The sequence below is a fragment of the Thermobia domestica genome, chromosome 12 (assembly GCF_964235325.1).
Source record: "Thermobia domestica chromosome 12, izTheDome1.hap1.1, whole genome shotgun sequence".
In the NCBI taxonomy this organism is placed as follows: domain Eukaryota; kingdom Metazoa; phylum Arthropoda; class Insecta; order Zygentoma; family Lepismatidae; genus Thermobia; species Thermobia domestica.
In genome coordinates, this window is record NC_137465.1 from 116554166 (window position 1) to 116698344 (window position 144179).

At 36.8% G+C, this 144179-nt stretch overlaps 2 protein-coding genes across 2 annotated transcripts in view; both read left to right on the plus strand.

Annotated features, from left to right (window-relative positions):
- Window positions 1–1704: 1704 nt before the first annotated feature.
- LOC145666085 (uncharacterized) lies at window positions 1705–88290 on the plus strand. Its single transcript, XM_081733179.1, has 4 exons — window positions 1705–2050; window positions 10367–10615; window positions 30697–30791; window positions 87997–88290. Exons 1-4 carry the CDS (start codon window positions 1738–1740, stop codon window positions 88288–88290), a joined length of 951 nt encoding a protein of 316 aa, XP_081589305.1. The 5' UTR covers window positions 1705–1737.
- A 20789-nt stretch (window positions 88291–109079) lies between these two features.
- Window positions 109080–144179, plus strand: part of LOC145666086 (uncharacterized) — a 44015-nt gene continuing 8915 nt past the window's right edge. Inside the window, exons 1-2 of the mRNA XM_081733180.1 lie at window positions 109080–109423; window positions 124910–125158. Of these exons, the coding sequence (XP_081589306.1) occupies window positions 109093–109423; window positions 124910–125158 (580 nt within the window). The 5' untranslated portion in view covers window positions 109080–109092. The remainder of the gene's footprint in view (window positions 109424–124909; window positions 125159–144179) is intronic.

Here is a 144179-nt window from a genome sequence, read left to right on the forward strand (position 1 = left end):
CCCTCTAGGTTTAGGGAGACGATAATTAAGACAAATGAATTATGATGTAACAATTGGTGAAATTAGGAAGTGGAAGAAACGGAAGTACCCCGAGAAGACCTACGGACACGAGGAGTCCACTACAAATTTACGTGACCTGGGGTCAAACCAGGGACCTCATGCACAAAAGGTAAGCGCTGTACCACTGAGCCATCGTGATCGCCAAATTAGCTTTGATGATTTCAGGGGGAAATTCTCTCCGGAACTAGGAAATTCCCCCGAAGCCACATCTCTTTATTGTCTTCAACGTCAATTCCTGTAATTTCGTAATACTACTTTCCACCCTTAGTGTATTGAAATTCCAGGCTCCGGGGAAAATCTGAAATCCTCTCTGGAAATTAATATTTTCAAAACTAAAATATAATGAATTTGATGATGATAAAAATGCTAACATAGCATCTGAGTTTGACATAATTTTTGTTTATTTAGAATCATGATTAAGTCCCTAATGTCTGACGGTGATCCACACTCAAGTATTTCCTTAAGGCCGCGGTGGCTCAGTAGTACAGCATTTACCTATGGTACATGGGGTCCTTGGTTCGGTCCCAACTGAACTGTGGTGCACAAACACCGTATTTTCGGGGTTCTGTTTCCTCCCACTTTTCCATTCCACCACTTTCTTCATTTCTCATTATCACCACCTCCTTTAGCCTACGCAACATAATCGCGGGACGTAAAACTTAAATATTTCATTTCATTTCAAGTATATCTTCCTTTTTATAGATTTCAACGAATTCAATTGGCTGTTGGCGCCCTACTGCGTACTTGTTACCGCTTTCGGTGGCTTTTATCACTAATTATGCACATACATTCTTTTATGCATTTCAACTACAAAGGTGCGACCCCACAATTCAAGTATTCATTTATTTCTAACTTGGAAACAGTGGTTGATGGAACCCGGGGACTCGGCCCTCAGTTTTTGAGTGACAAACATAATTTAAGGTATTATTAATATATTTTTGAAAGTTTATTGTTAACTCATGATATGCCTATCAGAGTCTGGGTTGTGGCTCCCCAGACCTCCGCCCCTCGTTTTACCTCCTAGACCTGCCACTGCTTGGAAACAATCATAATAGTGAAGATCTCAATACGAAAGAAATTTTATTAAATTTCAATGACATTAGTCAGTAAATGAGGTAAATACTCAATGCTTCAGGGTCATTCCAGCTCAGATCGACCAATTTCCGAAGGTTTCCCGGTGACTATAATGGATTTTCATGAAAATTAGTACATTTGAAAATGTGCCGCGGGCAACATTGCTCATTTCGGCAAATATTGGGCCTACGCGCTGTGGTGCATATCTTATTATAACTTTGGTTTTATTTACAGGAATGCTTTTAAATTTGGTATTTTATCTCTTGATACTACCCAGCTATACAAATTTTCATGAAAATCCATGATGGTCACTGGGAGGGGGTGGTTAAACTGAGGTGGAATGATTCTTCAGAACAACGCATTAGCTGAGTGATTATTGTTCTGAACGTTCTTGCTAGTTCCGTAAGTAGTTAGTATATAATGTGTAGATGGCGAAATGTGGTGCCCCTTGAGGCGCCTCGCGGCAATCGTACGAACTATGTGATACCCCCGAAGTTGACGGTGATATTAAGCTTTCGTAGCCAATAATATAGTGGGTCAAATATTTAATTATTGTTATTTTCATTCACAGGTCTGATAATCGTAAATCAACCACTGTCTAAAATGTGGATAAGGACGTTACATGTTTGTATTATTATTGGTACACTTTCTTGTGCTGGTGTTCAGTGTTCAACCGGCAAGACTGGAACATTGTATCATCTGCAAGGAAAAGGGAAACGTTCCTCCGCCTCTATTGTAAAGACTTCTTTTGTTTTTGACACGATGGCTTGCGCTACTTTGGCTTCTAGCATGAGTGCTGAAGCTTTCAACGTAATGGATTTTCAGTTCAATCGTAGTGTTAAATGTGAAGTGCTGGATAATTCGGAAGGGAGTCTTAATGATATGGAGGGGTATAATTACTATGCAAATTCTGTTCGTAAGTATTTAGTCACGTAAGTATATGTTCTTGTCTATGTCACAATTATCCCCTATTTCCTCTATAGCGCACGTAGCCTACATGTAATCGTGTATGAGGGGCAGTGAAATGAAAATAGGCTAAGCATCAAAAAGTCCTATTTAACATCTATTATTTAACATCTCTACAACTGTTAATACATTGATCCAACTTTAAAATGAGACGATCAATTCCGTCCATGAAAAAGTTTTGGGTTGCTGAAGGAACCCACATCTTGACCCCATCACACACGTTATCGTCCCATGCAAACCGATATTCACGAAATTCTTCCACAGTGATCCGTCGGTTTTCCCTAAAAAAAAAACTTCTATCAGAGTACTAACACGATAATGAGTAATGACACGATTTGGCGTATCCTGGGCAAGCGGCATCTTCCACCGACACATGTCCCTCTCAAAATCTCTTACGGAGTTATGCTATTCCAGCACACATGAAAATGGCATGCTGCGTTTATCGTATAGAGTAGGCATGTGATTAAATTTGCTGTATCCAACTCCAACATTGCTCGCTTCTGTTACTGATGTAGTACGAACACATGTACCGCATACATTACTTATATCACACTGAACAGACATATAGTGATGCCAAACCTTAAACATTATAAAATCCTATATTGAGAGACCAAAACTCGATTTTATTCCTGAATTTCCCACATTTATATCACTGCTACTGATTTAAATACGAAAAATGAAACTATTTTTCATATCTGAGTGATTATCCCTAAACTTCGGTCTTCCGTCTCTATAAAGTATTTTAGTTTGTGAATAAATGTTTTCCTTAATCGAAAACGAGTAGATATATTTTGTTATCTGAAGTGCAGTTTCTAAATCACGACCTGGGTCCATCACCTTCTACCAAGCGTAACAAATATAATAATAATAATAATAATAATAATAATAATAATAATAATAATAATAATAATAATAATAATAATAATAATAGTAGTAGTAGTAATAAACTTCGTTCTCCATATATTTCGTGAAAAACGTCTTGGAAGTAAATTGTATTTCGTTTGGTATTTTACTTTATTACTTTCACTCACTCGTTTATATATTTGATTGTCTTTTCTTAAATACCAAAAATAATTTCTGTTTCTGTGCAGTTTATTTTTGATAACCACAGTCATTCCACGAGCCACTTGTGCACTAGCGTACAGCTTCACAATAACAAAATAGATAGGCCTACATCGAGCCATAATTTGAAAAATAACACAGATTTCGTACTCTGCTTTCCACACCTAGAGAAATGTGTTTGCGTGGACGTTATATACATCTACATATATGAAAAATCCCATATATGATACTCTTTATCTCTCCGAAAAATTTACACACACACAATCCCACGGTGGAATGTTCTCCACAGGTTGACATGGGCGCCCGAAGAGGGAACGGGGATCCTGGCTCACGAAATTGTATTAAAGTTTTAAAGATTTTCTTAATACAAATAAAAAATACCAAACGTAATATAGCAACAAGGGAGATGCTCCCCCCTAGAAAATTTTCTTCAGGTGCCCATATTGCACATGACTGAGAGCTGGGACTGGCGTGCATATGCAAGCTTCCACTGTGCTTTCTAGGGTCCCCAATAGAGGTCAATACTCGTAGCAAACACCAGTGTTATAGCTTATACACCGTGGGATTTATGCGTCATAATAACCCGTTTTTAATTGGGCGCCCTCTAAAGGGTTTTTATGATTCCATACTTACTTCATTCTACATTTCGTCAGTCCTTTGATTGATTGTTTGGGAACTTAATGAACATATCGTCAATAGGCCTACATATGTCCCTGCTACATGGAGACAAAAGATGGAGAACATTACACAAATATAAAGGTAAGCAAGATAGTTCTGTCGCTTTTTGTGGACGTCTGTGTTCAATTGGCCCTCACACCGTGAGTTGAATGCGAATGGAGATAAGGCGAAGGTCAGTTATTGGTATGGGTATATCCAACATACTACCTGGTTGTGGCAGTTCAGTTACACGGTGAACGTGCGTAACGACAGAGTGAACATGGGACCTTCACACAGCGTCATAAGGGCGTGCATGCTGTACGAGTTCAAACTGGGGTCAAATACCGCTGCAGCGGGGCGGAACATATGCCAAGCCTTTGGTGTGGGTGTCGTAACTACGCGGACAGTGCACCGCTAGTTTAACAAGTTTAAGAACGATGACGAACCACGTGCCGGAATACCAACACATGTACAAAATGAAGTTCTTCAGGCAGCAATTGAAGCGAACAGTGCCAGACATGTATGGAACTGGGACTGCAATTCAGTGAAAGTGGAGAAACCATTCGGGAGCATCTCCATCAATTTGGGAATCACTACAAGTTGGGTCGATGAGTCCCACATGATTTGACTCCGGGCCAGAAGGCAACATGTGTCTCTTTGCTGTCTCGTCTGAGGAAGGAGCCATTTCTGGACAGGGTGTTGACATGCGATAAGAAGTGGGTCCTGTACGAAGATCCACGGCGTCAGTATCATTGGGTACCATCCCATGAACCGGTTCCAAAACAGTCGAAACCAGCACCAAAAAACGATCCTTATGTGTGTTTGGTGAACTGCTTGCGGCATCGTGTATCGCGAACTGCTACCTGCTGGTCAGAGCATCAATGCAACTGTGTACTGTCAGCAGTTGAGCCGTGTTCAAGAAAAACTCAAAAAGTCTGAAGCCAGCACTTCTGAATCGCAAAGGGGTCCTCCTTTTACAGGACAACGCTAAACCTCACGTGGCTAGGATGTTCCGGGACACCATTGTACGCCTTGGATGGGAAGCACTATTGCATTCGCCGTACTTCTCGGACTTTGCACCGTCCGATTATCACCTGTTCCATTCCTTGGACAATCACCTTCACGAACACCAGTTCAAATCCCTAGTAGAAGTGCAAAATGCACTTCATACTTTCTTCGCTTCACGGCCCACCAAGTTCTACAACGATGGAGACCGTGGCCTTCCAGAATGTTGGCAGAAGGTCGTCGATGCCGATGGGGACTATTTTTGATCTTCCAGGTACGTGTTAGGTGACATATCGATGTTCGAATGTGATGGTTGAAAAAGCGATAGCTTTCTTGGTAACATTTATAGGATTCCTCAGTCTAAAATGGAACAGTGTGGGGAAGATAAATAGGGACAGAAAGAGATGAAAGAGCAAAAGGTTTAGGATAGGGACATGGAACGTACGCACCATGTTACAGTAAGGGAAATTAAAAAAAAAACTTAAAGAAAAAATGAAGCAAAGTAGTTTTGGTAGGAGTTTTTAAAGTTAGATGGGAAGGTAATTGGGTGTTGAACAGCGAAGGATTCAGAAAGTTTTACTTAGGTAATGAAAAGGACAGTATTAATGATGTAGTAATAATTCTTGGAAGCGCTTTAAAGAGAAGTAGTGAAAGTAGAATTTGTTGATAATATAGTTATGATGTTAAGACTTAAAGAAGGAAAAAGGATAACAGACGGTAGGAGCATATTAAACTTTGCATACAGTAGTCTGCGGAAGAACTAATATGTTACCACGAACACAAAACGACTAAGAAACCATGGGTTACAGAACAGATGTTACAGAAAGTAAGAGAAAGGAGGATGTGGAAATTGATATAGAAGAGGGCAGAAAGATGTACAGGAAGTTAAACAACGAGTTGTGAAGGGAAACAAACAGAGCAAGGGAAGATTTTTAAAAAAAGAAAAAAAGCGAGAACATAGAAAGAGTTGGGAAATATGAAGAAATTAAACGAAGGTTAAGTACATGGAACTTCGGAAGAAAAAAAGGAGTATTGTGATTGCAGTAAAAATAAGAATGGGGAAGTAGTCAGCGAAAGAAGTGAAGTCTTAGGTAGACAGAAAAAATATGCTGAGGACTTATAAAATAGTAGGGATAGATCATATGACTTAGATGCTGAAGTAGAAAATGAAGTACGCGAGGATGATAAAGGGTTTAGTATTCTTCGAGATGAGTTTAAAAAAGCTATATCCGAGATAAGAATGGAAAGGTAATCGGGATAGATAATATACCAATCGAATTCATTAAGAATATGGGAGACAAGGGGAAGAAAGAATAGTTCGGACTGTGCAATGAAATATATTAAACAGGAGAGTGGCTGGAAGACTTCCTGAAGACGATCATGATACCGATGTCTAAGAAATGGAACCCAAAGAAATGTGAGGATTATAGAACCATTTTTATCCTATCACAGGCAGCAAAAATTTGTTTCGAATTCTGAATAGAAGGTTGTATGGAAGAACAAATGAAATTGAGGAGGAACAGTTCGGGTTCAGGAGAGCTAAGGGCACAAGAGGTGGAGTCGGATTATTAAGGGTGATCGGTGAAAGGTTTATAGAAAAAGAGAAAAAGGTGTATGTGGTATTTATTGATCTAGAAAAAGCTTTCGACCGCGTTAATTGGGAGTTCTTGTTGGAAAATCTAAAGAAGGTTGGGTTGGAGAGGAAAGATGGAAGACTCATAAGAAACTTAGAGTGTTAGAATGAGGAGGAAATGCCAGAGAAGAGTGCATCTGGAAGGGGAGTTCGATAGGGATGCAGTCTCCCGCCAACAATACAGGGTGGTCCAAAAGTAGGTATACAGTACCGTACTGCATTTTATATCATTTTATATACAGTACCGTACTGCATTTTATATCATTTTGTATTGTTATCCATCGGGTAGACTTAGTTTCTTTATTATTTGTTCTTAATGTGTTTTTACTTACATCTTAAGCTCGGAAGAGCCGAAGCAAATAAATCCATAAACTAAAATTTTATACTTGATCAATGCAGGGGTGTATACTTACTTTTGGCCCACCCTGTATTTAATAACTACCTAGAAGAGATAGTGAAAAAAGAGCCTACATAATCAACAGGGCATTTCAGTAGGAGGTAGAATGATTAGATGTATATGGTTTGAAGGTGATATGGTGCTTATTGTGGGATCTGAAAAGAAAATCCATAAAATGTTGGAGAACAGGAGGAAGGCCTGTGAAGAATATGGGATGAAACTAATACTAGAAAGACAAAAGTTATGGTGATTGGAAAGAAGCGGTCGGAGTCAAGTATAGAAATAGAAGGGGAGAAAATAGAACAGGTGAGTAGTTTTCGATACTTTGGTAGTATTATTAGTGAAGATGTGGAATGTGAACGTGAAATAAAAGCAAGCATAGGAATGGCGAAAGAAGCCTTTAGGAGAAAGAATATACTATTTTGTAGGACCTTGAATAAAAAGTTTAGAAAAAGGCTCATAAAATACTTGATGTGGTGTATTGTACTGTAGAAACATGGACATTACGCAAAATGATGAAAAACGACTGGAAAGCTTCGAAATGTGGGTGTGGAGAAGAATGGAGAGAACTAACTGGATCGAAATGGTGGATGAGAAGGTCTTAGAAATGGTAGAGGAGAAAAGAACAATTTTAGATATTAAGAAGAGGAAGAGAAACTTTTGGGGCATTGGCTAAGAATAAACTGTATCATGAGGGACGTGCTAGAGGGTATGGTGACAGGAAAGAGAGGGAGGATGCGAAGGAGACTACAATTAATGGATGATATCGAAACAGAAAAATAGTAGGTGAAGACGAAAAGGTTTGTGGAAGATCGTGGAGCATGGAAACTTCTCAGCTGCGGAAAATGACCTGCCAATAATGGCAGAAGATCTATGATGATGATGATGATGATGATGATGATATACAGGTTGCTTGTTTAATATATAGAATAAATAGCAAGGACCGCGAAGTGCATCATTGTAGGCGCTGGACCAACTTTCGTCCTCCGAACACTTCTGATGCGACGTGGGATGGAATCATAAAGGTCGTGAATGGTAATAAGTGGAATATTAGACCATTCCAAGTGCTTGTGCATCATACAGTTCCGTGAGAGAGGATAGAGGCGGAAAACTGCGCCAAATTCGTGTCTGCAAAACGGACACAGAAGTTGTAAATTCGGTAAATCAGGGAAGATGTTCAGCTTCAACTCGACGTTCTTTAAGCCCTGCCACAACAGTTCCAGCTGTATGAAGTGGGCACATTATCATCCTGGAATGTAGCGTCATTGCTCGGAAATAAAATCTGGACCATAGGATGCAAACGGGTTCACGGCGTCACAGAGCCACTGCCAACATGCTTGGGCGAAGACACTAGGAATCATACGCTTTTTTGAGCGACCGCCACATAAAAATACGGTCGATGGTTTGAAATAAGATAAATGATGACTCATCCAACCATATGACACGTTTCCACTCTTCAGCAGCCCATGTTGCATGTTCACAGCACCATTGGCGTCATAGTAAAACGTGATCGTCCTCTATCAGTAGTTACGCCTGTGCAATGTATGTCCACTAGAAATGGCCAGAACCGGTTCTTGGTGAAACTGGTTTTCGGCTCTGTTTCGCCGGAATCCGGAAGTTTGTGGCCATTCCTACGCTAAACCCGAGCTGCTTGCAGGCTGTGAACAGTGTGCTAGATGAAATGGTGGAAGCGACAGTCAGGCGCCCAAGCGGTGGCCGCTTGCCTCATTTGGCTAAACAAACTGGGTAACTGGTAAACGCATTGGCTAAACAGGCAAACTGGCAAACTCATTTGGGTAAACACCCACTGGTGGACCAAAAACTTTTTCTGGGATGCACAAGCGGGTCTGGGCGAGGAGGGTACAAGCGCGTGGTCCTCTTTGCATTATTTTGAAGGTGAACTTTGTGCCTCCTTTACGGGTCTTTAGGGTCCGTCTGAAACCGGTTCATAAGATCCAGTTCTGGAACCAGGTTTTCGGATCCAGATCGGGAACCGGTTCCTAAGATCCGGTTCTGGAACCGGGTTTCAGATCCATATCTGGAACTGGTTCCGAAACCTTTACTAAAAACCGGATCTCCAAGAACCGGTTCCGCCGGAACCAGAACTTTGTGGCCATCCCTAATGTCCACGTCACGTAACTCTCAGCGGACTATGATTGTCGATGCATATTGTGGGAGGTACTGCTCGAGCTACTCTATATCTTACACCGCAGCCACACGACGGTTCCAGTGATAATGTGCTTTAATGCTCGACAAGTTCTGTCACTGAGGCTTTTCCTGCAACCACTCTTCTTCTTCGGCGATATAGTTTTGCGATGAATTTTAGAGGACGTCATTATCTAGGATACTGTCCCTCGCGACACACCCAACAACCTTGCCACTTTTATCAAGCTTACTCGACATAACCGAGTACCAACAATTTGATCTTTTTGGAAATCAAAGAGGTTTTTATTTTACACTATCATCGTCTGCTCAGTTCATTGCACACTGCCATTCTACTCACGTAGTACGAAGTTTACTCTAACACACCATCAACAGCCTGACGCTGGGATCGCTGCCTGTCCGTTGCCAACTCAGACTGTCACATTTTTTTTAAATTTCCAAGTGTTTTCATTAATTTGTTAAGTATCTGTGAGTATCCTAATTCATTCATTGAATAACCGTCAACATTAATATTACACTTACTACTAAGTAGTTCAAGGTATACCACAATGCCGAGTGGTCGGGGTAATTGCATCAACCATGTTTTAGTGAAATATCTTGGTTTTCACTAAGTGAAAACTGTAGGATTACATTAAGAGAGAAGTAAGACCAATTCAACCTAAAAATAATTATTACTTTATTGTTAAATATTTACCTATAATAGGAAATTTAAAACTAAGAATATCCTGTATCTCGTATTTCAACAGTTGCATATCCAAATATATACGCATAGTATTCACAATATATTGATATTTTAAATTGCAAAAATCTCCCTTTTTTCACCATCTATGATTTTTAGCATTCTACTGTTAAATACAACTTTTGACGTAACCAACGAACTTAAAAAGTCTGTCTGTGTATGTGTCTCTTTTATTTGCGAATTTTTCAATGTTGAGCCTTCTATTCGGTAGAGCATCAAAAACTATGCCAAAGAAGTGATGGAATTTTTCACGTCACACTTACCATTCCCGAGATATTGGCCAAAAAATTCGGATTTCGGGAGGTTTAAGGAGTTATATCTCGGGAGCCGTAAGTCATAGAGAGATGATATTTTGCGAATGTTTCAATTTTGAGCCCTCCATTTTGAGCATGTGTCTTCGTACAAAACACGTGAAAAATATTTAGTACTCAAGGAAATTATAAATAGATGGATATATTATTACAAGAATTGTTTAATGAGTATAATAATAAAGTACATTGAACAATTAGTATAAATCCTGCAGAAGTTACTAAGAAAAATTAATTATTTTAAAGTTTGTTCTGACAATGCTTTTAGACCATTCTCAACTGGTTTTTGTATATTTTAACAGCAAGTGGCAACATTTGTGGCTCAGATTCTAGTTTCTATAAAACAGTCACTCAGGACAAAACCTTTGCGGCAGCGACATCAGTTTGTGAGGCCGATGGAGCATTTCTGGCTGATCTAGGAGACGAATGTGACAACGCAGCTCTGTCAAAGTTTTGGCAAAGTAATGTGGATTCTTCGTATACTACTCGATGGTTCTATGTCGGCTACCATAAAGAGAATGCCCAAGCACAGTTCAAGTCCGTAATCGATGGTAAGCTATGTTATTTGTTTACAAGTAGTGTGTGGGGTGAGCGTTGGTGTATCTTTGTGGCTATTAGAAGTGTGTGTGACATCAGTAGGGGAAGATAAACAACTATAGATACAGTTTGCTCAAACAGAGTAAAAACTGTCAATTAATTATTGGGAACAAAGACTTACTTACTTTTTAGCGCCATAAAAATGAGTTTTTTCTTTTTTTTAATCGAAAACTACGCATACGAATTTGCCCTCAGGCATTTTTTCCTATTCTATCAAAAACTACGCACGCAAATTTACCTTCAGGCATTTGTTTGTCTGTTTTATCGAAAATTATGTACGCGAACTTACACTCAGGCATTCGTTTTTCTATTTTTATCCAAAACTACACATGCGAATTTACCCTTAGACATTCGTTTTTCTATTTTGTCGAAAACTACGCACTCGAATTTCCCTCAGGCATTCGTTTTTCTATTTTATCGAAAACTACGCACTTGAATTTAGCCTCAGGCATGCCATCTTTTTCAGCTCGATGTGATCTATTGAATGTGTTACCTTTGAGCAGTTCTGTGGGGAATCCTTTACCAAAACGGCTATACCTGTATCATTACTACTCAGAATTCAATTAGGCTTATCAGAGTATTGCTCGTAATTATACGTTTCCAGAACAGCCTGTAATCTTACTAATTCTACCTCCAACAATACTGCTGCACCCTTCTCTCCAAATCTTCTACTCCAACTGTATAATAAATTTGTGATGTCCTTCTAACACTTGTTTTAGTGTTTTTTATACTTGTTGACAATGATTTCTATCTGTTCTTTTACCGTTTCAAAAATATTCTCAGATATTTTTTGCAGTAATTGGAACTATGCCTCACAACTCAGCTCTAGAGCGGAATCTCATCCCTATCAAAGATATTTTGTGCTTCATATCATCAAATGTTCTGTACCTATTGATTTTTCTCTCCTCCTTCCGCTTGTGTTCCAAATTAACGTCCTCTGACGTCGATTCTACCATAGTCTGGTAACCTTCTTTTTCTTGAGTATTTTTTTAACCTTCCGAGTATTCTAACATTGCCAACTGCAACTCACTAAAATCCAACATATCAATTTTCCAATGCATATTTGTTGGCATATCTTTGACTTGTTTATAAGAATGGCATTTCCAGACGTAGCAGTAATACCAAAGTATGGATTGTGGGAGGACTCTTTGTTCGCTAAATTAGAGGTATCCGTGTTTTCGTGAATTCAATACATTCCACATGTACTTGAAAACTGATTCCAGCCGGAACATGTAAAACATGTTTTGCCGTAAGCAGGACAGCATCCTTTTGAATATTTTTTTGCCACAACGCCTGCCTCAATACCCAGAGTAGGCACCAGTAACCGATTCACAGATATACGAAGACGAAGATGGTGATGAAGCTGATTTGATTGATGTCTGTTTTTCTTTTGGGCCCCTGGTATATGATCCCTTATAATGATGTTTGGATTCTATTATACTAATACTTTCATCTCCTTGGTAACATCTGGTAAGAAACATTGACACTTCATTATCTGACTGTTTTTCTGTCACTGCAATGTCAATTGGTTCTTGAGAAGTTAATTTACTTGAAGAACATAAATTGTCATCTAGATGTTTTATTAATGATACCAACTACTAACTGATAATGAAGAGTCCTATACTTGTACTACACAAACTGTTGCTGGTGCCTTCAAACCTAGAATGAATTGGGAAACTATCTGAGATTCAGTTGCTTTGTCAAATAAAAGTTGTAAGATTCAGAAATGATGTTTATGCTGACTCCATAGTGCTGCAACATTACCTTCTTCCCTGAGAAGCTTTAGACCGCCCGAAATAAATTTCTACAGACGTCCTTAAGCCTTACAAATATGTTCGAACCTTTCTAAGTGAAGTTCAGTTTGTCCTGAGGCAACAGAGAGGATGCGTTTGTGTTACCGTTCTTCACAGCCAAATACGCCTTAACGGAACCAATCTGAGACCACAACTTTATTGAACACCTACGGTTGGTTTTGGAGCTCATAATCCCAAGCAGGTATCCTCTTCCATACTCACTGACCAATGTGAGTGCTGCGATTTATAATGAATGGTACTATCTTCTGAAGACAACGAATGACTTACGTACTCTATTCCACGGTGAATCAGAGCTGTTCTGTAGACTAACCGTGGTCTCACGACGTATTAATCTGATAAATGCCATTCACTTTAGGCGATTCCATTTTATTGATAATAACCTTTATGTGACAATTTATATATAAAATATGCTCTGTTGGAAAGGAAAGGAACATTTCGATTTAAACAAAGTTCGAATCACAGATTGTGTGTATGTACACAGCATATTGATCGTAGTGTTTCTGTATACTAGTAGTGAAGATATGGTACCAGATCCTTTATGATTTTCGGACAGCACGAATATATTGTGCATATCAAAGTCTCTGTATCCAATGTGACTTACAGCAGGTCTGCGACAGGCCAAGTGGTTTTTGCAGAATTTCTGTTGGCGTGGGTTGGGTTGTGTCAGTGGTACATCAGCGGTATACCCAAAGGTGCCAGAAAGTTACTACACTAGACATGTATTATGCGATGCACTGGAAAGAGAAAGGATCGTTCTAGAGAATCTAACTGACAAAACGACGAGTACTCTAGCCCTTACATAAGCTCCGAATACTAAACAATCGATTGATGAAAGTACATCTACTTTCGTATTTCTCACCCACGATTACTTCTGGTATCTGCTCACCTTAGACGGAGTCGGAAGACACTGCAGTAGTAAGGCGTATTCAGGAATACGAAGTATTTCTGTCTCGGCACAGTGACAGCAGAATGCGTATCCGCAAACGTGCAGGTGACTGGGAACTCCAGTGTGTACTTGCATTCACCGTATCTTGGATTTTGGTATGGTGGCAACGAGCTAAAACACTACTCCCTGTAGTCATCATAGAGCGAAGTATGACTACCATATATTCGTGATATTATCAATTCTAGTCTCTGAACTTATCCAGACATATTTATGCTACAGCACTTTCCAGTAATATGACGCACGCCTCCATAACGCAGTGTTCTACTCTGTATAATGCTTTCTACTTTGGCATTATGTCCTAATTATTATCAATACAGATTATCAATCCTGATATAGATTATTATCAATGAAGTGGAATTGCCTGAAGTAAATGGCACTTACGTGATTAATACTTCATGGGACTACGGTTAGTCTACAAAACAGCTCTGATCCTCTGTGGAATGGAGTACGTAAGTCATTCATTGTTTTCAGAGGATTGTACCATTAGTTATACATTGGAGCAATCACGTTAGTCAATGAGTATGGAGGAGGATATCTGCTTGGGATTGTGAGTTCGAGAACCAACCACAGGTGTTCAATAATGCTGAGATCTCAGGTTGGTTCCGTTTAAGCGTATTTGGTGGTGAAGGTCAGTGAAACAAACACAAGTTTCAAGAAGCAATTAACATTACAGTGGCAGAAGAACAGTCAGACAATGAAGTGCCAGTGTTTCGTACCAGATGATACGAAGAAGACGGACCTATTAGAGCAATAAATTCCAAACATCATTATAAGTCACCATATACCAGTGGTCTAAAAGAAAAACATACATTAAGGCCTCTTTTACATTATCCGGCGAATTGCCGGATCCGATTTTGGCCCCTTTCATATTATCCGGCGTCTTGCCGTGGATGAAAAATATGCGAGCAGGGTTGCTGTGCAACTGAAGAAACAAAACTCAGTGACTCTTGTCGTGTTGTGGTGGTTGTAATGGACAGACGCAAAATGTGTTTTCTACTCGCCTTGTTAAGACACAGGCAAAAAAAAAAAAAAAAAGTCAGAGACACATACGGGCCTGTTTGTTACCGAATGAGAGAACATGCCACATACAGAAAAGATGTGCACTCTTTATTAGAGAAGCGGTATTTTGGAAGACATTTTTCTATACTGTTTCCACGATTGATAAACTTGGGCAAAATAGCGGCCCGGTTCTGGATATTTAAAATACCGTTCCGGTATTCAACTGTTGTGACTGAGAAAATCAGGCTAAAGTCCTCTCGGGATAGTCAACCGTTGAGGTCTATCCGAGAATCTCAAGCCAACATTCAGCCACTGACCCGAAGACTGGTCTGTAGGCATTATTATTGTTATTACTAGCTGTTATGTCCGTTCTTCGCACGGGTCAGATAAAATATCAATGTAAACAAATTGAACAATGAGAGAAGAATTAAGAAACATTTCTAAAATTAGATACATTTTGTGTGAATATATATCCAACAACGTACGTGTTTTCATTGGGAAGGCCGATGGGGGCTGAATTTGAACGTAAACATTATCGGGAGTATCAATATACATCTGAGCGACCTCGATAAATATGAATCCGACACAAATATTGGTCATTTTTTACTACTTTTATATGTCCCGGTAAACGCTCCCTGAGACACCTCCCTGGTTGGAATTGTGAAAAAATTGCCTCGTCTTCAGCCGATACCGCAAAAACTATGAATGTGACACTAACATCTGTCATTTTCTACTACTTTTACATAGAAAGTAAACGCCTCTGTGATCCTCTGGTTCCAATTTTGAAAAAACAACGCCTCTGGCTCCCAGTCGACGGAGGCTGTATTTAGAAGTCAACGCCTTGGGAGAATCACCATTCATCTCAAAGACAGCAAAAACTATTGATTTGACACTAATATTGGTCATTTTCGATTATTTTTACATGTCTCGAAATTCCCTCCCTCCCCCCTCTGGTGATCCCCGGCCCGCATACAAATGGTGGATGAAGTCATCGATAATGGTAGTGTTACAATTGATCTCAGCGACCGCGAAAACTATGGATTTGACACTAATATCGGTCATTTTCTACTACTTTTACATGTCCTGCTAAAAACCCCCTGAGACCTCCTGGTTCAAATTTTGAAAAAAAAAAAACGCATCGGTTTGATCTGGAGCCTGGACCAAGGTACCTGTAACCAAATTTTGGTAACTTTCGGTCCACTCGTATGGTCTCTAGGCCGCACAAAGACATACAGACACATAAACTCTTTATTTTATTTATATTAGATTATTATTATTATTATTATTATTATTATTATTATTATTATACTATTTCGGGTTTATTCTTTTGTTTTAAGCGTTCCGACTATTGACTCAAGTCTCTTTAAAGCACTGCTCTAGTCTCTGAATTCAGAGGACTATTCAAGAAATTACAGCCAGATAATTACAAAATATATAAAGTACGGTATATTTATCAAATATCACATTATGAATTCTCTCTTGCTTTGCGTAGCAAAATAGTACATAAATATATAGCAAAAGACTGTATTGCTGAAATATTTGATAGTGTATATTTCAATTTTGGGTCACCACAAATTTATAGAAGCTCATTTGTCCAGTGCTACACGGACATCTCCCAATCTTCTATTACATAGAAAAATAATAATTTATATTGATTTCGACACTTGGGTAGTATTGGTCGTTTTCAATTAATTTTACATGTCATCTTTCCCCATATGTTGTATATACAGGTTTGGTTAATTACTCCAGATGTACTGCGCTAGAACATAACCACATACACAAACACACTCCACATAACACACAAAACCACACGCTCCCATATTATAGCAGCCACTTTCTGCTCTTTCCTGGCAACACTTGTTTCCTCCCCAACACCCATCCGGTAGTTTGCCGCGTATATGTGAAGAGCGTCATTGCTTGTAATGTCCCGCTTGGCTATACACGGCGATTTGCCGCGCCGGATTCTAGCAGGGAGATCCGGCTGTTTTTGCTCGCCGGATGAATGTCCGGCGACCGCCGCACATATATGAAGAGCTTCATTGCTTGCAATGTCTTTCTACCTCGTCCGGCAATTCGCCGGAACCGGATCCGGCAAATCGCCGGATAATGTGAAAGGGACATAACCAAATCAGTTTCATCATCATGTTGGTCTTCGTATATCTGTGAATTGACAAAAGAGAAAAAAAATGGTCTTTGGAGCCTACTCTGGGTATTGATGCAAGCGTTATGGCAAGGAACATTCAAAAGGAAACTGTCCCGCTTATGGTAAAACCTATTTTACATGTTCCGGCTGGAATCATTTTTCAAGTACATGTGGAATGTATTGAATTTACGAAAACACGGATAAGTCTAATTTAGTGAACAGGGAGTTGTCCCACAATTCATACCTTGATGTTATTGCTACATGTCGAAATGTGATTACCTATGAACAGGTCAAAGATATACCAAAAAATATGCAATGGAAAATTGAGATGTTGGATTTTAGTGAGTCGCAATTGGCAATGTTGCAAGACTCGGAGGGTAAAAATACTCAAGAAAAAAAGGTTACCAGACAATGGTAGAATCTATGGCAGAAGAAGTTAATTTGAAACATAAGAGGAAGAAGGAGAGAAAAGTCATAGTCACAGAAAGTCTGGTAATACTGTCGAGATTCCGCTTTAGGGCTGAGTTGTGAAACAGAGTTCCAACTATTTTAAAACTTACATGTGAAAGTATTATGAAAACGCTAAGAGAAAAGACAGAAATCATTTGTCAACAAGTATGGAAAGTACTGAAACAAATGTTACAAGAAAATCACAAATTTGTTAATCAGTTGGAGTGGAAGATTTGGAGAGAAGGGTGCAGAACTTTCCTTACCGTACAAGAACAAAATTGAAACCGTAGTAGATTTCTACCACTTTTGTTTGCAAGAAATGTATAAAGCCGGAAAAGAAACCTATCATTTTGCCACTTCCAATTTGCAACGAGGGATAAAGATTGAGGTGAAACTTCTTCTTGGCACAATGAATACCGGTACATCTTATACTATTTCTCGCTATCTCTTAGTAGGTTTTCTCAATGATAATCAACATTGAAGCCAGAAGTCATAATAGATAATGTTACACAGCAAAAAATGAGGTGTTGAAACAACAGAAAATGACTACTACTTTAGCGTGTTACTTGTGTCAATTCAACACCAAGTTTTTTTTGCTAGCCGCGCATGACTAGCCCCGCCCAATGGGTCATGCCCTTTATTAGAGGATGGGGAATAAAGGAAATCTCTGGAGAGGAGAAAGATAGATGGGACAAGTTAGGTTTAATTTATTTATTATATCTGTTTTTATTTCAAAATCATAACAACATTTGGGGGAAAGCATCAACTTTCAGCTCTGGTATTGACTGGAAGAGCTGCAGGACATCATGGCCTTTAACCGTGATCATAATGTTAGGAGATGATGAAATGAGGATGAAGTGCAGAAGACGTCACAACACATGGTATTTGGTTAGTTCGACAAATGCTGATTATCTTCTGATCCAGAGCTACTCTGGATCGTGATGAAGACAGTGAGAGACTTGTTGAGATAGTAGGACTACTGTGTAGTAGATGGGAAAATGTAAGGTGAATCGAGATGAATGATGAAATCGGCAACGAGAGGAAGATCAATGCTATCAGGTGGCAGTGAGTAATGGTACAGTGAGAAAAGCAGAGAAAACGGTGTATGGCAAAGGAGTTCTGGTTTCGGGAAGGTGGCGTCGACGTGCATGGTGTCAAAAAGTAAGGGGTGGTGGTTCTGGGAGCGTTGAGAAATATAGCGTGGGCGGAGTGTTTCAAGGTGGTATAGAATATGTGGAAACGGAGTACGGTCATACAGATCTCGGGTAGGGCTGGGAAGACGGATACGAAAAGCAAGTCGGAGTGCGTGGCGTTCTAGAATTTGGACGTTTTTATAGAAAGAAGAGGGAGCATCGACCCAAGCTGTAAAGCCGTAGGTAAGGACTGGTCGGAGTAGAGATTTGTACGTATTAAGAAGAGTGACAGCAGAAAGACCCCAGGTAGTAGAGACCTGCACGGGCCGAATATTTCGGCCCGAGCCCAATGCAGCCCGAATGTACCTAGGCCCGGCTCAGCCCGGGCCCGAAAAGGTTTGTAGATTTTGGCCCGAGCCCGGTCCGCCCGATAAGTTTTTTAAAATTCTTGGCCCAATCCCGGCCCGGGCCAGATAAATTTTAAAAGTTTTTGTCCCGACCCCGGCCCGATAAATTTTTTAAAAATTTGGCTCGAGCCCCAATATTTCTCAAAATTTAGTATTAAACTTGACCTAACTCTCAGAAACATTTTCTAAACTGTGGTTCACAACCTGACGCTTGCCTCCCGAATAGTACCATTACCTCCTAGAACTTTGCCTGTCGTCGATAGAACAAAAACTCCAATTCCTGTAACAAAAATCTAACTTAATTGATTTTTAGCATAAAGTGAAGATGGTAATATTGTTTAGCGACAGGCAAAACTTTCCCACCCCTTCTTTTCATATTTTGGGTTCAGTGAAGGTCAAGGTCAGAGCTCAATTTACCGCGCAATGCCTGCAATCCTCTATAGTGAAAGTGGAGTCGTTAAGCAACACAAACTGTAAATAGCTATTGCATTCTTTGTAACATTTTTCACGGGCACACTTCTTCAACGTTTGTCTTTATTCGAATTATCGTTTAACGAAAGTCAATAATTATTAAAGAATTGCAATTAATGGGCCCCAGCCCGGCCAGGCCCAAAGAAATAACAGAGTCGGCCCGTGCAGATCTCTACCAGGTAGTGCCTGTAAGGCGACGAAGAAGGTTAAGGCGTGAGTAAGCCTTGGCACATATGTACTTGAGGTATGGGGTCCATTTAAGATGTTGGTCGAAAGTAATGCCTAAATAAGTGACTGGTTTGCTGACGGTGACAGGAGTATGGGATGTACGAAAATGGAGATTGGTAGGATTACGACGAACACGGGAGCGCTTTCCAGGCACTAAGAAGATAATCGCTTGCGTTTTAGCGGCATTGATGGTAAGACGCCACTTCTGACACCAAGAAAGAAAGGAATCTATGGCAGGTTGGAGAGAATAATTAATGCGTTGAATCGTATTTCCTGTGGATTAAAAGGCAGTGTCGTCGGCATTTTGAAAGAGGGTAACGTTGGGGGTAAGTATGGGGAAGTCTGCGACATATAGAAGGTAGAGCAGAGGAAATAGGGCTGATCCTTGGGGGACTCCGGAATGAAGGAAGATAGAATAGGAAAGGTAATTATTAATTGATATATAGCTAACTCTGCAGGAGAGAAACTGATAGATGAGGCGAATATAACAGTGGGGCAGGTGAAAGGAGAAAAGTTTATAAAGGAGGCCAAGATGTCAGACTTTATCAAAAGCTTTCTCGAGGTCAAATAAGATGAGGCAGGAAGGTTTGAATGTGTTAAACTAATTAGTGATGAAAGTAGTAAGGCGGAGGAGTTAATCGGAGATGCTAAGGGAAGGACGAAGACCTGCTTGATGGAGAGGTAGTAAGTTATATGCTGAAAGATGTGTGTGAAGGCGAATGACGAGGATACGTTCGAGAATCTTGCTAAACACAAGGGTGAGTTGGATAGGGCGGTATGAAGAGACAGATTGTGGGGGTTTGCCAGGTTTTAGAAACATTAAGGTAGTAGAAGTTTTCCAAGGTAGAGGATAGAAGCCAGTGCGAAGAATGAAAGTAAAAATGGTGGAGAGAAGGTAAAGCAATACATAGGGACCTTCCATGATGTGGCGGTAGGTGATTTTGTCTATGCCAGTGGCAGTGTTCTTCTTTCGGAAGATGGTATGCTGAATATCAGAAACAGTGATAGGAGCTGTATGTGGATTGTGGAGAGGTAATGGCTGATTGGGGTGAGGTTGAAGGTCGGGTGACGAAAGATCTAAAGTGTCAGTGGGATGTCGGCGAAATACTGGATCTGGTGCAGAAGAAGTGAATATATCCTGGAGATATGTGGCAAAAGCGTTGGCTTTAGCAGTATCGTCGGGAAGAGGAAGTGCATCATCTAGAAGTGGATAGGTAGTACGTGTGGTTTTGCCGGTAAGTTGATGGAAACGCTTCCGAACTTGGTGGGGTGGGAGTTGTCAGAGAGAGAATTGCAAGTTTTGATCCAATTTCGACGTTTGTAAGCTACTAGATAATTATGGACAGTACGTTGGTATTGACGATGAAGCCTAAGGAATTCAGGATTGCCAGTACGGGTGAAATAACGATAGAGCTGTCTAGAACGCCTGATTAAAGGAAGGTATTGAGGCGGAAGGGGTGGTCTGTGTAGATGAAAGTTAGACTGAGGTATGTATTTCGTAGATGCAAGATGAATGATGTCGGTGATAGTGTCAAGAGTTGTATAAAGTTCAGTTTCGGTAGTCGGGGTCGGAACAGTTTCAAGAGCTGTATCGATGTGGGAGCGGTAACTAACCCAATCGGCCTTGTCGAAACGATGAATGATGCGAGCAGGAAGGGATTGAGAATTGACAGGAGAGCGTTGCAGGAGCAGCGAAAGTTTAATGGGAACATGATCGCTTCCAAGCGGATCTAAGACCGAGATCGTGCAACGGTAACAGAGACTGGATGATGTTATCACCACGTCAGTTGTGGTATTACTGAAGAGTATGAATAAACCCAGTAGTGTGAGTGATAATATAGGTTCGAAAATCCTGCTGTTGTTGGGCTGAACGGCTATGAAAGTTGATATCGGCCATGATGAAAGAGCAGAAATTTACAGAGATGAAAAGAAAGGTGTTTCCAGAAGCGTTCTTGATGCGGATGCACTTAAGAATAGAGTGCCCGTCAAGTTTAAGTTCCTCTTCAATCTCGTCATCTGTGTAGTCAGGTGGAACTCCTCTAATGACAACACAGAGTCGAGGTGGTGGTGGTGGTTGTTTGGTGCGAGGGAGTCAGCTTAGAAAGATTTGCGTTTCTGCCAAAGACCTCATATGAATGGGTCTTAAGAAATGAAGAAGCCAGATTCGAATCAGGAGACTTAATGATGATACCCTTACGGGTCGAGACGATTTGGGTGATCTGTGAACTGTTAAAACTAAAATATCTTATGGCAGTGATCTATTGTCTGCCACTCAACTACCAAGACCAGTAATTCATATACCAAAGTCAACATTCCAATATTATTGTAATTACTTTTATTTTTATACTTTATCTTGAATTCTTTTTAACTTTTACCTCTTTTACACAATCATCCTATATCGAGGGTTTTCTTCTGACCTTACGTCAATAACTAATTAACTTTCCTTTTCACCAACTTCACATACATTACATAATAACGGACTCAATAACAAAAGCAACTATCAATTGTTTTTTTAAAAATAAATTCAACATTTCTTTTTCTTCTTCCTTGCAACATACATTTTTCTTGAAATACTTTTTACCTACTCCACTACAACACTTCCCCCTTCATTTTTTAAAAAAGAAATTAACTCTTACTCTTTTTCTCATTAACAATCTTTTTTATTTTGCCTCTTTTACGATGTCTGGTATCTCGTGCTCCATTGTCCAACCTAGAATTATCCGCAAAACATAACTGATGTCTCTCTTGAAGAAAAGCTTCGGATGATTCTTGAAGCATTCCCTTCTCCTTTTGTAATTTCTTTCTTTGAAAGTTGTCTTTTAGAATCGACCTTCCTTGTTGAGTTCGTAGCGAACTTCCAGTGTTATGTTTCCATATATTTCCACCTTTCTTGTCGTCCTTCCTCTGTAATCCATTACTAGATTCAAGTCTGGACAGAAGTTCCTTCGTTTCAACTATGTGACTGCTTCCTTTATCCATATCATGTGTTGTATCCTTTAGTGTTTCTTCATCTTTGTCAGATAATACGACCTTCACTTGGGAGTCCTTGGTTCTTTTTAGCTTTTGTCTACTCAATCATTTCTAGATAATTACGACTGGGCGTTATTACTGTATTCTTTTCTTGTTGCAACTGGTCGTCCTTGTAATAACACCTTTCAACTTCCTTTGACTGGTACTCTTCTGGAGATATTTCTTGTGATCTGAAGAATTGCAACCAATCACAACCTATTATGTTGCAATCTAAATATTCTTCACAAATCCGGAGATCATCTAGGTATTCCCTTCCATTAACCGGCACTGCCACCGTAGTTTTACAAGGCAACAAACGATCTTCAGTCTTCATGACCGTTCTGTTGATTGGTACAAAGGTACAATTATTGAGATATTTATCGTAAGTTGCGATTGATATCACTGAGTAACGGGCTTTCGTATCCGTTAAAAAAAGTAACTCCATTCCGTTGCACGTGACCATCCCTAATATGTCTTCAACTTCAGTTTCTTCGTTAAATGAAGCCTGATAATTCCTGGTATCAATTGTTTCTTCCTCACTTCTTTCATCTAATTCCACCTCCAACACACTACTCATGTGAAACTCATCAACAGGATTTAAAACATATCCCTGTTTCAGATCCAGTGAGGCTATTATCTAGAGCCTGTTCATATTTATTAGGTGAATTTTTAGTACTTGATACTGGACCCGTTGCATTGTCCAGTAAGGGCACTCTATCTACGAAGTGCGTATATGATCTTGTATTGTTACGTTGTAGTTTACAATACTGGGCATAGTGGTTGTACTTTTTTGCACAGATGACATTGAACACCCTTCGCCGGACATTGATCCACACCATGTGATCTGCCACATGCGCGACAACTTGGTGGCTTTTGTGGATATTTTTCTCTACAATTAAGGCAAGTTGCTCTAGTTTCTCTTGTTTGATAGGGTATATAATCAACATTACATTCTGGTTGATAAAATACCTTGATTTCTTTCTTCTGAAGTTCTACTTGATTTACAATGTCGATGGCCTTGTCCATAGAAAGTTCAGCTGTAGCTAGCAGTTTTTTACGAGCTATTTCACTTGCAATTCCACAGACAATCTGATCACGTATAGCATCCTTTTTAAAAGATCCAAAATTACACTTGTTTGCCTGCTTTTTTAATTGCAATATGTAATATTGCCAGGGTTGACCAACATCTTGCTTTAAGTTATGAAATTGGACGTACATCGAAATTGCGAAAAAAAAACAGGTCTTTGATTTCTTGATTTTTTAAATTTGGCACTTTTTTAGGAGCTTCTAATTATCTTCGTGTTTGATAAACGGTGTTGCCCATGACAGATATCAACAGACTGACTTTTTTCCGTTCTTGAATATCATGAGCAATGCAATATTGACTAAACCGTTCTAAATATGCATCCGCATCCATTTCTTCAGTATTTAAGGTATTGAAAAAAGGCAATTGTATCACTTGTGACATGTTTAATCCTCGTCGCTAATTTGTTAAAACTAAAATATCCTATGGCAGTGATATATTGTCTACCACTCAACTACCAAGACCAGTAATTCATATACCAAAATCAACATTCTAATATAATTGTAATTACTTTTATTTTTATACTTTATCTTGAATTCTTTTTAACTTTTACCTCTTTTACACAATCATCCTATATTGAGGGTTTTCTTCTAACCTTACGTCAATAACTAATTAACTTTCCTTTTCACCAACTTCACATAAATTACATAATAACGGACTCAATAACAAAAGCAACTATCAATTGTTTATTTTTTAAAATAATTTCAACATGTCTTTTTCTTCTTCCTTGCAACATACATTTTCTTGAAATACTTTTTACCTACTCCACTACATGAACGACAACGTACTTGGTGAGACGAAGGTAAAGCTGTTTGAGATCTTGATATTTTGGGTCGTAATTGGTAAGTAAAAATGAAGTAATTGCTGAAGACTGTAGATTATTGAGTGAATGTCAATTTTGCGAACTAGGTAGTGATGGAAAGTCTTTATCCATGTTGAAGTGAACAGAAGTAGTTGATGAAGATGATTCACGTAGTGTGTGATGACGTTTAGCTCGTGGTGAATGCGACTGGGGGTCCTCTTTAGAATGAGGCGATCGTGAGCGTTCAGGACTTGGTTTAGTACGATGTTCTTTTCTTTTATTCACCTTAGTGGGTACAACAGAAGACCGGGATCAACAGAGGTACGTCCTGTAAAAGACATAGCGAGTGATAGTGGAAATACAAAGATAATACAACGAATATAGGTATCAGGTAGTAAGTTGAAGACCACGCATTCGGATAGTGGTCTTGTTGAGGAAATGCCCCAGTCTAACCGTGTCGCAACGAGCTACCCTTGGCTGAGATAAGTCTGATAGCTGTTGCTCAGCGAATATCTGACGAACAACTCCCAGAAACCAGGACAGGAGTACAAAAAACAGCCGCGCTGACGTTTGGTACGTCACAGCTAATGTCATCGATATGACTATCGACCTGAAAGATGAAAACCAAGTACATCACCTTCAGAGCATATCAGAAATACCTCGTTACTGGCTGTGAGTATTGGCATTGTTTTTTATTGTTTGGTATCAACAAAATTTTGTGAAATATATTTCGCATTTATGGCAAGTAACCAATAACATTGTATGTTTTCTGTAATCGGTCATAATAATATTGTTGTAAACCTTGAAACATCTGACAACAGTTACACAGATAAGAGAGCTTCCATCTGTTTTCTTTATTTATTATTCTTGTGTTTTAGCACGTATGAACAGAAGATGACAGAACTATTGCCTATGTAACTGTTGTCAGACGATTCACAGGTTTACAACAATAATATTGTGACCGATTACAAAAAGCATAGAACATTATTTGTTATTTGGCATAAATGCCAAATATATTTCGGAAAGTTTGGCTCATATTAAACGATAAATACCAATACAAGTTCTCTCAGGTAGTAACGAGTTATTTCTGATATGCTCTGAAGGCGATGTGCTTGATGCTGAATTAACACACAAGTAACACGCTGAAGTGGTAGTCATTTTGTGTTGTGTCAACACCTCATTTTTTACAGTGTAGTAGAGATATAAAGATGGAAACAAAATCTATTCGTGAGACACTGAATCGATCGCAGAAGACTGCATCTTTTATCTATTACCATTATTGCTTTATGATTAGTGATGCACGCGAGACGCGAGAGTGAAAATTTTATGCGAGACGCGAGACGAGACTAAACCATGCGAGACGAGACGCTAGACGAGACTCGGTTAAGTCTCGCACCAGAAGTCTCGCGAGACTTCTCGCAGTCTCGCAATATTTATGAATTACATTTAATTGTATATTTGGTGATTTTACATTTATTGAGTTTTCTAAGTTGAGCGTTAATGCCTCCAGGAACAAAAAAGTGATTGGGGCAATAGACATTTTATGAGATTTATTATTATCCAAGGTTGATTTTCAGAATTAAAGCCTTCTTTAGTTTCTAAACATCATTAAAAAAGAAAGCTTTGTAAATTGGAAATTTATTACAGCATCGATTTAGGACTTTATTTTGCGACACAAACACATACACGCGGGCGCGCACGAACACATGAACTTCTGTTTTTGGTCTGAAAAGCGAATAAGACTCCCTATTGCTTCGAAATGTGATATTTCTGTTGTTTCTGTCTTTTTCCCATTACGACTAGGGGATGGTGCGGAAATCCCCTCTTATCAAAGTTTGTCCCCGGCCCGGCTCCCAGAAATAACATGATATTTTTACATGGAATAAGTATTTTCTTTCTATATATTTGTCAAAAACATCCCCCTCTAGTTCGGAAGTTTAATTCAAACACTGGTTTGGTAGGATGGCCCTATAGGTTTGGTGGGAGATGGTAGGAATGACCCTATATCTGTCAGTATTTTCTAGATCTGGCAACATTATATAAGTTGAAAGCGAAAGTTGAAAAAATGCGAATTCTGGCAACACTGCAGTTAGTTCAACTGTATGATCTGGAAATTGATCCAGAAAGCTTTTTTCGTATTAAGTATAGTTTGCTGGATATTTTGATTCTCGCAATTGTTAACATATTGCGTTATCCACAAGTCCGTTGACACAAGTAATGTTATTCCTTGGTGGTTGGTGTAAAGGGAGATAGGCGACAATAGATGGCAGCACTGTTCTCCTACACAAGTAACGTATTTTTATATTTTATCTGCTGCTTCCACAAATTTAATGCTGAAAAGAAAGTTCAAACCTATTCTAAGGGAACTATCCGTGTCAATTTTGGATATTGTGACGTTAAAGCATTCCTCAAAATAGAAGCAGGCAAAGACAAGGTTGAAATCCGGTTAAATAGAAACGAAGAAATTTACATATAGATATAGTAAAAGGATCCGGGTTTGGTTCAATGAGTTCAGAAAAACATACGGAAAGGTTATATTATTTATATCCTAATTACATTGGCGACTTTTTTGGGGGGCAAAAATGTGCCCGCATTGCATACTGGAAAATATTGCTGGAGACCTCTAAGCTGGAAAACAATGTTGGATCCAGTAAAAATTTATGCTGGTTTTGCTGTAAATTATGCTAGTAATTTGACGAAAATTAATGGTCCAGCAATCAAATTCCAGCACAACTTTTCTTTTAATTTGGAGCGGAGGGGACACAAGTTCGGATACCATGTTGAACTTTATTTTCCGTCACCTTAGGATGTTATGAACATTCATCCCATGGAAAGCAATGGCAAACCACCATGGATTCACCTTCAAAAGGGACTTTTAGGTCAAATACCTGCCTTCGGACAGAACATCACATCATCATTCATTAACAGCCATAGAATAACACATTGCAAAATTTTGACCCAGAATATATGCGAGACTGCGAGGCCATGCGAGGAAGTCTCGCGCGAGACGCGAGATGAGACTCAAAATTTTATGCGAGACGCGAGACGAGACTTCACATTTGCGAGACGAAACGAGACCAGATTTTAGGCTGCGAGACGAGACGAGACTTTTCCATTTATCGTCTCGTCTCGTCTCGCGTGCATCCCTATTTATGATGATTAAGGTTAAACCGGAAAGGTCTATTTCTATAACATCCAGTTTTAATAGAAGGTTAACGAAGAAGATGGAACCTATTATTTGTACACTGTGTCGATTCCAGAGGACCGCATTTCCCTGTTTCTGATCATTGTTGCTCTATGGAAATCAATACTGAAACCGAAGGTTATAGTCGATTTCTATCACTTCTGGTTTTAGTAGAGAGTTAAAGGTGAAGACGGAATCTATATTTAGGACGATGAATCGATTACAGAAAATCGTTTGTCGGTATCTCGAATCATTTCTACACTATGACGATCAGTGCCAAAACCGGAAATTCTATTCGACCTCTTGCAGCTTGAAAAGATGAATAAAGGAGCAGATGGAGCTTATTCTTGGAACGTAGAATCGATTTCAGAATACAACTTCTCGCTGTTTTTACCGGTTTTATTCTGATATTTATCGACAGACAGACGTACATAGCCATTCCATAAGTCTTTCCATACGTATGGATTGCACAGTTTTGAAGTCTAAAAATCACGAAAATTCAATCATATTTTCGATAATTTACTTAAATCTCTTACATATTTAACTATGTTGTTGGTTGTTAGGAGGGGTCAAAGTAGATCTAAAAAGGTAAGGGAACGCGTGATTTCATGCCTCACCCCGTGCCTATTTTTGCCTATTGTATTTTTTTTTAGAAAGTGGAGACAAGCCATAAATATTTTTTGGAAATGGGGTAACATCGTCTATCCACGTTTCCCCTACCCCTGATTGTTGGCACTTCTCAACAGCAAAATTGTAACTTTGAGAACTGTATAAAAACTGTATCATATAGAATCCGGATTACACTCTACTGGAAATGGCCCTTTCTTCCGTATAAAAGGCGATCTAATTACGGGATCTGGTAATGGAAGGAGTACTGTTTTGTTCTAGTTAGTAACATTGATATGTATCAAAGCCCTTTTCTTCATACCAGGTAAATAATTAAATGTATTAATCTCAGCAACTAAAATTAGCGAACCGATTTGTCATGAAGCGAAAAGAAGATAACTTAACATCAGACTTTCTAGATGTTGGCAATAATGTCTTGGAAGGAAGGGGGAGAAATTAATTCATTTTACCCTCATTTTACACTAGGGATGCGCATGAGTCGAGTCGAGACAGAATTTTCCTGAGAAAATTCGAGTCGAGACACAGCTCTTACAATAGAAAAATATACGTTTTTCGAGTCGAGACATCACTTTTACAGCACATTTTCGAGACGAGACAGCCTCAACTCTTGTCTCATGCGCATCCCTATTTTACACCAGAAAAGCGTATTGATATTTCAAGTTTTCATTTGAAGCAAGTGTAAAATGGTATGTAAAGTAATGTTCAAAGAAACTTGAGCATAGAGCCTAATTACGTAATAGACTTTAAAGAAATTAAGAATATAAAATGTATTGATTGAACTATACCATATTTGAGTATGAGTTAACTCTTTCAAATACTGGAGGAAAATCTTAGGCCGGTTAGGCTAAAGAAGACGGTGATGATGAGAAATAAATGAAATTGTGGAATGAAGAAAGTGGGAGGAAACGGGAAAACCTCGAGGAAACCCGCGCACACGATGTTTGTTTACCAGAAAGTTCACTTGGCGTGAGCTGAGATCGAACCAGGAACCCCATGCACCAGAGGTGAACGCTCTGGGGGAAGGAAGTCTTGTATACCTATGCATGAGACAAACTTCAAATAATTTTTTTATGAATTTTTTGCTGTTCTAAGAAAATAATTTATGTAGTAATTGTTCAGTATATTGATGATAGAATCCATTCAACATCTACTGAGCAATAGAAAACTATTTTCTGCTAGGGAAATGTACAAGGTAATCAAAAAAGTTCAATTCATTTTTGACGTCCGATTAATCGTGTGCTCATACAGAAGACACGAAATGGTACACGTGTCTACCAAGCGATCGGGAGTTAGTCTGACTATCGACCTTCAGCAATACAGCCATGCTACACATCTACAGCAGTCATAGCTCGTCCAGTGTCGAAGAACAATGGATGTATTGAAGCAGCTTGTTTGTATGTATTCGTTGTATGACTTTAAAGTGGGTCTGTCAGCTGCCACATCAAGTCACCACATATGGCAGACATTTAGGGAGAATACCGTGACTGCAGGCTTTGGTTTCAGAAACGCCGTTCGGGAGGTGTGAGCCTTTCGGATGAATCTTGCAGTGGATCACAACATATGCTGTATGACAAGGTCCTGAATCAGCCATCGAGGAGGTCAGTGGTCTAACGTGTGAACTTGCAGAATAGTTCCATGTTTCCGCTGAAACAGACAGTACCTGCATAGGATAGGGAAGTTATACAAGTTAAGTAAGTAGGTATTCCACACATTGTCGGCAGCCAATAAGGAACGACCAGTGACAGCCTTTGCTCACTCGGCAACTGAACCCACCCATCTTTGATCGCTTGCTCACTGGTGACGAAAAGCGGGTCCTTTATGACACTCCCAAACGTACTACACATTCGTTATCGCCACATGACCCTGTTCCTCACACCTCAAGACCACCTCTCCACCTCGCGGGAGACCCGGGTTCGATTCCCGGCGGGAGCTCATGTGGTTCGGATTCCACGTTAATCAGTAGGTCCACGTCTCATATAGCCTCGCTGCTGAACGGGACGCTAAACTAAAATCAACTCAACTCAACACCTCTCCACCTACAAAAGTTTATGTTCTCTGTATGGTGGAATTGTCGGCAAGTAGTGCATTACGAGGTTCTTCCACCTGGTCAGACCATCTCTGCTGATCTGTACTCTCAGCAGTTGCAAAGGGTGCACCGCGCATTGTGCTAGAAGGAGCCCGCATTGGTGAATGGCTGTTGCTGGACAACAATACCAAGCCATGTGGCAAAGAGGATCCAGGAGACCCTTGAGTAACTTGGCTGTGAGACACTGTGCCATTCACCATATTTGCTGGACCATGCGCCAACAGATTACCATCTGTTTCATTCTCTCGACTACTACCTTCGTGGGAGATCTTTCACAAATGAGGGACACCTGCGGAACGCACTCCCGGACTTCTTTGCATACACGACCGCCGAGTTTTTTCATCAGGGTATTTTGCAGCTGCAGGAAAGTTGGCAAAATACGTATATTGGATGCTGACAGAGATTACTTCGAAACCTAAAGGTACCCTACGTACCGTCCACTGTATTGCTGTTTGTTTATTACTTTTTTCTTTACCTTGTAGTTGTCATTATGTTAATCTTTCAGTTACAGATGGGTAACTTCAAAACCAGATTATGGTAGTTATGTGTGCTTCAAAGGTTTAAAATATGGGCCTTGTATAAATCAAAGTTGAAAAATCCGTCATGTAACTATTATCCACGATTGCGATTCAATTTCTACTCTTTGTTTCAGGGTCGCTGTATCGTGGAAAGTGGCAATCTGGGCAACCTGATAATCCACAAGAACTGTGTATGACAATGAATCCTCTGACTGGGGAAGCGGCTGATGTAGGCTGCCAAATACAGTATCCATTTATTTGTAAATATGTCTAATAACACTTATTTCCAGAATAAATAATGATGAACGTACCGTATTTGTTATTATTTACATATTTTTTTTAGATTATTTTAATCTTGAGAGGGTGTGATGACGTATCCTGTGTCCTGACAGATGATAGTGAGAGGGCGATAATAAGTTGGAGAACACAGAATGAAACATGCGAGTAAATGCTGATACTCGTATTAGCTGTGTTAAAACTCGATTAACCCATGTTAGAATTTTGAACAATATATTTTTAAATACTTTTTTATTTGAATAATGGATAATTGACACATAATTATTATAATAATGGATAAGTGCTTCATAATTAATAAAATAATGAATAATTGTTCTAGTAATTATTGCAATAAAGAACATTTGCTGTTATAATTAGTCGATTAAACGAGCAATTGTTAAAGCAATAATTTGAATAAGAAATACCGGTATTGGTATAATTCGAGGAAAATTATTCAAATTATTATGATTGTACTATTCGATAAAAAGGTTTCCTCCTTACTACAATTTCTTAGCCTTCTCTCCATCTGTCGGAAAACCTGTGTTCGATTTTCTGTGGAACGTCATGTAGTTCAGATCCCATAATATGTTGTACATTCATGTCTTATGCAGGTATCTAGAAAACAGATGTACAGATGATTAGCTGAGGGACACTTGTGTGTCCATTAATCAGCTATATGAGTTAGTTCATTTGAATTTATGCAGTGGACATCATGGATGGACCCAGGAGCATTGGGTCATGTCTTGTTAAAAGATAAATATTCGGTTTGGCTTACTAGTGATTTTCAACGTGTATTAATTTTGAGATAGTTTGGAACACGGTTCCTTCCAGCTAACATTACTGAGTTAGACCAGCACAGGTGGTGGAAAAATCATGATGTGGGGTGAATCATTCCGAGGGCTCGCATGTCCATGCATGTCTTCCCAAATGGTACCATCAGAGGCGTACTGCGTCGGGATGACATCCTGGACCAGTATGTTTGTTTCAGAGTGCAGTGGGCCCTGATTTCTCCTAATGGATCCCCATCGAGCTAGCATAGGGATTAGTACCTTGAGACTCAGGACATTAGGCGATTCGATTAGTCCAATTGATCACCTGACTCGAAGCCATTAGAATATTCGTGGCCCATACTAACGAGATGAATTACATGCCATTATATGGTTCCAAGATCCATTCCTGAGCTTAGGGAGACACTCATCCAAGAATGGGAAGCCATAACCCAGCCATTTGTTAGGATCACACAGTGACGTTTGATTTATTCTTAGTACGTCCGTTATTTCGCATGATAACTCTTGAGTGGATGTGAATGTTTTAATTCTGTTTGCTGCAATAGATAGGCAGAGCAATTACCTCGGTCGAGTTCGTTAATGGACTCAATGCGTTAACGTATTAACGGATAACTGTTACTTTAACGATGGCAACCTACAGCCCATATCCAATATATGTAAGCGATTTTTAACATTCTATTTCTTGTACTGTACAAGGGCTGGATAAGAAGGAATTGCAACTTGGTACATTCTTTCAAGGAAAACACGCTCCAACTTTATCACCTTCTGCCCACACGTGTGGAAGACCTCGTACATTGTCAGCGCATCAAAGAGGCCACCATATGGCACACATGGACTTCTCTTGTGTCGCAGCGCTTCTCGCAAAGTCGTTCCTTCATTTTAACGAGGAGGTCTACACGAAATCCCCGAAAACATTGTTGTGCACTGAAGTTGTTCATCTTTCCAAAACGTATTCTTATGCCGCTTCTTTTCTCCTCTACTTTATGGCACTCCTACTTTAGACAGAATAACACATACTCATTATCAGTCGCCACACTTCATCATCTCACAGTCTCTTATCAGCTGCGAAACTTTTGTAGTGTTGAGATACACCCCTTTGAAATGAGAAGTGTTATTACTACGGTACCTTTTATACAGAGCCGGATTTAGATTTGATGAGGCTCTAAGATATTTAAGGTAATGGTATCCACTTTATCTACATCTGTCCTTTGTCAATGACAAATTATTTGCACTGCATTCTGCAGCTGCATGCTACGTCTTGTCATGCAACTAGTCCATGGAGAACGTAGGCATCTTATATGGAGAAATGAACAAACTAGTGATGTTTTAGGGAGCAGGCAAGCAGGAGGGGCCACATCATTTACATCGCAAAGAGCTTACATAACGCCAAACACTGCTACTCTTTGTACATTTTATTTTGTATTTGTGTTTTAACGTGTATTTTGGAAATGTACATTCAGCTCTTTTCTTTATAAAATTTTGGGCCTCCAAGAGAGTGGGGCCCTAAGCTATAGCTAGTTTATCTTATACACAAATACGGCACTGCTTTTATACAACCTATGTAACAGATAGCTAGACCAATTAACTCGACTGAGTTCGTTCATGGATTCAATTCGTTAACGGATAACGGTATTCACGGATAACGGTGACTTTAACAGTGGGTATCTATAGCCTATGTTCCATACATATAAGCGAATTTCTGAATTGTGATTTTTGCAGTAGATAGCCAGGACAATTATTTTGGCCGAATTTGTTAGCGGAGTCAATCCGTTAACGTATTAACGAATAACGGCAACTTTAACGGTAGCTGTCAATAGCCCAAATCTCAAACATATAAACATTTTTTTCCATTATGTTTCTTGCAATAAATAGCTAGATCAATTACGAGTTCCTTAATGGAGTCAATCCGTTAACATAATAACGGTTAACGGCAACTTTAGCGGTGGCTATCTGTATCTCATATCTAATATGTGAGCGATTTCTAAAATTCTATTTGTTGTAACAGATAGCTAGAGCAATTAACTCGACCGAGTTTGTTAATGGAGTCAATCTAATAACTTATTAACGGATAACGGTGACTACTTATAGGCCACATCCCATACATGCAAGCGATTTTTTGAATTCTGTTTTTTCACAATAGATAGATTATCCCGGCCGAGATTGTTAGTGGATTCAATATGTTAACATATCGAATAACGGCGACAGTAGCGGTGGTTATCGATATCCTGTACATAGATTTCGCATGATCCTCTCTACTGCCTTTATCACAGTTTGTTGGTACCTTATTTTCAGCATGTAATAACATTATGCTGCATATCTTGGAGTGCAGGGAAATCAAACAGATTACTGATGTCCCTGTACGTAACCGTTTTTTTTTTTTTTTTTCGCATAGCACTAAATTAATACATTTCCTGGTTCTGCGTTTTCCTTCCTGTTGCTCATTATAGAAATAATAAACACTTCTGACCAGAGTACATACACTTGTTTATTAAAAACTAAATTCAGAATTTAGTTTTTAATAAACAAGTGTATGCACTCTGGTCAGAAGTGTTTATTATTTCTTTAGTGAGTTCCAGAGTCGAGATGGATAGAGTTGCTCATTATGTACCGTACCTTTACTTACACATGTTTTTCGGTCTATTATCATTAGGAATTCCAAACCACACCAATATGTGACTGGTTCTCCGTTTTCTGCAAGTAACACATACATTTTGTAAACCATTATTCTTAGCTGCACATGGATGTAATTTGGTTTAATGATCATATGTGTCTTATAATAAAACATGTTTCATAGCGCGAAGTAACCTTACGGACTCCTTGTATAAACTTCGAAGATAAAAAAAGAAAAGATGTTTATAAACTCCAAATAACTTATTAACGAATTATTCGGTTCCTGGATAATATGTAATATTAGAAATTACGAAATGTGCGTGAAACCCTTTGTGACAAGCTGTTCTTCTGTGACAGGTTAAGAGTTCCTTGGATGATTTAGCAATTACATTCCTTGGAACAATTGAGGGAAGAAGACACCTCTCTACACTAAATAAAGTAAAATCCAATAGAATTTCGCAAGCTGATTTTCTTCAATACAAGTTTGCCTTACCGTTGCTTTAATCAAGTGTTTAGGATAGAGATAGACATCTTCAGACGGACGGACATCAAAATAACTAATAGATATATCTTAACAAATATCAACTTACCTGATTATAGTGAGGTGTTGGGGCACCTTTAGTATCTATGAAATACATACAGCTTGTAGCGTAACTGAGGAATTAAACTCCAGAGGAATGGTTGAGTATACTTCATGCAATGTAGTACTTAGAAGCGTTAGCAGCGATATTGATGAGGACATTTGTTTCGTAATCACTGTTCTGAAAGTGATCATACATCTATACATATAAAAGAGAACGTACAAATCCTTTGTTAGCTCATCACGCTAATACGGCTGAACCAATTTCTTTCATTTTTGGGGGGTTATTAAGATTTGGACCCTAGATGGTTTTTATCATATCACTTTAATTTTCAATTACCAGTGTCTTGAGATAATTGACCATTCAAGTGTCCATAACGTAGAAATCCTTTGTTAGCTCATCATAGCTAAATCTAATCGTATTTATATGCAACCCACATGACCGTGTCACTCGGCGGGTTAACATAAATGACAGGCGATATAATGTTAACATTTACTGCAATCTTCTATGGTTTTTATCATATCACTTGAAAGCGAAAAAGTAAAAATTATCTAAGTAACAAAGTTTATTGCGTTCCGGGGTGACCCCAGCGAAGCGGGGTGAACGCTGCTAGTATCAAATAATGCTGAAATCGGGAGTTCGTGTATATTTTAGTTTTAATTGTTGGGTGATCTCAAATTATTTCTTGAAGAACCATCCGTGTCCTACACTCAAAAAAATAATTGCTTGACCTAACAATTCCCTTTCTCGTCTACCTGTCTTCATCCTTTTAATACAGTGTGTGTAACAGAGGCGGATCCGGGGGGCAGAAGAGGAAACTTTCTTATTTTAGATATAAATAAAACCCATCCCAGAGTTTGGAGCTCTTAAAAGTAGCTCTAAATAGCAGTATTACAACCCACCGCCCCCTCAGAAGTCCGTCCTGGATCCGCCCCTAATGTGTAATAATAATTAAATCTATACAATAACTCCGAGTTTGATTTAGATGTAATTTAGATTTGAATATATATTTTTGGTAGCGTACTTTAAACAAAATATTTTTTTGAAATGTTCATTTCAAATATGGCAACTTTGTGACGCCTATTTAAGAATTTATCAAATCAACACTACATGGATCAAAATGGAGTTCGCTCAAGCTCTCAACTACTCAGAAATTCGATTATTAAAAAAAATCTTTTCTAATAGAAGGAAAATAGCCATGCCATTCCAAATTTTGTTGAATTGAAAGGATCATTTGTTATGTAGCAAGTGAAGTATTCACATTCATATTAACATAAAATGTTTTAGTTAACGAAGAATTGTGAGAATGTACAACGATTACTACGCTTGCGTACGGTCATGTAATTTGAAATATTTAAAAATTATTCTGGTTGATTGACTATCTTGTCGTTTCGTTTCAATGCTACTTAATAAAATATTAACTTTTGTAACCAGGTCACCCTGCTACCTTCGTGTCAACATTTCAAATATATCCTTGAAGACACAAAACACGTGCTTCTAGTTTAATCTATAATTTATAGATTAATCTGATCGTTTGTCGCTTGAGACAGAAACGTGATTTCAGCAATTAGAATTCTTGTCATTTTTCTAGCTGTCAAGTTGTCATAGATTCTATTGATTTCACTAATATCAGAACATACGAGTATAGACATAAGTTCGAAATACAAATAACTCTGTGTAATGAACTTTAAATGTAAACCTGAGCTGAGCGAGCTTACTAGAAATGCACCACACTATGGGGAATGGAATTGGCGTATATTAAATCCGGATCGACAAATGATTGGCCGCCATTACAAGGCATTGTCAATTCTTAATATTTCGGCATACAGAAATAAGTTTCTTGAAAGCACTATACTTATATGTGCTGTTGCCAATGAGAAGCGTGTTTTATTCAGGCAAATACTGAAACATTTTTACAAAGTATTCATCTTACTAAAACAGATAACGCGTCGACCTATACATACCGGTATTTGTAATGTTATACGTACGTTCATGTTATCAACCTATCAATCAGCGTTGGTCGCTGCATAAACGATGTTGTCTTTTAGCGCAAACTGAAATGATCACAAACCGCGCAGAAACCATCAAACTTACTAGCCTACCAGTGTTTCTTTCAGAAAGAATGTTCCAGAGCATGCGCACCGACTACGTGGGTGCTCCAGGGCTCCGGCACACACAAATAACCTTGTGGATGCGTAGCACCCACAAGATTTTTACTTTGGACCCGGATTTGAACCCATTTTTCTTACGTTTAAGTCAGCCATGTTACCGACTGAGCTAAGGCAGCCCCAACTTATATTTATCGTACCGGTATGTTTTACTTTATCACAGCACAGCCTTTATGACAGTGTTCATAAAAGATTTTAACTAAAATAAATCAATCTCTTATCAAGACTTCCCTGAAAACATATAGGCTAACACGTCTCACCATTGATACGCACCTACATAAATTTTGGGAAGTCGGCGCCGTTTTTCCAGAGGAGCACACTTAGTATTTCAGGGGGCACACTCCTGCCACTATTCTATTTATTATTAGGACCTATATTATAGACTTATTATTTTGATCTTTTCTGGGGAAGCACTCTCTGAGCTCCGGGATGCAGTGCCCCCAAAAATATGTCTGGAAGAAACACTGCCTACTATCGTACCTGTCAATTCACTAGTCAGTTTAAAAATGCGAAGATGGCAGTTCTGTTATTTTGATCTGACATTGAAAATAAATCAATTACTAGAAACTAAAGACAGTCATCAAACCATTTACTCATGAATTTATACTTATTTATTGGGAAGCTGTATCCTCAGCTTTGGACACCGTGATTGCTGATCACTAAGAAGAAATGTGTCTTGATGGATAGATGAGAGTAGGTAACAAGGCGTCATTTAGGGGGGAGGGCAGGAGTGGCCAATTGCCCTCCAAGAGTTTGAGGAACACATATACTTTAATCAATTGTATACTAATGTACTAGTACTAAACATGAAAGTCTTATGTCGGTGCTGCTCTTACTCTCCCCCCCCCCCAAGCGAAGTCTGAAATGACGCCCTTGCTAGGTAATATACTGATGGCTGCAATTTACAATATTTATTAATTTGCGAATGTCCGTAGTGAAACAATATATAGAATAAGTAACGAAGATCATCATCATCATCACAGGTATTCTGCCTTTATTGGCAGGTCACTTGCCGCAGCTGAGAAACTTCCATGCTCCACGGTCCTCCGCTAACCTTTTCGTCTTCGCGTACGATCTTTCTGTTTTAATATAATCCATTAATTGTAGTCTCCTTCGCCCCCTCCCTCTCTTTCCCGCCACCATACCCTCAAGGACGTCCCTCATGATACAATCTCTTCTTAGGCAATGTCCCAACCAGTTTCTCTTCCTCTTCCTAATAATATCTAAAAGTGTTCTTTTCTCACCCACCATTTCTAACACTCTCATTCGTTTTCCGCTCTAACCAACTAATTCTTTCCATTCTTCTCCATACCCACATTTCGAAGGCTTCCAGTCGCTTTTCGTCACCTTTACGTAATGTCCACGTTTCCGCCCCATACAGTACAACAATAACGAAGAAGCACTCCATTAATTATTATTTATATAAAATCCTAGACTAGTAATTCAGCCCTGAAAGAGTAATGAGGTATCGATGTACACGTAATTGAGAGACTAATTACTGAATAATTATTACACATAATTATTATTCATTCGAAAGCGAAAAAAAAAGAATTTTTCGCCCAAGTCATAGAGAGATCAAATCACATACAATATTGTTTACGTAGTTATAACACAATATATATACTTGTGGTTTATACACTCCGCATCAAAAAGATTGCGACAGATAACGCCGTGCAGCTATGCTACCCAATATATACCTTCTTATCCCATAATCATGTCTGTTAAAAAGACCCGCCCTCTCTCCTCCTTTCCTCTTTCCCATATTAAAATAAGCAAACAACATAAGCGCAATTCTAATTTCAAAATATACATGTATTAGTATAAACTAAATGAAAGAATAAAACCGAGACCAAATGAGATTAACAAGCTGATGTGGAAAGAAATTTAAACACGCAACCAATGAAAAATTGAAACCAACAGATGTTTCTTAGATAGGTGTAGAAGTGAGACAGAGAGAGAAAAAGGGCGAGAAGAAGAAAATAAAAAGTAACACAGATAAAAAATAGGAAATTTAAACGTGGTAAGATAAGAATGTAACATTATAAAGTTCCATTTCCAGAAATCTAACAGTAACGTAGAAGTAACATTTGTTTTTTAAATAATTTTTCAGGACTATTCGAATATATAGAGGATGCTTGAAAAATTTACTAAGTCACTTTGAAAATGAATAGCAAACTTGATGGTCAACTTAAATACTCGATTTCCAGTGGAACTGTAGAGCTCCGAGACTCATCTAGGATCATGTCGAAAGTCTTAACGCTGTTTCCGCATGGTTCGGTTGCAAATTCGGTAGTATTCATTGGACGTGCTGATCCGAAATCTATTCTAATAAATCTATCCAGTAGGTAGCGTAGGTCATAGATATCTTCCATTCCAGACTACTAATGCAAACTGAACACAAAATGAAGAAAGAAAAACAAAGAAAAAAATGATTGAGTGTTATTTTACTGTTAAATTTCTATCAGAAACAGCCTATATTAAAAGTTCAAACTGTATCATAATGAAAACTTACAAATGTTCAAAAGGAAAATTGGATGTTTATTATAGATGTAAAAGACCTTGCATCTTTCACATTTCAAACATGAATAAATACATTGAATTACAGGATTGAAACGAATTTCGTGTCAAACTAATATAAATAAAATCTTGTTTTGAAATAACCAAAAGGGACCATTTTCTATTTATCTATGAAGATTTGCTTGTTCCGAACATCCACTGTCAATTTTACCTATTGCGGATATAACGTAATTCGCACAGATAGCATGAACACGCTAGAGCTGAAACGGGTCATCGCATCAGTCAGGTGATGTGGGTTAGCTTATGGACCAACACTAGGTAGAGGATTCGAACCCGTAGTGACACGGTGATTCGATTGAGACTCGGTAACCTACAGGAAATAAATAAGTTCTACTTATTTCCTTGACATAAAGTGTGTGTTTGTGTGTGTACTTGTGTGTGTGTGTAAGAGAGAGAAAGAGAGGGAAAGAAAGATGCAAGACATGATAAGGAAACGTCAAGAAAGATGGAGAGAGAGAGAGAGACGAGAGAGACGAATATAAATATGAAAACTACTTATCATTACCTGGATGATGATGAACGCACACACTGTTTACTCGGATTCTCGTCACAGATGACTTGTAAGTTCTACAAGCGCAGATGAATCTCTCTTTGCTACCATTATTTTTGCGAAAAAATGATACTACCTTATGGGGTATCGAACCGATATTTACCATCTGGAAGTCTAGCACGATACCAATACTCCATCGATTAACCAAAATTTGTTTAACAAATGGTGTAGTGCCTCTTTATAAAAATAATAACACAAAAAGAAGTGGATTTTCAGATCAATGAAGTTTTTCGAATTGTCATGGTAATTCCCATATGTATGATTTGCCCTTTCCCAACCAACATTCGTAAATCGTCTCTATCACGATACAGGTGTTTGCTTCCACATTGTTAAGGATTGCTCGTCTAATATGAGAAATCGATTCTTCACGATATCTTTGTAAAAATACAATTTTGGCTTAAACGGGATTTGAACCTATGTTGGGTGTCTGTACTACTCGTAAGTCCAGTACGTTACTCCCACACTATCATGCCACCTCAAACTATAAGTCAGCCCTGATATTAGGAATGAACCAAATTCTTACTGTAAGGTTATTTACACCAAAGTGCTCGCCGAAATTAATTTATTCGACGACTTGGGGAGAAATTAGTGTCCACTAATAAACGAAATAATATACAATCCAGGAAAAATTACAGAAATAATAACGTATGCTGTAATTTTGCCATGGAAATTCAAAAGTACGCTTATAATAATAATAATAAATGTTCACCTTCATTGTATAGTTATCACTTCAACGAATAATAATGTCTATATGCTCCTATACTAGCGACGCCACGCACACGGCATCAATCTCTCGAACGATTCTTTGAAGATTAGTGTCATTTTCTGTTCCGTTTTCAGAAAAGCCACGCACGTGGTGTTTATCCATCGTAAAGTGCATATGGAATGAGGAGTGATCGATTTTGCCTATACATAAAAAACGGGGGCAGTATTCGAATAAACTTGTGTGCAGCGTTACACAAAATATTTACTTACGTTTTGGTGCGCATGTACATGGCTTTTTGTTTGTTGGGGATTATAGAACACAGTGGTTCTTAACGTACTTTAGTCAGAACTTTAACATACTTTACTTTACTTGATTAACTAGTTGTTATTGTGTTTTTATCAAAGTATAGAACAGCTCTTCCAAGGGAGAGAAAAGTTTTAAAATTTCCATGTTGCCCATATGGTTGAGGTGAACAACAACAAGAAGAATACGTCAGTTTTACTCGTTTTTCCACGACAGGGACATGAACACACAAACATCAAGGGCAGTTAAAATTCCAAAGGCTCTCCCACTCGAAAAGCCCTCGGCTATGGTGATTACGCTTAGTAGGATTCAATTTATTCAAATTCTGTACCCCTTATAGCAAAGTTCTTATAGAAAATTTATGCGGTTTTTTCTTTCCTTGTTTCAGAGAATTTGAAAATGTGAAGATAATTTTGATGCTAGGAGATCACTTGTAAGAATCCGAGTAAGCAATGTGTGTATTCTTTACCATAATGAGAACATAGTATGCATTTTTCATTCGTCTTTCTCTTTCCTTCTTTCATGACGTTCTTGATTATGTCTTTATTTCTGTTTCTTTCTCTCTCCTTCATCTTTATCTCTTACTGATAGCTTCTCTCTTTTACACGCACTTTCTCCTTTTGCACCTGCGCATGTTCCAGAGCTAAAACCCGGTTAATTTCTGAACTTATTAACGAAATCTAACCTAAACATAAGAGTTCCGGTCCACATGTTCAACTTCTCTGGAATAAGGAAAGAAAAAATCCGCATAAACTTGCTGTAATGGGAGCAATACGGAGGGACTTCTTTTACACGCACTTTCTCCTTTTGCACCTGTGCATGTTCCAGAGCTAAAACCCGGTTAATTTCTGAACTTATTAATGAAATCTAACCTAAACATAAGAGTTCCGGTCCACATGTTCAACTTCTCTGGAATAAGGAAAGAAAAAATCCGCATAAACTTGCTGTAATGGGAGCAATACGGAGGGATCAGTACTAAGCGTAATAGGGGCAGTACTAAGCGTAATCATCATGTTCAAGTGGTTTCATGTTTGTAGTTGTGGTATTTTTGATGTCTATGAGTAGGGCGCAAAATTTCCGGTCGCCAGGTCGCCATTGGCGACTAAAATTTAGAGCTGGCGACCAGTGTTCAGTAGGAATGGTTTCTGCCTAAACTCATAGGGCTGCGCAGTTTCTGTTTCGCACGAAAATAATTGTCACTGAGTGAGAGAAAACACGGAATATGAAGTCTTCATAACTTACATGGAAAGTACTTTTTAAGTACTTACAACCAGATTTATACAGTGAAAAATGGACCTCGTCTTAGCAGATTAAGGAGAATATAAACTTTTGTCTTCTTCATTGACGTTGAATCAGACACTGCAAACTTCATTACGAGATTCCCAAATTTACTTCCAATTGTCAGATTTTGTGCAGTTTACCTGTGAGTATTGTTTTATACGAGAGAAGCTTCAGCAGTCTTAACAGAGTTAAGACTGCCTACAGGAGTTCACTGAAGGCTGACACACTGGATGATTTGCTGACAATTTCCGTCAATGACCTTCAATTAAGGACTTTCATCTGAAAACTGCAATCGACAATTAGTACTTCAGTGCAGAGAGAGAGAGAGCGTTATACAAACGTGAAGTCTTAAGGTAATATATTTTTTAACATGTAATTAATTGCCCAAATCAAAATTGATTATCCTGAAACTAATTGTCTGGTTTTGAAATGTTATGGTCTGATGTAATCTCTTTCTTTGTCAAACCTAAGGCCGTGTGTGTGTTGGGGTTGGGGGGTTGGGGTACTCTCATAATTTGTACGTGAGAAATACTGGCGACCATCATTTTTGGATTGGCGAGTGCGTCTGACTTTGAAATTTTACGCCCTGTCTATGAGCATGGGTTTGAACCCCAAAACTTCCGCTTTTTGGTTTTTACTTTTTGTAGCTACGTTGGAATGTTAAATTTTTGTTCTTTACTGATTTGCAAGTGGAATTTACATTCAAAATAAGAGCAATTATTGGGCATTCATTTGGATACTTTATTAAAGTAAAGAAAAGAATAAAAACAATACACAAATACAAAACTATTACCGTACCATAACTATTGCCATTATCAATAACAATTACTACGGAAGGCTAAAACGGACAGCTGAGATCCTAACGACAAGACTTACAATTTTGGTTAAAGTATGTTAGGAACCAGTGTGTTCTATTATCCTCAAGCCATGTTCATGCACACCAAGATATAAGTAAATATTTTGTTCCATATCTTTATTTGTGCACCCTTTTATTTTCTTCTTTTCTCCCCTTTTCTCTCTCCCTGTCTCACTTCTGAACCTCTGTTTAACAGACATTCATTGGTTTCAATTTTTCATTACCTGTTTGTTTTAAGTTTCTCAATATATAAACTTACGAACCTTGTTTCGTCTCGGTTTTATTTTTTCATTTAATCGATACAAATACATGTATATTTTGAAATTAGAATTGTGCTCATGTTGTTTGCTGATTTTAGTGTGGGAGAGGGAGAGAGAGGATCTCTTTAGCAGGCAAGATTATGGGATAAGAAGGTGTATAATGGGTGGCCTGGCTGCACGGCGTTAGCTGTCATAATTAATTTGATGCGAAGTGTACAATCCATCTAACTCAACAGGGAATTCTAGATTTACCGGTAATAAATAACTGAATCTAATTCCAATGATAAAACTGCTTATAGAAACAATAAGTACAATGTGCCTAACCTAACTAATCCAATTAGATTTCGTAGCAATATGAATCGAATACACGCCGGGAACTTTTATAAAGGAGACAACTAAGAAATGAATTTTCCTCGAAATTCCGTGGAAAAGTGCGCAGTCCAATGCAATTTAACTGATGTGACAGGAAGTAATGCTTTAAGCTAACGTTTGCTGGTCGGAGATAGATTAAAATCACTTCAGCAACTGAAATTTCATGTCGTGTACTTACAAATGTAGAAACTACTGACGGTATTTTAAACTCTTATGTTGATTAGCAAGTAACTTAATTGGCCTACAAAAGCAAATGATTGCCAATTGCCTAAAGGTTAGGTCCCCAAGAACTATTATCCAATTCAATATATATAATGTTGATTCTTCTTGTTAATTGAGCTGTAAATTTGAATAAGGGCGTGACTAGCAATTCTTCAATTTTTCAGGAGAGCAGATAAACAAACGCCCTTATCCAATTAATCAAAGTATTCACACAATATTTTCCCTACGGAGCAGAGATATTACCTTAACACCACCAGTGTTGCCAATTTTGGAGAAAAGTCGCTAAATCTAGGGGATTCGACCTCCACGATAGCGACAAAAAATATTTTTTCTGATTGGCGACTTTTTGGGTGATTTTTAAATGACGATTTAGCTACTTACTTACAAATTTAGACTTTTTGCTGCAAACATCCTGTTAATCTGTAGAGAAGCATCATTAGTTCAAAACAGTTTTTGTTTTTTCTTTCATTCTATTTGTTTTAATCAGCGCAAGTGATGAAGAGTTTGGGAATACAGCGTACCCACCCACTTCCCTGCAATCTTGCATTGTTATCTGTAACCCTTGTCCTCTAATGGAGAACAATTACAAACTTCTTGATGTCCTATAGTTCGCAGAGCTTCCGTTGAGAGATACAAGTAATACAGCATTATCGATAGCAATGAGATTAACTATACATGCGTGAATAAAAGCGAAGTGGGTATTTGTTATATTTGTCCTTTGAGATCTTTTAATCATTCTGCACTTTTTCTTTAAAAAAATGCACATCGTAAGAACTGCAGTGTTAATTATTTCGGAACTATGTTGACTCCAAAATATGAACAAAAGTACCCGAAACAATATGAAATGATCCCTGAATTCAAGGATAGTTTGTGTCATGTTGAAAAAGATGTGAGTAAACATATGCTTATAGACAACGGATTTCACAAATAACTTTATTTAGCGACTTTTCACCTAAAATTAGAGTCATTTCACCTCCCGTTTAGCGACCTTTTGTGTGAACATTTTGGCAACACTGAACACCACCTAGATACATGCAGACATGCTCAAACTTGCACAAAATATGTATATCTCATTTTACCGGAAATAGGTCGATACGCCCTTATCCAAATTATCCCTTCAATTTAGTACAATGATTTCCCCATCGTATAATTTTAATGTGATATTACTTATTGTAGGACTCACTCAGGGAAGTAATGCTCCCAGAAGTAGGAACCAAATACATGGTTCTGATTGGTTGGCGTTATCCGTTTCTTGGCACGTAGCGTACATATAGTAGAAATAAAACACTTGCGGCTGTTGGCTCTCGTGGCCAAGCGTGCTAGAACAACATGCTAGTAATGAAAACCGTTTATGGTGTGGATTCAAACCCGACCCAAGGAAAGTTTTTTTTTTTTTAATTTTCATAAACCCTTTTAAATTAAAATAAGATAAAAATAATACTCAAAAAAGGGTTTACTTATTTTTGTGCAGATAAGTAGTATATAGTACTGGTAGTAGTAGTAGTAGTAGTAGAAGTAGTATTAGTAGGAATGGGTTATAGGTCCCGCAGGGCTCGTTTTGTTCCACCTTGACACCCCATGATATAAATTTTGTGACGAACTTAAAACAGCTGGCTAGTGTAGCACGCGAAAAATGTAACTCCCAGGAGTATTACTCTCCCGAGCGGGTCGTATTATTGTTTGTTTCTTTTCCTTTATTTATTGTTCTGATTTATTTTGTTTCGTGATATACGAACTGCATTTTCCAATAGTGGCTGCGCCCGAACGGAAGAACACTGTTGTTATATTTCATCTCATATTGACTCTAACAACAAAGTAACCACGTATGACTCTGTTACCGTGGAAGAGAGGTAAAGCGCTAATTTGGGACTTTACATGTTCAGATACGTTCGCTTCTTCCAGGTTAGTGCAGTGCATGGTCAGTGACTGGTCAGTGCAGTGCATGGTCAGTGATTTTATATGTCATTACTTCTGACTTTAAGTTTAGTACTGACCTTAAGTTTGCTACTTCTTAATTCCCATAGTTCTCGAATTACCTAATGATAAAGAAAAAATGAAACGAATTCTTTTAGCTTTACGACCCATGATTATACCTTGGAGACTAAGGGAGATGATTTGTGATAATGAACAAAATGGTGGAGTGAAGAAAGCGGGGAAAACGGGAGGACACGAGAGAACACACGTAATGATGCTTGTTCACCACAAGGTCCACTTGGTGCGAGCTGGGATCAAACCAGGAATCCAACGCACTAAAGGGAAGCGCTCTAGCACTGAGTCACGGCGTTCCTTCATGATCAACAGCAGAAAATGTTATTAGTCCAATTAGGAGTAGAACAAGGGACAGCGCACATTGAAGTTGCATGTGCTAATTATTCGGCTAAGCAAGTTAATAAAATTTAAATAATAAACCTTGAACCACCTGTATCATTTTTAATGTTCTCACTCACACCCGCAGAAGGTAAAGTATGATTATGCTTATGCTGACAAGAAAGAGCTCCTTTCCACCAAAGGAAGAAGAATTCGGTACATAGCCATTTCGTTGAAATATTAAAAATGAAATGAAATCTTTAAGTTTAGGTCCCACGGTTATGCCGGCTAGGCTAAAGAAGACGGTAATGATGAGAAATGAATGAAATGATGCAATGAAGAAAGTGAGAGGAAACGGGAGTGCCCCGAGGAAACCCACACACACGGTCGTTGAAATCTCATGAAGGCTTAAAAGAGCTTCTGGGAAGTAATGCATTTAACATAATTGTACAGTACAATACTTGTGGTAAATTATAAGAAAAATCGTATTATTGTGGATCGCAAATGAAATATACTGTTAAGCCTGCCATATGTCCCGTAAAAAAACGAGACAGTCCCGATTTTGGACTCGAGTGTCCCGCGTCTCCGTAACTTTAGTTGGAACAGGCAAATGTCCCATATTTTAATCCCGTCTAAATTCTGCTCTTAATAGTAGCTTATCGAAAAGTGAAAGAACAAACATTTTGACGTTTGTCGAAAACTCTATTAGTAGTGAATTAAATATACGCTGTGACATGTAACAGCTTCGAGCAAATTAACACACCACCCTCCAGGGGTGCCCACAAGGGGGGAGCTATGACGCAAAGTGCGTCATTGAAATATTTGGGGGGGTTAAAAATCTGTATAAATATGTTTGAGGGAGTGTAAAAATTAATCGAAAAGAAGATTTTTTTCATGGAAAAACACCTACGGGTAGACAATTGGGGGGGGGGGGTGCGTCATGGACATAAGGGGGGTGGGCACCACTGCCACCATCTCTGATTTCATAGCGAGCAGTTCAGAGTTGCAGTTGTCCGTCGGCAGTCAAGGGGATCTGGAATTTTCGATATAAAGTGCGCCAGCAGAGCTATTGCTGATTTAACCTACATTGAAGTGTTGCAATTTTGTATTAACAAGAATTCCTAAACCTAGGGTTGCCATATGTCCATATTTTGTACGGACTGTTTTATTTTTGGATTCGTGTCCGTGTCCGTATCGTACAAAGCATGAAGTAGGAAAATTCCCGTATTTGACAGTTTTTGATGCTGACCGAAAATTTCCGAGTCCAGAATTGCTAAAATTTGGGGTGAAAAGAATTGTGTTTTCAGCATAGGGCCTATAACTTATATTTTATTTACTATTAATAAAGTAGCTTATGTTTGTTATATTTGTGTCAAGGAAAAAGACATCGGCGCAAATCTGTCTTCAACAGTGGGGGGGACGGGTAAGACTGTTCCCATATTATATATATATATATATATATATATATATATATATATATATATATATATATATATATATATATAAGCAATGGCGATGTTCAAAATATTTATGAAGTTGAAAAACAATGCTGTGAAGGAACAGGGGAGCAGAATTGTCTTCAGTGACGTATTTAGGATTTAGGAAGCTACCCCCGAAATAAATTTGGTAGTTTTTCGCATTCCACGAACAATAATAATCCTTCTTACCATTTTTAAGAATGTCATTAATTTTCCATTTTCTTATGCTTTTTGTTCAAAAATAATACTGTATTTGTCAAATTTCATTCCATGTAAGAATTGCGTCCTTCTGCTCTTTCTTTCGTCCTTTCTACTTTCTGTTTCTTTTTCTTGACGTTACTTTATTTCATTTCGCCTATCATACTTTATCGACCGTTGTCAGTTGTGATTCAAGTCGGCCGTTATCAGTAACACCAAAACTAAGAGGAGTTGATAAATGAAACTGGTGTTCCACACCAACTTGCGCGGATATCAACATGAAAGAACTTTAGTTACTATAACAAAGGAAAAATTATATCGTTTAGTTATTTTTAAAAGATGGAAATGTTTGAATTAAAGAAAATCAAAACGGGAGAATAATTGGCCCGGGAAATTAGGAAGGCCAACAGGATGTTTTCTTTTTCTTGTATGAATAGAATAAAGGATTAGATTCACTCCTAAATTTCTGTATCATATCATATAGGATTTATCGGACTGCAATTCTTGCCATTATAACTTCAATTTATGCATAAATTAAAATATATTTAATTCTCAGACTCAGGTGGTCAATTGCCCACTTCCTTCCTTGTGTTGGGCATAGCCCCTCGAAACAAAATCCTAAATACGCCATTGGTTGTCTTCAACATTGGGAGGTGGACAGATTTGAGCCTTATTCTAGAGAAGGGAGATAAAAGTCATATTACGGTAGATGAATCTGATCAACTGTTGTAGAGTATATTATATATTAGGCGATGTAGATGAAGTAGTAGTACATATCAGTATTACAAATCACTGCCGTGAACATATTCTGAAATCTGAATACATGCATACTTATAATTGTTACGTTTCTAATTCGGCATCCACAAAGATCCACCTTAAAATTGTTTTATAATAGTATAATAATATAAATGATGACTTCCCCAAAACTATGAAGAAAGAATATCAATTATGTATGACGCAACAATACTCTTTGAGCAAAATGATGGTAATCTCAATAACATTACAGGAATCGTTACAAAAATCTGACGCATGTCATATACTCTTTAGTTAACACATGTAACCTTAAGATTATGGAGAAAAAAAATCCAGCAATTGAATTCTTTTCTTTGCTTACGAAGTATCCTTTTATTTAAAAAAAAAAAAAAAAAAAAAATGACACACGCGGAAATACGTAGGAACAAACTATGGTTCGAACTAGCAGAGAAGATAAAACAGGCAAAATTACGTTGGGTACAAAATCCGAATAACTACATAAAATTTCGCAGATATCAGGCGGGAAACTTCCAAAACTTTTAGAACAAAAAACGCGATTTTTTGAAAGCTAAAATTTAGGAACTTGAAGATAATAGTAAAAATAAAAACAATCGGAACATGTATAAAGGGATCAACGAATTTCTCGTGTTTATGTTAAAGAAAGCTGATGGAACAGTTCTCACTGATACAGATAGCATTCTAAATAGATTGGAAAGATTCCTTTGACGATTTGCTTAACACGCAGCCAAAAACTAATGTGCGTGGAGAAAGGGAGATAAACAACTCAGAACCGTATATTCCAGAACCCAACCGAATAGAAGTAGAAATCGCTATAAAGAAATTAAAGAAACACAAATCCCCGGGTGTAAACGAAATTCCGGCTGAGTTAATTTTAGCTGGAGGCAAAAAATTGTGGAACAAGATACACAAACTCATTCTCCTTATCTACAACAAGGAATTGCCACAAGAGTGGAAAGAATCAATCATTGTTCCAATCCACAAGAAAGGCGACGAAACTGACTGTAATAATTATCGAGGCATCTCTCTTCTGTCAACATCCTATAAAATCCTTTCAAACATTCTATTTGCAAGATTGACCCCATACGCAGATGAAATTATTGGAGATTATCAGTGTGGATTTAGACGAAATCGATCAACTATCGATCAAATATTTACCATTCGCCAAATACTCGAAAGCACGGTACATCAACTATTTATTGATTTTAGAAAGTCTTACGGCTCGGTTAGGACAGAAACATTGTAGAACGTTCTTACAGAATTTGGAATACCGAAAAAGCTAATTAGATCAATTAAGGTATGTTTAAATGGATCCCAAAGTAAAGTCCTGGTAGGATTTTTTTTTTTTTTTTTTTTTTTTTTTACACGAGCTTTCACTTCGAGAATGGCCTGAAACAAGGAGATGCTTTGTCACCATTATTATTCAACTTTGTCCTGGAATACGCTATAAGGAAAATCAAAGATAGCAACCAGGGCCTAGAGCTGAACGGTGTCCACCAGGTTATGCGTAGGCTGATGATGTAAATTTAATAGTGGATGATAGGAGAACAATAGAAAGAAATGTGGAGGTCTTATTAAACGCTTGCAGGGCAAGGGTTTAGAAGTAAATGCAGAGAAAACTAAATATATATGGAAGTGCATCGGAACCGTAATACGGAAAAATTATGAATGCGTTAAAATTTTAAATAATACTTTTGATAAAGAGGATACTTTCAAATATCTAGGATTAATATTAACAGACGAAAATCATATTCACGAAGAAATTAAATGTCGACTAAAAACAGGGAATTCGTGTTATTATTCAGTTCAAAATCTCTTGTCGTCGCGAATTCTGTCGAGGAATTTGAAGCTTAAAATATATAAAACGATAAACATATCTGTTGTTCTGTATGGTTGCGAAACATGGTCGGCTACTCTGAGGGAAGAACATAGACTGAAAGTATTTGAGAACAAGATGCTCAGACGAATATTCGGACCCAAGAGGAACGGGAATGGAAAATGGCGGAAATTTCATAACGAGGAACTAGCTAAATTATACGGCTTACCAAACATTGTTAGGGTTATCAAGTCTAGGAGGCTTAGGTGGGCAGGACATATAGTCATGATGGAAGAAAGTAGAAACGCTTTCAAAGTGTTAGCGGTAAGACCAATCGGAAAACGACCATTAGGAAGACCTAGGCGCAGATGGGAAAACAATATTAAAATGGATCTCGCAGAGATTGGAATACAAAGTAGAAACTGGTAGAAGTCAGTGGAGTGCTTTTATGAACGCGGCATTGAATTTCCAGGTTCCATAGGCCATAGAGTTAGTTAGCTTACGAAGCATGAGTAGATGCCTAGGCTGATACTACAGATAGATTAAATGCGCATTTACTGAAAAGATGGGTTCTACTGACATTGGGTAGTCTATATACTCTTCGTGTGCTAGGGCCTAGGGGAGAGGAGGAGATAAGATTCCATATCAGGTTACGTCACGCACAGTCGCACCCCTTCATTTTCATTAAAAATTTAAATGCCAAGAGAAACAAATTTCATCTCACTTTCGTTTGTGCCAGTCGGATACAAATCATCACACTTATCTGCAAAAAGCACTTTTCAAATCGGATTATTGGGAGAGCCTCCAGTTCCAATATTGGGGGGGGGGGACGTCTCTCCATTTCCCTCGAATTTGTGTCCGTACCTAGAGCTGTGACAACTTTCCAGCATGAGGAGAGGGGCATATCCTCCTCTGGCATTTATTGCAATTTGTTCCCAAGTAGCGGAAGTGGAATTAATACATATAGATGAGACTACTAAACGCATTACAGCACAAAGTTCAGTTTGAAATACTACAGAATACGATTCTTTTTAAAAATCCAAGAGAAATAAATTTCCTCTCACATTCCTTTCTGGCAGTTGGACACAAATCATAACACATATTCCAAAAAGCACTTTTTAAGTCAGATTATTGAGGGGGACAGTCCCCCCCAGGTCCAACATTGGGGGGACATGTCCCCCTCGTCCCCCCGGGATTTGCGCAAGTGGAAAAAGATATAAAACATGTTATTTTCCAATAGTGTTTAAGTATTACAGTAAACAATTGTGTGATAACGTAAGAGGGTGAATTTTAGGTAAGAAATTTGAAAATATTTATGTGTTTGGGCACCGTATCTTTGATGGGTCGTCATTTTAAGGCTTGTCCGTATTTTGGATCAAAAATTATGGCAACCCTACCTAAACCGAAGTGTACGTTTTCTTCCAATTTTAAGAAGGAGTACCCTCTTCTGAAAGCAACAAAGTTGAACTATCAAGTTGACTGGCTGAATTTACTGTGCTACTTTTTCCATTGCACACGGTGAAGTTAACAGATATTATAAATAATAGGCTAGGGGCGCAGAATTGTGCTTTGGTTTAGGGCTCAGAAAAGTGTAAATGCGGCCCTGGCAATCACACACGACGCAAGAACAAAAATCAGTTGCAGGAAACGATGAGAGAAGAGAAGCTGCAGCTGAGGGGGGATTTTCACTTATCATACTATTGTTCATAACCAGAGCTACAGTTCATTGGATTATGTTGGAAAGTTAAGACGCGAGGGGGGAAGACGAAGGTATCCCGTATTCTCATGAAAAAAATATGGCAGGCTTATTTACTGTACATTAGGAAAATCAATTTTTGATATCATTATCCTAAAAGGGGGAGGCTTAAGCGCATCAAATCCTTCTTACGGCACTGGTCTACAGAGCATTTTTTAAAAATAGTATTGCTGAAGAAAATATACCAAATTTACCAACAGTTCTTACACTTCTGTCTCTCACACAAGCAGCTGTTTCTGTTCTTTTATTCAATGCAATATGAGTATTTTTTCTTTCCTTTCTACAAAGTTTTAACACTTTATATGTAGTTCTTCTGATATCAAAATATATTACTTTGTTTGGTGATTTTTTCTTTTCCATTTACCACTTCAAATCTCAACAATCATTTTAACAAGATTAGCTATAACACAACGAACTAAGAAATGGATTGTGTATTGATTTTTAGTGCTAATGTCCTGGTCAGACTGAAAAGTAATGCAGAAAAACTCTCCTGCCCTCCCGCCGGCTCTTTCAACCAATATCATCATATAAACAGTACACACAAGAGTGAGTCCACAAGGCGCGCGTAATAATCAATTCGTCAAATAGGTAATAACGAAATATGACAATTTCACAGTGCGTGAATTATTATGATATGCTCTTTATTCTCGATTGTGTACTATTTAATGTATTTGCAAAACTAATAGGAAAGCTATCACGTCAAGTAGAAGAGAGCGACCGAGAGAGAGAGAGGAAAAATGAAACCTTCACAACTAATAAATTCTTCGTTAAATAATAAAACAAACGTTTAGTCATAATTTTTATCTCAAAAGAAGTGAAGTTTATTTTATTTATATTATTGTTCTGTCACATTTATCGTACTGTACATAGCGTGGGAAGCCACAAGAGTGAAGACTCTCTTGTATAAAGCCCCATGCTTGGGAGCCAAATGTAGAGATGTGGGGAGCCCCTGGCTTGGTCGCCAAATGTAGATGCCTCTAAAGCACTGGTGTGCTACAATTTGTAAACTATGCTGAGGCCCCAGAGAGAGAAGAAGGAGGCGTACCAGTGATGGTGAGGTGGCTCTCTCTCCCTTCATTCGACAGCAGTCTTACTTCACACCAGGGAAGACTGTCTGTCATCGTGGGTCCCATGAACTATGAACTTTTCTTATGTGCGGTAGAGACTGAAGAAAGAAAAAAATATTGAGACTCTTTAATTTGAACACAATTCAATTAGATAGAAAATTCAAAATGTTCCTATGTAGATCTATGCTATATTTATTTCTCTAAAGAAAGTTCCGATTTTGAGATCTACACAGGTCTCATAGTTCATGTGGCCTACCTTGATCATTTGTTCACGGAATGACTCATCACCTACAAAGTTAGTAGTGGCTCATGTAACATGAGATTGAGTCTAGTTACACCAACATAATACACATTACAAAGGAATACTATTAGCAGTAGAGTTCCCTGAAACTGCCGAACGACGTCCGCCTGAAAAATAGAGATAACAAAACATTTGTTATGTTTTTGGTACTCACCACTCGGAATGTGACCATTGATGCTACCAGTAAGGAATCCAGAACAAATCTGACGTGATGGTTAATTTTGATTACGTTTAATATATCTTCTCGAGAAAACAAACTTTATACACTCTTCACAGAAACACTGTACACATTGAAAAATAATAATGTTAACTCTTACGCAGTAGCTACTGTATTGGTATTTAACAGTTCAAGTTCACGCGTGTTATACCGAAGTGGTCTTCATAGAAATTGACCCAACTGATCCAGGGTCTTCATTGTTGTACGGTGTCTCCTATCCGAATGCATTCTTCCGTTCATGCATGACGTCCCTCTTCCCAATCGGGACGGTTTCTGGACGCTAGGTCTCGAAGATCACGCCGTTTCGGTAGTTCTCCTTATTAACATTTCTCTCTTAATATGCAGAGAGTAACTGGAGTAGTTTCACAGTAAAGGTGACATTGGCGCGTCACACGTTACTGGCTACCTAGGTACGTGGTTCAAAAGTCCCACTATTCAAATATATATATATATATATATATATATATATATATATATATATATAATAAAACTGTTCGTGGCGTATTTACTTGAGATGCACAGGTTAAAAAAATCTTTGGATGAAATATTGTATAGCATCTCTTCACTGCTTACGAAAATGTTCTAGGGAGTGAAGGAAACTTGCAGGAAGTGCGTTCATTGTAAATGTATGCCCCAATATTTGTCCACTAACACACGTTAGACATCCTCACCGACAGAGTACATTTTCCACTCGATAGTTGAATGTGGTGCGTAATAACACCCCTAACTACCTTACGGTGATGTAGAAACCAAAGTTGATTTAAAAAAAACTTACACTCCCGATGGGGTCATATGTAGGTGATATTTCCCCTCTCTTTCTAACTAAGTATGTCGAACCATAGTATAGAATAGTTTTATATGCACTAGCAAATGGATTAACACTGCGAGTTCCAACTTAATAAGCGAAGTCTTTGACGCGAAGAAGCGAAGTGTCTTATGCCATGAAGTGAGACGAAGTATCGATGCTTGACGCGAAGCATCCGATGACAAGAATCGAAGTGTCTCACTCTCAGAAGCGAAGTGTCTTACTCTCAGAAGCGAAGTGTCGATGCTTGACGCGAAGCATCCGATGACAAGAATCGAAGTGTCTCACTCTCAGAAGCGAAGTGTCTTACTCTCAGAAGCGAAGTGTCGATGCTTGACGCGAAGCATCCGATGACAAGAATCGAAGTGTCTCACTCTCAGAAGCGAAGTGTCTTACTCTCAGAAGCGAAGTGTCTCACTCTCAGAAGCGAAGTATCGATGCTTGACGCGAAGCATCCGATGACAAGAATCGAAGTGTCCTGTGACCTCTCTGTCAGCCGTAGATATTAGGCTCGCAGGAACTACAAAAAGATAGACTCACTTTTTGTCTATTGTCTCTCTTATGGGTCAACGGTTCCCTGACATCCGGTAAATTCAGTTTTCCTAAGTAAGTCACCACTTTATACACTGATCTTATTTTTATATTTACACTTTTAATGAGTTTTAATGAGTTCTTCTTATACTTTGAACTTTTACAAACAAAACGATATGTAACACTACACATGCCATGCACAGGAAGACGTCAAAATCATTAAGAAAACAAAACATATTAAAAAAATCACATTCCCCCATTCCATCAAGCACTCACGTGACAGGTGGTGCCACCTGTAAACAAACAATGTCTGGCGAGAGGTGTAAACACGATACAAACTTTAACTTAATTACACTCACCCCTGCTTATTTAACATATATTCAGACAAATTAAATATTACATTACTAACAATTCACAATTTACTTGATAAATGGAATATAATATACAACTGTCATTACCTTGTGTGGGGATAATTGACATTTTTGTCTTCCATATGCATCGGCGGCTGCTGTTGTCATCCATTTTTGCAGACGGAAGCTGCTCAACGGGTTCAAGAAACTGCCTGGAAATAGTACTTTTCAAGCGTACTATAAGAGTACGTTATACTTTCGGATGTGGAACATACCGTAATAAATAAACATAATTTCTATTCGGTTGCATCCAAGAACCTTTTAATTTTAAATACATTCAAATTATCTTAAAGCCAACTCCCATTTTTAAAATCATATTACTCCGCGAGTAGCTAGCGATAGGTTTACCCTTAGCGGTGGCGAGGGACGCGGGTAAGATGCTAGAATACGTCATCAGCTTTGTTTTTGACACAGTATTGTTCCCAAAAACCAGCACCAATGTGCGACTTGGATACAAAAGAACTGTTCACGTCTGAACGGCGCTAGGTTTGAGAGTAGCAAACCCATCTCTCATCCACTAGACATGGACATACAATACTAGTTCTCTGCTCAACTATATTAAAATAGTCCAATCTCTGGTCTCGAAAACTGTAGTTAGCTGGAAACAGTTGTACTCTCTCAGCTGCAGTACTTGAGTGTTTCGCTGGAGGCTACGAGTTCGCTGAACTGTTCGTTGAAAATTTTGAAACGTCTCCAGAAAAAAAAAAAACGTAGTGCTTGAATACTCTTTCATCCATTTCCCATGAAATACATATATTCAATACAGATAATATGAGTAATGTTGGCTTTTTTCCTTTGATTAGCATGACATAAATATTCAAATTACATGATATAATGTAAAAGTGATTAATGATTTACATAAAATTTCCATTTTGATATGCAAAAATTCTGATACATCATTTGCATATCAAAATTTAAATGACGTACGCACTAGGTCTTTACAGTACCTGATTCATAACATGAAGTGACCTGAAAACTAAGGTGAGAAGTAAAGTCCCCATGCCGTAAACGTCCCCAACACCTAGTGGTCCACTTGCGGGTAAATGTCGATCGTCGATATAGTGACGCGTCGAAGGATTGCCGCTAGTGTCCCACTGGCGGCAGGGTATCGTCGAGTCGAAACAGATATCTCGAGTCGGGGTGTTGAAGTTGCCACCGCGTAGCAGCGAGGACTTCGTTTTGGTCCGCGCTCCTTCGATTGGTCGCGGAGAATCGCGAAAAGACCAACACGAACTATCACCAGTCATGTGCATGCAGCTATTATTAGATATAATTTTTTCCTGACGAATTGTTCCTAAAGTGAGCTCCGGGGGTTAAGAAACCTCTGCCTCAACATCATGAAGTGAAAAATCTTCAGATAAGTGCGATAATTGTATGAATTTAGATGGCAGCTGTCATCGATTAGAAAGTGAGTATGGGAGAACTATGAAATAAAATAAATAGACACGCGACATTTTGTTATCAAATTACATGGTGAACGCATTTTATCTTAATCCCAAAAAGTTATCGTGAATATACACGGTTAAAGGAGCACTCTAATTGACCAAATTAAAAAGATCTCACCGATTTATCCCTTTACAAGCGACGTTTTCTTCATCGCCTCCGTGGCGAAGTCGAAAGAACACCCAGCTAGTAATCATAAAGTTGGTGGTTCGAGCCCTCTCCAAGGTACTTTTTTGATACTTTTTAAAGTGATTTTTAGACTCGCCTTAATGTAAATAAATCACACATATAGGCAATTTAACATATTTTGGGGGAGTAATTTTGTGGTTCATTGGGGTTTTGTCTCGTCTCTGACGCTGGTGGTATAATTTTCAAAACAGAAGAGAGGCTACCCGGATCGTCGCTGCGGGGCCGCCAATTTTTGGCGAGATGTCGCTAGTAACCAATTGGTGGTCCACCGACGCTTACGGCATGGGGGTGGTCTTGGCCTGCATTTAGAAACTAATCTGGTATTCAGTATTTCATTCAGAGGGTGACTGGGGTATTACCCCAAAGAGGTTCGAATTTACTCCCTAGGTAATTTTAAAAGGATATAAATAAAAATGCGTAATACAGTTCAGTCTTTCCGGAATGTACTAATACTCATTCCCCCCAAAAAGAATTTTCTAAAAGAAGCTTTACTATTATTTTCATTTCATATGTAAGAAAACAAAGACAAATTTGGTACTGATATGACTGTTCCACTAACAATCAAACAGGAGACTGCAGAACAAAACACATTAGCACTTCTTACTCCAATTAGAGATGACAGCGTTCTTCTACTTCGCTACGGTCATTAGATGGAAACAAGACTACTACAAAAACCACTTTCGAGCATCGTACGTCCGATGGTGATTCTTGTAATACTCATTTCTAAACAAATTGAATAAAAAACAAAACGATTTTCGACAGAAAACCGAAACATCTTTTAAAATCGAAACCAGTTTGATAAAAAAAAAACGAAAACTATTTGATAAAAACCGAACCGATTTGATAAAACCCGAAAACCAATTTTCGAAGATTTGTAAAACCCTGAAATGGTTTCTCCAAAAACCAAAAATCCGGTTTCTATTCCAACCACTAATGCATATTATAGATCTCCAATATCTGCCTGTTAACAAAACTCGTATAATTCTATAAACTTTGGCTCCAGCATAGTTGCTTAGCTCCCTAATTCGAAGATCAGTGCACGCGTTTGAAATTAAGTACTTGGTAATCGATAGAATTGCCATTGATTCTTGAATAGTGATAAGAGATTTTGATTAGTACTTTGTTTAAGCTAATATTACCGATGCAATCATTCCTACGTTTTTAATGCGTAAATTAATTAGGATTTAAAACGTTAATTACATCCTCAATTGGTCATTACGAATTTTTAATGGGAGTTTTCATACATTTTTCAAGTAAAGAATGAAACAATCTTCTCACTTTGCATTTTATTTTCTAAGTCTCCAAATTGAATAAATAAACATAAACGATAGGGAATAACTGTGAATACCTGCTCTTATATTTTCTTTAGTGATATAGGTACCTGATAAAGGGGTTAAATTCTTAATTGAATTTCATACATTTAATCAGCAGAATATACCATGCTTTGATTTACAACTACAATCCCTAACTGATAACACACTATGGTGTGGAAGATGAATACACAATCTTGTTTTCATTAACATTTCTTAACAATTCTTCAGTAAACGTTTATTCTTTTCTAATAAATTACAGACAAATAGATGGGTTGACATTTTTGTCTCAGATAACCAATCTTTATCTTTCCCTATTAAATGCTGCTATCTCAATTGTCTTTCAATAAATGTGGTCGGTGAGTTGACAGTCTCATCTTCGGTGACACTTTTTTACTGTTATTTATTAACCTTCACCTCAATCGTTTCTCATTGATTTATGATAAAGGCAATAGGTTGATATTCTCTTGAGTGATTTTCTAGTTCTTTCGTAAATTCTCAATGGTTTTTAAATAGGTTATGATGAAGTCAGTAAGTTGACACTCTCAGTCGTCAGTAACTATTCTTTATTATCCTTTCATAAATTCTCAATCGCTCTTTAGTAAGTTATGACGACGTCTGTAGGTTGACATGCTCAGTCGTCAGTAAGTATTCTTTATTATTCTTCCATGAATTCTCAATCGTTCCTTAATAAATTATGACAATGTCAGTCGGTTCCATTAATTCTCAATCGTTGCTTAATAAATTATGACAATGTCAGTCGTTTGCATAAATTCTCAATCGTTGCTTAATAAATTATGACAATGTCAGTCGTTTGCATAAATTCTCAATCGTTGCTTAATAAATTATGACAATGTCAGTCGGTTCCATAAATTCTCAATCGTTGCTTAATAAATTATGACAATGTCAGTCGGTTCCATAAATTCTCAATCGTTGCTTAATAAATTATGACAATGTCAGTCGGTTCCATAAATTCTCAATCGTTGCTTAATAAATTATGACAATGTCAGTCGGTTCCATAAATTCTCAATCGTTGCTTAATAAATTATGACAATGTCAGTCGTTTCCATAAATTCTCAATCGTTGCTTAATAAATTATGACAATGTCAGTCGTTTCCATAAATTCTCAATCGTTGCTTAATAAATTATGACAATGTCAGTCGTTTCCATAAATTCTCAATCGTTGCTTAATAAATTATGACAATGTCAGTCGTTTCCATAAATTCTCAATCGTTGCTTAATAAATTATGACAATGTCAGTCGTTTCCATAAATTCTCAATCGTTGCTTAATAAATTATGACAATGTCAGTCGTTTCCATAAATTCTCAATCGTTGCTTAATAAATTATGACAGAGTCTGTAGGTTCCATAAATTTTTCTACATTCTGTAATGTTATTCAACTTAAACTTTTTACATTCAATGGTATATATTGAATTACTGTACATAAAGGCTTTTAGCTGCTTCTTGTTGATAGTATCACTGAAACCTCTCTACTACGGTTTCTTGTATGATCTTTATTTAATGAATTTTTGATTTTAGCGTAATTTCTGTTCCTGGATGGATATAGAGTTCTGTAAGAAAATAAATTGACAATGATGTAGTAACGTGTGTAGTTAGTTGTACGTGTTGAATACTCTCTTATAACATAGTTACATTATCAGTGCCGGATTTACGTATAAGCTAAACAAACTATAGCTTATTGCCCCACTCTCTTGCGTTGCCCAAAAGACAAAGAAAAACGTGTTGTAATGTTATTTCCAAATAATAAAAAAAAGCTAATAAGATAAAATGCACATACAACAACTATGTTCTGTATAGTTATGTACCAGGCTGTTATTAAGCAAGTAATGGGATCCTGTTTCCCAGCCTGCTTGTTATGGGACCTTTGTTACCAAGCCTCGCTTATAATGGGGAACTCTTTTCCCAGCCCTGCTTATAATGAGTCCCCTGTTTCCCAGCCCGGCATGTAATGAGACCCTGTTTCATAACCTCGCTTGTAATGTAACAATTTTATCCTTTTCTAGGAAACCATATAAACGAATTAGGAAATAGAGAATAGGGTGTCACATTTTATCTTTCTAAAATAATATGTTATGAATTTATCTAAATGCTGGATAGTAAGAGAATTAATTGTTGGTGGTTTAAAAAGTACAGCATACTTCAGTTTGTCTGTAGATTCCAATTCTGACCCATCCCAAGTTGATCAACTTACTGTTATTGAGTTGAGTTTTAACGTCCCGTTCAGCAGCGAGGCTATATGAGACGTGGACCTACTGATTAACGTGGAATCCGAACCACATGAGCTCCCACCGGGAATCGAACCCGTCTCTCCCACGCTAGAAACGCGTACGCTAACCGCTTAGCCACGAAGGAGCTCAACTTGCTGTTATTATAAGACCTGTCTCACCAGATGATGGACTTGCTATTGAACGTTTTCTAACCTTCCTAGAGATGGGAAGCCAGTCAGGAGAAACTATAGCTAAGATGACTTATAATTATCTTACAAATGAATACAAAAATTGATTTTAGTAAGTGTGGAGGTCAGTCGCATGATAATGCTGTCGATATGTCAGGCAAATACAAATATGTGCAAGAAATAATATTGAAGATTAAGTACGCTATGTATAGCCCATGTGCAGGCCATTCCTTAAGTCTTGTTGGTAGAGCAGCTGTTAACTGTTACTAAGATGCAGTAAACTTGTTTTGGAATTATTCAAGAAATATATGATTTCATCATCTACACATAGATGGGCAGTGCTGTTGTCATTCTTTGAAGATGATTCAAACGTTCCAAAGTCTTTGCAAAGACTAGCTGGGAAACTCATTCAAGGTCCACAAGTGCAGTACAATACTTGACAATTATGATGAAATAATTTATGCATTACATCAGCTTTATATTGATACCACAAAGAAGAACGAAGCAAGAAATCAAACCAGAAACCTTTTGAATAAAATGAAGGAGCCCGAATGTATGGTAATGTTATATGTTTGTAGTTGTTTGCTGCATGAATTTTACAAAGTAAGTCAATCACTGCAAGACTCCAAAGCTAGCATCGATGTATGTAGTAAAGTGTATGTTTTACTGTAAGAAAGCAGACTACAAGAATAGCAGAAGATCTAGAAGGAGGCATATAGGTGAAGATGAAGATGATACTTTAGAGGACTTTGAATCAAGCGAGAAGTTAAGAATCGAAGCATTTGTACCTGTGATAGATGCGTTAGAATCTTATCTCACACAAAGACATTAGGATACGATGATCCTGCAAAAAAGTTTTCATTCCTAACAAAAACTAGATTCTGCAGAAACCATTCGTGAAGAAGTCAGTGCTTTAAGCCGAACATATCCTGAAGATGTGGATATGAACCTTGTGGAAGAACTCAATGTGTTAGACATAGTTAAAGCTCTGAATATGAAAATCGACATCAGGATCTGTATCAAGTAATATTTAATGACCATGTCCAATCAGCATTTCCTAATGTAAAAGCAATTCTGAGAGTGTTCCTTTCTATGATGATTTGAAATTGCTATGGAGAAAGATCTTTCTCTCTGCTATAGAGGGTAAAGATTGAATTTAGAATAACAACGTCTCAGAATAAATTATGTATTTTCAGTCTCATGTGCATAGGAAGCGATAAACTACACACTTTATCATTTGATTATATCACCAATGACCAGGGATGTAATGGGGCGTATACGGGAGTATACGGTGTATGCTCACATCAAATTGTTATAGTGCAGCGTATGCTCACCTTAAATTTACGAAAGCATGAGCGTATATTGGGGTGCTTATACGCCAAGTAGTCTTGCGTATACGCTATAATTTTGAAAACAATCGAGCGTATACTTATCAAAAATTCTAGCATTACACTACTGCCAATGACTTCTTTGGCAAATGCAGGAAAAGAAGTACTTTAAAGATAGTGTTTGTTCATCGTTTCTAAACACAATGTGTATGAAGCGCATAGTATCAAAATCTGCCACATCCATTTCGCTTAGTTTCGAAGCAATCTCGCAAAACATGCAGTGAATCTCCATATACACGCATACAAACTCCCATATTTGAACTATTTTTTTTTTTTTTTTTAGTATGAAATATTAAGCTTTTAAACAAAATTCTGTTTCCATGGAATTTCTTTAGATCAAACATATAACAAGCGATATAGGCCTATAACTCAATTTCGGTAAAAAAAAAAAAAAAAAAAAAAGATTTGGCGGCTTTTGATACTAGACACCTCATATAACGAATCATGATAAAATTATACAGTTGAATGAGTATTGGGCAGATGTATTAATATAATTAGTTTCATTAAATATTTTTGTTACTGATATTTTATATGAACATGACATATTACTAAAAATACCGTCTTTTACAACAACTAAGTCAGTGTAAGAGGGTACAAAGATCCGCTGTTCCAATGAACACTGTAGACTACCATAGTGATATTGAGTGAAATTGACATATAAATGCATTCTATTAATTACAATTGCGTTGTGTGCAGGTTATAACATAATCCCATAATAATAATGCTATATATACTTATTAGTAGTTTGCGCAATATATTGACACTTCCTATTCTTTCATGTTATAGCAACCTTCCAGAGACTAGATTACGAGTCTGTGTGTTGTGTTTCTAAAGAACTTTGCAATATGTTGTAAATGTTGTAGGATTATAAAATGTTGTAAATTGATCAATTTGTAAGTTAATAAAATACATATTTTATGTGTAAACTTATTTAGGTATCTATTAGGCCCATAAATTACCATATGGGATGTATTCAAACTCAAAAACGAAAGTATTTTGTCGCTGAAAACGAAAATTAGACATTTAAAGGGCCCCATTACCTTCAAAAGCTTAGGGCCCCATCAAACCTAAATCCAGTACTGTACATTATTTATTTAATACTAGAACTTCCGGGAACTAAATTATACAAGAATTTCCAAAGGGGCCATGTTGACCCCTGTGTTAATAGATACTGCAATTGATGTCTAATATGAATTATTGTACATAACCTAAGTAACATGTAGGCCTATTATATAAATAATATATATTTATATCCCAATTTATTATATAAGCAAAGAAACTGATACACATTTCAAAGACATACCTAAATTATTATTATCTATCTACATTCATCTGCATATACCATATAAGTCTAAAGTTCGATGCATATATGAATAATAAAATGCAATATTCAGGAATATCCAGTTTGTTTTCTGAAATTATGATTTCAATGTCAAAATAATAACATTGACTCGCACTCCTGATGTTTCACACAAAAACCAGAAGCTACAACACAACGTATTATGGTGATAGGATTCCCTGTTTATTCAGATAGATACAGCATACGATATATTTTCGAACCAATTACATGTACGATTCATGTAAGAATTTGTACCGAAAAGATCAATCGAAAGTTACCTTTCACTTACCCGTCTGAAACTTTTATTGTCTGGTACAAGTTTGTATGGTAAAATTTCATATAAAAATCTATACGATCCATTTGCTATCAGCAGCGTGAAATATTATTTGTGCCACGTAGTCTACGGAGTCTATTCCAATTTTCACTTTATTGAAATATGAAACTTTTACAAATTTCTTCTTTTTGCCTTCATACTCTGTATGTTAGCGTGAAGGAAACTCAATATCAGTACATTCTTTTAATTTGGTCTGGTGTAAGTGTGATGTCGTTCACGGTCTTTACTACATTTTTGGTTCATATATCTTTATTGTGGGGAGTGTATTGAAGCTGGCATGTTCGTTGTGTTATTTCGGGCATTACGAAACATACTTATTTCGTTATTATTTAGTTCTGTAGCAAGATGCCACATGTTGTTCGGAATGTAAGGAAAGTTTCTATTTATAAAATTACGTGCTCAGCAATAGGAGTTATTTGCGTGCTTCTGCTTACCTTTCATTACATATGGAAAACTATTCAAAAATGTTTATTCTTCAAATTCAACAACCATATAAAATTTTAGAAGGGGCTAAAATGACCCCTCTCGTAGCTCTGGGTAAATCTCGTTTTCTAAACAAAACAAAGGAAATCTGAAAACTAATATTTATGGCATGAACACTATGATTAGAAAGATAAAAAAAAAAAAAATAGTGCCACCTGATGAGTGCATTATAATTTAAGCTAAAATGAAAGAATGATCAATATTGCTGAGGGGTCAAAATGATCCCTCTGATAGTTCTTGTATTAATACGTATCTCTATCTGTATTTCACAATAAACTGTTTATTTACTATGCTGACATTTTAGGAAAGAATCTTCAAGATAAATGGAACTTACGAATGGAAACTAAAAATTTAGTAATTTAGATCATTTTCAGGTGCTCAATGATAATTTAAAATTCATTTTTAAAGTTATACGTATTTTATGTCTAACCTTACTTTCTTTGGATCACCGTAGCTTCTTTCTATGGATCTCTGGAAATGTTTCAAACTTTACCAAACTGAATAGAAACAATTTGAAATTAGAAATGTTGCGACGTCCACGTATAGAAGCATGGAGTGGAACTTTGATGATAGTTGGCGCAGAAAGAAGCAGAGAAGATCTGCAAGAGGCTTAATTGGGGCGAAATTAAACTACAGCTAATTTTAGAGTTTTTCTGTAATATACTATCTTCAAAATATACAAAAGTAATCGAAAAGTGGAAACGCAGTGGGCTAGACAATATTATTTTGCATGAGATATCGTTACTATGACTCACCAATCTGCTTTCACTTTGCAACTATTTATAGATTCGGCATTTATTTGCGGCTTTATAGAAGTCTGTTGTCCCAATGAACAGCGTGGATTACTATGATGATATTATATAAATACATTCTATTGACTACAATGTGTTGTGTGTAGGTTATAACATAATGTTATATTAATAATGTTACGCATATACAGGGAAAGTCAAAATGATGGACCCAATTTCAGAAATTTATTGTGTGAAATCTAACAAACATATGTTAATTATTATGAAGCATGTACTAAGAAAGGTAAACTGTCAGAGTTTACTTGAAACATATTCACAAATGCTCTATGGCAGCACCTCTCGTAACACGTCACGCATTAAGCCGATAGTTTATCTCCTGCCAAACCTCTGCCAGCATGCTGCGGTCAGTATTAGCAATGGCTGCTCTGTGGTTTGGAGGGGCATGAATGTTAGGGGGCCAAGTCATTAAAAAATGAAACACACAGAAAGGTCTCTACCTTCAATTCAACGCCATTTTTCTCAACTGCTCGCTGCTGACTCCTAGCGGTAGAAACTGCAACAATTGGGTGGAAACTAAACTTTGCAGGTTCGCTTTTCAAGCGTTTGTCTCACAATAACATGTGTTTATTAGATTTCACAGAATAACTTTCTGAAATCGGATCCATCATTTTAACTTGCCTGTATAATTATTAACAGTTTGCATAATATATTGACATCTCTCATTATTTCATGTTATAACAAGCTTCCAGATACTGTATCATGAGTTTGTAATTTGTTTCTAAAGAATTTTGCAATGTGTTGTAAATGTTGTACGTTGATCAGTTGTTAGTTAATAAAATACATGCTTGATGTGTAAACGTATTTACATATCCATTAGGTCCATAAATTACCATAAAGCATACATTTCAACACCAAAAATGGATATTTTGTCGCTGAAAATGAAAGCTATATATATAAAGGGCCTCAGTACTTTCAATAGCTTCGGGCCCCATCAAACCTAAATCCGGCACTGATCGCTGCTATGGCTATTTTATTCTCTTCGGATGAACTCGTATTGCGAAATAGAAAAAAAAAAATAATATTTACGATTACGACAGTTGATTACCCTTTACGTAACACATTCTTCAAGTGTTTTATGTCTGTTTAATACAGCGACCAAGAGAGGCTCTGCTGGTAAAACCTGCCTAGTTTTGATGATTGTCTGAGATCCCCTACATCACCTCAGGATAAAAGAAATCGCATGGAAGTTTGAGTTAAGCAACACTGTCAAGTTGTAACCTGGATTGAGGCCTCAGTTCAGGTCCATGTGAGATGGGCTTAAGTAACGCTAATTTGTAGTAGTACACAGTCGCGCTAATAGATAGCCTATATATCCGCCAATAAATGCCGCTAGGATACAGACAATTTGCAGGTTTAGAGCAATTGCAACTATTTAGTTACAAATCAAGAATTATATCAATTTAAGTATTTCATAACAGATGATGATGATACTGAACATAAACTTGCTTTGCTGTTTCTTATTAGGACAAGTAAACAATTAGGCTATAGCTTTTAATTAAGCACAATTTTAGCTTACAGCGTACATAGGGACGAATGTATAGGTGCAAAAACTTGTAAAATGAATACTCTACTCTTAATAGGATTTTATTAACCCGAAACAGTGTTCGTAGGTTTCCTTAAGAAACTTTCCCTCGACTGACGAAACAAAACCTAAATAATAATAATTTTGATTACATTCTTGAAAATACTAAATACTTTGACAAAATTTATAATTACCTGAAAATCTTTAGTCCACAGCATCCGTTGAGTAATTAACTAATTTGAATGGTGTAACTAAGCATTGGAATACATAAATTCAGTATTTGTTGTCATTGTTACAGCGATTTTTGGCATTTATTTTTGTGAAAAATATTAAATATAAAATAAACTGTTTTTCACGAATATTCTCATAACAATAGTGAAAACTTGGTTTGCAATTTACCATCAATAAGATAATCACTTATATTTAAGATGAATACGAGATGGGATGAGAAAGACATCAATGGACATCATAAAAAACATTTGTTTAAATATTATTTATGTAATATGTGTGAGAGTTGTGACTATATTTGCTAACTTTTTACTAAGGGTAGGACTATAGCACATTCACAATTATTACAGTACACACATCCAATACTACGGAGGTTCATCGTTAGCATAAATGTATTTAAATAAAAACATGGTACATAGCTTTTATGGGATTCATTGGGGACGTATCAATCAGGCATACACTGTAAATAATTTCGCTTTAAATTTACTGAGCGATTACCGTCAACTCTCGCTGCCATCCGATTACCCTAAATTTTACGGACCACTGTTTTTTCATAAAAACGGCAGACCGTATATTTAGAAGCAAAATAATATTGACCGTGTTTAGAAACAAATTTGGTACCGTATATTTTACGGTAATTTACCGTAATATTTAGAGGTCGGTTCTTTTTAAAAAGCACAAGTGTGTTATTACCGTACCAGATTTACGGTAATTATCACACCAATTCCCTATCTGGAGGTCCTTGTCGGTCCAGCATTCCTTCCCTCTTGCTAGATCCAGTAAGAATTCTTGCTGGGCAATATATATTGACCCAATTTTAATCGAATTGCTGGAAACTATCAGTACACACACTGGCTAGCACTAATTTTTCCTGGATGGATGCAACTAGAGTGCACGCTGGTCCACTGCAGTTAAAGGCTACTTAACTAAAGGAAACACAAAAGTGAACGAAAGAAGCGTTGCACCTACGACGTGCATAATATCCATAAGAATAAAAGTTGAAATTAATTCTTAGTTTGTAATATCGAACCCTTGTTCTGATATCATCTTGAACATACATTGCTTTTTCTTTTCAAAATTACCAATTTTGTCATGTATTGAACAAAACACCAGAAGAGGATTCGATATTACATACAAAAAAAAAAAAAAAAAAAAAAACTTTTTGAATTTTATAGCTGAGTTTTCGCACGCTTTGAAGATGTAGTTGGAACAAACATCCATGTCCTTTTAAGATATTTATAAATCGATATTCTGTTGTAGTGCTAAGACTAGCTTTATTGCATGTATTTTCGCTATGAGTACCAGTACACTAATAGACCTGAAATATTCTAATCAGCGATTCATTCGATTAGTAGCATTATTACGGTTTCAGATAACCAAGCAGGCACCCGACAACATAGCTTAGAATGACCAGAAGTACGACTAAACAAGTGTAAAACCATATGACTTCTCACAACACTGCCTACAGTATCCGCTATCCCAAATTAATAAATATGTGTTTGCATAATTATGTAACAGTGGCATCAATGCTAAAAAAAAAGAGTAAAAAATAAAAAAGTCACCAAACTTCCAGAGCATATTTATTAAACGCTCAAATGTATTAACAAGACAGCAGAACAGATTATAGGTATTCAGAACAAAATTAAAGATAAAAACGTTTACAGAAATATTTTTCAAATCTAACAATTCAAATCTACGTTTTCATTAGCTAGGGGAGCGACCCCCTCCCCCTCCTTCGGCCACACATGGGTGACAGTATACTTTTATTTCTGTAACATGAAAAATTCCAGTTGATGCAACACAATTTATGTAATGCTGTACTAAGTAGGTAAACTACGAAGTACTTTTCCTAAAAGTGTGTTTTTTTTAAAGTATTTCAACATTGTGGTTCTAATTCTAACTTCACCACCACTCGTAGTTGGCTACATTATCATAAGACTTTAGTTTATACATCCAGCAGCTTCTTGGTTTCGAATCGTTGCACTTTGGAGCGATCTCCTTGCCACGATAGCCAACTAAAGGTTTGTTTGTCACCGAACAAAGTTCAAATATTAACATGGTGCTTTCCAAAACATTACCTTGCTTAATGTTGAATTTCCAGGTTATCTTCAACAGAATATATCACACCAGAAAACCACACACTACACAAACAAACAAACAAACAAACAAAAGAAAGAAACAAAACAAAACAAAGCACAACACATCCAAATCTACGCGCCATCAATCCTCGCTTCGAACATGTGCTTTTTCTCTTCAATGCGCATGCCCGACACAAGTATATGACAGGAAAACGGTCTCCTACCATTATTTTAGAAAAACGGTAAACCGTATATTTTTCATGGTAGGAGGCACTTATTTTCACGGTTATTGGTTACAGTGTAGTTCAATTATAAATTATGTTGTTGTGGCAGATAGTGTATATTGGGATTTTTTTTTTTTTATATAGACATGTCGTACCAATACGTACAGAAAGAGATGAGCGATTTAAAAGGTGATTTATGATGATTTAAAAGAGATGAGCGAATTACCCACTTTACCCCATGGGAACGAAGTCATTACCTTGTAACAATATTAAATAACAGATTCCACTATTGCTACGCGTATAGCTATCAGGGGCGTTATTTAGGAGGGACAGGGGGAAATTGTCCCCTTCAGTTTTAGTTGTGTAGACATTTTAATCGATAGTATAATAGTATACTAGTCAGAAAAGTGAAACTGTATGTACGTATATCGGAGAGTCTTGTCCCTAACCTAAACCTGAAATAACCTAATGTCTGCTAGATACACTGTCAGTGGAGGATTCAGAAGGTAAAAACTGGGAGGGCAGTCAGAACCCACACTATGATAGGTTTACAATTTTTCATGGGTCCTGCAGAAGTTTCCAACTTAACCTTTTCCTGACGAATATTATGATTAGGTTGGACGTTGACATTGTGGACCTCAAATATTGTGTTACATATTAGGCTGCATAAAAGAAAAAACTGCAACTGAAGCTATATCTAACATTTCAAAAACTTTCCAATAAAGAGTAAAATGCAACACTTACTATAAGCTTTCAAAAACACAAATAATGCTCCAATTTTATTTTCGTCGCTCAGAAAACTGGAGGGGGTTTAAGCCCTCCGGCTATGGGATGAATCCGTCACTGTACACTGTGAACTCTGAAAATATATTTCTAGGCGTAAAATAGGTCTAAATAGTTCATTTTGTAAAGATTACAATTGTAATTAAAAAAAAAAATGTGCTTATGCAGAAAATAGTCTATTTTCACTGACATTATTTCATAAATGACAGAGTGCATGCATCTAATAGATTGAAGTGCAAATATTACACTCTCTTGTCTAAGTAGATAAATTGCTCTTCTATTCTTCTTTCTTGAAGTTCGTATTTATAGTAGGGACTTCTTGCAATGATAGGTATAAAGCATCGGGAAATCGACTCTCAACGCTTTCCATAAATAAATTTGTCTTTATGAGGAACACCAATATAATAGTCATCATGCCAACCACTTGGTATGTTTACCTTCGGTATGTTTTAACATGTTAGTCCGTCAGGTATGAACTATTTCAGGTTTCCTGTGAGAGAAGATTTTCAATTGACGGGGAACGAAAATACTGATAATCTACGTTAGCACGATCGGAGATAAGCTCCGGGGAAAATTTCTCTCCCGGGCCACTCCCCTTACATCACCCTCATTTCGCGTTATCGTTTTAACCAAGCATTACTTTTTTTTTTTGAACTGCTTCTAAGACAACCTATTAACGACAACCTCCACTATATTTAATTATGTCAAAACCCTTCCTGAATAATTCTATGATAGCCGCTTTGTTCTACTCTCTAACAACTGGTAGATATTGCTTAGCATATACGACTCCAAAGTTAACCGAGTGTTTGATAGTAGTACGTGTCCACTTACCCACTCACAAAGTTTTTTGCTCTCTACTCTGTTAACCATAATCCAGATATAATTCGACTAAACACATCAATTAAGTACTGGTATTAAATCAACCAACCATTTGTTCAAGATTTTTCAGATAAAATTTTCGTTTGTTCGCCATTTATATACCATTTATGGGAAAAACAAAATGGGCGGTGCCAACTTCGCATAACATTTCCCAGTTTTGGATATCCCCCCAGTTTGGTTCGAAAATAAACCATGCAGATCGTTTTTTCATCGTTTGTTCCCTAATGTCCACTTAAAATTTTCGTTTGTTCACGATTTAGTACAATTTATAAGAAAAATAATATGGACGGTGCTAACTTCACACACGTGAAATAACTTCGAAAATCAAAAATAAATCATGCTGATCACATTCCCATGATTGTTCACGGACAATTATCGTTTGTTTCGGTTTGTAAACAATTTCTACCAAAAACAAAATTGGCAATGCAACTTCACGTAGCAGAACTCATTTTTCGCAAATTGATGATCGTTTGTTCATCGTTAGCTCAAGATTGTTCAATTAAAATTTACATTTGTTCACGATTTATAAGCAATTTATGCCAAACACAAAATAGGCGGTGCCAATTTCACGTACCTGAGAAACTTTGGAAATCGAAAATCCAGAATGCAAACCATTTGTTCACGATTTTTCAGGTAAAATTTTCGTTTGTTCACGATTCATATACAAATTATGGGAAAATGGGTGGTGCCAACTTCACGTAGCAGAACCCATTTTCGAAAATAAAAAATAAACCATGGAGATCGTTTGTTCATTTTTTGTTCATTACAGTCCGCTTAAAACTTTTGTTTGTTTAAGATTTGTATACAGGGTGTTTTAAAACAACACCGACAACGTTTAGGAGGTGATTCCTGACATCAAATAAGACGAAAAGTATAGATCAACCTGGGTACATAAATGCTTCCTTTCGGAGTTATAGGCTGCCGAAAAATTGAAAAAATGAACTTTAAAGATCCATAGCTCCAAAACTATGGGACATATCATAGTCGGGTCAAGACTTCACTTAGAAACTAATATGTGCGCTATCCAAAAAAAAAAAAAAAAAATGTTTGAGAATCCTATAGTACCCACACAACAATTTTTATAGAGCCAGTTTGGCTACATGTATATAATTTGAAGTACTCACCAACTACCTCTGTAAAAATCGTCGCGAAAGTACTGCAGGATTCTGAAACATGGATATTTGGATAGGGTACATATTAGTTCCTAAGTGAAGTCTTGACCCGACTACAGTAGGTCCTATAGTTTTAGAGCTATGGATATTTAAAGTTTATTTTTTCATGTCGGCAGCCTATAACTCCGAAAGGAAGCATTTGTGCACCCAGGTTGGCCTATACTTTTCGTCTTATCTGTATCAGGAATCTCCTCCCAAACGTTGTCGGTGTTGTTTTGAAACACCCTGTATATTTATAAAAAATGGGGGCGCTGCTAACTTCATGTGCCTGAAAAAACTTCGGAAATAAAAAAAAAAAACAGATGCAGATCGTTTGTTCATTGTTTGTTCACTATTATTCTGTTAAAATTTTCGTTTGTACAATTACTTTTCCATTATTGACTACTGATGCTGTACATTGTTGAAACGATCTTTTCCCTTTCCTCTCAATAATTTCTACTTTGAAAGTGGAACCGATACTTTTCCCCTCCAAATAATAATAATAATAATAATAATAATAATAATAATAATAATAATAATAATAATAATAATAATAATAATAATAATAATAATAATAATAATAATAATAATAATAATAATAACAACAACAACGATTGCAGGTCCGGAACCTAAAGATATTCTGATAAAAAAAAAAAAAAACTTCTGAGAAAAACGGTTCTACCCCGGAACTGATAATGATTTTCTAAGAAAATCGGTACTGGTTTTGGAACTGAAACAAATCTTGAAGTGTGTGCGCAAATACAGAGAAAAAATGAAATAGATTTCGTAATAAAGCCGTTGTATGTGATTCCATGTAGTTACCACTTCATAGTTATTCAACATCAATTGCAGCTTATAACGATCTTCAGCTAATGATGTATGCAAATGATGACGTCAAGATATATTTCGGTTCTCTGATCGAAACACATCAAATTGTGGTTTACGATTCTGTGAACAGTACCGATTTGTCGATATAAATTTCGGGTTCCTTGTCGCAGCGAGCCGGATTAAATCATTTATTTAAGTTTCGTTATGATTAACAACCCTAATACGTAATATCTACTAGAAATTCTGTAAATGCACTTTTATAGTCCAAGTTACAAATAACATCTGATAGATGAACGATTTCCTGTCGTTTATTTTGCTTTCTTTATTTGTTAAAACAAGAATTTTAGGAATGATAAAAAAAAGTGCCTCAAAAGATTGCGATCTTGGCCAATAATTAGTTTTGGTTCAGGGCCAAAACATTTTTTGAACAGACCCTAAATCGAGTTTTCGTATTTTCTACGGAATATCATACTGAGTTAAATGATAGTTTGAGTTTGCCTACACTATATGTAGTTCTCCAGGTATAAGGCCTACAACAAAATTTGTGATTGAAATAGTCTATATTGGATCTTTTGATCCAAATACTTTAACCTCGTAAGATAATCTGATGCGTTCCTTTACGTTCTACTTAGTCTAAAATATCATAAAATATATATTATCGTATACATACTATCTAAGCCCAATATAGCCTCTTTGTTTACGTATTTCAAACAGAGACATCTGTGATTTTTATAAATTATTCATAATATTTTCTATTCAAAACTTCGCATATTTAGGTGTAGTTCTGAGTCGATCAAGCTTTAGAAAAAGATGGAATAAAAATGTCTTGCATCAATCAACCTCTAAGTAGCGTGTATTCTGTCAGTTTCAACTGCAACCTGTCACTTCAAAATGTTATGTTTAGAAATAACTTCACGACATTACTTGTTTGTAATTTAAATGTTTTGGTTATACGAGAGAAAAAAATAGCACCAACTGGTGAGTAACTTTTCTTTCCTGATTTAGACTACCTTTTAAATAGTACATATTTTGCAAATATTTTACGAATACTATATCAGTATTTGTATTAAATTAATTTCAGCTTTTTGTACACTTGTTAACTCAGAGAGAGTCATGCATACGTTGTACACTTCGCATCAAAAAATTGCGACAGCTAACGCCGTGCAGCTAGGCCACCCAATATACGCTTTCTTATCCCATAATCGTGTCTGGTAAAGAGACCCCCTCTCTCTCCTCTTTTCTTCTCTCTCATACTAAAATTAGCTAATAACATGAACGCAATCCTAATTTCAAACTATACATGTATTAGTATCGTTAAAATGAAATAACAAAACCGAGACGAAACAAGATTCATAAGTTGATTTAGGAAGAAACTGAAACACACATAATGAAAAATCGAAACCAATGGTTGTATATTACACAGAGGCTCAGAAATGAGGCAAAGAGAGAGAGAAGGCGAGAGAAGAAGAAAAAGAAAACGGGGAAAAGATAAAAATGTGGAATTTTAAACTTAGTAAAAAAAGAACCTAACATTATAGTTCCGTTAACAGAAATCCAACAGTAATAGAGAAATAACGTTTGTTTTTATTTATTTTTTAAGGACTATTCAAATATATAGAGGATGCTTGAAACATTCATTAAGTCTCTTTCATAAAGGATATGATAATCAATTTCCAGTAGAACTGTAGATCTCAGAGACACATCTAAGATAATGTCAAAAGTTTAACACACATGCTTTGTTTACGTGTGGTTCGGTTGTAAATTCGGTTGTGTTCATTGGGACGTACTGATGCAAACTACATTCGAATAAACCCAGTAGGTAGCATAGGTCATATCTTGCATTCCAGAGTACTAATGCAAAGTGAACAAAAAAGAAAAAAACGAAAAGAAAAAGGAAGAAAGAAAGATAAAATTGAATGAGTGCTATTTTACTGCTAAATTGTTATCAGAAATATCCTATACTAAAAGTACAAACCGTATCATAATGAAAAGTTACAAATGTTCAAATGGAAAATTGGATGTTTCTTATAGATGTAGCAGACTTTGCATATTTCAAATTTTAACGTGAATAAATCACATTGAATTATAGGATGGAAACAAATTTGTGTCGAACTAGTATAAATAAAATTTTGTCTCCAAATAACCAAAGAGGTTGCCATTTTCTAGTCTTTTCCGAAGATTTATCTGTTCCGAACATCTAGTATCACTTTCATCTCTTGCGAATATAACGTTGTAATTTGCACAGATAGAATGAACACGCTAGAGCTCAAAAGGATCATAGTGTCAGTCGGATGATGTTGGTTAGCTTATGATCACCACTGGGTCGAGGATTGAAACCCCTAGTGACCCGGTAATTTGACTGATACTCGGTGACCCAGATGATAAAAAAGATATTTTGATTATTCCGTTGCATTTAAACAGTATTTCTTTCAGAGATGACCAGGACTGGAGATGTTATGCCCAGAGCACGAAAACCCCGACGCTGAAGTTGCTAGTTAATTACATTCTCCAGACCAGGTCTATCGGTCTCTTGCTCCGTTTTAACTTCAGAACACACACACGCAAATGAAGTGCGTGTGTACGTGAGAGAGAGGGGAGAGAAGTGAAAGATGCAACGACAGGATAGAGTAACGTCAAGAAAGAAAGAAAGAAAGAAAGAGAGAGGGACGAATATAAATATGAAATATACTTATCATTACAGTGTATGATGAACGCACACACTGTTTATTCGAATTCTCGCCAGTGATGCTTTGTAAGTTCTCCAACAGAAGATAAATCTCTGCAGCCACTATTTTATGCGAAAAAGTTATTCTACCTGACGGGGAATCGAACCCAGATTTTCCGCTTGGAAGTTTGGTACTTTACCGACTGCTTTACACAAACTTTGTTCAACATCCATATTACATCGGGCAGCATCCATATTATGACGAAATTTGTGATTTTTTGAAACAGAAGAAGGAAAGAGGATCACGATCAGGCAGTTGTTGAATTAAGGTCGAGAACTGTGTTTAGAGCATCATATAATTGCGAAGGGAGAGAAAGCTCTTAAAATTTGGGAAATCAAGATTTTTAAAAAAATCTTCAGTTTCCGAGACGGGTTTCGAACCACTAACCTCTTAGTTATGAAACCATGAATTCAGCCCGCAAAACTCTACGCAGTCATGCAGATAGTTTCCCTTACCTACCTTGAGAAAGCAATAGAGCGAATATTCCAAAAGTTGACTCTGTGGTTGCGCCATTGTCATTGAACGCAGATATCTTGTAGCTTAGTTACAGGGTGCATAATGAACTTCCCCTTGTTCAGGAACGCTTCTTAAGGCAGCAGAAGTTTGTTACCGAATACTATATCAGTATTTGTATTAAATTAATTTCAGCTTCAATTGAGTCATTTTTGATAGAACCGTCTGATAAAATAGTGCCAAATACTCAGACATAAATAACTTTTTGCGAAGTTTTAGAAACAAATCGTCTTAAATGTGTTAGACTCTTCAATAGGTTTTTAAAAAGCAATGAAAGAAAGCAAATGCGCATAACAGTGTAATTTGGATGTGAACATATAATTTTATAAAATAGAGTGTTAACGTCATTATGTGTTAGATGAATGCTTAGGATAAGGGATCCCTAAGTGGGTGGTCCTAGGTTTAAATCCCGACCTTCTTATTGTGTTTTTTATCCTTTAGCTACACTCATAGTGTGCATTCCAGAAGTTAAATTAAATTAAATTAATTAAAGTAGTTGAATTAAAGTAGTTGTAGCTAGTTTAACCCTTTATTGGGCAGTGATTTTCTCAAGCAACATCGCATTCTATTGCGTTATCAACACGAATTATAACTTCAGTGATCATTTAATTGGCATTATTGCTTTCATACGATATTCATATACATGATTTGCGGGACATTTATTTAGATACTTCTAATGTTCATCAACTGGGGACTGTCAAATTTAGTATTGTAGAAACTTTATCTCCTACGTTCCGCGAAAGTTCTTTTTTTATTTGTGGTTTCTTGCTCTGTAGGAAAATATTTCACCGAAACTGTTAGTAATTACTAAGAATATTCTTATGATATTTTCCCATAATAGGGCAATGCTGCTCAGTAGCTACACATAAGACCTATTTTATGGCAATGTTGCTTTGAAGTAAACACTCTGGTTTTGTAACCAAAGCACAAGAATACTTCAAAAATTACGAAATTATGATCAGGAAGACATGGTTCAATCATAAAAACAAACTAAATATTTTAATAGTAATGCTATCAATGTTTGCCAATTAAAGGGTTAAGCCTAATTTTTTTCAAATATGAGATTTGTTATACATGCTTTTCTTTAACTTGCGATGTTTCAATTTCATGTTAAATTTTACAACCTTAATTTAACTGATATCTCTACGACATAACATGATGAAGTTTTCCACAATGACGACAGGCGGGCGGTAATAAATATATTCCATATAGGGAATCAAGCACCAAATTACAAGGTCTCAGACATCACATTACGATCGTCTCCATGCATAAGATAATATTTAATTTTCGAAAACTTCTTATCAACTCTCAATCTTTATATCAAACACCATTTTAGTACATAATTCGTTGAAAAAACTAACATTGACTATTAACACTTGATTGCCAAGGACATCTACAACTAGGCCTACCTTCCATCATTTTAGCAATACCCAAAAATGGAAAACCTGAGAAATGTCGTGTGCCAAAATTTTCCTTATGTCATCTGAATGTAGATGCTAGGTACTAGAATGTAGCTTTTGATATGTGCGAAATATTTATCTTGTATTAGAAGTATTATTACTTGACAAGGAAAGCAATAGATGCATACAAGAAGGTATAAGAGTAGATACTTTTGACACCTGTTAATTCTTCAAGGGGTATCCGTTCGCATTTCTTTGGCATATGAATTTACCCAAATTGATCACAGTAGCACTTAAAGTATTAAATAAAATATTTTTGCCATGTAAATAAAACCTTTAAAAATTGTATGTCACTTGGATTTATGTTAAAAGAAATGGCAAATGATAAACACGGTAAAGTAGTAACTATACCTGAAAATTTCACAATTATCAGACGAATGACAAAAAATTGACGCTCTAAATATTTGCATACACATATGCAACTATAGCTTATTTCCATACAGATATATTTTTTAAGAGAGGATACATCTTATTTCTAATTTTTATATGTTTTAGTATTATGCCATATGCTCAGCTACACATATTTGCAAATATACCTCTTATCCTATTTTATTATATACACATGTTCTGTATTTATAGTGGCTTTAGTTATATATTGCGTAAAAACTTCCAGAGCATTATGTGAAGCAACCTGCAGTAAAATGAAATCTTATATAAGAATACATGAATCTAGAAAAGAAGACGCAGAAGTATTAGTGAACATATTAAAATATCATCAGTTGATGAAAAAAACTAACTTAGCTGCAAACACATTTTTCTCCCTGCAAAGAGCTAGAACGTAAACTTCTAGAGATGGATTTGTTGTCAACTCTCTTCTGATATGCCCACCTGTGAGGACATAGATATGACGGAAGTTTCTTCACTAAGAATATGTCTGGACCTAAACGTCGAGTAACTAATGATCGGATTGTGCTACTGTTGTAAGTCATCTGGCTGTCATTACATATCCTTTGTGCTCACCTAGACTCTCCCAGAAAGCAGACACATTGTAAAATATCAGGACAATGCAATGCCTTTTTCACAAGTTTGAAAAATATTTAGCACAATTTTTGCGGAAAGCATTGATTTCTATTGACTAGAAAAATAGACCTAGAAGTTTGATGTAAACTTCTACTCTTCTCTGCTTGAAAGAGGAGAGGGTAGGTGTGCTAACAGCCATTACTATTATCAAATATTTGCAGATATCTGTACTTAATACTCTTGGAATCTACCCGAATAAATACTATTTTGTTTTGTAATGCGGCTCACTCCGAGAGTCTTTTTATACTTTTTATATTCGAAATTAACAACCTAAAAATTTCAGATAGTGCATTCTAGAGTTAAGAGTGTCTGATAAAACAGAGAAGGTACTGTTCATAGTTCGTAGGTAAATTTAGCAAAAATAGAAAAGGGATTTTTTTTCTATAAAACGTGAAAATCCAGGAAAATTCTCGCGCTGACTGATTAACCAACATAAGTAGTTAAATTTTTCATTATTTTTCAGAAATTAACCAATACAATAGCAATAGTGTGTGTGTGTGTGTGTGTGTGTTCAGTGACATAACTTGCATTCATTCTTGGCTGAGTGTAAATTTTTTTGTTTAAAAAGAAGTGAAGGAAAAAGAAAAAATAGAAGCAAAAAGCAAATTAACAAACAGAAGTGGTTGGTACTTAATTTAACCCTTTCGACCCGGGTCATTTTTGGCGTTTTCCTACATTTTCAGTTAGTGGCTTATTGCTCAAAAACTATTTACCCGATTGATATGGTTAAGGAATTGATTTTTAGAAGATGGATGTGGTTACTTTTTGATGTAAGTTACATTGCAGTGTCGCTAACGGGCGGAAAATTATTGAGGGAAATGTAGGGATGAAAATTTACATAAAACTTCCTAACCGAATTTCTAGATTTTTTGTAGCTGGCACCACGTTTGCCACATGGATCCAAGTAATCTAAAAATATTTTTGCTGTGTTGACCTGTACAGCGAAAACTTGAAGTCGCTGGCTGCCATACAAAGAGAGAAAGAAAAATTCTCTGTCATCATACACATGAAATTTTGACACTTTTTACGCCTCAGAAGCAAAAATTAACAACTATGCCAGGGCTACATCTTCCCTAATTATCCTATTGAAACTTTTTATGGCGCGTTCTGTAGGCCAAAGAGGAGGCTTTCAGATAGTGGTACGTTTGTTTCAATGTGGCCAGCAAGAGGGAAATAATAGAGAGGTAAAAGGGAAATTTTTCGAATTTTTTACCTAAACTCGGAAATTATTAATTTTTGGCTAGAAACATTGCCACTAGACAGACGCAAACTATTTGAAAATAAACCTTGGTACTCCACTATATCCTACAAGTATCATGGCAATATCTAAGAAAGTAATCATGAAATTAACATGGTGATATCAAAGAAACTAATCATGAATTTTTAAAATTTTTTTAAAATCTCATTCTACCTCAGAAATTCACAATTTTCTTACCATTTACTGAACATGGTTTATTATGAACCTCAACTGTACTTCCTCTAATTATCCTACTAAAACTTTTTATGGTACATTGTGTAAGATAAGGACGAAACTTTCAGACGGCGGTACGTTTGTTCGAGTATAGCCAACAAGATGGAAATAATAGAGGCGAAAAGAGATTGCTTCCAAAATTTTTCCTAAAATCGGGAATTATTTCTTTTGGCTGGCAATACTTCTACCAGACAGTCGCAAACTATCTTAAAATAAACATTGATACACGCTAATATATCATAGAAGTATCATAGCGATATTTAAGAAACAAGCTTCTAATTACAAAAAATAGATTAGAGAAAAAAGAAAAGTAGGAAAAAACTAGAAAAATCAAGGGTTAGAATCTAAATAAGGAATTTTCCTGCGCTCCCTAATTACCCCATTATAACGACCTATATCCAATATTCGGCTGGCGTAAGATGACTTGTTCTCAAACATATAGGTACGGATTTATAAACAAAAATTTCGAAAATTTTGAAGCCTTTTGCCCAAATTTAGGGAAATTTTAATTTCCCTAGTTGGCAATACTGTTCGTGGGTCGGTACAATTGATGTTAAGAATTAGGTATCTATCCGAGTTAACTATCTGACAAGTCGTAATAAGATGTCTCTACAACGAAGGAAGCTACAGGAAAAGAAAGGAAATTCGAAATTCGAAAATTTGCAAAGTTTTGACTTTGGGCTGAAATTTGAGAAGGAAATTCGAAACCTAGAAGAAATTGAAACTAGTATGGTAAACTATGGTCCAACCATATTTGGCCAAAAACAAATTATTGCAATATCTTAATTAATGTCCACACAAGTGACACAACCGTGTGTGCCAGCAGGGTCTGAAAGGGTTAATACAACTAAATTAATCTTATCACATAACTTATTCTATCATAGGAATTGGACACGAAACAAATTAGAGAAAATTTGATAAGAAAAGAGAAAGTCTTGTCAGTCGAGGGATATTTTCGCAAGAAACCTATGAACACTGAGACAAGCTATGGGGTTTATGCTTGCGATATATATATATATATATATATATATATATATATATATATATATATATATAATGTCCGGATTTGTATGTAATTACATATTTTTTCCTTCCTATGTAGATTCGTCAAATCCTTAAATGTTTGTGCTTCACATCTGTAGGGTGCTTCAACTCAAGTTTCATATAACATATTTTTACATATTTTGACCAATATTACATATTTCTATGGTTTCTACATATTTTCTATTTGCGCTTACTGAAATTTTAATTTAAAATACAAAAAAAGAAACTCTCCAACTGTGCAAGGCTTGCATCTAGATTCAATTTTGTCATGTCTATTTTTTCGTTTCTTTACCGAAAGAGAAATATCTCTCTCTTTGTTTTATTTCGCAGAATTTTCGCCGATAACAAAAGAAATATAAGAAGAAACAAGTAAAAATCCTCCCTCTGGGGTATATTAGCAGCGTCCTTTATTCTCAACTCTGGAGGAAGGCAGATCACCTGCCTGACAGGTGACTGGCAAGGAAATTCCTAAAATGAAGTCTATTTGATTGTAATCGGAGGTCGGATGGTGAAAAAGATGAAAGCAAATCCTGCAATTCAAGTTAAAACTGTATGCCAGTGTGCTTCCAGGAATTTACTGCAAGAGTTCGTTCCAAGAAGCTGGTGACAATGGCAATATCATAGCAGGTAACCTAAGCTTTCAAAGAACTTCGCTTGTTCAACTGAATGACAGGAGGACAGTACTCTATTATTGCAGTTGCAAAACGCACGTGTTCTGTATTCACCGTTGAAGTTAGAAATGCCTCAGGTTGCCTCAACTTTATTCGCGAAATTGCGGTCGTGGGTAACTATCGATGATGCGTTTACTACGGACGGCAAAGTGGTGTTGTGCCAAGTGTGTGATAAAAAAAAAAATTGGATGTTCAATGAAATCTCAGTTAGAACAACATGTACGAAGTGCACTCCATGCAAAAAATAAAAATTTGCGAACTGCTAAGAAACAAGTACTCTTGACACAAATGCATTAAGATACTTCAGTGAGTTTTTTAAGACTTGTGCCAAGCAATGATAGCAGCAAACATTCCTTGGAACAAAGTTCAAGTGCCAAAATACCGTGATTTTCTGGAGAAGTACTGCGGGCGTTGAATTCCTGACGAATCCACTCTTCGAAAGTGTTATCTCGAAGTTTGTTGTAGGGAAGCTATAGATACTATTAGGACAGAAATAGGTAGTTCATATATTTGGATTTCTGTGGACGAAACAACAGACGTTTTGGGACGTTATGTAGCAAATTTAGTGATTGCAAAGTTATGTGAAGATGCTCCATCTAAATCCTATCTTATTGCGAGTAAATTGCTGGAACGCACGAATCATTCCATGATTGCTCGCTTTGTAAACGATGGTCTTAAAGTATTGTGGCCGGGAGGAGTTCAAGAAGAAAAAGTCCTTGTTCTCTATACAGACAGTGAAGCGTACATGTTAAAAGCGGCTAGAGCACTTACAGTTTTTTTTTACCGCCACTTCATTCATTTCACCTGTATGGCTCATGCTCTTCAGCGTGTTGCTGAAGAGGTGAGAGACAACTTTTTCAAAGTAAATCAACTAGTTTCTCCCACGAAAAAAAAAGAATGTTTGTTAAGGCACCACAACGTGTTCAAGTTTACAGAGTTCAACTGCCAGACGTGCCACTTTCTCCGGAGCCTGTGCTAACGCGATGGGGCACTTGGATACAGGTAGTACATTTCTACAATGAACATTTTCAAAAAAATAAGCCTGTTGTTCATTCATTTCCATCGGAGTTTGCTGTCAGTTGGCATTGCTCAGAAACTGTTTAATGGCTCAAAAGTAGCATGTGATGTCGCATACATAGACAGCAATTTTGGCTGGCTACCTACAAGCATTAAAAAGCTAGGGATTGTTGGGCGGCCTCTTCCGGAATCTATGGAAATCATAGAGGATGCAAAGAGACTGCTGCAAGGTATGTGTGGACATGTAGGAGAAAAAGTTCGCAAGAAACTAAATGCAGTGCTGGAAAGAAACCCGGGTTACGACAGCCTATTGGCAGTGTGTGAGATTCTCAGTGGTGAAACAAGAACCCCCCTGAAGATATTTCCCCCAACTACACCCCCTGTTGAAATATGCTCCTGTTACCTCATGTGATGTGGGGAGATCATTCTCTGCATACAAGATATATTTTATCCGATCGCCGACAAAATTTTACTTCTGATCATTTGGAAATGTACCTTGTAACCCATTGTGTAGCAACACACAGTTGAACTGCAGGCACTGGAAATATTCTTCAATCTTAGTTCAGCTGGTATTGTTTAAAATATATAGGACTGCATTTCCCTGCATGAAATAAATATCTATAAACAATACATTTCGTCTTAAGTTGCTTTTAGTATTTAAATTTGTATATTGCGTACAATTCATTTCAAGAATGGGCCGTGGTGACGGATGCGCATTAGTGCAAAAGGTTCTAGATTTAAAACGGGACCACACCACACCACATGAGATTTCTGACGTACAAATGCTGTATGCATTGCTTTCCTCGGGGATTTCCTGTTTCTCTCTAACCGATTCACATCTTCCTTCATTCGCGTCTGATTTTTATTATCCTGCAATCAGTCACGTCACTGACGTATGGCTGTCTCAGCTGTTCAAGTATTCCACTTCATTGGGGGAATTGCATTAAGCTGGATAAAGAGTAGTAGATTTTCTTTTTATTTTCATAATTCGTTTAAATATTGCATACTCTTACGCGTTACATATATTACGTTTTCATAAATATGTAACATATGTAATATTACATATTCTTATATAATATTACATATTTCATACATTTTTAAGCGATTTTTGTTACATATTTATGTACATATTTAGGGGGTTGATATTACATAAAAATCCGGACTCTATATATATCGAGTGTTCTAAAAATGGCGCGCACGGACCATAGTGCACTCTTCTAGAAATCAAAGCGAAAATGTTATATCAGCGTTTCCCAACCGGTGTGCCGCGGCACACTGGTGTGCCGCGAATGGGTCGCTGGTGTGCCGCGAGGAAATCGAAACAAATTATTAATTCTATAGGAACCAAATTGCAAGACATAGGGGAAAATGTATATTTGTATTTCACATTACTGTGAACCCCTACTATAAATCTATAATTTTAAGTTTCATACTGTGTTACTTTTCTGTGCATTTTTAATGTTGAAAAACGTATTTATCATTGTCATGACCATTAATGCTTCTTTATTTTTGCAGACTATTTCGTAACTTGAAATTTTAACATATCATTCAATAAATTCAACAAACATGCATACAAATTACCTGCAAAAAAAAGGTACAGGAGATTTGTTTATTTGTTCATTATTTAGTGATCTTCCTTTTTAGTGAAACGTTAGATACAGTTTTCGAAAGAGAAAGTGAATTTTTAAAAACCCGAGTCCTGTATTTCATTCCAATTGTTTTCTATTTTAAAATTAGAATGAAAAATAAGCATAATGATTTACCACGGGAGAAAACAAGTGATCGAGCTTTCTTCCCTCTAAGAAGGAGATCAGTAATCACAGAAAAATACCACGGTATTTTATATTTACAAATAATATATATATATATATATATATATATATATATATATATATATATATATATATATATATAATATGGGTGTGCCGCGAGAATTCAAGTTACACCTGTAGTGTGCCGCAAGTTGAAAAAGGTTGGGAAACGCTGTGTTATATGATTGTATGCCTTCCGGGGCCTCCTTCAGCCGCTACCGAGAATAAAAATTTCACAATGTGGCAACGTCGCAGATTAACTTGGAGCCAGTAGCATTATTCTACGAATACAACAAAGCAGTTGAATCGGTTGCTACACTAATAAATGATGCTATTGTCAATCAATATTTACTGTAGCTGCCATCTGGAAAGAATCGATATAACTATTTGATAGGTTGGTAGACCTAATCTATGTTTTTTTTTTTATTTTTATTTGGACGTTGTCACATAGTGCAATTTGTGTCTCCAGACGATGACTCGAAAGGTATATATATATATCTATATATATCTATATCTATCTATCTATCTATCTATCTATCTATCTATCTATCTATCTATCTATCTATCTATCTATATATATATATATATATATATATATATATATATATATATATATATATATATATATATATTGTGACTTGTAGAAAATGGGTGTAGAATAGGGCGGGGCAAAAAATTAATTGATGCAAATTTAATGAAGATCGCTGCTCTTGCATGTGCTAAGCACACTTTCAGTATGATTTCTAAAAAAAAAATCACACTTCTACTGGTCGCAACTGGAATTTGATTTAGTAATTTTATTATTTTGTAATTTTTCAACTTCTCGCTAGATGGCACCACAAATGTCAGTGTATATTTGTAAAACAAAAGGTTTTGCGTGTAGTTGCAGAATTTCCTTACCACATATTTTAATTATAGGTTATACATATTTTCATTTTTCTCTTATTTTGCTTAAAATAAATGTTTGTTCGATGCAATTAACGCAGTTTTATCCTAAAACTTGTAACAAGTTTTCTTTATATTCAAGTGTGCAGGCGGGACATAGAGCCCGGTTCTTGCTCTATTATCTCATTTATGTATATTTCTATCATTTCCTTATTTATGTTCAGTCCAATAATATGCTATGTTCTTTATGTTACGTTCTTTACGTTATGTTCATATATTAATGTAGAACTCCTCCTACCATTTACATATGATTATGATCGCAAAGGTCATAATGTCCTAGTTCTGGAACCAAAATAAATAAAATTAATAAATTCCTCTTAGCCCAGCCATGCCTTCTTCCTCTACCACAATTCCTCCACTTCTCTCACCTCAGAGAGGGTGTAGCCCTCTAAAAGGACGCTGCCTATGGCTAACACTAAAAAAAAAAAAAAAAAAGCCCGGTTCTCCATCGAAACTCGTCGTTACTCTCACTTAGAGTTCACGATACTCCCATCATTTTAACCAGAACAGTCACCTACCTAGGTATTATTTATGATACTCACCTAACCTGGAAAGCTCACCTAGAGCACATCGCTGCCAAATCCTACCAACGCCTAAATCTCCTGAAGCGCCTCACTGGTACGACCTGGGGACTCCAACCGACCGTAGTCCTTAATACATACAAAGCATTCATGCGTCCAGAGTGTGAAAAGGAGCTCACTCAGCTACGGCTTCCCCGCCTGGATTTCTGCACCAGCTTCCTTTTACGAAAAGCTGCGAATTCTCGAACGGCATGCTTTCCGCATAGCCCACCGTATTCAGCTACCCAGCCCCACCAGAAACCTATATGAACTCATCAAATTCCCCAGCATCACATATCATCTTGAGTCTCTCCGACAGAAATTCATCTCCGCTCGTTACAGCTCTCAGCATCCATTACTCATGGCCAGTATGCATTTTCATGAACTTCATCCTGTCCGTCCTCGGTACGTTTACTCTCCGCGTTGTCTCCTTTTCACACTTTACTGCTACACTCTGCCTCCCGATCATCCAGATCGAGTCCTGTTACAAGACTATCAACTTCATGCCCATCTACCTCACATTTTCCCTTCATTTACTGCACAGTGATACCTCTTGTGCCTAACAGGGCTCCCATCGTCCTCATCAGCCTAGAGATGCCCCTAGGCAGAAGATAACACTCATTCGTCTTCCTAACATAACCCTGTGTTGTCCCGTGTATCGCACTTTATCCCATTCTTCGCCCTCATTATTATCTGATTAATACTTTATATGTTAATTATTTTGTATGTGTTCATATCAAATAATAATCATTTACTGTATCCCATTATGTTGCGCTTACCTTAATAGTTAATGTTATTGTATGTATTTTTTCATAGTCATTGTTATTATATCTTTCTGTGTGACACCAATTAATCTACTTTGCATGTTCTGTCTAATAAACGTAGAATACCTTTCCCAACGTTATGATTATGGTCGCAAAGATCATAATGTCCTGGTTTCAGATAAATAAGAATAATAAAGGATCCCTAAAGAAAATCACTTAGCCCAACCATTGTTCCTATGTACCTAAACTATCCTCTCACATCATATACCTAAAAGAGGGTGTAGCCCTCTAAAAGGATGCTAGCCTTAAAAAAAGCCCGGTTCCTCCGTTTTCACCTAGCATCCTTTTCCTTTGCCCACTAGAATTCCTTTTCACAACAATCTGAATTGTTTCGTGTGTTAACAAGTGGAAAGTCCTTTCCCAGCACTTTCAGTTGGTTGCGGGTTTGAATTTTGTTTGAGAGATTGCGTATTAATGATTCTTTTCATTTTTTGTTTGTTTTCTGGTTCTGCTTGTTTTTTTCTTTTCTTTTCTTTTTGATTTTTCTTTTCGCCGTCATTTCGTTGGGTTTGTTGTTGGTGGTTTTTCAGTATTCCTTGGGTAGGGTATGTAAAATTTTAACTGTGTTTTGAAGTTTTGGTGGTCCTGAGAGGATTTTTTTTTTTTGCAAGTACTTCAAAAACTCATGAGGTCTTCCATCGATTCCCTTCTTGGTTTTCTTTATGGGTTGTTTTTGTTTCCGTCTTTGTGTGGTTTGTTTCTTTTCGGGTGTGGTTCGATTTTGTTGTTGTTGTGGTTGGAATATTTCTTTTTTGGAAAGTCCAGAGTTACTTGTTTCTCTCTGGACTGCCTCTTTTTGTATGATGTGGAGCGAATTTATTGGAGAGACAAGGAAGCAGAATCTCGTTCGTTTGACTTGCGCAGGCTAATTTGTGTTGGTTTTGATGGGCGCATAGATGAAACCAGACTGTTTGGACCAGATGGAGGACAACTAACAAAGAAGGAGAATCACTACGTTATTATTGCATATCCTAGTGAGCAATACGTGGATCATATTGCTCCACAAAGTAGCAAAGCAGAAGATATTTCAAATGAAATACTCTGTTATACGTGACACGGATTCGACAGCTACTTTGCGTGCTGTGGTATGTGATGGAACAAATACAAACACCAGCGAACATTCTGGAATTATACGTCGACTGGAAACAGCTTTAAATCGACCTTTACAGTGGCCTATTTGTATATTGCATCTGAATGAGCTTCCACTAAGAGAAATTTTTTAATAATATTGATGGCAAAACAACTGGTCCAAACGGATTTTCGGAGCATATCGGAAAGATGCTAAGTTTTGATCCACGGGATGTTCCAATAGTTGATTTTCAGCCCGTCACTGGAAATGTCAAGGAATTTTGTGTGAATATCACAAAAGATTTTAGCGCTGATCAAAAGTATTTGCTGAAGGCTTGCATCGCAGTACAAAAGGGAAAGGACAACGCTGATGCTGCTGTTATAAAATTTTTACAAACTGCTTCTCCAGGTGCTCTTAATCACGCCAGGTGGTTGACGCTCTCCAATCGAACCCTTCGTTTGTTCATGAGCACAAGAAATCCATCCAAAAACCTATTGCAGCTTGTAACCTACATCGTTAGAGTGTATGCTCCAAGTTGGTTCGAGATAAAAACCCATTCCAACTGCACTGATGGATCACGTAACTTCTATTTTATTTTGGAGAAAGTTAGAAATTTACCCGATAGTGAGATGAAGGAAGTTGCAATAAGATCTCTAAAGTTAAATTGTTATTTTGCCCACAGTGAAAATATTCTTCTTGCAGCTCTTGCAGATCCAGATTTTGAAGTAAGAAAAGACGCAGTAAACAAGATTGTTGTTGCAAGAACGACCAATCAAGCTGGAGTGAGAAAATTTTGTAAATCAAATATTATGATTCATCTCGAAGCAGAAAACTACTACAAGATGATTGATTGGGATGCTTCCGTTACAACACCACCTCCACTTGTAAACTCAATGTCATATGAAGAATTGCTGGCAAAGATTGAAATAGGACCACTAGAATTTACAGGAATTCAATGTCATTCACAAGCAGTTGAACGAGTCGTAAAAGAAATTTCCAGGGTTTCCACAAAAGTTTTTGGTCATAAAGCCAGACATGGAATGATTGCTTCATCCGAGGAATCAAGAAGGAAATTTGAAAATATGGATACTAAGCATGCGTTTCTGAAAGCAGATAATTAAGTAATACTTCTTTTAAAAAATTAATGCATGTTTTAGAACAATAAAGCTACCTACTGAACAGAAAAAATCTACTTTTTATCATATGCCAATAATAGCTTCATTGTTAACTCAAAGTTGGGACCCTTAAATCAAAAGATAAAAATCTGAAATTTTACATACGAAATTATCTTTACCTGTATCAACTTTTAGAACTAGAGACAAAAGCTTCTGTTTACATTTCTTGAAGTTCGCCCCGCCCTAGTGTAGAATAATGTGATTTGTGGTCCATGGGCGCCATTTTTAGAAAACCCGATACACATACATACATACATACATACATACATATATATATATATACAGTATATATATATATATATACTACGTACAGAGTATATACGTGTCTATATATACTCTGTAATCTTATGTTTATTCAAGTTATTTATATAAGTTAATAATAACCTGTTTGTTGCTATTTGAGTGTTATTGAGCGTTATTTGAGTGTTGTTTGAGTATTATTTCAACCTTTTGGGTCATTCTTTATGCTTACGTTAGAATGCAACATAATGTAAACCATAGATGAAGTGCTATACTTCTGTGATTACAAAGGGTTATTGTTTTCTTTAGTCAAGTATTTCTGGTCTATCTAATGCTTTTGTGCATGTTGAATATCCACCGATAGTCAAAGGATCAAAGTATACTGTTTCGTATGCTAATCTCCTCGGAAACAATTCGTATCAGAAATAATCATGCACTTTCTATGAAGTGCACTTCCTTGCTTTCGCAGAGGTCATTGTCCACAGATCACACTTGCTACAGTGCTGGAAATTGGTATAAAGGCAGAGGGACATTTCAAAATAGGAGGGGGCAAGAATGTCGAGGATGGATGTAAGTAATATATTTACAAAGTAATGTTGTATACTGTACAAAATCAAAGGCATATCGTTTGCTAATACGTTACTGGCACACGTAATTTAAACAAAAAGAGAAATGAGACGATTCTTGGGTGGAAACTGGTATAAAGGCACCCATGGTTACTTGTCGATTGGCGCTCTCTACACGTTCAGCAGTACCCCTGATACGTCTTTGAGAATCAGCTGATACAGTGCGATAAGAGAAGCGCGGGTGTGAACGTCTGTGAGCTGTTGTGTGAGCCATGCCTCGTGGAAAATTCTTGTCGAGTGAGGAACAAGCGTGTGTCTGTGCGTACAAGGACATGGGCCTGTCAAATCTGCTAATTGCAAAACGGTTAAATCGTTCAAGTTGTGTAGTTAATAATTACGTTCGGTTGGGTTCACAATATGGAAAGAACGGGAAGTATGGTAGAACGAGAAAACTCGCGAAGTCCACGAAACTATTAATTGTGCGCAAGGCAAGGGCCGGAAATATGTCATCATCCCAAATTGTTGCTGCTTGCAAGTTAACCTGTCACATCCAGAAGAGTGCGTCAAATTTTGAATCAAGATCCACATCTTACATTCAAGAAACGGAAGTGTAAACCACCCTTAAGTGCGACGCACAAGCAGGCGAGACTCCAGTTTGCGCAAACACATATGTCGTGGACATCCGAATGGAATCACGTTGTGTTTAGTGATGAGCAGAAGTTCAATTTAGATGGTCCGGATGGTTTTCAATACTATTGGCATGACCTTAAGGAAAAAGAGCAAGTGCAAATGAGCAGAAATTTTGGTGGAGGAAGTGTTATGATTTGGGCAGCATTTTGTGTTAAAGGTACAACCAACATTACATGGCTCAACACCAAGATGAATTCATCGACGTACACAGAGATGTTAGAATTGCTGCGGATATATGAGGAGTTGGATGATCAAAACTTGATTTTCCAGCAGGACAACGCTGCTATCCACAGGGCAGCAGCAAATCTACAGTGGTTTCAAGACAAAGGCATTAAGGTCATGGAGTTGCCAGCGAGAAGCCCTGACCTTAACCCGATAGAAAACCTATGAGGCATCCTTGCGCGCAATGTTTATCGCAATGGACGGCAATTTGGGACCATTGCTGAGTTGAAAAACGCGATACGAAAAGAGTGGTGAGCGATTCCACGGTAACAACTAACATATCTCATAAAAACAATGCCGAAGCGCATATTCCAACTCATTCAGAAGAAGGGAGGGACAATCAAGTACTGAACACTCATTTTCCATTCTGCACTTTAAATTATACTTTCATTTTTGTCAAAGACACTGGGTGCCTTTATACTAATTTCCACCCGAAAATCGTCTAATTTATCATTTTGTGTATACTACACGCGCCAGTGACATATTAGCAAACGATATGCCTTTGATTTTGTACAGTATACAATGTTACTTTGTAAATAGATCACCCTTATCCATCCTCGGCATTCTTGCCTTCTTCTATTTTCAAATGTCTCTCTGCCTTTATACCAATTTCCAGCACTGTATTGGGATGGAAGTTTCTGGTTAATTGGAATGTCGCTCCTCTAAAGAGAGTCCGCTACTTTACGAGACCGAACGCTCAAACAAAAGAAATTTGACAGAAAATCTCAAGGTTGTTGATTTTTACCTCGATTGTAAGAAGGACCAGCACTACAAAGTAAAGTGGAAAAAGTATATATTCTTGATATACCAAGTCCATAGAGAACTATCTTTCAATTCTTGTCTTCAACTATACGGGTAGTCCCTGTATGTTCTGTGATACCCAGAGGGACCAGAACTAAGGCTTTCGAATTTTTATATATACTGCCACTGGTCCAGTACCAGTGAAACTTGTAATGTTATTAAGTAAACCGGTGTGAACAGATAGTTAATTGTAAGATTTGAAGCTTTCCTGGCGGCGTATATGATAAAGTTCTTCTCGGGCAATCAGCTAGGTGAAAACTGGTGGATAGGCCAACATTTCGAGAGCTGTCATCGTTCTCATCATCAGGGCAATTATGTAGAGATCAGCGGATATAAGTAATATATATATAAGTAATATATCTAAAACAAACAAAATCGGGATGGGAATTAACATTTTACATTCGTGACGGGACAAGGCTAACTCAAATTATCGTCTCGCTTTGGAGATGAGAATCGAGACGAGGCGAAAAGTATCGTAAACATTTCTCGTCTTATCTCGGTTTTCTAAATGGTGTATGCCACTTTTTAAGTAACAATTGCTCTGTAGACTGAATCTTATACGTTATTTTGTTAGTTTGTATTTGAGAGCTTACTGAATTATGGTCTGTATATATATTTTTGTAGCAAAGCTTTTCTAATTACATCTGCATATTCTACAAGTTAGCTTATTATATGCCTTACTGTTCAATGATATTCAGTTTCCTCAAAACATACAATAGGATATTTTCTACATGAAACTTTAGTGGAAATTTTTCGTTTCAATGTGGGTAGTTGCAGAGGTGTGTCTTGAAGGTACGGAAAACCTTCCCTGAAATCACTACGTTTAAGTAAGTTTTGCCAAATTTTAGGGCAATTTTAAAACTTTTAATACCATTATTATTATTATTATTATTATTATTATTATTATTATTATTATTATTATTATTACTGAATATTTGAGATCTCAATATTACGTCCTATTTCAATGCAAATAAGCATACTGAAGTTGAGAATAATGAAAAGGAATTTTTTGGACCCTCTATAAGGATGAATTGCCTTATAAGACATACTTTGGAAGGGAAAGAGGATGAAAAGAAGGTGTCAGCTACTTGACGATATGAAAATCGAACCTTCGGATGCTTTAACAGAAACTAAGTAGGATTTGTCTTCATCACGATACATAGTAACGCCCTTTCTTTGGGTAAAAGACACTGGATTATATATGCTTTATATTGATATTTTAACAAAATATACATACAGATATAAAAAAGAATAATTCCTATTAACCAGTTTTGGTTGAATGAATATATGGAATGTGTTGAAAATGGGGAATGAAAATATTATTATTATTTGTAGTAAGAGTGGAAGAACTTAGAAACAATTCCACAATGACGTTTCAGACAAATTTATGACTCATACTAGGCCTTAAGAATGATCCTTTTGTATACATGAATTAATTGCGGAAGACGCTAAGTTTTCAGACAGTAGGAATTGAGATTGTAGACTGTGGCGTCATGTTGTTAGCTTTTCCCCTGTGAATGAAGTCGTGTCAACTCTAACTTGTAAGAACGAGAGAAATTTACTATCTTTCATGTTATTATACATCAGAAATATGAACATTGTAAATTATATCTTTTTCTGAATTTCCTCGGACGGAATCGAAGCGCGGACACCTAACTCACGAAACGAATGCTCAAGCCTCTACCCTAAGACTGCTCTCCTAAGTAAGAGTCAGGAAGCACTCGGGTATGTAGCAAATTGCAAACGTTTATGATTCCAATATTTTATTAACGATGAAACACTGATTTCGTTCATGATAAAATATTATAGTCCAGAGAATTCAAGTTAAAATTTATAAAGAAGACCGAAAGTATCTCCGTAGCTTATGTCTATTATATTCGGTTATTCTCGTTTTACAATTATTTCCAGTAATCTAGAACGACAGGGACACGAACATAGATACATCAAGAACATTTAATATTTCAGAGGCTTTCCAGCCGGGAATCGAAACTGAGACCCCGCCTACTAAGCTATCTGATGGGTGGGGTACCTGGTCCGTTTCCAAGGCTAGTAAGCTTGAGACGGACAACACCGTGCTCGTGGTTTTCTCGGGACACTCTCACTTTCTCATTCCACCAATTCGTCCATCATAATTCACTTGCTTTAATCATAGTGTTCCTCAACCTAACAGGCATAATCGTGGGACATTAAATGCAAAGACTACATTTTCAAGCTGTTAACCCAAGCTAATCCGAATTGAAAAACAGGTGTATTTTCTATTGCTCAATTACGTGTTTTCACTAATATATATATATATATATATATATATATATATATATATATATATATATATAGAAAGAGAGAGAGAGAAAAAACATGGGGAATCATAATGTCATTCAAAACTGAAACAGCAGACTCATAATCATCTTAACCTAAAACAAAACCATTACATATGGTTTGGAACTTTTCCAAAATATATACGGATGTTCTGAAAAGTGGCAATATAGTGTCTGTTTGCAAACAAAACTGAACCAAATTAAGGTTTGTTTTCTGAAATAAACTTACACATTCTTTTTCAAGTTTAAACCGAACCTAATCCAGTTAACCCAGAGATGGTGTGGGTGAGTAAAAAATTGACCCACGACCCACTGACCCAGCACCTACAGTGACCTATGACCCACCTCCCATCGTAACCCACCATGACCCATCACGCACCGTGATCCATCGTGACCCACCACCCACTATGAATTACTCCGACCCACAATCCACCAATAACCACTGCCTACGAAAACACATCATCATCAACTCTGACACATGACCCACGGCCTTATTTCTACCGACTAAAAAGTTTACACTTATAATAGAACCAGGTTGTTAAATTCTAACTAATTGGAGTTTGAATTTCTACTTCCAATTTCTCAAGCACGCTCTCTTACAATAACGATGGATCTGACCTTTATGATATAAAATGGTACAGTATTTGACATGGGTAAAATTACGATGAATTTCAATTAAATTATCATGGTCTAATTATTTCCTTATTGAATTATCGATACTTTTCAATGGAAAAACGGATGAAATGTTTAAAGTCCCAAATCAAGGTATGTAGACGCACAGAGGCTTACATTAAAATTTTATGTCTATTTTTCTTACAACTTTATGGGTTGATTGCTCTATGCTCTAAACGCTCCATATAATAAAAAAAAGCTTCAGCAATTATTATAGTAGAAAGCGCATGGTAAGCAGGGGCGGATCCCGGACGGTGATCCCCCAGAAGAGGAAACTTTCTTATTTTATATATAAATAAAACCCAGAGTTCGGAGCTCTTAAAAGTAGTTCTAAGTAGCAGTATTACAACCCACCACCCCAGAGAAGTGCTTCCTGGATCCGCCTTTGATGGTTAGCATATATGGATATATGATGCTAAGCTATGTGTTCTTTGTTTCTCAATTAATATAGATCGTTTTCGATTATTTTTACAAACTAACCCACTATCAATTTACCATATATAGAAAGTGCCGCCCCTCCCCATAAAGGAGAAGTTTAAAAAGTGCTAGGAGACGTTCTGTTCATTTTCAATAAACAGTTAATATACTGAATTTCAGCTCCGTATCCACTATATTTGCACCTTTATTACGTAAATTGAAACAAAATCCTAATATTCAATGGCATGATAATGGAAATGTGAATATTAATAATAAATTAATTCCAGGTGCAAATATAGTGGATTTGGTATCCGATTTTGGTAGATGTCGTAGGAAAAATATTTCAGTTGCCGGTTGGAAATCTTTTGCTACATTATTAGCAAAAGCCAATATCCCTTAGAGTACATCGGTAATCCTCAACGAATAGAATATATTAGAAAACTCACAGAGGACGATGATGATGATGAGAACGAAGAGGATGGTCCTCACTACTATTGATGCTAATGATATTATGCTTTATTCATTTATGAGAGTATGATGATGGTGGTATTGTTATTTTTTTAAACTCTGCCATTGCCGGTCCCAAGCCCTGGATGAGAAAGGAGGAAGGTTGGGGGTTGCTACCCCCGTAAAAGAAAATAATCTCTGTTATGTTCAAATAGAGGTGGAAAAAACTATTACACCCCTGCTTATGTTATGGTAAAATAAGGGGTGAAAAATAAGTCATACTCTTTTATTAGATATGCTATGTTCAAATAGGGGAGGAAAAAGAAATACACCCCTGCTATGTTTCGTAGTCTTATGTAATTTCTGCTATGTTAAAATAGGGGTTGGAAAATTAGCCATACTCTGGTATTAGCTCTGCTATGTTACATAGTCTTATGCTAAGGGGTTGAAAACGAATACACCTCTGCTATGTTACGTAGTCTCTGTTGTGTGTTCATAGTCTCAGTGTAATTTCTGCTATGTTCAAATAGGGGTTGGAAAATATGCTCATAAAAGGGAACAAGTACACCCCTAAAAAGTGCTCATAAAAGAGAACGAGTCTTATGTATTATCTGCTCTGCTGTGTGTTTATAGTCTCAGTGTAATTTCTGCTATGTTCAAATAGGCGTTGGAAAATATGCTCATAAAAGAGAATGAATACACCCCTAAAGTGGAGGTCGTAAAAGACCGTGGGTGGACGGTTCAAGGTGCTCGATTTCCCAGGGGCTCCTGAGTTGTTCTATTATGGCCCAGGTCTGTTCCAGGTCTGTTCCAGATCGATCCATTTTCTACTACTTGCCTCAAGTTCTTTTTTTCACTTAGATACTCATCTCAGGTAAGTAAAAAGAAACAAATGAAAAAGGGAAATGGAGGACCTTGAAAGCAGGCACGTAGCCAGGATTTCGTAATAGCGGGGGTCCGTGACGAAATACTATGGTTACAACACTAGGAACTCGATCATTCTAAACTATTTTACTGGCATCATATATTGTTTCGTTTAGCCAGGATTACGTTATAGGGGGAGGGGGGCGTGACATTAAATACTGTGGGTATGCACCAGGGGCTCAATCAATCTGAACTATTTTACTGGTAACATACCCATATTAGTTTGTTTGGACAATAAAATGAGAATATGTTAGTAAGTATTGTAATAACAAACTTTAAAGAAATCTCGAGTAAAAGAATATTTTGAAAAGTATTGAAAACGACAACCTTCCGAAGTCATTCGAACTCGATTCTTCTTGTCTTCTTTCTCTTATCTTCGTTTAATGCCGTCAAGGATAAGAACGAGATAACTTTCGGTCGTAAAAACATCCTATAAAATGGATTAGTGTTGCCGCGAAATTGAAAATTTATTTAACAAGTGTAACTGGAATATATTTTGCCATGCTCATATTATTGCTGATTGTGTGCATTTCTTAAGTTCTACCCAAGAGTCATCTGATCAAACCGGTATGTAGATCATCATTTGTAGTCTATAGGATAAGCTGGAGCTTGTTGGAATTCGGAATGCTCCGTTACAATAATATCCATTTTTAACTTGACTCCCTCCCTTGTTTCTTTTACACAAAACTCCTCATAGGAAAGAGTAACAAAACGCTTGCTATAGCTTTATATTTAAACGCTGATTCTTCCTTTCTCGTTCCTTTTTGTTTCATCCTTCCTTATTTTTTTCATTTCCGGTTTCGAAGGGGGGTCCTGACCTCCCGGACCCACCCCTTGGCTACGTCTTGCTTAAAAATAAAACGTAGACAAAATTCACCAGTGTTCAGAAGCATACTTTTAAATAACGCTCTATCCTACTCATAGGAGCTAAATACGCGGTTCTGGTTAGTTGGAGTTATCAGTTTCCCGCCACGTAGCATATATAAATACAGTAGAAATCAATTGTCTGTTACTAGCGGTCTTCGTGGCCGAGCGTATTAGCTCAATGCACTCGTAATTATTATTGCTTTTGCCGCGGGTTCAAACACGGGTAGTGGAAAGTTTTTTATTTTTATAAAAAATTAATACTCAAAAAAGTAATTTACTTACGTACGTTACGTGTGCAGTTTTGTTACACTGTATAAATAGTAGTAGTAGTAGTAGTAGTAGTAGTAGTAAGAGTAGTGGTAGTAGCAGTAGTAGTAAGAGTAGTAGTAGTAGCAGTAGTAGGAACTGGTTAAAGACCCTGCAGGGCTCGTTTTGTTCCACCTTGACTGCCATGATATAAATTTAACCTCAACTGCTTCTTCAATTCCAAAAGAGTGACAGTATATTTTAACTATAATATACAATACCTAGACCAAAAGGTTTGGACCGGGCCCGCAACTTGCCACAGAGGTGTGCAGGGGCCATGAAAATGTTAGAGGAAAAAGTGATTGTGTTTTCTGTGTTGAGGCCTAGAGAGGCCACGAAAAGTTTAGGATGGCCAGGCCCCTAACCCCCTTCTGGTTGCGGGCCTGGTTTGGACAATCGCAAAGTGCAACCTATCAGAAACGTGTTTTTTAGTTTCTATGGCTAGAGTCGAGTGTAAAAAGAAATATGCTGTTCAGAAGATGCTTTCTACAATGCAGTGAGCAGAGTAGGTCGGTAGGTGATGGATCGCAGTGGATCATGGTGAGTGGTGGGTCGCAGTGGATCATGGTGGGTGGTAGGTCACAATGAGTCACTGTGGATAGTGGGTTGCAATGGATCACATGCTGTTGACCCACGACCCACTGACATTCAGAAAACTCGACCCACTTAACCCACTGACCCACCGACTCACTGACCCACTCCGATTGGCACTTTTCAGAATATCCGTATATATTTTGAAAAACTTCCAAAGAATATGTAATGGTTTTGTTTCAGGTTAAGATATTACGAATCTGCTGTTTCGCTTTTGAATGAAATTACCATTCCCCATGTTCTCTCTCTCTCTCTCTCTCTCTCTCTCTCTCTCTCTATATATATATATATATATATATATATATATATATATATATATATATATATATATATATGTTGAAACACGTTAATGTGCAATAGAAAATACACCTGTTTTTCGATTCGGATTAGCTTGGGTTAACAGCTTGAAAATGTAGTCTTTACATTTAATGTCCCACGATTATGCCTGTTAGGTTGAGGAACACTATGATTAAAGCAAGTGAATTATGATGGACGAATTGGTGGAATGAGAAAGTGGGAGTGTCCCGAGAAAACCACGAGCATGATGCTGTCAGTCTCAAGCTTCCTAGCCTTGGGAATGAACCAGGTATCCCACCACTCAGATAGTTTAGTAGGCGGGGTTTCAGTTTCGATTCCCGGTTGGAGAGCCTTTGAAATATTAAATGTTCTTGATGTATCTGTATTCGTGTCCCTGTCGTTCTAGATTACTGAAAATAATTGTAAAACTGGAAAACTTAGCTTCTTTCGCAAACAATTCACGAATACAAAAGGATCATTCTTAAGGCCTAGTATGAGTCATAAATTTGTCTGAAACGTCATTGTGGAATTGTTTCTAAGTTCTTCCACTCTTACTACAAATAATAATAATATTTTCATTCGCCATTTTCAACACGTTACATATCTTCGTTCAACGAAAATTGGTAAATAGGAACTATTCTTTTTAGTATTTGTATGTATATTTTGTTAAAATATTAATATAACGCATATATAATTCAATGTCTTTTACCCAAAGAAAGGACGTTACTATGTATCATGATGAAGACAAATCCTACTTAGTTTCTGTTAAGGCATCCGAAGGTTCGATTTTCATATTGTCAAGTAGCTGACACCTTCTTTTCATCCTCTTTTCCTTCCAAAGTAAGTCTTATAGAGCAATTCATCCTTATAGAGGGTCCAAAAAATTTCTTTTCATTTTTCTTAACTTCAGTATTCATATTTGCATTGGAATAGGACGTAATATTGAGATCCCAAATATTCAGTAATAATAATAATAATAATAATAATAATAATAATAATAATAATATAGTAATATAATAATAATAATAATAATAATAATAATAATAATAATAATAATAATAATAATAATAATAATAATAATAATAATAATATAGGGACAAATTCCGTATGGGGACAGATTGTATTAAAATCTGTAAAATCGCCCCTAGCGCTGAGCAAAAGTTACAAAATAGCCGGGATTGGACAGAAATGTCAGGACCATCAGGACATACCCTCTTCATATGTCCCTACAGCTAGCTAAATGTTAAACCGAATGTTTTCTGGCAAATTTCAGGTAGAAAGTAGGGCTACTGAAGTCACAAGAGCCATAAGAAAATTTGTTATTAAGTAATGGTTATGCCGGCTAAGCTACAGAAGACGTCGTGATGAGAATGAAAGAAATACTGGATTAAAGAAAGTTTGAGGAAGCGGAACCCGCAGAAAACCTACACACGGGGTGTTTGTTCAGCATAATGCCCACTAGGCGGGAGCTGGGTGGAACTGGGTGAACCATCAAATTAACAACACTTCAATAATAATAATAATAATAATAATAATAATAATAATAATAATAATAATAATAATAATAATAATAATAATAATAATAATAATAATAATAATGGTATTAAAAGTTTTAAAATTGCCCTAAAATTTGGCAAAACTTACTTAAACGTAGTGATTTCAGGGAAGGTTTTCCGTACCTTCAAGACACACCTCTGCAACTACTCAAATTTAAACGAAAACTTTCCACTTAAGTTTCATGTAGAAAGTATCCTACTGTACGTTTTAAGGAAAATAACTGTAATAAAAATAACTGAATATCATTGAACAGTAAGGCTTATAATAAACTAACTTGTAGAATATGCAGATATAATTATAAAAGCTTTGCTACAAAAACATATACACAGACCATAATTCAGCGAGCTCTCAAATACAAAGTAACAAAATAACGTGTGAGATTCAGTCTACAGAGCAATTGTTACCTAAAGAGTGGCATATACCATTTAGAGAACCGAGACAAGACGAGAAATGTTTACGATACTTTTCGCCTCGTCTCGATTCTCATCTCCAAAGCGAGACAATAATTTGAGTTAGCCTTGCCCCGTCTCGAATGTAAAATGTTAATTCTCATACCGATTTTGTTTGTTTGGTTTTAGAATCGAGATGAAGAATTCCTCTTCTCATCGGCAACATTAAACTAAACCGAAATATCTTTTTTTGCCAAATGTCATGTTTCTGCTTATAATGGTATGACCTGAGCGATAATAAGTTTGTAATTTCTAATCTTCTACGAGATTATAATAATAATTATTACTATTATTATTCCTGAAGATTTGATAGTTCAAGTATTGAAACATCCAAGTATTCAAATATCTAAATATAATAAAACGTGTGTCATCGCCGATCAATCGCCATCAAAATTTCTAAAGTAAAAACAAAAATGCCCGACGTGGATTCGGTCCAAGAACCTCCAGATTACTGGCCAAGCGCCTTGTCCACTGAACTACGATCACTACGCTATAAATGATTCGTCTTTAGTCTGGTTATCTTAGGTTTCTTAGCATCCGCTTGCAAAGTTGTATGTTATTTTTCTTCGTTTCAAAAAGTCTTTCGTATTTCTTTAATGATTATATAAGTAATAATCTTCGGCAAAGTTTATATTAATAATATGAGTTGTTCTTAAACCTTTGATTCACAAGTTTGTTTCTATTCCACACGAAACTAGAGATATAACAGATTTAATTCTCATACTCTGTATTTGTTTCAAAGTAGTCGCCATTACCTGGTCAAAGACTTACGTCCGCCACGATACAACGAAAACTAAGACCATGTAGGTGTGAATACTGATATTATTGATTCATTGTCTAGTGGTTCTCCTATTGACTTCTTTCAGTTATTTGTGACAAATAATGTGATTGATATGCTTGTTGAGGAGACCAATAGGTACGCACAGCAAGTGCTTTTGGACTCTCCCACTGTACCTGCACATTCTAGACTAAAAGGTTGGATTGACACTAACAAAGCAGAAATGAGAAATTTTTTGGGTGTATGCATGTGGATGAGTATTTTGCAAATTAGCTTGATATTGGAGCACATCATTCCCCTGTGAAACAAACATACCAAAAGTAATAACACGCAATCGTTTTGAAAGTCTTCTTTGGATGTTTCACTGTGCTAATAATGAAGACCGACAGCCTAATAACTTGTAAGTAGATTCATACAGTGCTATGTACCAATGGAAAACATGTGTCTACAGGGTGTTAATGAACTATACCGACAAACTATAAGAGGCGATTCCTCACATCAAAATAAGAGAAAAAGTTTATATGGACCTATTGAGAAAAGTGCATAGTTTCAGAGCTAGGACTGTCCAAAACCGCGAAAAAGCCAAATTTCAATAGTCCCTGTTTCGAATTCCAAAAACTGTGTACGTTGGTCCTTATCAGCGTAAAGGAAGTCACACATATGCAATCCAAAATTCCATATTTCATTAATTTTCAGTGGGTGTACACAGTATTCCATACAGGGTGAAATTTCCGGACATACCATCAACCGAATTTTGAGATATGCTTTGGCTTTATGATTGGTCCAAAGTAGGCAAACGATGAACCTTGAGAGCAGTGAACACAGAATCCTTTGCCGCGATGTCGGAAGTGTTAAGGATCGTCAGCAGCACGGTTTCTCGTACTCGGGGAAACGCATGCTGCGATGTTTTCTTTCACACTTTAAGTAAAGTTAACGTCAAACATATCATGACGAAATACATTGCACCACACATTATTCCGAACACACACACACACACACACACAAAAAGCAGGTAGCTGCCGGTTCCTAACACTTCCGATCCCCCTCCGAGTCTTTGGATGTCCATTGTTGTCAAGACTTACCTTCTGCCTACTTTGGACCGTCCTTGAAATCAGGGTATATCTGAAAACTCTGTTGAGAGCATATCTGACAAATACATCCTGTAGGGAATACTTTGTATACCTATTGAGAATTGACGAAATATGCACTTTTGAATTGTGTATGCGTATCTTCCTTTACGCTGATAAGGACCATCATTCACAGTTTTTGGAATTCGAAATAGGGCCTGTTGAAATTTGGGTTTTTCGCGGTTTTGGACAGTCCTAGCTCTGAAACTATGCACTTTTCGCAATAGGTCCATATAAACTTTTTCTCTTATTTTGATGTGAGGAATCACTTCTTACAGTTTGTCTGTATAGTTCATTAACACCCTGTAGATGAATCAATGGTGCCTTTGCTGGTCGCTTAAGTTTCAAGCAGTATATAGGCAACAAACGGCATAAGTATGGAGTGAAAATTTTCAAAGTATGTGCTAAAGATTGCTACACTGTGTTATATAAAACATATGCCGAGAAAGAATGTACGCTAAGTGTGTCTATTCCTGCTAAGGTTTTTTTGGAGCAATGTGAGCCATACTTCAATTTTGGCAGAACCCTTTACGCAGACAACTGGCTCACAAGTTGTTAGATCAAGAAACACATCTTGTTGGTACTCTACGATCAAATAGAAAAATGCTGCCGAAACTAGTGACAACTTCGAAACTTCGCAAAGGTGAAGTTACTGGGTTGACAAGCTCAACAAAGGTGACAGTGCTTAACAGGAGAGATAAGAGGGATGTGCTAATGATTACCACTAAAGAGGCATAGAAATGCAAGAAGTACAACGGAAAAGAGGGTAATGTTATGAAGCCCACTGCTGTTGTTGACTACAATCAAGCTAAAGCAAAACTTGATATTGCAGATCAAATGATTTCCTTTTCGGGTGCACTCCGGCGCAGCATTAAATATTACAGGAAGGTTGCGTTTGATCTGCTACTCGGTATATGTGTGATTTTTCAATAGTGCCTGAAGAAGGATATGTTAGATATCCGAAACTGTCACATTATTATTTTATTATTTTATAATAAAACGTTGCTTTGCTCAGTATATGTATTTTAGTGTAAAAAATAAGAAATAACTTGACCTAACAGGGTCATTCGGTATGAATAAATATTGTAAGACAACCTAAATTAAGAAAGCATAGATTTAATTCGGTATAAATACATATGGTAAAATCTAACGAGTGAGCAAAGGATGACTACTTATAAATGTTGAAAGACCTAAGTTTTAATATGCAACAAAACTGTGTAAGAAAAATGTTGCCAGCTACCAGATTAGATGGGAAATATGTTGCATAATTCTGGCTACTTTTATTATAGTGTTGGGTCATTCCAAGTCAAATCACCTAATTTTAAAACATGACCGTGCTTCAATGTCTCAGATTCTCTTCAAATTTTTTCATACATAAATAATAATGAAATTATGCTAAATTAATTTTTCCGATTTTTTTGGATGAGAAATGGGCCGGGGAGAAATTCTTGAAAAATGTGAATTTTGAGTCAATTTCACTTTCTGGCACGAAGTTATTGAGTTTATCAATGTATCAAATGAAAGCTTAAGTTTTGCTCTTTCAGTAGATTATAAGAATCTTTGCAAAATGTTACACTGGCAAACATTAATGGACATACAAATCAATTTTTTTTACAAACTGTGCCATTGTTCAAAAGTTACAACTATCAAACTTCTGATTTTTTTTAATACATTCATCTTAACACAGTATGGTTAAGAAAGAAAGGGTGTTTTTTTATATTTTTGTAATTATTATTTTTCTTATATCTTACATGTATGGAATTATGCAGTTTTTAGTTTTGTTAGAAACTGTATCATTGCTCGTAAGATACAACTATGACACTTTTGAAGTTTCTTTTTATAGAATCATTTTATCACATACATGATATGGTTAAAAAAATAAAAAGGGTGCTTTGGGTATTTTTGTAATTTTTTAAACATATAGAAATATACAGTTTTAAGTTTTGTTACAAATTGTGTCATTGCTCATAAGTTACAACTATGACACTTTTGAAGCTTCTTTTTATAGAATCATTTTATCACATACATGATATGGTTAAAAAATAAAACGGGTGCATTTGATATTTTTGCAATTATTATCATGATTATTATTTGGTTTTAAATGTACAGAAATATACAGTTTTACTGTTATTAACAGACTATGCCTTTCCTCTATAGTAGTGTTGGGCAATTCCGGAATTTTTACTTTCCGGATTCCGGAAAGTAAAATCGGAAAAATTTTCAGAATTCGAAAAAAATTCGATTTCGGAAAAATCTGGAATTCGGAAAAATCTGGAATTCGGAAAAATTCCGGAAAGTGAAATTTCCGATTCCGGAAAATTTTGGCCATTCGTACTCTGAAGTGACAGTTGTCACACTTTAATTTTTTTAAAAAAAAAATAATCATCTTGGTAAATACTAGGTATGATTAAAAATAGAACTAGTGTAATGTGTAGTTTTGGTATTACCATAATATTATATTTTTGTACTTTAACTATGACTTTCAACTTTTTTCCCACTTGTACCATCGCTTACAATCAAACTTTTGTAACTTTTATGGTATTATTTTCCATTTACTAGGTATGATTAAATAACAAAAATGGATACCTTCCTTTGTAATAATTTTGCGGTTTTGTGAATAGAAAATATAGGCCTAGCAATGTTAGATGTTGAGTGATTATTACAAATCCTATTATAGACTAATGTACATATATGAAAACAATAAACATACATACTGATAATACTTCTTAAAATTACATAGATTTGCATACAAAATGTTGTGTCCTATTTTTAATATATTTCACAGCTCTTTCTTTTCATTGATAATATGATGTCTTCTTTTAATTTTGCTTTCAGTTGCGTAAGTTCGGGCTGATTCGCTTGTAAGAGATGGAACAGGAACTTCCCAAATGAAATTTTCAAAAGGTACCCAACTAGCCAGTAGAATATAGAGGGCCCAGAGCGATTCATTAATTGCACTCTGACGTGCAAAAATAATAATTGCAAAAATACCAAAAGCACCTTTTTTTATATTTTAACCATATCATGTATGTGATAAAATGATTCTATAAAAAAGGTTTCAAGAGTTTCACAGTTGTAATTTATGAGTAATGACACAATTTGTAACAAAACTTAAAAACTGTATATTTCCGTACATGTAAAATACCAATAATAATAATAATAATAATAATAATAATAATAATAATAATAATAATAATAATAATAATAATAATAACAAAAATACCAAAAGCACCTTTTTTATTTTTTATCCGTATCATGTATGTGCTAAAATGATTCTATTAAAAAAGTTTCAAACGTTTCATAGTTGTAACTTACGAGCAATGGCATAATTTGTAAAAAAAAAAAAAAAAAAAAAAAAAACTTAAAACTGTATATTTCCATACATGTAAAATATTAAAAAATAATAATTACAAAAATACAAAAAACACTCTCTTTATTTTTAAAACCATACCATTTACGTGTTAAGATGAATGTACAAAAAAAATTCAAAAGTTTCATAGTTGTAACTTTTGAGCAATGGCACAGTTTGTAAAAAAGAAAAAATGTTTTTATGCCCATTAATGTCTGACAGTGCCACTATTTGCAAAGTTTCTTATAACCTACTGAAAGAGTGAAACTTAAGCTTTCATTTGATACATGGATGAGCTCAATAACTTCAAAAATAAGGAAGTTATGGTAATTTCAGTTCCATGATACTGTGTGCCAGAAAGTGAAATTGGCGCAAAATTCACATTTTTCAAAAATTTCTCCCCGGCTCATTTCTCATCCAAAAATCGGAAAAAAAATAATTTAACATGATTTCATTAGTATTTATGTACGAAAATTTTTTGAAGAGTATCAGACATTGAAGCACAGTGCTCTAAATGATTTGACATGGAATGACCCTGTTACCAAAAACAAGTAGTTCATATTTGCCTAACATTTCTAATTATAGTATAAGCAATAAAAAGTATGTTCTTCCTTTATATTATATGAAAGTTTTATTAAACAGTAAATTCTCAAATTGGTGAGTACCAAAAATGATGCTCAAGCTCATAAATTATTCTTGGTCGCCGTGAGCATCAAATATGGAGCTCGCCTCTCATTAGTGCGTTTTTTGCGAAAACCTGCATATGCGTCGAACAGGTTCCCTCTCTTGTCACAAATATGCGAAAAAAATTGCGCTGGCGTCGGGGGAGCGGTATACCCATTTCCTCCTTGCAGTCAACCTGCTAGGGATAGGAAAGAATAAATAATGAACTCACAAGTTTATGTAAGAAGGAAGGCAGAAACTGACAGGAGAGCTGGAGTTCAGATATTTTAATTTCAGTTATCACTGACCTATTTGCATGTCGTTATTCTAAATTGAGGAAGAAGAAACAATTCTTATGTTTTAGTTTGGACGATGTAGTTATCTCTCCCACACTCTCTTGTTATTTTCTTTGGCTTATTTAAGATCCACCTCCTCATTTACATAATTTATACACAAACTAACTTGTATTGGCTACTTAACAGTTGGTAACCTGTCTTTAAGCTGAAAGGCATTAGTATTAAGATAAACTTCTAGGGATATACCGTTTGTAAAAATTGTACTACTTAAAAAGAATGGCCCGATTGATACCAAATTTGAAGAATGAGTAGAACAGTGTACCAACAATAAGTGATTAAGTTTGCAAAGAGATGGCAGGCACGTATACCCAGAAGCGTCCCATCTTGTATTAATTTTGCACCGTCACTTTTGGTAGTGTTACACCACACTCAGGCAGTGAAAAGCCTTCAAACGAAGTGGAAACATGAAGGTGAATGCCAGTGAGCCTCGTCGACAAAAGACGCAATATCAGCACATTAGCGCATTCGAATGGTGCAGAATGATTGGTATCTGGGAAACGGATATGTCAAACAGTGACATTTCGGCTCGTATAGTGTATGCTGCTACGACCTTAAACCATATGTGAAAAAAGTGAATAGAAGAAGGTCGTACACAGGCACTAGCGTGTACTAAACAACACTATGCGATCACATCACAGGATAGCCGCAATCTTGTTCGCATGGTCGTAACTCACCATTCAACTTATTTCATAGTGTTGGCTCGACGCTGGATCACTAAACTGGGTGTGGACTTGTGCGTATCGACAATTCGTCGCCATCTGCTGCGAGCTGGACTTGTTTCATGCATGCGAGTGCATAATCTGCCTTTGACTAGCAATCACAAACGTCCCAGACTGTAAAGGGAGCGTGTACATCGCAAAATCTAGGATTGATTGAAACGGAACTCGTTCAAAAACATTATATTTCGCCACTCAGTACGTCAGCGCATCCACGTGTCCATTGCAGTCTGAGTCATTTGTGATTGCTGATCCACGGCAGCCGACGTAATGGCATCTGTGCTACCAGTCCAACCTGATGCAGACGGCGTCGAACCGCACACAAGTTTACACTCATCACAGTGCTCCAGCGTCGAGCCAACGCTGTGGAATAAACTGTACGGTCTGTTATGGCCATGCGAACAAGATGGTGTCCACCCAGTGCTGTGATCGCATAGCGAGGCCCAGTATATGCTAGCCGCTGCGTACAAACCTCTTTTACCCGCCGTTTTCACACAGGTATCATTGTTGTAGCAGCATGCCCTGTACGAGCCAAAATTTCATGTGTGACATACACATTTCTCGAAGACCTATTATTCTGCCCCGTTCGAAGGTATTAATGTGCTGATTTTGCGCCTTTTGATGTCAACAAGGCTTACTGGCACTAAGTCTCACGTTTTCATCTTCACTTTACTGGAGTAACACTACCACACGCGAGGGCTTAATGATAAACACAATAGGGGGCACTGCTGGGCCTACGTGACTGCCATCTCTTTGCAAACTCTTATTCCTGGTACACTGTTCTACTCATCCTCGATATTTGGTAGCATTCGGGTCATTCTTTCTGGTATTGCAATTTTCACAAACGGTAGTGTATGGCATAACGACTTCCTTAATTTCATTAGGGTCTATAATAATATTATATTCATTGATATGTATAGTACAGGGTTGAAATATCGTGTAAGAACAATTTAGATCAACAAAATTTTAAAGTTAGAAGTTTGTGTCATGAGATCGATTTTGAGTAACTTATGATGTAGAATGATGATGCAGGAGGTGATGGTAATAATGTAGGAGAGCAGGATGGAGTGCCTAGGATATCATTACATGCAATACATTACGTTGCAACTTACGACATTCATTCGCCTCTTTGTCCTTGTTTTAACAGTATTTACAGAGAAAACCTACTAGTTTAAAGTCTTTGCAATATATCTCTTTTCCGCAGTGTAGCGCAGTTGACATTAAACTTGTCTTTCTAATTCACAGAATAAAAATCTTGCAATATGCATTTAGTGACCAACATTTCTTTAATATTGGGAACAGCAATTGTATGGAGTAGTATCTTTTCCGCAAGTGCACAATGTGGAGGTGGTAGCTCAGGAGTGAGTAAATATACTCTTCAGGAAAAAGGAAAACGATCTACAACCTCTATCCTACGAACATCATTTGTTTTTGATACAGTGGCGTGTGCAGCAGTGGCTTCTAGCATGGGAGCAGCAGCTTTTAATGTGATGAACATTGAATGGAACAAAACAGTGCAGTGTGAGGTGTTAAGTGGTACAGAAGGAACTCTTGAAGATAAGGACAAGTTTTCTTACTATGCGAATCCTAAACGTAAGTGATTAAATCCATCTCTTTTCTAAGATATAATTAAACCAACAATGCTTTGGCGTAATGGCGGCTTTTAAGAGAAGTCACTTCGGTATCTAATTTTTGCATACAGCTTTCTTAAGCTGCATAAATCTTTCTTCCTTTCGTGTGTAGGCGTAAAATCTAAATTTTTCTCTATGCGACTTCAATCAAGAGCCGCCACTGCGTTGGAGAAAGGTGTAGTTAAGCAATTCTTGACAGTGTGCTGACCATTCCTATTGAATAGACAGCATTTAAGGTAAATAGTTCTATTATTATTTGTACAGGGGGAATAATTTAGTTTCCGGGAGTGGGGTATGATCAACAACGAAATATAAACAATTTATATCAATCGATTCAGCTTGACAAAACGAATCGATCGATGCCCATTTTAACTACTTCCGATTTAATGAGCCTAATTTAGTTTCCGGAGGTGTACTTCCGGTTAACCACTTCCGGTTTCGTGAGTCTAATTTAATTTTCGGGGGTGGGGTATAATCGGCAACGAAAATATACAATCTATATATCAATCGATTCAGCTTGACAAAAGGAATCGATCGATACTGATTTAACTACTTCCGGTTACGTTAATTTCTTTCGACTTTTTCTTTTTGTTTTTTCTTTATCTCATTTTTTACTTTTTGTCAAAAATCCTTGTAAAGAAATATAAATCTGGTAAACTTAACTAAGAAAGTCGAGTGTCTTCAAAGAAACAAATGTTTTGGGGACAACGTTTAAACAATAATATGAGCACGTTCTTTGCAACGTCAACATTTAAGAATTATTATATATATTGTTTTTTTTAAAATTAAAAATTTGAAAGACCAGTCAGAATTGGCTCACCCGACTTTATTTTGTAAATAACCTTTAAGATTTTTTTCGAAATAAAATATTTTCTCTCCAAGCCACTCAATAAGAAAGGAAAAATAAACAATATGCTTGAGTTTTACATCGAAATCTAAAGGCAGAAAAAGCAGTGTGAAGACCAGTGTGAAGTTGACCACCAAATGTATCCTCAAATGTATCCTTTTGTATTTCGAAAAAGATGATTTTTATCTTCAAAATAATCAACAACAGACAAGAAGTAAACCACCTTCATCAACTTTATTTCGTAAATATATCCTTATGTTTCTTATAAATGAAATTACTTTTGTTCCAAAGTATTAAGAACAAACTAATATCAAACTATTAATTTTGGACTTGAATTGAAGACCCATTCTAAATTTATTTTGTAAATCTCTCTTCCTATTTTTCGAAAGAAAAAATGATTTTCTCTTCAAAATAACCAATAACAATTATCTTCTGCTTAGATTCTAAATTTGACTGTGAGATCAGTGTGAAGTTTCATCACCCATTCCTTTTGTAAATACATTTCGTTTTTCGAAAACAATTTTTTCTTCAAAATAATGAATAATCGCACATCAAACGAGTGATTTTAGTTTTAAATCGAAATTTGTAAGTAGAGGGACCTGGCTAAATTTGACCACATCTCAACTTTATTTTGTAAATATTTCCTTACGATTTTCGAAACAAGGTAATTTTTTTCTTGAAATCAATTAATATGAACAAAAACACCAGAGGTGCAAAAAGTGCAGCCAAGTTCTTCAGCCTCAAAAAGTGTTGAGATGAGGATGGATGAGCCAAGTTCCTTGGCCACTGCATCTGAAAGGGACCTGGAACTTGGCGCGAAGTGTCTAACATATTCGAATACATTAAGATGTGTGTTCCTAGTTTCACGGCCGGGACATTTCAGTCCTAAGGCTAGTGGTGACCCCCAAATCCACCACGCTCACAAGCACCATTCCTAAGGTTTGTTAACATCATTTACTTTGACACTTCGTGGAGGAATATAAGTTTTCCTTGTCTGGGTTTCGAACCACCAATCTTACTGCAGTATTCTGTATATGTGCTTTAGCTCATTAGCAAAGTTGATATTCCTAAGATTGATGGTGGTCCCAAACCCACCATGCCCACCACCACTATCCCCAAGGTTCCTTAACATCATTTTCCTTGACACCTCGCGCCAAGTTCCAGGTCCTTTTCAGATGCAGTGGCCAAGGAACTTGGCTCATCCATCCTCATCTCAACACTTTTTGAGGCTGAAGAACTTGGCTGCACTTTTTGCACCTCTGGTGTTTTTGTTCATATTTCACTTCTTTTTGTAGTTTACCATGTCAATATCGTATATTGGAATTCTCAATTGTGGCATATTGCTGGATTTAAATTTAAAATTGTACATTTTTAAAGGAGTCATAATGTGTCACATACAACATTAGTTCCCAAGGGCTCTCCCAGCGGGAATCGAACCCAAGACCTGTACAAGAAAGGCGCACATGCTAGCCACTAGAACAGCGGGGAGGATTTATTCTCACATATATTTGTCAGAGCGTTATGTCCAAACGAGATTCCAATTCATTTACCCGAACTACAAAATCACGATCGCTAACATCTCATTTTTCATTGCCTAAATACGAAGAGTATCAACAGGGCCCAAAACCCTTGATGCTGAATCCTCGCTGCTACATCACTAGACATAGCTGGTGTTTCAATATACCTAGTTGTTCTCTACGTTTTCACATTGCGAAATTACGGAGTTCATTACATGACGCGCAGTTTCATACTGCCTCGGGTTTTCCTTCCAATGATATACACCTTTCAAATAGCTTGTAAACTTAATAATATTTGCTACCAACATATCCTAACTGTATATAAAGCTACATGAACTGGCATAAATTAAAGGGGAGCTTCCAGTTGACGTGGAAAGTTGAAATGGTGAAGGGGGATGAAGAATTTTCCCATGTTATTTAAATGGGTCTTTTTTTTTATTATTTTTTTTACATATAATCTCATGTTTTAGGAACTTGGAATTGGAATAAAAAATTGAAATTCGGTATGCTTGTACGTTTTCATTAGTATTATCTAAGTAAATCAGTAAAAATAAACAATTTCAACTTTAGAGTGGTTTTCTGGGGAACTGTAAAATCTTTCCCATGGTACGTATTTATATGGGACACCTTTTACACCCCAAAATTATACGGCACTTCTTGTAGGGCTACAATGACTAAATTTGACGTGATTGTAGTTTTTCGGAACTAACCGAAAGAAAAATTGCCAAAAGTGAATATGTTTAATTTTTAGGGAGTCTAAAGGGGAGATGAAGAAATTCCCCATGCTATTTAAATAGGCCTTTTTGTGACAAATAATCTCATATTTTAGGTACTTGAAATTGGAATACAAACGTGAAATTCGGTATGCTTCAACGTTTTCGTTAGTATTACCTAAGTAAGTCAGTAAACGAAAATATCCAAATTTAGAGTGGTTTTATGGGGAACAGACAAACCTTTTCCATGTTATTTATATTGGACGTCTTCTAAACCCCAAAATGTCTAGGCACTTCCGGCAGGGTTAGAATGATGAAATTTGGCACGATTGTATCCTCCCGGGACTAACCAACAGGAAAATTGCTAAAATTGAATATTTTTAATTTTTAAGGAGTCTCAAGGAAGATGAAGAAATCACCATGTTATTTAAGTAGGCGTTTTCCTGGAATACAAAATCTTATCTTTTAGATAGTCGAAATAGGAAAAGAAACTTGAAATTCGGGAATTGTAAGCTAAGAGGTGTGAGGAAGTAGGACGAGCAAAGGCGAGGGTGTGGGGGCGAACCCCCGAAGGGCAAATTCAGAAAATATGAAGAGCAAAAGGCACGAAATTCACTGTTGATGAAAAGTCTGATACGTAAGAGATTCTCACACTGTTCACAGATAGAGACACGAAGTATCAAGAACATTTTTACATAACAACTGTGGTAACTATAACTCTGATACCAATATATTTACGAAATCGGTTACATTTTGTTGCTGGTCTAACATAAATTCGAACAATTGGATTTCTCATTTCTTCGAAAACTTCATTAATTTTAAACATTCTCACCTCTACATTATCTTACTTATCAAATTAATTTCAATATCTATTTAATAGGAATGACTGCAATAAAGGAAAAATATTCACCGAAAAAAGACAAAATATTGGCTTTCCTTGTCTGGGTTTCCAACCACGAAATTTACGGCAGTATGTACGTGTCTTAGCCCACGGTTTTAAAAGTTAACTGATTCACAGAACGTGCCTCATTAACTTGCTTAACTACTTATTACTAGCTTTCACTTATTTTACTCACACACTGAGAAAAACTGTATGTGGCGTACGTAAAAACGTTTGCTACATGTCTAAATCCTGTAGTTGTTGGACTTAACGTACACTGAACGTATAACTGAAAAGTATATTTGAGCGTACCTTCCGTATAAGTGTTCCGAATAAACGTACTTTTTACACGAACGAAAAGACTGTACGTAGGCGGTCAGGATCTCACATACAGATGGCCGTATGTAACTTATAGCTGACGTACGTAATGTACGGATGACTGTTAGATATCAGACATCCTGCAACGACATTGTGTAACATCTAAGCGGGAAAGAGGTATGGATAACGTATGTTAAGTATAGCCAATACACCAGCGAGGAGGGCACCAACTCGACCACTCAGACGATTGACAACATTATCACTATGCACATGATGTGTTCAATAACGGAATCATTCCCGATTTCTGATTGTACATAAGGACAGTTTTTTTTTTTTTTTTTTTGCTAATGAAAAAATTTCTGTAGCAAATTCCTCAAATTTCATTTTCAAGCCGTTATAGTGTACCTTTATGGAGAGTTTCGCATCTTTATCCCATTAAGAAGTACCTAATGGCTATGGACAGTTTTTTGCCCATAAAAATTCCCATAGTACATTCCTTAAATTTGGAACCTTTATTTACACAGGTCATTACATAAGATAGGTACCATTATGCAGAGTTTCAAATCTCTATCTCATTTAGGAGCACCTAATCAATGATGAGTGAGTAAATGAACCTATCTCTGTTTGAGAAAGGCAAAATTTTTCACCCATAGAAAATTCCATAGCACATTCCTTAAATTTCGGATATTTTTCATATTCAAGCCATTATAAGCTACCTTCGTGTAGACATTCACATCTTCATCTCATTGGGAAGTACCTAATGGCTACGGACAATTTTTCGTCTATAAAAAATTTCCCATAGCACATTCGTCACATTTCGGACTTTTTCCATACTCAGGTCATTATAAGATATCTTTTTGCAGAGTTTCACGACTTATCTCATTGGAAATACAAAATCAATATGATGAGCGAGTGAGTGAACCGATTTCTGCTTGACTAAGAGGCAGTTTTCACCCATAAAATTTTTACATAGCATTTCCTTAAATTTCGGACATTTTCCATACTCAAATCATTATAAGGTACCTTTATGCAGAGATTCATCCTTCTATCTCATTCAGAAGTACCTAATTAATGCTATGAATGAGTCAATCATTGAGTAAATCGATTTCTGCTTGGATACGGACAGTTTTCACCCATAAAAATTTCCTTTAGTACATTACTTAAATTTCAAACTTTTTCCATACTCAAGTCATTATGAGGTACCAATGTACAGACTTTTACGTCAATATTTCATAAACAAGTACTTAATCAATGTGACGAGTGAATGAATGAACCGATATCTGCTTGGCTAAAAATAGTTTTTCACCCATAAAATATTCCCATTACACATTCCTCACATTTAAGACTTTTTTCACACTCAAGTCATTATAAGGCACCTTTATGCACAGCTTCATGTCATTATCATTGGAAACTAACAAATCAATGTGATGAGTGACTGAATGAACCGTGCTTTGCTAAGGACAGTTTTTCGCCCATGAAAAATTTCCAATAGCACATTCCTCACATTTCGGGATTTTTTTACACTTAAGCCATTATAAGGTACAGTACCTTTATGCAGAGTTTCACGTCTCTATCTCATTGGAAAGTACCTAATCAGTTTGATGAGTGAGAAGACGAACATATGTATGTTTGGCTAAGGACAGTTTCTCGCCCATAAAAAATCCCATAGCACATTAATCACATTTCGGACTTTTTCTGTACTCTAGTCATTATAGGATGCTTCTATGCAACGTTTCACGTCTATACCTCATTGGGAATTATCTAATCAATTTGATGATTGAGAGAATGAAACGATTTCTACTTGGCTAAGAACAGTTTTTCGCCAATAAAAAATTTATTATAACACATGCCACACATTTCGGAATTTTTCTATGCTCAAGTCATTATAGGGTAACACTATACAAAGTTTCACGTTTCTATCTCATTGGGAAGTATCTAATCAATTTGATGAGGGAGAGAATGAAGCGATTTGTGTTTGACTAAGGTCAGTTTTTCGCCCATAAATAACTCCCATAGCACATTCCTCACATTTCGGACTTTTTCCATATTCAAGTCATTATAATGTACCTTTATGCAGAGTTTCACGTCTCTATCCCATTGGGAAGTACCTAATTAACTTGATAAGTGAGTGAGTGAATCGATTTCTTGCTTGGCTAAGGACAGTTTTTTTTTACCTATAAAAACTTTCCCGTAGAACATTCCTCAAATTTCGGATTTTTTTCATACTCAAGTAATTATTAGGTACCTTTGTGCAGAGTTTCACGTTTCTGTCTCATTAAAAAGTACCTAATCAATTTGATGAGTGAGTGAGTGAAACGATTTTTTTTTCATGGCTAAGGACAGTTTTATGCTCATGAAAGATTTCCCATAGCACATTTCTCATATTTCGGACTTTTTCCATACTCAAGTTATTGTAGGGTACCTTTATGCAAAATCTCAAATTTCTATCTCATTGGGAAGTACCTAATCAATTTGATGAGTAAGTGAGTGAAACGATTTTTTTCCTGGCTAAGGACAGTTTTTTGGCTATAAAAATTTCCTATAGCACATTCCTCAGATTTCGGACCTTTTTCGTACTCAAGTAACTATAAAGTACCTTTATGCAGAGTTTCAAGTTTCTATCTCATTGGTAAGTACCTAATCAATTTGATGAGTGAGTGAGTGAAATGTTTTTTTCCTGGCTAAGGACAGTTTTTTGCCTATAAAAAATTTCCCATAGCACATTCCTCAGATTTCGGACTTTTTCCATACTCAGGTCGTTATAGGGTACTTTTATGCAAAGTTTCAGGTTTCTATCTTATTGAGAAGTACCTAATCAATTTGATGAGTGAGTGAGTGAAACGATTTTTTTTCCTGGCTAAGGACAGTTTTTTGCCTATAAAAAATTTCCCATAACACATTCCTCAGATTTCGGATTTTTTCCATACTCATGGTGTTATAGGGTACCTTTATGCAAAGTTTCAGGTTTCTATCTCATTGGGAAGTAGCTAATCAATTTGATGAGTGAGTGAGTGAAACGATTTTTTTCCTGGCTAAGGACAGTTTTTTGCCCATAAAAAAATTCCCATAGCACATTCCTCAGATTTCGTACTTTTTCCATACTCAGGTTGTTATAGGGTACTTTTATGAAAAGTTTCAGGTTTCTATCTCGTTGGGAAGTACCTAATCAATTTGATGAGTGAGTGAGTGAAACGATTTTTTTCCTGGCTAAGGACAGTTTTTTGCCTATAAAAACTTTCCCATAGCACATTCCTCAGATTTCGGATTTTTTCCATACTCATGGTGTTATAGGGTACCTTTATGCAAAGTTTCAGGTTTCTATCTCATTGGGAAGTACCTAATCAATTTGATGAGTGAATGAGTGAAACGATTTTTTTCCTGGCTAAGAACAGTTTTTTGCCTATAAAAAAATTTCCCAAAGCACATTCCTCAGATTTCGGACTTTTCCCATATTTAGGTCGTTATAGGGTACCTTTATGCAAAGTTTCAGGTTTCTATCTCATTGGGAAGTACCTAATCAATTTGATGAGTGAGTGAGTGAAACGATTTTTTTCCTGGCTAAGGACAGTTTTTTGCCCATAAAAATTCCCATAGCACATTCCTCAGATTTTGTACTTTTTCCATACTCAGGTTGTTATAGGGTACTTTTATGAAAAGTTTCAGGTTTCTATCTCATTGAGAAGTACCTAATCAATTTGATGAGTGAGTGAGTGAAACGATTTTTTTCCTGGCTAAGGACAGTTTTTTGCCTATAAAAACTTTCCCATAGCACATTCCTCAGATTTCGGATTTTTTCCATACTCATGGTGTTATAGGGTACCTTTATGCAAAGTTTCAGGTTTCTATCTCATTGGGAAGTACCTAATCAATTTGATGAGTGAATGAGTGAAACGATTTTTTTCCTGGCTAAGGACAGTTTTTTGCCCATAAAAAAGATCCCATAGGACATTCCTCAGATTTTGGACTTTTTCCATACTCAAATTGTTATAGGGTACCTTTATGCAAAGTTTCACGTTTCTATCTAATTGGGAAGTACCTAATCAATTTGATGAGTGAGTCAGTGAGTCAGTGAGCCTGAAAACTGCATATTTTGGGGGTCCAGTACTCGAATATGGTTTAAGATAGGAATGTGAGATTTTGCATATGAGTACATCTGTGCAATATCTCCTTATATTCTAAATTTCATGTTTCTACCCTTAATAGAATCGTTTTTACAAAGCCTCGAAATCGGCGATTTTACCCAAAACTCTTGTTCGTGTATAATATGCTTACGGCAGTGCAGGCTAGTTTTCATTTGCTTCGCGGAACTTGGCTGCCATGCACTGCCGTGCATGTTGATACGAAACGAAAAACAAATGATTGGCTTTACTTTCAAGTTTAAATTTGAAAGTTTAGGGGAGGCCAGTGTGAAGTTGCCTCCCAACATTATTGGGCAAATATCCCATTACTTTTTTTTTTTTTTTTTTGAAACAAACGATTTTTACTTCAAAACAATCAATATCAAACGAAACACAAATGATTGGCTTCGATTTCGAATCGAAATTTGAAAATGGAGTGCCAGTGTAAAATTGTCCTTTGCCTCAACTTTATTTTGGAAATATCTCTTTATATTTTTCGAAACAAATGAGTTTTTCTTTAAAACAATCAATAACAAGAGATGTATTTTGGTTTCGAATCGATATTTGAAAGTAAGGGCCAACTTCACATAGGTGACCCTAGTGACCGCTGATGCAACAACCTAACCGAAATAAAACACATCAAAATTCTTAATGTTCTCTGTTCATGTAATTGCTTTTTCATGTATGTTTCTGTTCTGTTCTTAAGGAAAAAGACCTGCTAACTAACTAACTAACTTTATGACCTGTAGAGACTAGAGGTTCAATGCTGCGTTCACAAAAACTATCCATTCACTACTGTCCTTAGACAACAGGATCCACTTTCTACTTTGTATTCCTATTTCTGCAAGATCCATCTTAATATTGTCCTCCCATCTTCGACTAAGTCTTCCTATGGGCCTTTCTCCAATTGGATCTCCAGTTAAAACTTTGAAACCGCTCCTACTTTCTTCCTTCTGGCTACATGATCTGCCCACCTGAGCCACCTAGATTTCATAACAATGTTTGGTAAACGACATAAGTTATGCAGTTTCTCGTTATGAAGTTTTCGCCATTTCCCGTTCCTGTCCGAATATTCACCTAGGGATTTTATTCTCAAATACTCTGTCTGTGTTCTTCTCTCAGAGAAAGCGACCAGTTTCGAAACCATACAGCACAAGAGGCATGATTATCGTTTTATAGATTTTAAGCTTCAAATTCTACGACAGAATTCTCGAAGATAAAATATTTTGATCTGAATAATAACACGAATTCCCTGCTTACAGTCGAGATCTTATTTTTTCGTAGATATGGTCTTGGTCTGTTAATATTGACCCTAGATATTTGAAAGTATCAAGTTTGTTGAAAAAATTCTTTGATTTTTGACATTTTTCCATAATTTTCAGTATTACGATCTCGGCTGATTTCCATGTATCTACTTTCCCATGTTCCTGCAAGCGTTTAATAAAATTACCTATTCGTTTCTTTCCACTGTTTTTCTATCATCACATATCAGATTTACATAATCATCATATGGCATAACCTGATGAATATCATTCAGTTCTAGACCCCTGGTTGCTTTCTTTGAATTTCCTTATAGCATATTGCAGAACGAAGTTGAATAACTACGACAACAACATACCTCATTATTTTAGGTTATTTTCAACGTGAAAGCTCATGGAAAAGTATTTTCCATCGCGGGCATTGTTATTGAACTCATTTAAACACATCTTAAACTAACTAGTTTCTTTTTCAGTACACCAATTTTATTAAGAATGTCGTGGGCTGTTTCCCTTTTAACCGAGTCATAGGACTTTCTAAAATCAATAAACAATTGATGTATTGGAGTATTGTATTCCCATTTTTTTCGAGTATTTGTAAAATGGTAAATATCTGTTCGATAGCCAATCGCTTTCGCCTAAATCCACACTGATAATCTTCAATATCTTTGTCTCCGTATTTGGTCAATCTTGCAAGCAGAATATTTAAGAGGATTTTATAGGATGTTGACAGAAGAGAGATGCCTTGATAGTTATTACAGTCAGTTTTGTCAGCTTTCTTATGGATTAGAACAATGATTGATTGTGATAATTTCTCCTTTTTTCACATAAGGAGATGATGTGTAACTCCTCCCACAATTTTTCCTTCCAGTCAGCCGAAATTTCGTTTACACGTGAAGGTTTGTGTTTGATTTCTTTGTAGCAATTTCTATTACTGCCCTGTTGGGCACTGGGATATCTGGTTCTGCTATATGACTTTCTCTTTCTCCGCAATCATTACTGACAATTGTTCCATTGGCTTTCTTTAATATAAAAGCGCGAGGTTGATAGTCTTTGTTAAATTCGTAGATGCCCTTATATAGTCACTCAGGAGAAGACCGAAGTTGAGGAATACCGACACTTCTAAGTTTACAATACTGTCGATTCTAACAGGAAGTGAAGGTGTTAGCATAATCAGTATTAAGTGAAACTGTGGGGTGTATGGAACGTATTTCTGTAAAAGTTTAAGAATAAGTAGAATTACTTGACGAAAAAGGTCTAAATTTATGAGGTAAGTTGTGAGAGATACGTGAGAAGTCAGGGGTCATTGTAAAATTTGAGTATGTTTTGTTAAGCTCTTGTTTGGAAGTAAAAGTTATATTGTTTAGTGGTCATGGTGGACAGTATATAGCGAAAGTTGTGCAATCACAGGTAGTTTGTTCATCAATGTTCTTTGCTACTAACTTGCATAAAATATAGTTAAGTGCAACATATACATTCGGGGTGCTTTCGACACTCACATTTGGGGCATTTTCGAGAGATGCATTTTTCCCTTTGGTTGTGAACGTATATATCAAAAATACTACATTAGTATTAACATATAGATAATAGAACGTCTGCATCCTTTTTTCATTGCATCACGGTTCGAAATTACACACGGAAAAGCATGAGATGCTCCTGGAATCTGAACAAAATGTCAGTAACCATAGAGGCCGTTAAGAATAAAATGCTACTTTTACTGATGCAAGAGCTTTTAAAGTCCCACGGATACGTTACGTGACAGGTTATTCAAAGTTAACTGCAAGAAACAATTTTGTTAACATACAATATTTGCTGAAAAAGACGAACACGCACTAGAAGAAAAATTAATTATATTAGACGCGTTTGGGTTCAGTCAAGAAAATAAGATGTGATAATGTAAAGCGAAGGACAATAGTGACAAACTTCTAATATCTGGATAGAAAAATAGTAAAACAGAAAAATCAAAAGCTAGTGAATCCCAGAAGAATGTGCAGATACATAAAAATGTTGCAAAACACAATAACAAAAATGATAAAACTAAAAAAAAAAAAAAAAAGTGCTATCTGCCGAGGTTGGTTTTACGGCAAAAGCAATCCTTCTGATTGGATGCAATATACAAAATACTTCAATAGTTGCACGAGGACTGTGTTCCTTATTCAGACGATCCCTTCTTTGGGTGTCAACAATGTGAAATCTCAGACAGACATGAGTGCTCTTTCCTGTATATGAAGCTAACACTAATATTTTAATCAATAGCCATACCGCTACTTTTGATAGCATATGATTAACATAAATTAATAAGTACTTTTTATGATGTATGGAATCTTTGTGCTCTCTGCACTAGCTCACATTTAGCATATTACATTTTTAATGAAATTAATGTTTCACATATTTCTTGTAACGGAACACATTTTTGCAATTATTCTTTCCCTTATTTGTAACTCAGTGACATTTTAAAATATTTTTGTAGCTGTAAATAAAGGAATTCTACATTAGTAAACTTATAGATTTTCGTGCTTTTTTAAAGCACATGAACTACTTTACAAACAGTAATGTGTGTTGTAGAATTATTAGCGACACAATCATAGTACATAAGGTTTTAATGTTGATGTCGATTTTATCCCAACAACCTGTCGATCTTCCACATAGAGTAGGGTAAGTCTGATACTTCATCTTTCATTTTAATTGAGGTTCCACAGTCACATACAGTATTGCTTCTGTGTAACATGTATTGTATCTGTCAAGTAGTTGAAATAGTATACTTAACCATGGGCTATAATTCGTTTCTTTACTGATTCATTACAATCTTGTAGTAGTGCCAATGTCCTTAGGGTGTCGGTATTGCTCCAAATGACCATACTTGGGTCGAATGCTTTTGTCTGTATTGATTTAAGTTCTGCACTACTTTAAAATAAATAACAGCTGATTAAACCCCATCCTCTGTAACTAAATTAGGCTTACTAAACAGGAAGTGGTTAACCGGAAGAACTTAAAATCGGTATCGATCGATTCGTTTTGTCAAGCTGAATCAATTGATATATAGATTGTATATATTTCGTTGCTGATTATACCCCACCACCGGAAACTAAATTAGGCTCAGTAAGCCGGAAGTAGTTAAAATCGGTATCGATCGATTTGTTTTGTCAAATTGAATCGATTGATATATATATTCTATATGTTTCGTTGTTGATTATACCCCACCCCCGGAAACTAAATTATTCCCTGGACAGGAAATATTTAGGGAATAGTAACTATGCATGGACGTGGCAAAATGTGCTTCGTTTATAGTGTAGATTTGCTGGGTGTGTAGATATAATAAAAAGTTTGATGATTTTACGATGAGTTGAACTGACTGAGTTGGCAATTATAATAATTTGGAGGTTTTGGATATTTTGTAGCATCTTGAGAATTCATTACATGGCTATAGAGGATATTTCTTAATTGATGTGGAAATAAAAGAAATAACAATTAGAGTTGTGGACGATCCATTCATATTGAGAAATATTAGGCTTCATAATTTTTGATCGTGTTTGGACCTTGTTTCTCTCAAAGTATATAATGACGCACTTGGAGCTGCCACTAACCATGACACGCTCGGGAGAATAATACTCCCGGAAGGACGTTTTATTTGCGCACTACCCTAGCTAGCTGTTTTACGCACTACCCTAGCCAGCTGTTTTAAGTCACAAAATTTATATAATGGGGGTCAAGGTGGAACAAAACGAGCCCTGCGGGACTTCTAATTGTTCCTACTACTTCTCCTCCTGCTACTGCTATTACTACTTCTACTCCTATTCCTCCTCCTCCTTCTCCTCCTCCTACGACTACTATTACTACTTATGTAAAATGAAATGAAATCTTTGAGTTTTACGTCCCACGGTTATGCCGGTTAGGCTAAAGGAGACGGTGATAATGAGAAATGGATGAAATGGTGGAATGAAGAAAGTGGGAGGAAACGGGAGAACCCCGAGAAAACCCACGCACACGGTGTTTGTCCACCACAAAGTTCACTTGGCGGGGGCTGGGATCGAACCCGGGACCCCAAGCACCAGAGGTGAACGCTCTACCACTGAGCCACCGCGGCCCCTACTACTTATGTGCACAAAAGTAAGTAAATCACATTTTTGAGATTATTTTCATCTTATTGTAATGAAAAAGTGTTATGAAAAAATTTTTAAAAATTAAAAAACTTTCCTTGGGCCGGGTTTGCACCCACTCCGAAAGCGACTAGCCCGTAGCGCCAGCATGCTCGTCCACAGCAGCAAGCGTTTGATTTCTGCTATATTTATGCTACGTGGCAAGAAACAGATAATGGCAACCAATCAGAACCGTGTACTTAGTTCCTATTCCCGAGCTAGTCTTCCACTAACCTAGTAATCAAGTATCAATTTTTCATTGAACATTTCGATCAGCAGAGAGAAAAAAGCTAATAAAATGCTGAATGTTTCATTAAACTCACTTTAGATAACGTGCCACTTTAATTCTCAAACAAGATTTGACAAGTCTGCCGTAGCCCATCGTCACCTTCCTTTGCCTAAGGATCTATTTCCTGTAAAGCAAACAACAAAAATAAGTAAAATTATCGAACATAGTTCAAGTAATCCTTAGTTTCTTGTTATTCAAAAATGAAAACTAAAAGTGTGTTACTATTTTAATAGCAAGGGGATTCAGGATCTACATCCTCAAAATTACACTAGATTAAGATCATTTTATCACATTTTCTAAGTCATTATAGTAAAGGTTCTTTCACATAATGACACTCCTTAAAACTTTCTGAACAGATCCTTGCTCTTAGTCAACTAAATCCAATTAGTTATCCTCTAATTGCTGAACTATATATATGTCTTGATGTTTTGGTAACAAGTTTTACTAGAACCTATGTAATGTGTTATAGTTTTTAAGATTTCCAAACAATCATAATATTGTAGTGAAGGGTTTGTAGTCCTGAATAAATTAGAATTTGGCATTTTCAGAACATCTTCATTCACGTTTTTAAAATGGCTCCTACATCAGAAATTTGTTTTTGGATGTTTGTTCGCCCTTACGTGCATGGACCAAGCTGCTACACCTTTCAAAGGAATGATTAATTTTCAGGTTTTCAAGAATTTCGTTACGCTTTCTTATTTTCCCTTACGTCCTTAATAAGTGTAGTTTTACTTAATGAAAAACAAATCGAAAATTAAAATTTCAGATCTAGCTATTTTCGTAAAATTTCATACATCAATTTGAAATTGCCGACATTGGCATTTTTCGATTCACTGGGAGAAATCGAGAAAAAATTTACAGAACGTGCATAATTACTTCGCATTATCCTCTTAAAAATGATTCCAACGAGTATGATTGAAGTTTCAAAATTAATATGCAATTAATTACCCTACCATATTGCATCATCAAAGAGATCATTAATATCATTTTCACAACTTTTCAATCATTTTGTTTTCCCGGCGGGAGCTCATGTGGTTCGGATTCCACGTTAATCAGTAGGTCCACGTCTCATATAGCCTCGCTGCTGAACGGGACGCTAAACTAAAATCACCACCACCAAATCAATCATTTTGTTCAATTTCTGTAAATTAATACGTCGCGGGTCGCTAATGACTAATATGTGATCATTCATTCTCAATTTTTCAGATACGACTAAAAAGATTCTGTCTATGTTTCATAGATCAATGACGGACGATAATCTACATTCAGAAAGATTACTTTCACACAGATGTAATACGATAGGATTAGTATTGAGTGTAATTTGAATTGGTTATCGTTTGATGAACCCACTTAAGCATTATTTTCTCTTGACAGCTAGCGGTTTCATCTGTGCGCCTAATTCTCAATTGTACAAAATTTACGCAATGGACAAGGATTTTTCTTCAGCAAGATCAAAATGCCAAGCTGATGGATCAGATTTAGCTGATTTTCAATCGGCTGGAGATGGCCAAATCATGGCGACCTTTTGGAAGGAACATGCAGGTAGCTCCTACGCTGGCAGATCGTTCTTTGTTGGCTATGCTAAACAGAATTCAGAATCGCCGTTTAAATCTGTGATTGATGGTAAGTTTAGTAACTTTATTTGTTAGTCCTTAAGAATATTTTATGCCTATTTTCACAATGCTCTACTTCCATCAAGAATCTAGTATATTTCTACTACAAGGGGTCAGAGTATTGCCTCATATCGGAGCAATCTTGCTTGAATGGTGGTGTTATAATGAGTCGCATTTAATCAGTCCTTACACACGGAGTATCTTAATCCTAATAAAGTACACTTGGGCTCCTTATTTCAATTTCGATTCTTCATTTGACTTTTCGTTTTAAAATTCAATCATAAGAATAATATTATCTCATACGTGATCTACAGAACTCCTTCGATCTTAACTAAACTTGGTACTGAGGGAAGCCCGTAGCAAAAGTGAAAGGTAGGGAGAAGGGTTTTTTTCTCTTCCTATTTCTGTTTTTTTTTTCTGAGTAAGAAAGAATAAAAAGAAGAAAACAAGAGAGAGGGAGAGCACTTCTCGTTTTCCTTTCATCTTTCCCTCTCTCTCTTTCTCTCTTTTTGAAAAAGGAAAAGAAAAAGAAAGAAAAATTGCATCCCCTTTCTTTTTCTTTTTTCGGTAGAAAAAAGAAAGAGATTTTTCTCTTTTCTTTTTATTTTGGTACATGTATGTCCCGGGGTTTGGACCCCCGAAATCCTGACTTTTCTGTGAATTTATTCTAACTTCAGGAAAAATTTTACAAATTTTAATATAATTTATCCTTTTATTGAATACTGATCTTCCTCGAAATGCTTTAAATCTCTTCCGAAATACATTTTTATTTACGTCTCTGCCAATAGACAACAATAGACAACTGGAAGTATAAGGGAGACTGAAACTAGTAGGACCCAGTCCCCCAGGTCACCCACTACCTATGAGCCTGTATGGAGGTAGACCTTAAGGTGGATCACTAGATGTTCTCGGTGCTATGCTAAACACTGCTTGAATAGTGCTACGTTGCCAGGTACTGTCGAGTGTTTACTGGTGCCAGATAATAAAGGAAGTAATCATGGAATTCTGCTTGGATACTTACCGGAGAAATTAGTTTTCGACCCTTACCGCAATTCACAGCTAAGTTCCACTTCTCGAATTGCAACGCTAGAATCTAGGAATTAAATGTACAAATTTGGCAAGAACGCATTATAGCGTTCTGCGCAAGTTTCTTCTCCAAATCTATTTCCTTAAATGTAAATTAATATTTAAATAAAATGTGAAACATAACATGAAAAATGTTCAAGCAATATAACTATTTCGTAATAAGATCGTTACTTTAAAGTACTTTACACATTCAAATAAACATTTCATAAAATTGAGCACTTCTAGTAAGATCTAACAGCAAGTGCCATCTTGTGTGCTCATTGTAAAACGAATCAAATATTTTCTTTTATTTGTTACCTTTTTCGATATCAGAAGACACAACTAAATGAATCAGTGTCTTGTGTTGTAGCTGAAACAAGTTTATCTCATAACTAACTAACTCTATGGCCTATGGAACCCGGAGGTTCAATGCCGCGTTCACAAAAGCTCTCCACTGACTTCTATCCTTAACTAACTGCATCCAGTTTCTACTTTGTATTCCAATCTCTGCGAGATCCATCTTAATATTGTCCTCCCATCTGCGCCTAGGTCTTCCTAATGGTCGTTTTCCGATTGGTCTTCCAGTCAAGACTTTGAAAGCGTTTCAACTTTCTTCCATTCTAGCTACATGACCCGCCCACCTAAGCCTCCTGACTTGACGACCCTAACAATGTTGGGTAAACCATATAAATTATGTAGTTCCTCGTTATGAAGTTTCCGCCATTCCCCATTGTAACGTGCCCGTTACAAGTCACAGGAAAAAAAAAAAAGAAAAAAAATGTAAAATCTTCGATAAGAAAAATGGTAAAATTACTATTATTGTATTTAATATTATGTGTTACAGCAGGAGACATAAGTTTATATAAAAGAATCATCTTCGAATTTTTTAAAAATTTAAGAGAGAAAGAATTAAATGTAAAAATAACGCTTGTGAGAAGATTTCCTTTGCCTTTCGTAACCGAGAAATATCAAGGTCTTGGCTTATGCGCTGGTCGTTGACTGCGCATGGTCACGGCTTTGCGGCCGCAAGTAGCTGGCCACGGCTAGCTCACTTTAGTGATGGGCACTATCGAATACTTTTTCCTATCGAATGATCATTCGATAGTTGTTTTGAACTATCGATAGTTTTTATTCGATAGTCCGATAGTTTTTTCATTCATTCAAATATCGTGTTCTTAACGTGCTTCTCTGCTACCTAAAAATTCATTCGATAGTCTGACTGACAAATGTACACTGGACTAGACTCCCTGGAGTCTCTAGGGAGAGGTCCGCAAATTAACAAGACGGTTAAAGAGGGAAGAGCGTTGTTTACAAGTAGAAGCAGAAGCGCGGTACCGCGTCGTTCGAATGAAAGGTCGGCGACTAAAGAAATTCGTTTCTCCTTTGAAGTGTTTATAACATTTTTCCCTCAGCTACTATTCAACCCAATCTCCGGTTTATTTTTTTTTTTTTTTTTAATTTTATGATGTTCATGCTATTATATCAAACACATTATTGATAACAGTAAAAGTGGAACAAAAAATACATTTCGAGAATGCAAAGATTGCTTGGCGATTTTTTTTCTCTGAAGCACTCTTTACTAAGGAAAACCAGGAAAAACCTCACTCAGACTGACCAGAAAAAGATGTTACATATTTTCGACCGAGTGACCCCACCGGGGATCGAACCGGGGACCGCTCGCACCAAAGGCGACTACACCACGCAGGGCCACGTGGTAGAATTGAAATAAGGATTGCAATTTCCTTAATTGTTGGGACTACAACAGTATTTGTGTGTAGAGTAGACAACTCGATAAAGAATATCTATTTTTTTTTAATTTTCATTATTTTCCCTTTATATATATATTTGTCTACTCAGATAGCTTATGATGCTAAACCTCTATCGGCAAAACTCTGTCTTCAACATTGGGGTGGAGGCTACGATCATTCCTTTTTTTCTAGTTATGTTTTAAATATTTACGATATAAAGTTGAAAAACAATAGTATAGAGCAGTAGTTCTCAAAGTGGGGTCCGCGGACCACTGGGGGTCCGTGGAATCTAGCCAGGGGTCCGTGACTCCTAAAAATTGAAATGTGTTGTAATAAAATGGAACTCACACCTGTTAGGCAAGAAGTATTTTTTCGGTTACTAAAGCAGTTACTAAAAAGAAAGCAATTAGAAATTACACCTACGTGTGTAAATTTAAATGTTTTCCTACTTTACTAAATTTCTGCCCTGAGCCTAGTCAACCGTTATATAGGACTACTTCAAGTGAGAGAGATTTCTTCTTTGTTAGGGCACTTTTTCAAGAGCAGTTGTACATTAACTGTACGATGCCTCGGAATTTCATGGATTTTAACTTCAAGTGGCGGAAAGTTCTCAGTACTACCACCAATTCCACATTAAAAAAAAAAAAAAAGTAAATGTTGTTCATTTCTATGCTTATAAACATCAATCCTCCTCCAATTCTGGTATTTAAAAAAATATAAAAAAAATATGAGAAACCCCTCCCAAAATATGTTCCTACATCCGCCACTGCGAGTAATTGGTGACTCAAATTGATTTGTCAGTACAAAGAGTTGTCTAAAAAGATATTGCAACATTTGATGCCTTTCCCTACCACTTACTTATGCAAGCAGACCTTTCCTGCTCTTTGCAGTATTAAAACTTTAAAGCGAAATCGTCTTAATATGGAATCGGACCTAAGATTGGTGGTGACAAAATTATTCCACATTTCAATGCAATTATGGAGAAACACAAAAGAATTTCATTTCTCACATTAGTGATCTCACAGATTTGAGAACGTTGTTTATCAAGTGAATTTCCTTTTTAAAAAAATGATTTTTAGTCTTGAAAGTTACCGTATTTTCAATTGAAATTTCCTTCAATAGGAAACAATCATGTATCTTTAGAATAAATTACTTATTGCATTATTTTTCTGGATCTTTTTCTTGTCAGTAATAATTCTAATTAGTATATTTTTAATAGCATGAGAAATTTCAAATTAGCATTGCAAGGGGGTACGCAGATCACTTCCCGAATGAACAGGGGGTCCGCAGCTCACTTTCCGAATGAACAGGGGGTCCGCGTTATCGGAAAGTTTGAGAACCACTGCTGTAGAGGATCAGGGAAGCAGAGTTGTCTTCAACACTGGAAGGAAGTCGGACAAAAATCACATTTTTCGCAAAAAAGCACATTTCAAATCGAATTATTGGGGGGGGGACATGTTCCCTTCATTCCCCCAGGATTTGGGCCAGTGCCTAAGAATAATATGATGACTGTGTATGCAGTCAGAAAGTGTCCTCAAGCCACTGGTATCATAATGTCCCTTGCGCTAACCAACCTTCCGCTTATCTCATAATACTATGCAAAAAAAAAAAAAAAAAAAAAAAAAAACGAATTTCCACTTAGAGGCATAACTGTTGAGCATTAAATTAGATTTCATTTCTACTTTAAATTCCCTAAGAAACATATTTTAAACATCACTAAGTTAAGAACCTATAAATATTTTCAGTCCAATTACGAAATTATAATATTTCCAGAAGAAAGAAAGATTAGTATTTTCAAAATTTTAATTACGGTAAGTAAAATCACAAGATTTTCCTCTTCGCAGCACATACTACATATATTTTATCTTTATCATAACTGGTGCGCGCTTGAAAATTGCTGAGATTAGCTGACAGTTGTCCACGTAGGGTAAATTAACTCTCCCCTTAGATCGGGGCATCTCTTTTCGGGATGCAATACCCATGGAACTTGAAGCGGAATTATACGCTCCCCTCTCTCCTCTGGTGACACGATAACGTTGTAAAATGAGCATATGTATGCAGTCACTTATTTCCTCAATTCTCCGTTGCCTGCCATTGGTTGAAATTCATTCGATAGTTTTTAACAGTCTGCTATTGGTTGAAATTCATTCGGTAGCGAAAAGCTAGTAGTGATATTAAGCCTTCTTCAGGGCCTCATAGAAAGACACTACGGCTCCTGATGTCTTAATATAACTATCTAGTACGAAACATTTCAACAGGCTGGAATTCACTCGCTGCTGTTCAGAAACATTCATTCACGTGGCCGGAATAGGGGATAATAACACTTCTGGTTTCTCCCTTTTAACATACAGCAAAGCAGCAGGGCCGCCTAACGGTAAACTATCGATAGTCTGGTCTGGAGAACGAAAGCAGTCTGTCAGATAGTTAAGCTCAAGTGTTTGCCTCTACAAAGAAAAAAAAAATCATTCGATAGTCTGTCGGGCCTATCGAATACATTCGATAGTACAAAACTATCGAATAATTCGATAGTATTCATTCGATAGTGCCCATCACTAGCTCACTTGGGCTGTGTTGTATGAACGGGTAACATCTGGAAGGATTAAGCTGTTCGAATGGATTATAAATCTAAATGGACGTTTCGTGTTGGTTCACGTTTCTTGTATTGAAGTCTTCGTTTGTAGAAGAGTGTGTTATAGAAGGAAATAAGAATATCCATTACAAGTGAGGATTATGATTATAGTGATATTTCATTTTCTGCAATATTTAGTGTATTTGCATATTTTTGAAAAATTAGTGAAAATAGTGTTGCTTGGAAATTTGATAAAAGTGTTGGAAGGGAGGCTTGGTTTAGTTCTCTCTGCTTCTATTAGCAAGCAAATTGCAGAAAGGTGCATGAGTAATAATCAGAATCACGTAATTATAATTGTGTCTGCGTTTTTTTTTCTCGATTTCGTGAATGTGGGAAATTGTGGATCTACGTCCCATTTTCTCAATTGAGTTTCTAATTGAATTGAGATCATTTAAATTGAATCCTGAGCATAACCTCACCTTACAGTGGAATATTCTTGTTTTGATAAGAGAGTCCGAGACAATTGAGGGCAGAGAAACTACTGAAAGTTGAGGTAAAAACGTGGATTTTCAGAGGTGAGTTAATTTTCAATTTTTCTATTAGATTGTCTGTCTACGTCTTTATGTGTATTCTGTGGGTTGTCTTGTTGGCTCCATTTGGTTAGGTTTTCAGTGGAATAATTATCGTGAATAAGCTCGGCAAATCCAGGGGAACAAAGGTGGAGGGATTTGTACCCGAAACCTATGAAATGTGCTATTCATCCTATGTTCATTACAGGTCTGAAATTCGTGTTTCTGATTCAAAGAGTAAAATCCTAAAGGCTTATTAATGCTGTTTTTGAATGCTGAAGAATTAATAGTAAAATTTGATTCTTTTTTTTTTAAAAAAGTAAACTTCGTTTGACTTGTTCGTGGTGTTTGGAGTATGTTTGACCGGTTTGTGTTTCAGATGTTTCGATGTTGCAACGCATTCAATTGAGTATAGCAAAGTTGTTTGCGGTTGTTTTTCGTCGGGAATTTTTCTGTTTTCAAACTAAATTGCGACAAATTAATAAAAATAATTTCTTTTTATGATAAGAATTTATGAAACTTTTTCTTCGGTTTGAGAGAAAGGGAAATCTTTACTCGATTAAAGGTACGAATTTATTTCTTATTTTTAAAGAAAGGAATATATTAGTACTAGACAAGACAGGTCCTAGACTGGCCTTGAGTGTTCATATTAGAGTTAAGTGTGAGAGGTCCTTGACTGGCCTCGAATATTTGCGTCAAACTTCAGAGGTTCCTGACTTGACTGGAGAATTTGCTTATTATTCAATTTTTGAAGATTTACAATTCAGCGAACATTCTTTGAATTATATTAAATATTTTTTTCTTTTCTCAAACTGAGAAATAAAATATTTATTGAATCCAGATTTTGACTTGGCAGCGAGAAGACAGATTAATTATTGTAATTTATTTGTAATAAACATTTATTTCCTGAATTGGTTGTGTTGTTATTTGTTTATATATATATACATATTTACTGTTAATTTGTGAACTATTACTCCTCTGGATTTCCGAATTGAAACAACAGCCTGAGCTATCCGGATGCTTGCTCGTGTAAAGCCCCTTCTGAGGCCAGGCTGGATTGGTTTTTCCCACCTTGTCCGCTAGGCTACGGATGGGGGCGTTACACCATTCACGTTCCTCTTGGGTCCGAATATTCGTCTCAGGATCTTGTTCTCAAATACTTTCAGTCTATGTTCTTCCCTCAGAGTAAGTGACCATGTTTCGCATCCATACAGAACAACAGGCATAATTATAGTTTTGTATATTTTAAGCTTCAAATTCCTCGACAGAATTCGCGACGACAAGAGATTTTGAACCGAATAGTAACACGAATCCCCTGCTTTGAGTCGACATTTAATTTCTTCGTGAATATAATTTTCCTCTGTTAATATTGATCCTAGATATTCGAAATTATCCACTTTATCAAAAGTATTCTTTAATATTTTAAAGCATCCATAATTTGCTGTATTCCGGTCCCGACGCACTTCCATGTATTTAGTTTTCTCTGCATTTACTTCTAAACCCATGTCCTTGCAAGTGTTTAATAAGATCTCTGCATTTCTTTCTATTGTTCTCCTATCATCCCCTATTAAATTTACATCATCAGCATATGCCATAACCTGATGAATACCGTTCAACTGTAGGCCCTGGTTGCTATCTTTGATTTTCCTTATAGCGTATTCCAGAACGAAGTTAAATAATAATGGCGACAACGCATCTCCTTGTTTCAGGCCATTTTCGACGTGAAAGCTCGTGGACAAAAATTTTCCTACCCGGACTTTACTTTGGGATTCATTTAAACATATCTTAATTAATCTAATTAGCTTTCTCGGTATTCCAAGTTCTGTAAGAACGTTGTATAATGTTTCTCTCCTAACCGAGTCGTACGCCTTTCTAAAATCAATAAATAATTGATGTACCGGGGTATTGTATTCCCACTTTTTTTCGAGTATTTGGCGAATGGTAAATATTTGGTCGATAGTTGATCGATTTCGTCTAAATCCGCACTGATAATCTCCAATAATTTGATCTGCGTATGGGGTCAGTCTTGCTAACAGAATATTTGAAAGGATTTATAGGATGTTGACAGAAGAGAAATACCTCGATAATTATTACAGTCAGTTTTGTCGCCTTTCTTGTGAATTGGAACAATGATTGATTCTTTTCACTCTTGTGGCAATTCTTCCTTGTTCCAGGTAAGGAGAATGAGTTTGTGTATCTTGTTCCACAATTTTTAATTTAATTAAAATTAACTCAGCCGGAATTTCATCTACACCCGGAGATTTGTGTTTCTTTAATTTCTTTATAGCGGTTTCTACTTCTATTCGGTTGGGTTCTGGAATATACGGTTCTGCGGTGTGTATCACCTTTTCTGCACGCACACTAGTTTTTGGTTGCGTGTTAAGCAAATCGTCAAAGAAATCTTTCCATCTATTTAAGATGCTATCCGTGTCAATGAGAACTGTACCGTCAGATTTCTTTAATACATAAGCACAAGGTTGAGAGTCTTTCTTAAATTCGTTGATTCCCTTATACATGTCCCGGACGTTTTTATTTTTACTATTATCTTCAAGTTCCTTAATTTTAGCTTTCAGAAAATCGCGTTTCTTTGTTCTAAAAGTTTTGGAAGTTTCCCGGCTGATACCTGCGAACTTTTGTGTAGTTATTTCTTTCGGATTTTGTAGCCAGCGTAATTTTGCCTGTTTTCTCTTCTCTGCTAGTGGTCAGTGTCACAATCAGCCCCTCTAAACGACCGGACATCAATTATGCTAGATTGCCTTCTTCTATCTACTAAAACGTGATCAATTTGATTGTGTGTTTTTCCGTCTGGTGATGTCCAAGTGTATTTATGAACATCGCGATGTGGGAATTTTGTACTTTTCACGATTAGGTTTTTGGATGTTGCAAAGTTCACGAGTCTAACACCGTTGTCATTACTTTCCTTATGCAGACTTTCGTTCCCTATAATCGGTTTGAAAATATCCTCTCGTCCTACCTTCGCATTGAAATCCCCTAATAGAATCTTCATATGGTATCGCGGGAGTTGGTGAAATATCCGTTCCACTTCTTCGTAAAAACTGTCTTTTATATCGTCATCCTTATCTTCAGTTGGGGCATGTACATTTAAAACAATAATATCACACCACCGTCCCTTAAGAGTAATAAAAGAAAGTCTATCAGTAACAAATTCAACCCGTTTAATTGCTGGTAATATACGTTTATGAACGGAAAACCCTGTTCCTAACTGGTGATTTTTATTTCCTTCCCCGTAAAAGAACGTAAAATTTCCGGAATTTTCAGATCTATCTCCTTCCCACCTAACTTCCTGAACTCCTACTACGTCCATCCTGTATTTCTCTAACTCACTCGTTACGGATTTTAACGCGCCTGCCCTATAAAGACTCCTAATATTCCATGTTCCAAATCGCATGTCCATTTTCTTTTGTTGAGGTTGTGTCAAGTTATCAGTCCTTGTCCGAGGCTTTTGTGAATATTTCTGAACAAGTGCTTTTTTTTTACAGGATGAGGTTGTTAGCCCTACCCAAACCCCCAAGCTGGAGGACCACTCCTAGTCGACTGTCCGCGACTGCTTATTTAGTATATTCGCAGCTAACCTCTATATCTAGAGCCCTTCTCCTCGATCCGCAACCTGAGGACGCGCCATGCCGTGGTGACAGGAAAGTTTATCTCATAGTACAATATTTATAATATGTAACGTTTCAGTGCGCATTAGTTAAGGGAATGAGCTAAAATATGTAATGACTTCCGGGTGATGATCCACCTTAACTTGCTTAGAGTGCATGTGAAATATTTTTCTGTGCAGAGTTATAGGCCATCAAAGTTAGGGTTTAAACCTAGAATATATACAGATCTGTATCAGTACAACTGGAAAATCCTGATAAAAGTGCAACTTACCGTATTAGTATGACATTGGACCATTTATCGCCCTCAGAACTACTCTCATGTGACGTGGAATAAAGTCATCGAGATTGTGAACTGTAGCAAGAGGAACATTACACCATTTCGTGTGTAGTACAGTTCTGTGTGAGAGAATGAAGATGGAAATTATTCTGGATTTGTGCCTCCAAAGCGGACCATAGATATTCAAATATGTTCAGCTCTGGGGATTGATCGTCCGCCCGATGTTCCTAAAAGTACGCCGCGACAGCTCCAGCTGTGTGAATATGCGCATTGTCATCCTAGAATATTGCAGTATTACCGAAAAAAAAACATTTGGATTGTAGGATGCACAGTCCTCTAAAATAGGGACATAATCACGGAGAGAAAGATGACCAGTGTGTCAGAACAAAACCTATGCAAAACCAGGATATTACGGTCCTCAGCAACACAGAGCAACCGCCACGTTTCATGGTTGGGCAGTTTTGCGGCTTATGACTTTCTTGAATTAGTCCCAGAAGCGACAGTCCTATTAGCGACAGGAACTGTTATCTGTCCTATAAGCGATCGATTCATTTACATTGAGATAGTGGAAGATGATATGATTCTATCTCGTAAAATATGTTTGCCTCTGGCGTTATTAGTGCCCGAACAACCTTGGTATGCACGTGCCAGTGATACTGTTCCTCAAATATATTTTTCGTCTACTGTGAGTGCAAATAAAACTTATTTTAATTTTGAGTTAGGTTTGACATAAAACATATCAAGTAACTTAACGAGACAACATGAATATTTCCATAAAAAGTATATTCCTATGTAATTATTGAAACTCCAGTTGTAATATCCCCTTTCTTCAAAAACTCTGTGTTCTGTACTTAATTTGATTCAAATCTAATTACTCACTAAGCACAGAACCGGTAATATATTTTATTTTGAAAAACTTAAACGTGTAACAGTTTCGCCAACTATCTACTTTTTAGACTTCCTAAGATACTGTGAATAAAATGAAAAACAAATGTCAATGATAAAAGACAGCTTTTGAGACCTTTTGCATCTGATTGGCTATTCTCAACCAATCCCACCATTACAATACAGTTCACTCTAAACAATCCAAAAGGTAAACAAACAATTCAAACTACCTTCCCCCCTTGTAAGCTACTAAAACGTAAACTAATTGCTTAATTTGCCTTCCTCCCTTGTTTTGACTTATACATAAAAGCTTGTCGTATAGCAATCTGAAATAATTCCTTATAACTATACGAACTGTTAAGTCCTGCGAAAAATTTGTAACTTGTGTAATAATTTCTTTGAATACACCGTGTTTTCAGATTTCTTTGATATCCTCAAGTGGTGAACACTCTCTTTCCATGGGCGCCCGATAGGAAGGCAGAGATCCCCCCTGGCTCAAAAAAATGTATACGTGATATAGCAAACCACATATATTAAATACCAGATATGCCAGACGTGTTACAGCAACCATGAAGATGCCTCTCCCTAGAAAATTTTCTTCAGGCGCCCCAACCTCTTCCTGATTTTTTTCTCATGCCATAAACATATTCAATCTAAACTTATGCTCCGTATCATTTTAACATGAAATTTTTAATTATATTAGAATCATAGACAAAGGCATAAATACTCTGAATATTTAGTTAGTTTTCCCCTTGATATAGTCAGTGTTTTCATAGAAATTAATTCAAAATATTAGAAAAAACGTATAAAATATTGTTAATGCAATGAGAGCATTCTCAGGTATTAAATTCAGGTAGAGCGAAATTTTTCATAGTACATTTTGTTAGGTTCTAAATCACATTAGCATTGTTAAAGAAGAGAGAACCTTATCTTCTTCCATTATCTTAGTATGAACGAATCGGTGACTCATAGGGCGGTTAACAGATTGAATCGGTCGCTCATAGGACAGATAACAGTTCCTGTCGCAAATAGGACAGTCGCAAGTGGGACGACACCACTTTCTTGGTCATCCGCCACACATAAACACGACCCATAGTTAAAATAAGATGAATAATGAGTCATCCGATTATATTACACGTTTCCAGTCATTAGCGGTCCATGTTGCAAATTCGTGGCACGATTGGCGCCGTCCTAAAGCGTTGCAGTCTGTTATCAGCACTTTTGCCCAGGCAACCCAATCCAGTATGTTCATGCTATGTAATCCGCAGTAGACTGTGATTGTCGACACAGCCTGTAGCAGATGCTGTTTGAGTTTGTCCGTCATTTGCACCGCAGTCGCACGACGTTTCTGACTGACAATCTACTTTCATACTCACTGAACCAGTCACTGTGGGCGACTGATTTTCACCCACTGCAACCACTGATTTTCGCTGATGTGGTTCTGCCATGAGTTTTGTAGAGTATCATCACCTTGGATACCGTCCCACACGACATAACTAAAACACTTACCACTTTCGTCACTCTGACACCACATAACCGAGCGCAAATTATTTGCCTCCTTGGAAATTAGAGAAGTCTTCCATTTTACACTATTACCGTCTGCGCAATACACTGCATTACTGCACCTTACGTGGAGAATTTGAAATTATAAGCTAGTGAAAAATACTGAACGATATTTTCATCATTCTTCACATATTCACATCTTCCTCAAAATCCAAGAAACTTGAAAATAATTCTCTTGCGTCTTCTCATGTATAGAATACATAAAATAATCGTAAAAATACTGAATTATCTTTTAGAGTAAATGAAAGAATAAACAAATGAATGAGGAAACAAATGAGTGAATGTATTCTAGCTTAAAATATGTAAAATTCGTGGAGAACAACACAACGAAAACTTATGAGATCTCATGATATATAAAAGGAAATGCATAAAATAATGTTGTACCATAGGAATAATAAGACATTAACTAATAAAATAACATATTATATACTGATATATCATACATTTCTATTTTTCCTTTTTTTTTTTTTTTTTTTTTAGATACTTCGTCCAAGCTGTTGTAATGCTACATTTCTAGGGATGCGCACGAGTCGAGACACACTTTGTAAAATTCGAGACGAGTCGAGTCAAACGTATTTCTCGACTCGAATTTTCGAGTCGAGACTCGAGTCGAGTCGAGACAGCTGGTAAAAATCTCGACTCGACTTGAATGTCTCGAAAATTTTTCTATAATTTTTAATATTATTTTGAAGAAAGTACTCGCTCAGAAACACTCGGCACGAGAATTTCAGAAACTGCAGGACTTGTCAGGTGTTCGAGGAGTGCTGAGGTGATTGTCTTCAACAAGTGGCGAAACCAAGGGGAAAAGACGTCCAAATGTCGAGGGGTTGGGCGCCCCTCACCTCATTACAGATGTCGAACGTCGTAGGCTGGGCAGACTGGTAAAATAGAACAGGCAGCGAACTCCGTCGGAACTAAGATCAGAGTTTAATGCTGGGCAAAGTACAAGTGTGTCTGAACTAGTCTTGTCAAATTTCCGGAAATTTTGGATCTGTTTTTTAAAAAAAACGTTTTTTCGATTTTCCGGAAAAATTGATAAAAATAAATATGTTTCTATTAGGTTAATTTTACTAGTAATGATATCTCTTTTTTTCAAACACGCGAAAAATGTAAGTTCAAAAATTTCAATATTGCGAATATTAAAAAATAGCACTCGAAAATAAAACTATTCCAATTATTATCTACATATTAAAATACTAGATTTGCGCGTATATGTTTCTCCTCACAGAAAAGTTTATATGTTTGTCTCCAGTCCTTTCAAAAATGAGATCTCGAACCCACAAGTGCTAGGGCCGTTTTCATTTGTCGATTCCAAATTTTGTGTAAATTGTGCAGTTCTAATTGAATATTTTTATTTTAAAAAAACATGGCCATTAGATCTTTATTACATTTATAGGGGTACACTAGAAGTACTGTGGGGGCCGGTGGCTCAGTGATAGGGCGTTCACCTCCGGTGCTTGGGGCCCTGGTTCGATCCTAGATCGCGCCGAGTGGACTTTGTGGTGGACAAACACCTTGCTCGTGGGTTTTCTCGGGGTTCTTCCGTTTCCTCCCACTTTCTTCATTCATTTCTCATCATCATCGTCTCCTTTAGCCTAACCGGCATAACCGTGGGACGTAAAATTCAAGATTTCATATCACTAGAAGTACTGAAATTTTTGAAAAAGTAAAGCATCATACTCTACGAGTTATATATTCCAACATCACACAGTTGTATATAGGGGTTGTATATCTGTCAGGCGTTTGTTTCATGGCCAAATGATAATGAAAACGAAGGATAGCCATTTCACCAGTCTAAAATTAATCTTCATTGTTTGGAGAGGATTTCTTTTTCAATAAACACCGTGTATCACTGACATAATTAATTGTGTGTGTACTTTATTTACTTATTAAATAATGCATGCAAATGCATGCATACACGATATGGGCATTCAGGAAATGGATACTTGAAAATTTGAATTGAATTATCTATACAAGCCGTCTACGAGTCTTTTGTTAGCCGGCTACGAGTGCAGTCCAAACTACTCTTTGGATTGAGCTTCTTACCGGATGTGTAGCCTACCGAAGGACCACACAGATGTTATCGAAACTATTGTGCTATTGATTTTTTTTGCATGCTTTAGCAAAAACTTCTGTAGATATCGAAGCCCGCCAGTGAAGTCATATCTAGCATCTTGGTGCTAGATCTAGCATAATTCACTCCCATTTAGCATCTAGCATCTTGACTTTAGCATCTTGGCAAACTCTCATTCTTTCCTCTGGAGAACAGAAAATGAACGAAAATTTAGATGGCTCACTGACCGTTGGGAATTATCCCGTTGAAGCGGTGGGTGGAGTAATAAAACCAGTTAGTATTTCCGCTGTTGTATTGTTGAATTCACAGAAATGTTCAAAAATAAGCAAAACGTGACTCTGTACAAGATGTTTACTTACCCATAGTTTTATTATTGTCAACTGAACCCTGAGTGTCTGGGATGTTTCTGTCCCTTCACACTTTACAACTTGAGAGGGAAGGGGGTATGATCATCAGAGTACACCGCTAAAAGAAATGCTTCAGTGCTGTGTCGGAAGCGGCATGTTTTGTATATATTTCTTAAAAATGTTATCCATTCATAAAGTATAAATTCCCCCTTCCTCCCCTGATTCTCTTTCCAATACAGAGAACCGACTCTTTAAATGAAGAAAGAACCCTGAACCCTCCCGAAAATACAAAAATGAATGATGCGTACAAATAGCAAATCTGTGGATGAATCAAATAATGCAGATACATGAGAAGATGATGACGAAGATAACAGTGCTTGATGCAGCGCAATCCGCCACATGTAAATAGATTTGAAGTGTTAATATTTGTGTATATGTACGTGTGTATGTGCTTGCTTCTGAGTATTTATATGCGCGTGTGTCTTGTAATTGTTACATTAATATCCACTGGATTAAGTGAAAGTATAAAATGGATTTGATGACTGCCAATTTGATGTCAACTTGGTAAGTCATTATTTTTTAATATTTAGTAATATTAAATTAGATTATAGTTTAACGTCGTTTCCAGGAGCAAAGCTCTAAAAGACGTGAACGTACAGTCGGATTTGAAATGCGATCAGAGTTTCACCATTTATTTCAGCGACCGCGAAAACTATGAATTCTGCAGTAATATCGGCCATTTCCTACCACTTTTACATGTCCCTGTAAACACCCCCCTGAGACCTCTGGTTGAATTCCGAGACATGTAAAAGTAATCCAAAATGATCGATATTAGTGTCAGATTCATAGTTTTTGCGGTCGCAGAAATGAATGGTAATACTTCAACAGGCGTAGTCTTCCAAATACTGCCCCCATGCGAAGAATGGGTATATTCAGCTGTCTAATATAAATAAAACAAAAGAGTTTGTTTGTGTGTTTGTCTGTCTGTGCGCGGCCTGGGGACTAGACGAGTGGACCGTGAGTTACCAAATTTTGGTCAGGGGTACCTTGGCCTAGGCCCCAGATCAAGACGAAAAGTTGTTTTCAAATTTCGAACCAAGAGAGTCTCAGGGGTCGTTTACCGGGACATGTAAAAGTAGTAGAAAATAACCGATATTAGTGTTGAATTCATAGTTTTCGCGGTCGCTGAAACAATGGTGAAACTCCGATAGCATTAACCCTTTCCGAATCCTGGCTTTTTGGGCTATTTTTTAGACTTTCAGTCAAGCAGCTACTGTATCGTCACTATTTATCCTAGGATTATAGTTCATACCTCATTCTCTTCAGAATAAAGCTGGCTTTCAAATGGTACCACTTGCATGCTCATACCATATACCAGAAGCGGGAAAAAATGTCAAATTGAAAGTTTCAGAGGGAAATCTTTTTCTCGAACTTTGCCCCCCCTGCCCCCCCCTGTGTGAACATAGCCATCTAAAAAAATCTGAGAAATAGTACTTGGTATACTGAATGTGTGTGCCAAATTTCAAGTTTCTATCTTGAATAGTAAGGGAGGGAGAAATTTTATCAAAATTTCCCACCATGCCCCAAATTAGCACAAAACACTATGATCTCAGGGAAAAAAATTCCTGAGACATCCCTAATTACCCTAGGGTCATGTGTCGCCCATATTCCCTTCTGAATAGAACTGCCTTTCAGGCGGTACCATTCACATGTCTCCATCATGAATCTAAGGCGGGAAATTCCAGAAAAAAGGGATTTTTTTGGTCTAAATCTCCCTTTTTTCAACTTTTAGCCCGTCTCGACCCCCCTGTTTTAACGCAGAAATCTGAAAAAAATCTGTTAAATACTACTCGGTGAACTGAATGTTTGTGCACAGTTTCAATCTTCTAGGTGTAAAAATAAGCCCGCCAGAAAAAATTCAGAAATTTCCCCATGTTACCCTATACAGAAATATATTTTGAAAAAAATTCACTGAGACGTCCCTAATTACCCTAGAATAATAAGTCGACCGTCATTCTCTTCAGAATCGAACTGCCTTTCAGACGGTATGACTCACGTGTCTCCATCATGTATCTAAGGCGGGAAATTCCAGAAAAAAGGGATTTTTTGTCTAAAAATCCCTTTTTTCAGTTTTTCCCCCTCTGGACTCCCCCTGTTTTAACGCAGAGATCTGAAAAAAATCTGATAAATACTACTAGGTAGGCTGAATGTTCGTGCACAATTTCAATCTTCTAGGTGCAAAAATAACCCCGCCAAAAAAAATACCCACCATGTCCCATTTTTCCCTATATAGAAGTATATTTTTCAAAAAATCCCTGAGACGTCCCTAATTACCCTTAGGACAATGATTCGACCGTCATTCTCTTCAGAATGGAACTGCCTTTCAGACGGTATGACTCACGTGTCCCCATCATGTATGTGAGGCGGGAAAATGACCAGAAACGGGATTTTGGGGGTTAAAATATCCCTTTTTTCACCCCTTTGCCCCTCTGGTTCCCCCCTGTTTTAGCACTGACATCGGAACAAAAAATTTGGTAAATACTACTCGGTGGACTGAATGTTTGTGCAAAATTTCAATCTTCTACGTGGAAAAATAAGCCCGACAAAAAAATATTGAACATAGGCTTAGTAAATGAGAAAATAAATTTTTGACTTATGACGTCATCACCTCCTATGTCTGGACGCAGGAAGATCTGAAACCATACGTAATGTCTTCTACAAGGCCAAAAAGCTCAAATAGAAGAGAAATAACGCAATGTACCATGAAAAATGCGTATGGTACAAATTGTACTATAGGATCCCCAAGGGGTTAACTTCCAAATTCATGCTATGCTGCACCGGGCCGGGGATCACCGGGGGGTTGAGATATCGAGACATATAAAAGTAATCCAAAATGAGCGATATTAGTGTCAAATCCATAGTTTTCGCGGTCGCTGATATCAATAGTGACACTTCAATTAGCGATGATTTGCAAATTCAGCTACAATGTATGTGGGTCGGGAGTCAGCGGAGGGGGGCGGATACCGAGATAAGTAAAAGTAATCCAAAATGACCGATATTAGTGTCAAATCTATAGTTTTCGCGGTTGCTGAGATCAATGGTGACACTTTCATTAGTGATCACTTGCAAATTCAGCTACCATTGTATGCGAGCCGGGAGTCAGCGAGAGGGGGGAGCGGAGGATACCGAGACATCTAAAAGTAATCCAAAATGATCGATTTAGTCTCAGATCCATAGTTTTCGCAGTCGCGGAAATGAGGGTAATATTTCAACAGGCCTTGAATTCTATACGAAGAACGATATATATTGATCAGAAAATTAGGGAATCAGATGAAAACACATGTAAAACTTTTTACGAATAATGTGAGAACACTGTATCTTGTCCAGTTCAGATTAAAATCATGAAGGCCCAACGTGCAAACGAACCGTTTGGAACATCTGTGCCCGTGATCAGAGACGTGGCGCTACCAGATATCATTTTGTAGTGTGGCGCTGCCAACACATTTCAGCTCCAGGCTACCTTTGTTCTCATTGTGTTTAGTGCGTCACAAATCTACGTAGGGAAATTGCGCAACAACGTAATTTGCCAGAATCGTTTTCATGGCGAGCTGTCGGCAGGTTGGAAGCTGGTCAGTCACGGCGGGAGGTGGCACATGCCATAGGAGTGGCACAAAGTGTGATTTCCCGATTGTGGAATCGATTTCAAACAACTGGAAGTGTTCGAAGAAGACAAGGACAGGGCCTTCCACTAGCAACCAAAGCCAGAGACGATCGTTATCTCTTGTTAACAGCCCGTCGAAACCGGCGTCAGAATACAACTCTGCTCCCGCAAGCCTTCCGAACAATAACAGAACGCACAACATCCACTCAAACGGTCCGCAATCGTCTTCAAGAAGGTGGTCTCTACGCACGTAGACCTATGGTGTGTATCCCTTTAACTGCACGACACCGTGTTGATCGAAGAGCGTAGGCGGAGGAACATCGTGGGTGGGGACGCAATGAATGGGGCAATGTTTTGTTCTCTGACGAGTCTCGATTCAGTGTAGAGCCTGATAATCGACGTGTTTTCATCTGGAAAGAGTGTGGAACACGACACAATCCCATGTTTGTGCGAGAAAGATCCCAGTATCATGGTGGTGAACTGATGGTGTGGGCAGGAATTAGCATTGGTGGGCGTACTGAGGTCCACATCATCCGAAATGGCTCTTTGACTGCCCTCAGATATAGGGATGAGATCATGAAAACTCTCGTTCTTCCTTATGCTGGTGCCATTGGTGATTCGTTCCTTTTCATGGATGACAATACTCGTCC

What these genes read in the sequence shown, in the direction of transcription:
- LOC145666085 (XM_081733179.1), top strand. Translation starts at nt 1,738, where the DNA reads ATGTGGATAAGGACGTTACATGTTTGTATTATTATTGGTACACTTTCT. An exon ending in GTTCAAGTCCGTAATCGATG is followed by an intron (nt 10,616 to 30,696) that starts GTAAGCTATGTT and finishes TCTTTGTTTCAG; the next exon opens with GGTCGCTGTATCGTGGAAAG. An exon ending in TGACTGGGGAAGCGGCTGAT is followed by an intron (nt 30,792 to 87,996) that starts GTAGGCTGCCAA and finishes TTTTTTGGAAAG; the next exon opens with TCCAGAGTTACTTGTTTCTC.